Genomic DNA, 144,179 nt, shown 5'->3' on the forward strand with positions numbered 1-144,179 from the left:
ATTATGTCTTAGGGTAAGTAAAGCCTTGCAGCTCTGGAATCTAGAACTGCTCCTATATATTGTACAGTCCTTTCCAGTTGTAAGTGTGACTTTTTTAGATTTACATGAAGACCAAGATACATTAGTATGAAGTGTGAAAGTGACATCCTTTTACGCCTTGGCCTTTGAAATTGTGACAATCAATGGATCAGAATACAGTCACAGCATGGATTCCAAAGTACACAGTGAATGGTGCCATACATCTCATGAAGACTCAGAGTGATCTTGATAGATCAAAAGGGAGGACTTTGAACTCATAGATTTTCTTTCTCAAGGGAAATTGTAGGAAATGGTGGTGGTCCCAATGTATGGAAATACAGAAATAAACATCCTTGAGGCCTATCACAGCAAACCATTCTCAATCTCTCTCTCTCTCTCAGTCTTTCTCTTTCTCTTTCTCTTTTTTTTAAAATAGCAACATTGTCTCCGGTTGCTATTTAAAATAGCAACATTGTTTCCATCCCAAAGAAAAGGAAATGCAAGAAAGCAAAGTGGCTGTCCAACGAGGCCTTAGAAATAGCAGAGAGGAGAAGGGAAGCAAAATGCAAGGGAGATAGGGAAAGTTACAGAAACTTGAATTCAGACTTCCAAAGAATAGCAAGGAGAGACAAGAGGGCCTTCTTAAATGAACAATGCAAAGAAATAGAGGAAGATAACAGAAAAGGAAAGACCAGAGATCTGTTCAGGAAAATTGGACATATTAGAGGAACATTTTGCGCAAAGATGAACATGATAAAAGACAAAAATGGGAGGGACCTAACAGAAGCAGAAGACGTCAAGAAGAGGTGGCAAGAATACACGGAGGAATTATATCAGAAAGATGTGGATATCCCGGACAACCCAGACAATGTAGTTGCTGACCTTGAGCCAGACATCCTGGAGAGCGAAGTCAAGTGGGCCTTAGAAAGCCTGGCTAACAACAAGGCCAGTGGAGGTGATGGCATTCCAGTTGAACTATTTAAAATCTTGAAAGATGATGCTGTTAAGGTGCTACATTCAATATGCCAGCAAGTTTGGAAAACTCAACAGTGGCCAGAGGATTGGAAAAGATCAGTCTACATCCCAATCCCAAAGAAAGGCAGTGCCAAAGAATGCTCCAACTACCGTACAATTGCACTCATTTCGCACGCTAGCAAGGTTATGCTCAAAATCCTACAAGGTAGGCTTCAGCAGTATGTGGACCGAGAACTCCCAGAAGTACAAACTGGATTCCGAAGAGGCAGAGGAACTCGAGACCAAATTGCTAACTTGCGCTGGATTATGGAGAAAGCCAGAGAGTGCCAGAAAAATATCTACTTCTGCTTCATTGACTATGCGAAAGCCTTTGACTGTGTGGACCACAGCAAACTATGGCAAGTTCTTAAAGAAATGGGAGTGCCTGACCACTTTATCTGTCTCCTGAGAAACCTATATGTGGGACAGGAAGCAACAGTTAGAACTGGTCATGGAACAACTAAGTGGTTCAAAATTGGGAAAGGAGTACGGCAAGGCTGTATATTGTCCCCCAGCCTATTTAACTTATATGCAGAATACATCATGCGGAAGGCTGGACTGGAAGAAACCCAAGCCGGAATTAAGATTGCCGGAAGAAATATCAACAACCTCCGATATGCAGATGATACCACTCTGATGGCAGAAAGTGAGGAGGAATTAAAGAACCTTGTAATGAGAGTGAAAGAGGAGAGTGCAAAAAACGGTCTGAAACTCAACATCAAAAAAACTAAGATCATGGCCACTGGTCCCATCACCTCCTGGGAAATAGAAGGGGAAGATATGGAGGCAGTGTCAAATTTTATCTTCCTGGGCTCCATGATCACTGCAGATGGAGACAGCAGCCCTGAAATTAAAAGGCGCCTTCTTCTTGGGAGGAAAGCGATGACAAATCTGGACAGCATCTTGAAAAGCAGAGACATCACCTTGCCAACAAAAGTCCGAATAGTCAAAGCTATGGTTTTTCCTGTCGTGATGTATGGAAGTGAGAGCTGGACCATACAGAAAGCAGACCGCCGAAGAATTGATGCCTTTGAATTGTGGTGCTGGAGGAGGCTCTTGAGAATCCCCTGGACTGCAAGGAGAACAAACCTATCAGTTCTAAAGGAAATCAACCCTGAGTGCTCACTGGAAGGACAGATCCTGAAGCTGAGGCTCCAGTACTTTGGCCATCTAATGAGAAGAAAAGACTCCCTGGAAAAGACCCTGATGTTGGGAAAGTGTGATGGCAAGAGGAGAAGGGGACGACCGAGGATGAGATGGCTGGACAGTGTCTGCGAAGCAACCAACATGAACCTGACACAACTCCGGGAGGCAGTAGAAGACAGGAGGGCCTGGCGTGCTCTGGTCCATGGGGTCACGAAGAGTCGGACACGACTAAACGACTAAACACACACACACACGTCTCCGGTGTCACCATTATGAATATCTTAGTGTCTATGTATGAGTTTACATCTCTCAGGTCTAAAATCAGTCTCAAATCTCTATCCTTTTTGGGAACTGTGGAGTAATGGGAGCATACAATGAGGAGACTCTTTGTATGGTGTCCTTCTGGAAGGTTGCAGCTATTTCCTCCTATGAAACCTGAAATGATGTTGTAGGTCAGAACAGACCTGTGGTGGGAGATAAGTAAACTCTATTGCATAGCCATGCTTAATTATGGCCAAAACTCATTTGTTGGGGGTGACAATGTGCCAGATGTTTAAACATAGCTCTAAAGGTGGTGTTTGTTTGTTTTGTTTGTTTCTTGTTTGTTTATGGAATATCAAAGTGCTGCAGATCTCAAGTGAAATGAAATCAGAGATTAGAAATCTTCTTTTGTTTCTTAGTTGTACTGCTTGATCTGAAATGCTGTTTTTGACCAGTGTGTTTATAGTCCTAGGAGGATATTGTAGGGAAACATTTTTGTCTTTCAGTGGGAAATTGAACTGATTGGTATGAGTAGAATAAGCATTTCTAGTAGGTTTTATTTATTTATTTATTTATTTATTTATTTATTTATTTATTTATTTATTTATTTATTTATTTATTTATTGGACTTATATACCGCCCCACAGCGCTACAAGCACTCTCCGGGCGGTTTACAATTTTTTAATTATACAGGCTACACATTGCCCCCCCAGCAAGCTGGGTACTCATTTTACCGACCTCGGAAGGATGGAAGGCTGAGTCAACCTTGAGCCGGCTACCTGGGATTTGAACCCCAGGTCGTGAGCACAGTTTTTTTTTTTAGCTGCAGTACAGCGTTTTAACCACTGCGCCACGAGGCTTTTAACTGCCACTGTTGGAATTGTGAGTAAAAACTGTCGCTTCTGCTGTTTTTATCTTTTTGCATAGATTGTCCATGATATCATCAGTCTTTTCATTGAAGCCACCCTCACTGTAAATGTTAAGTAGTTTATTCTGGACTTGGGAGTCCAGAATTGATCAGAGCCACACATACCACCTTAGTACTACCGCTACCAACAAATTTATGATAGCACAATCAGTAGCACATCTAGCAGAATGCATCTGCTGTATGACAAGGGACATGGTCTTCTGTTGGAAAGTGAGGGTTAATGTTTTCTTGTCATCAGGCCAGCTGTTCAACAAGAGCTGAATCTTATTCCACAAGAATCTGTGGTATGTTCACAATGTGGCCTGGTAATTAGTAACCTGTATCTCCAATGCCACAATGACATACATTTGCTGACCAATCATGCCCATCTTGTAGCCATCTCTATTGCTGGGAGTAGTATTGTGACACCAGCTGTCCTGATTTGTGAAGCTTCCAAGATGATGGAATTAGGATGTGGGTGTTTTAATAAAAATATTGATTATCCTGGAGGAGGAGGGCAATCAAGGAGGAAGGCTTAAGCCAGGATTCTAAACAGATCCAGCAGAGATGGAAGCATGCCAATACATATTGGTTTAGCAGCATTTTTATTGATTTGGTCAGATCACAGTGGAGGTGGTCTTTGGACTGCCAATGGTAGGGATTTAGCCATCCCAAATACAATAGAAGATGCTCAGACAGAGAGGGTGGGTCCATGACCCCAACATCACATTCTGGGGTAGCGACCATAACTGAGGGTGAATTATCTGCTAATTCATTCTCTGAGTCCAAATCTTTTGATTGTCACTGACTCCTCCTCCTCTCTCCACAGAAATGTGAGGGGTTTTGTGGTACTTCTTGGCAGTTCAGGAAGGAAAATTGTCTCTGATAAGTGTGCTTTCATTGGACCTTACTTTGTCTCTAGCCTAAACATTTTCCCCCACACCAGAGTGATGTTTTCCTCAATCCTTCCTGAAATATCAGAGGCTGCAGAATGTTGGGCACATGATGTGCCTCTTTTTCCATGTGCTTCTTTGGAACTGAGGTATAGTCCCTAAATGTTCAGTGCTGATCCCAGTTTGGAGTGGACCAAGCTTGACATTGATGCTGACACTAAAACCAATAGGTGACGCTGAGCTATCTCTCTGTCACCTTGCTTTTCCCTTGATGTTGAAGGTCTTGAGCATCAGGATGCTATTTGTTTTGATGGTCTAGTGCCCAGGATCAAGAATTTTAAAGTCAGTCAGGATAGTGAATGATGAGGATCAACTATCCATTTGTGAGGTCTCTTTGACAATGGTGCATTGGAGACCAACATGTGAGCCTCAGTTCCTGTGACCTTGATATTGAATCCCTGCACATCTTGAACTGATGAACGTAATGTTCTAGAATCAGTGAATGCATTGGGAAATCACAGACAGAACCAAAGGGCTTCTCTCTCTGCAGCCCCTGATATTCCAGGAATGGTTGCTGAAAATGCCACTCAGGTCTTGAGGGGAAATGTGGCATAGCACTAAAGTAATAAGGTGTGGCCTGGGAATGTTGCAATTTATGTAGTCTCTTTCAGGCTGAAAAGCTCTTCTCTTATACAGTTGATGACAAATCCAAAGGAGAACTGATGGGATTAATCCCAGCTCTGAGTTGCTTTGTCCAGCTGTGTATCCCTACGGCTCTCACATAACAGGGAGAGCTTAGGACCTGTTGTTTGAGCTGGCTCCATACTCAGAAGTGGCTGAAAATTGGTGAAGACATGCAGGAGTAGGATTGTCTAGGATTGACCTAGCAGAAGTGGTATTTGAAGCCACCTAGAGTGTTCGCGACGAACAGATAGGCAGGGTATAAATAAATAAATAAATAAATAAATAAATAAATAAATAAATAAATAAATAAATAAATAAATAAATTTGACTGGATTGCCTCCATTATTGACTGTTTGAATGGTATTTTGCAAATAGCCATTGTAGAGAGTTGTTGTTTGCTTTGAAATAGTGTCTACTGCTTGCAGTGATTCCCCCCCACACACACAGAGATAAAATTTTAATTGGGATTGATGGAGAAGCCAGATTTCAATTGAATATCAGGAAAAACCTCATAACTGTTAAAACAGTAAGACAGTGGAACCAATTACCTCGAGAGGTGGTAAGTGCTTCAACACTGGAGACATTCAAGAGAAACTTAGATAACCACCTGGCAGATATCCTTTGATTTGTATTCCTGCATTGACCAGTAGATTTGACTTGATGGCCTTATATGTCTTCACTATTCTATGATTCTATGATCTTTATCGACAGAGGACGAGATGGTTGGACAGTGTAATCGAAACTACCAACACGAATTTCACCCAACTCCAGGAGGCAGTGGAAGACAGGAGGGCCTAGTGTGCTCTGGTCCATGGGGTCATGAAGAGTCAGACATGACTAAATGACTAAACAACAACAACAACAAGTGATCTTTAGCAAACTTTCTTAAATTTCTGACAAATGTGTCAGTTTGGGTCTGATGGCCCTTATCCAAACAGTAAAGGCACTTTTGTCTGTCCCTCAGTGAGGGGTATCTTGTTAGTGTAAGAGACATAATTCTTGAATGGGCCTTCAGGGATCATAAAAGGGAGGAAGATCTCAAATGCAATGAAACTACTGAACTTTTTGGTAGAACAACTATCTTGCAAACAATGATGAGAAGACTACAAAGGACAGGGAGAAGATGGACCACATGTAAGGAATATTTACACAATTTTTAGATGAAAGGCTAAAGAATGCTTCAATAGAGGCACTTCCTCAGTGGCGGCTGAAAGGAAGCTGAAAGGAAGACCCCACATACAGTGGGGGACCCTTAGCAGTGCACGGAATTGTCTTAATGGACCTTTAGCCTCTAGAATGTTCCAAGGAGTTTTGCAGGAGAAGGAACTCACAAGTGCGATTTGCAGAGATCATTGCGAAAAATATGAAAATCTGCTAGATGAGATGCTGGAAAGAACTGGGTAAAGAAGAAAAAGACGTCACGTTTGGCACTGATTGTCCAAGAAATTCCAGAAATGGGCTCTACAACTGCAAAGTTAACTTACTATATTGCTTTGACTATTTTTATTGTAAGCCGCCCAGAATAGACGTCGTCTAAATGGGCGGGGTATAAATTTAATAAATAAATAAAATAAATAAAGACTCTCAGCCTGGTCACCACCTGCCTAAGAGCAGAAGCAAAAAAAGGGCTCGTGTTAAGTATTTGTACCATTCAAATAAATTTATTCAGGTTGTGTTTTTAATAACTAGGTTCCAAACTGTTTTAATGGCATATGCAGTATGCTGAATTATGCTCAACAGTTTTGAGGTCCCTAGTATCAACAGATTACACTACAGAAATCCCACTCTCTCACTTGACTCCAATGAAAAAGAGATGCAGACTGTAGTCTCCTACAGCTCTCTAGATGGCCTTACTCAGTGAATTCTTGTCAATATTAGATGACTTGGCAAGAAAAATAGAATCCTCTAGGAGGGCCAGATAGCTCAACTGAAATAAAGACAAGCAGTAGCACTCTGTAAGAGCAGAACCCTGGAAAAAGCATTTCCTAGCCCTTGTATCTGACCAGCAGAACTTGGAAAATTAACATTTTCAACTAATAGAATCCCCCACTAGCAATGATTCCCTGTGTTTTTTAAAGCAAAAACCCCACAAAAAACAACAACAAAAACTTTCCCAAGTACTGAAGTAGTCATTGAGACATCCAGAAAAATTACCAGTGTCAAGCTCCATCTTTCCTTCTCGGGACATAAGTCATCAAGTCATAAGCTTGATTTCAGCAAAAGCCCCAAAGTGAATTGGTGGTCAGGACAACAAAACTAGCATTAAGGAAAAAGAATTAGAATGCCTCGTGTCAGGCATAATTCTATCTGGATTTTTCCATCTTACCTAGAAACCTGACCTTGTGTCAACACTTTTAGTCCATCATTTTCCTCAGAAATACTAAAGATATTATTACCATGAAAAGACAATTTTAAATAATGTAACCTGTCTACAAATGGTGTTAGCTATGAAATTTGGGAAAAATTTATTTATTTACTTAGTTACTTACTTATTCATTGAATTTATTAAGTGCCTCTAATATATAGGTTAATATTTCTACAGTAATGTACAAAATACAGATTGCTGTGCAATGTAATCTATATTTTAAACCACGCCATGTTTCAGACTGGTGTTCAAAAGATGAAAACATTCAAATCCAAAAAGTTATAATAAGATGTAATAACAATATAATTTTGTGCCATCAAGTTAATTCCAACCTATGGTGACCCTTTTCCAGGGTTTTCTTGGTACAGTGTACTCAGAAATTGTTCACAATTTCCCCCTTCTGGGGTCCTTGGGACTCTGCAGCTTTCCTGAGGTTAAACAGACTAGTTTTTCTCAAGATAGTCACAGCAGGAAATTGAACTCCTAGATTCTGAGTCCCCAGCCAGTTACCCAGCAAATATATTAATAAAAACAGAGATTGTTATTTATCACTCAGGAAATGTTTGTCTGAAAAGAATGTTTTTCAACAAAGACTGAAAACAGAGAAGTGTGGGTGCTTGCCTAATTTCAGGCATTACAAGGATGGGAATGGATATATGAACAAATTCCATGTATAATGTGGATATATCAAGACTACCTCCTTTTAAAACTTCATTGATTAGTAAGGATAATATCAGAGGTGATTTATCCTCAGGTATACTGATCCAAAGCAGGACTGCATTTGAACATTAAGAAGACAAAAATCATGAGCACAGAAGAACCATCAATGTTGACAATGAAGAAGGTGAAATGGGGGGGGGGACTGTATGTCTTGGTTCAAACATCAATTAAAAATGGAGATTGCAGCCAGGTAATCAGAAGGCCACTGAGACTTGGAAGGGTAGCAATGATGTAATTAGGGGGAAAACCATCAAGTGTTAAAGATGTATAACTGGAGACCAAGGCAAAGGTATCCAGTTATTCCCAATCAACATGTGCGGCTGTGAAAGCTGAAAAGTAGAAAAAAATGACAGGGAAAAATGATTCATTTGAAATATGGTGTTGGAGGAGTGCTTTGCTGATACACTCAGCTGCTAGAAAGGTAAACAAGTGGATCCTAGAACAAATCAAGCCAGGACTATCTCTGGAGGCAAAAATGATTAAACTGAATTTGTCCTACTTTGGGCACATCATGAGAAGGCAGTATTCTCCAGAAAAGACAATACAGTGGTGCCTCGCTTAACGATGCTAATTCATTCCAGCGAAATTGCTGTAGAGCAAAAATGTCATAAAGCGAAATTTAAAAACCAATTGAAACACATTAAAACCCGGTTAATGCGTTCCAATGGGCTGAATAACTCACCATTCAGCAAAGATCCTCCAAAGAGGCAGCCATTTTCGGTGCTTGTAGAGCGAGGAATCCGTCCCAAAACACAGCAGGGAGCCATTTTGAGCAGCCAACAGCCATTTTGAAAACCTGACAATCAGCTGTTTTGATCATCGTAATGCAAAGAATCGGTTCCCGAAGCAGGGAACCGATCTTTGCAAAGCGAAAAAAACCCATTTAAGGAATCATTTTGCAACATTGTCATTAAGCAGATCCGTCGTTATGCAGGGTAATCGTTAAGTGGGGCACGACTGTAATTCTGGAAAAGGTTAAAGGCAGCAGGAAAAGAGGAAGACCAAATACAAGGTGGATTGTTCTCTAAAGCAGGGGTCCCCAACCTTTTTCACCCTGCAGACTGGCTGGGGAAGGCGGGGGCACTCCCGCGCCCATGCGCATGCGGGAACAAGTGCATGGTCCCTCTCACACAAACAAGTGCATGCTCGTGTGCATGTGCAAACAGCAGTATGGCACTTGTGCGGGAGCTTGCTCACTCATGCGCAAGCACAAATGGCACTTGTCTGGGTGTGCTTGTGCTTGTGCACATGCACAAACAGCAGCATGGCACTCATACAGGCATGCTGGAGCATGCACATGTGCAAATCAGCTGTGCGGGAGTGAGTGTGTGCAGGGGGTGGGGCGGGAGGTCTGTCTCCACGGACTGGTTTAGCTCAGCCACAGACTGGCACCAGGCCACGGTCCAGGAGTTGGGGACCTCTGCTCTAAAGGATGTCACAGGCTTGAGTTTGTAAGAACTGAGCAGGGTTGTTGAGGACAGGACATTTTGGAGACTGCTCATTCGTAGGGTCACCATACATATGAATCCAACATTATTTAGGGATTTATTACTATGAAAGTCTCCACTATCACCTGTTAACAAATAGGCAGCCACCTTCAGTGAATGTGTTACATTGTCACATTCCCAGGGGTTTCAACAGTAGAGTCCGATAAGCCAGTCCAATGTCAGAAGTTCAGAGAATGCAGAGCCAATATCAAAATGCCAAAACCAAATCACAAACCATAATCCAAGGTTAGGGTCCAAGTCGAAAGCCAAGGGTTCAGAGACCAAGTTCAAGGTAGCCAGGAGCGTGGATGTGAGCCAGAGTGTTGACTTGTTGCTTCCACAAGCTTGCCAGTGTCTGGGTGCAGATTTTATAGCAACAGCAGTAATCTAAACCGCATCCTGCTAATACTCAGGGTTGGTTGACCTGATGTTCCTATGGGAAGCATTCATGCGGGCTTTGGATCTCCATGTTATGAATCCTTGCTGAAGCTTGTCCCTTACTCTGGCTACTGGGGGAGGAGAATCTGAGAATCTGGTGGTGATTCAGCTGCCTGTGATTCTGATTGCCTAGCATTCTCCTCAGCTGTAATTAACCCCTCAGATTCCAGATCTTCTTTGGCAGAACTCATGACATACATGCTGATATGGAGCAACTACAGCTGGATGGCCGCATTCTGTACTAGCTGCTTAAGAACACCTCTACTGAGAGCCAATTGTAAGAATCCAGCTGTGAGGTTATTATTGCCAAGCAGCACTGGGGGCACACTGATGAAAGATACAAGATGCTGAGATCCTTTGCCTGAGTGATAAAGATTGATCCAGGAGGATCTGGATGAGAAGTTGGTAAAAGAGAGAAGAAAAATTGTCTGCAGTGCTGGGGAGAACACCCCTACAGCTGACATCACAGCTGATGTCAGGAGAGTTTCAGTTGTACATGCCCCCCATAGGAAATTGGGCTTGTTCAAGACAAGGGAACAGATGGGAATAATAGATGTGAAAGAACCCAGGCTGCCCCATACAAAAAAAGGTTCCCAAGCCAAGGAAGATACTTCTGAAATTGAAGGAAAGTAGGAAGGATTGATTGGATTCTCCAGTAATGTCATGTAGATCTGTTGAACTAATCCAGATCAATGGGTAATTGTACTACCTTTTAAACAGGAGTAAATGAGATATGGGGATAAGCCCTAAATGTGAAGACAGTGGTTCCACTGGGTATTGTGAAACAGGGATCACAACCAAATACTTCTGTTTTCTTCTGTGTATCCAGCCATCCAAAAATCTAGTAAAGTGTACAGCATCTGTTTCTAGGATATTGCTTAAAATTTTATCTATCTCATAATAGTATATAATGGAACTACTAATGACAAACCATTGTGGCGTTTTTTAATCCTTTTTTTTTTTTTGCTTCTTTGTACCTGCAGATTTTGTATCATTTTATTATCAAGTTCATCTAAAATGATCCTTTGAAATGTATGAGTTCCAAGGAACAGTACATGTATCCATTTGTTTCTATGACATTGGAATTGTAGAGTTTCTCAAAGGATTTTGGTTTTGACATCCAAGAAATATATGTAATCTATATATTCCAGGCTGGATCCAGACTACTGCTTTCAAAGATGCAAATGTGTTAGATCTTGTTGTAGACCGACTGGAATGAAGCTCTCTTCAGTTCACATCTGACCTTAGAGGACATGGAAGAAGTAAACAAAAATTACCGAAAGTGACATGTTAGAGCATCATGTGATTGATTTTTTCTATGATGAACAGGTTCTCACCCATCTCATCCTAACCTCAGAATCAAAATTCTGCATAAGTATGAACCTTTCCCAAAGACACAGGGTTTGTGACTTATTTTCAGTTTTACACATTAACTTTCCATCTGAAAGCTAGCATTATTTTGCCATGGTGTTGATAATGTAAATAAATAAAATCCCCATGTTCTTTCCAAGCAAATCATTCACATTACAGGGCTTTATTCTGTTGATGATAAAGTTGAAGTAAAGTGTTCCTGTGAAGAATTCCTATGCTGTAAATCATCAGTTTTTTTAAAAAAATTATACTTGGATTTATCCTTTGTAAAGACAATAGGTTCATGCATGTTTTGTAAAATGGTCTGGAAAAAATATCTAAACAGATCCCTGCAAATATTTTACAGATTTGCTTATGTAAAACTGAAGTCTTCTCAGTGGTTGAGAAATTTGATTTAACAATGCATATTTGCAATTTTTATGTTATTATTATTTTTTCTTCACAAAGAAAGGTCTTTTGTTCTGATTTCTACAACAGAATCACATTTTGTGACTTTCTACTGTCCCCTAGTGGCACGTTAATCTTTCTACCTGCTGTGTTATTGTCATTCTAAATTGTTTTTGCGGTTTGGTGTGCGTGTTTTCTTCAAGCTAACAAACATGTAACATTCTATTATACATCCCACCAACTGCACACAGAAGTATGACCAGCGCTCTTTAGTCCAAGCGATCCGTTCATTTATTCTCAAACAATATAAACAAAGCATGAAGCCATATGCTATCCATATATTGCATGACTTCATTACAGTAAACACTGCATACTTTTGGATGTTAATAATAAGCTGATGAAAGTAGAATATTATTAGCTGTGACAGAGTTTGTATATATCATACAGTAGCTAAGATGTAATTTGTGGCAGGATGTAGGGTTGTTGTTTTTATCAGTGCACTCGTAAGCATCTATTCTATGCATCCATTCTTTTCATTTTCTTCCACTCTATGATTCCCCCAGAATGTTGGCGAATTTGTTGTTTAATATTACTTCTCTCCTAGAGAAGCCTAACAATATTACAAGTTAGAATTATCTTTATTTTACACAGGCTATTTGTTCAGAATGTTTGCTTGGTTAAATCTCTCACAGCATAAAACATTCAATTCTAAAATTCGCCATGCAGCAAATTTCTTGTATGTTCTTGTGGCATGAATCCTTTGTGATAGAGATAAATTTTATTAATGTTAAATGAAGAGGTGGTCTTCTCCACAAGCAAATTTTAAACCGCCTCGCTTTCTGTATAGTGCACGAAGAAGCTACAGAGTGAACTACTTCATGTAATCAAATAAACTGTGAAGAAAAAAGCAAGCTATTTCCTCTGCTTATAGGTTATAAAGAAAGTTGCTTTTAACTTTGGCTTACATATAGTTAACTGGGAGTTAGAATAACGGTTTTCCACAATTGTTTGCCCATATCTGTGACAGGCAGAGGAGGATAGAAATTAAATAGAAAGATGGATGAATTTCTATATTGGACAGCTAAGTATTGCAATTACTCATTAGTCCCCAGCAGGTTATTATTGTTTTTTGAAATGGTAAGTGTAAATTGGCTGAAAAATGTTTCGCTCCTGAACTTGTCATTGAGGTGGGTGGAAATCTTTTGGTTTCCTTTGACCATCTATTGCATTTGTGATGCCTGAGTTTGGAAATAAATAGTAACACGTAAGAGACAGCATCCCTTTGCTCAAAAATGAGAACAAAGCAGTGGGTTCTTGAGGATTTTCGTTCTTGAAAGATCAAAAGGCAGACCACTGAGGTCTGTTTATAGGAACCTGTGTTTGGTTAAGATCTCCCGAAACAAACCATTAGTTTGCAATCACTTTTGCCACGTGTACACCAATTTGCAACCAATCCCTTACTGAATATCGTAGGAAAATGCAAACAGAAAAGCTTGCAATACTTTTTTCAGAAGGAATGAAAACAAGCTGTACAGCTTTCTGGCTCCTAAAATAAAAGCAGTAAAAAGTAGCAAAATGTAAAAATTATATATCCTTAAAACTTCAACTTTCAAGTAATTCTAATTTCCCCCTCTCATCCATTAGGCATCTCTTTGACATTTGAAAAATAATAGGCAGATGCCATTTAAGATACCATGAGGTGTTCTTGTAAGCAGTCGGAAATGCTGTGATTGGCAGGCGGGACTTGAAATTAAAATTCTCAGGTAACCTCCCCCACCCTGTTTATCCAGACTTGAACATTTCAGTTTTGTGTCATATTAAATATTAGTGTAGCTGAACATTAAGCTGTCCCACAAAAGTACTTGATCTTACTTTTCAGTTATTGCTCACATATTACAAAATGCTAAAATGGTGTCCAACTAGTATCAGGTGTCAGCTTACTTGTAAGTATTCCCCATTAAACCTAGTGGGATTTTTTGTGGTGTAAATCAGTACAGAATTGCAATTTCTTTTAAATTACAATGCAGAATATTTATATAAATATAAAATAAAATACTAGCAGTTTCCTTCCCTGCACAAGTCTAGCTGTACGTCTCTTCCCATAACTCTGTCGGGGGTTTTATAATTCTTAAATTATTTATTTAAAACAATTGCTTACCACTTTTCTGTCTACTAGGCACCCCGTGTTTCAAATTGTATCTACCGCAGATAAAAACACCTGAAACAGACATTCTTTAATCACAGCCTTTTAAAAATAAAATTAAGGTCATTTTAAAGTCAATTGTAAACACCAAGGTCAATATGAAATTTTAGATGTTAGCTACTTGGTGGAAATTCAACAGGCCTGGAGTCTGCTTGACTCCTCTTGGGCGCCAGCTCCACACTCAAGGTGCTGCTACAGAGGAAGCCCTGTTTTTGTAAGACATTTTCATTTCAGTCTTGCTTGGCATTCTCATTTTTAAAAAACGATACCACTGTTATTGACAATCTTAAGAAACAATTTGTCAAAAATGTTTTAAAATGAACCAAGTAACTTACTTCAGATATATTTTTTAATCTAAAGAATCCATCAAAATTATGTTGACTAATGAAACATTAAAAATAAAGAGCTTTGTAATTCTAATGTTATGTTCTGCAAGCATTTTTTGTTGCTTTATAATAGAAACAGAGCAACCATTAAATATTTTATGTTTCAAAGAATGAACACTTTTGAATGTTCATCCCAATTTCCCTTCTTGCTTCACAAATATTTAACAGTTCACTGTTACTTCAAAAATAAAAGGTTAATTATTATATATTATATTATATTATATTATATTATATTATATTATATTATATTATATTATATTATAAAGAATTAACATGGTTGTATTCAGTGAGATATATAACATATGTTGTGTTTCATGGAAAAAAAGACTCGCACTATAATAGTATTTTCAGTCAGGCTTTACACTCTCAGATATGCAATTAAAGGGATAGCCTAAAGGGATTCTCCAGTTTGTGACCCATCTCTAAGACTTGCTGTAGCAGTCAGTCAGTACTTAGAGCAGGCTGTATCAGAGACTGGAATAATTACTTAAGGGCTACAGCTACCATAATCCAGCTAACCAACATGGCTATCTAGATTCAGGGAGTTCAACTTTCTAAGTTCTGGCCTGGATAGATTAATATCTTGGGACACAGGAACAGGACAGCAGAATAAACCAGGTTAAACCATGTTTATCCAATACATAAACCCATTCCTGAATTGAGAGAATTCATTTAGGTCAAAGGAGCTGTGAAGATGCAGCACCACTGCACTGGGGCTTTTAGCCCTATTATTTCAGGTAGACAAATGTGAAAGTCTGTAGTGGAGATGTCTTATCACGAAATATTGCTCAGTGTTGCCATATCTTCAGAGACAACATTTTAACATAATAGTGATGACCTTGAATTAAGTGCTCTGTGTGGATTGCACCCATTCCTTGGGAAACTGTTAAAATGCCAAAATATGAAACAGGCTATTTGGACTATTTATTTGTTCCTTGTACGTATAAGATCTTTTGAACACTCACACAATGAAAATTGCTTAGCTTTGACACAGCTGTTTCAGTCAACATAAACCACTTAAAATATTGAAAGAAATTGTGTCTATAAAAATATCATTCCACAAATTGCATTCCTGGAAGCTGGTACAGAGTGAGAGAACTTCAGTGACATGGGGAAGCTAAAAGGGTAGTATTAATCATCCTTAGAATGTAAGTGGAAATTAAACCAGTTCTGAAAAGTTAAAAATGAAATGTCTAATCTGAGATGTACCTCGAGGAAGTTTGCGTTGTAGCTGTGGGCTTATTAACTGAGGAAAGTGAAAGCTGCTGATGGTGACAGTAGCTTACCAACCCACACTGTTTGACACTAGACTCCTATTAGCTGATAAAGGGTATGCTAAACAGAGCCATTTGAAATGTACAATCTCAGCCAAACTCTCCTTTACAAGTTCAGAAGAAATATAAATGACATTTTGAATGACCCAGTGCCACGGTGGCTATAAAAAGATATTTCTCTCAGTTTTGGATGATCTGTTTGTATACCTATATACAAAGTGCCTTTCAGTTTCACTGCTTGTATATCTATGCCTGTTTAGAGGTATGAATTAGATTGAAATGCCTTTCAAATGTGACACTTTATTCCACTCAAATAATAAAAATCATTTATTGCAGTAATGTAGATTTAAAACTGGATTAGTCTGAGTGAAAATATGGCCTCTCTGGGACTCCCCTAGCCCTTTAAATTCCACCATGCCTTGAAATAGCTTTGTAAAGTAGAGAAAGCGCAGCACCCACAATGATTAAAATAGCTGTTTTTAATTACTTGGATTAGGGCATTTATTTCAAATGATTAACTTATAGACCAAAATCTATGGTAGTTCATATTCTTCAGTTTCTAAAAAGTCGGTGATAAACAACATGTGATTTATTTTACTATTTAAAATACAGACATGTACCCATTAAAGCTGGCATGTTAATTATTTATGTGAGAGTTCAACCCACACACATTATTTCATCCTTGACACTATTCCTTTAATTTACTCTATGCCATTAAAAAAATCAACTCTGCCCTCTCTTGTTTTGGAAAATTTTATCTAAAAACTCTTTGCACTTTTTATATGTTGTCCTTAAAAGCATCCCATTGATCAAGGTATTGCAAAATGAAGAGATTGTTAAGCATATGCACTATTTATAGAAAGGTGGAACTTCATAATGTTGCTTTTTAAGAGTGAGACTGATCTGTTGAATGCCTTTACTGAAATCTACCAGCTATATTTTTAAAAGATGACATTGATTCGGGCACATAGATGTCAATTCAAGCGGATACTAGCTTTCCCACCAGGGCTATAATGCTGTGTTTTAGTTGGATGCTATTTGTCTATACAAGCCCCATATCTACAATAATATCTCATCCCATCTGAATAATACAGTGGTTTATGTTTAAACTTAAAATAGATTTATTTAGAAAAGTGTGAAAAGAAGATATATATATAAAATCATAGAAGGTAGCAAAGAATATTTTAAAATATTATTTAACCTTAACGTTCTTGATGCATTTGTAGGTTTCTTTTGAAGAAAATGAACTTAACCATTCATTAGTTAGGCCATTTTAACCTAAGGATATTACAAGGCAGAAACAATACATTTCAAATACTCTCAGTGATTTCTCCTAATACTATGTACTGAGAGCTGCTAGTTTGTTCAAATATTGTTATATGCATTTTATTTTATTATTTGTCAATAAGGAAAAATAATAATACTGGTCCATAAAAGAAATCTAAACCCGAGGAAAACATTGTTTTAAATGGCATTCAGACATTCAGTGGGCTTATGTATCTTTTGAAATGAAATGATAGTCCATAAACAAGCAAATAATAGAAGTTAAGCAGAGAAGCAGCTGATCCAAGTCCTGACAGCAGCCCATTTATCTTTGTCTTAACAAGAAAACAGCAAATGACACTAAGCTGTTGTGTTCTGTGCATTAAGGTTCCCTTCTTAAACAAATGCAGTTGAGGTTGGTTGTTTTCCAGCGCCTGTCCAGTACATGGTGCCAGTGGCCAGAGTTTTGTCCGGCCTTCATCCAAAGGAGGATTAATCTTTGTGATAGTGCAAACAAAATGTATGTCCGGGGTCAGAGTGCGGGTTGCCTTTTGGGATCTGCATTACATTAATGTCATTTTGGGGTTCCTGATGTTAATCAAAACCAACACCATAAAGCGTCACTTAGCTAATTTGTGTATTATTGTCAATGTTACCATTAATTATGCATTTGTGAGGAAAAAGAGGATTAATGAGTTGTCACAGGTAATTTACAATGATCAGACTCCCCAGGACATTAAGAAAACACTAGCTGGGTAAGATTACCAAGCTCACATGGATAATGTGCAAGCAGGAAAGTCTCTGTTAACCCTCTGAGCCTAGTTTGCTCATCAGTACCAACATCCTTTTTTTTACTCCTTTAACAGTTTTGCAACTGCAATACAGTATATCTAAAGCACTAGTGATGGATTTCTCCCCCCCCTTTTTTTAAATGTACACTGTTTCTGAAACTGTTAATCATGGCTGAATGGTATTAGATATTAATTAGGAATTGCCAAATTCTGTGCTTCATTTTGCCGAGTTACTTAGGCCGTTATTTTAATTCTGAACTTTTTTGTTGGCAAAGTTAATTAGTGCACAAAACATTATTAAAGATGCCATATCATCAGGTGTTAGGGTTATCATTAGCCCATGACATAGCTGCAATAGGATGATACCTAAAATATCAAGACAGGAGGCGCAGTGGGTAGCGTGATGTGAGCTTCAAATTCATTCATTAGAAAACTGGTGGTTTTATTCATAAGCACATGGTTCAAGTCAAACATTGAAGTAGTCCCAACCCCATTATACGTCAGCCTTTACACATTTCTTGCTTTTTAAGTGGTGGGCATGAGAGCATGACATTTTACTAATGTCTTAGTTCTGTGTTCCAGGCGGGCAGATAAAGGGCTGCTGAATTTTGTAGACCATCTTCCAGTCACACAGGTCGTGGTGAGTGACACAAACCGTACTGGGTCAGAGGCCCAGTTCTACATGGGCCCATTGCGTTGCTATGGAGATCATGAGTAGTGGGCAGGGTGGGGAGGAGATATGGCTGCTGTTCCCCTATGGGCTTGCTAGAATGGAATGGGGTTTCTTGAAGTATGATGGGATATGGATTCACTGGGTGCAAGCACTCTTCTGAGGGCCTTCTTTTTACTTTCAGGCAACTCCTGGAATACAGTCTCCTTCATCAGAGGTGAAATATAAGCTCTTGCCTGCATGGCATCTTCACCTGGCCAGTACCTAAGACGGGACAAGCTTTCTGTGGAAACTGCTTCAGTATCTGTGTGTATCCCAGGAGTCCTGGGAGATGTGCAAGTGGGAGGGCATTCAGGAAGGGAAGGGCAGTACGAAAGAGGAACAGGTGCCTGCTGGAAAGAGAAAGAATGAAGAAGAGAAAGGGAAGGACATTTGGACTGATGCTTCAGAGTCAAATAGAAGGGTCAAATAGAAATTTTTATTTTTATTTTATTTCTGAATAGTTGGACAGTGTTACTTAGCCTGCGGTGTAGATGCTTGTATTCTGAGGATTTCTTATGTGTGTGCATGTGGGTCTAGTCTCTGGGTGTCTGTGTGAATTTTGTTGTATGGGTATACTATGTATATATTTACAATGACAATATTTATTTGATTTGATTTGATTTGAAGGTAGTATCAAGTATTTCTTTTGGGGTGTGCTGAGCAAAGCAGGATTACAACCAGCCTCTAAGGTCCTCGCAGAGAAGAAAACACGAGACAACACCTTCATCCTTAAAGTTTATATTGCATATGTACAGTCTTCAAAAAATACTCCAACAGCATGTTCTTTTGAAAATCTCAAAATTCTCCCCACCACATGTGTGTACGTCTGTACATTATATAGTACATATAACCAATCAGGTAACATTGCCTCATCTTAGATGATCTCATATATGATCTCATCAGCCTTCTTCCTAGCCAGCATGACACAGCTTTATAGCCAGCTGTACATTATGACTAACAACTTCCTTTAGCATAGGCATCCTTCAGTCTCGAGAGACTATGGTAACATGCTCTGAATCGAGGAGTGTCCTCTCCAGAGCATGAAGCCCGGGTAAGGTAATATGGAGGATAGGCTGTTACCCAAGCAGCAGATCCCCCCTCTCCACATTGCTGAAATGGTCCAATGGAAAGGCAAGAGCCAATACAACTGGTTCCAGCAATGTCGCAGGAGTTGGCAGAACGACACATGCTGCCTTCGGGACTCCAGCTCCGGATTTTGCCTCGAGGTTAACTCCTGAAGCCTTTTCCATGAGTGGATATAGCCACAAGGCAGTGGAGGTTTGAAATTGGAGTTTTCCTTCTCCTAGATGGGCTGCCTTCCATGGAAGGCAACAACTTCCTTTATACTTTCAGTTTAAGATGTCAATTTCTTCTATTACAAACCTCGTAATTTCCTGACATCCCCTCCAAATTTGCATCTCTTCTGAATGTAGACCCAATTGTTCCATGAATGCTCAGTGCTTTTGTTTGCCAAGAAGTTTTGTGAATATATCTGCTAAATTGTTTTCGCTCTCACAATATTTTAACACAATTTTTACTTTACATCTTCTCTTACATTACAAAATTTAATGTCTATGTGCTTTGTTCTGAACCTCATACTCTCTATAGTAGCCATCTGAATACATGTGGTGCTATCCTCATTCATTGTAATGGGCTCATTTACTTCAGTGCAGAAATCTGTAAGCAATTGCTTATACCACGTGATTTCATTTACTGTTTCTAAGAGCGCTATAAATTTATATTCAGCAGTGGAAGTTGCTACAGAAGTTTGCTTTCTGGATTTCCATCCTATTAACACACCTGCAAACTTTATTACATATCAGACAAGGATTTTTGATTCTTCACGTCTGCTGCCCCATCACTGTCTTGAGTATGCTTCCAGTTTTTAAAACATATTATTGGGCTTCAACACTAGGCTAACTGCTACTGATCCTTTCAGGTATCTCAACACCCTTTTTGCACATACATCCAATTTAACTTCTTTCCCTCTGGGAGTTTTAAATTTGTAAACATATTGTGTTTATTCATATAATCCATTTCCTTCTGCCTTGGTTTTCCCACTTTTTGCGTTCTTCCTTGGGAATATCTAACACTTCTTGATAACTCTGAGGTTCTGTGTAGCTTACATTTAAGGCGTTAATTTGCTCACACATGAATTGTTTTGGAGGTATACCATTATTCTCTCTTTGTGACCATCTTGGAGCTCCTATCTCCCCCTGTTTCAACTGATAACATCATTTCTCAGTTAAAGATAAAGGTAAAGGTTCCCCTTGACAATTTTTGTCCAGTCGTGTTCGACTCTAGGGGGCGGTGCTCAACCCCATTTCCAAGCCATAGAGCCAGCGTTTTTGTCTGAAGACAATCTTCCGTGGTCACATGGCCAGTGCGACTTAGACACGGAACACTGTTACCTTCTCACCGAGGTGGTCCCTATTAATCTACTCGCATTTACATGCAAATGCGAGTAGGTTGGCGGAAGCTGGGACAAGTGACTGGATCTCTGAAAGCTCCCAGCATTTCTGGACTGCTCCCCCAGGACCCATAAGTAACTCACCAGTGACTCACATGCTCTCTTGCGCAGGGGAAGCACGCTGGGCCCATAACCTTTGTCAAGTATTTCTTTTAGGATGCGCTGAGGAAAGCAGGGTTACAACCAGCCTCCAAGGTCCTTGCAGAGAAGAAAACACAAGTAAACAGCTTCTTCCTTAAAGCATATATTATATATGTCCAGTCTTCACAAAATACTCCAACAGCATGTGCTCTAGGAAATCTCAAAACTCTTCCCAGCACATGTGTATACTTCTGTACAATATATTGTACATATAACTAATCAGGTAACATTGCCTCATCTTAGATGATCTCATATTCATTACATCAGCCTTCTGCCCAAGTCAGCATAATTCAGCTTTAAACACAGCTGTACAATATGGCTGATTAACAACTTCCTTTATACATTCAGTTTAAGATGTCAATTTCTTCTGTTACAGTCCTTGTAATTTCCTGACAGGTAGGTCTGCTCCTATATGAATATATTAGCTTCCCAGGGGACCCTTTCCATGACCTCCTGCTGGATGTTGAGCCTACAGTTGGGCAGCTTAGACCCCTTCATCACATAACTGACACCAAGCACTGGCATCAACCTCAACTTTGACCCAGCTGCGATGTTGGAAAATAGTTTAAGTTGCTGCAGCAGCTTGAGAGGGCTCTCAAGCTGGTTACGAAAGAGTGGGAGAGTGAACAAGGACTGGAGAAACTAGGGGGAATAGAACCACACAGAGGACTTGAACTGGACTGGCAAAGGATGATGTTCAGCCATCCTGCTCAAATACAGTAGCACCCTGGGGAGCAGTGCAGAAACTCAGATAGTGGAGATAAGTGGTATCCTGCATATAGTCCTTGAATAAAGGTCTATGTTTACAGTACTGATTGTTCTCCCATATGGTGATGACCAAGGACCCCTTTGACATGGAGGGGTTGAGGACAGGCACAATTTTATTAAATAAATAGCAGAACAGAAAGTAGAAATCAACCTCACACCCCTTTTGCTTGCTGAGATCCTTAGAAATACTGCAAGTGGATTATCCTGGAGACAATATTTGCTCAGGTCTACAGGAAGACTCAAGTATGGCCAAGATATCCAGTCCCTATATACCTTTACTGAGTATTCACATATTCATTAACACATCTGTCTACAGCCAAATTTTTGGATGTTCATATTTCACTAATTGGCAGAGCATCTCACTAATTAGCAAACTGATAACAAAGCCAGACGTCAAAGGACAGCAGCACTATACAACACCTACTAGGATGTCTGATGTGGATGCTACTTATCATATGCAAATGTCTCATCTCAGAACATCTGAAGTGAACAATGAAGTGACCTCTAGTAATTTGGCCAGGTAATATTGGTTTTTGCCAGTTTCCAGCAGTTGCAACCTTCACCAGGCTAACTCTAGTACCACTGATGTCTTGTCAGTACCCAACACTGGGCACAGTGAGAAATATTGACACATACAATACTGAAATCCTTGCCCATATAACTGACTTCTGCAATGGGGACAGTGCAGGGGAGTGGCATTCTGACAGCCTAATGCAGCTCCCCCAAAGGTCCTGCAAACACAAAGTTGGCTCTTGGGCCACCAAAGCGATGCATCCTTGGTATATACGGATGATAGAAAACAGGTAGAATGGCCCCAATCCTGTTTTTTTGTTTATTTGATGCAGAAGATGCTGAGGGATGTGGAGGGTTATTAGCATATAAAATCCACATTACCAGCTGGATAAATTGGGACAACTTCAAAGCATCTACTGGGATATAATCTTACATTTTCCTGGAAATAATTGGTTATGAGCTTGCAAATTTGCTTTTTTTGCAGGCTCTGGAGGAAATCTGCAGTTAGAGGAGCAGGTTCATCAACAAGACCTCCTTGTTGCTATTTGGAAAACAGCACCATTGTCTCTTCGTTGTTGATTCTCCAAGAGGTGTATGGGGAAAAATGTTTATGCCTGAGAGATGTCACAGGGAAAGTAGTTACACCCTTCCTTAAGTTAAAAAGTTACACCTGTCCTCAAGTTAAAAAGAAAAGAGAAAAAAAGCTATACTGTCCACCAAGCCAGTGCAAATGCCTCAGCCCTACACAGTCTCCACGTGACATTCATGGGATCGCTTTATCCATGCTGATTTGTTGTTTTAAATATGTGAATAGACAGACAGCACAAACAATTTTAGGGGTTCTAAATCACATTGGTAGTCTTGACTAGTATACACTCAATCAAGTGCTGGATGTTAAGTCAACACTTAAGTGGTTGCATAAGTTTACTATAGTTTGTATTAGCAATTTGATTTTGGCTGTTGTACATTTCAAAAATGGAAGGAAAGAAAAAGTGTTGAGGGGCTTATCACAACATCAGTTATTTTCTCACAGTATCTTACTGTAATAAAGTTGCTGTTTTATATCCTCAAGTTGTATCTAACCTATGTGTGTTTTGTGGCATCAAGTTGGAACTGACTTACAGCAGGCCTATTATGGCTTTCAAGATAAATGAGATATTTAAGGAGTGGTTTCCATTCCCCCCAGTCAGTTTCTATCTCAGAGCAGGTATCCAAACCTCTGTTCTTCAGAGTCCTTTTTCCCCTATATCTCACACGGAATTCCAACTTATGGTTGCCCTATAAATCAGTGACCTCCAAAAGAGTCTGTCATTAGGAGCCCTGCTCAGGTGTTGTATACTTAAGCTGAGGATCTATCTATCTATCTATCTATCTATCTATCTATCTATCTATCTATCTATCTATCTATCTATCTATCTATCTATCTATCTATCTATCTATCTATCTATCTATCTATCTATCTATCTATCTATCTATCTATCTATCTATCTATCTATCTATCTATCTATCTATCTATCTATCTATCTATCATCTATCTGTCTGTCTGTCTGTCTGTCTGTCTGTCTGTCTGTCTGTCTATTTATCTATCTATCTATCTACCTACCTCCCCACCTCCCCCAGTGGCCTCATATGCATATTAAACAACATTGGGGAGATGATCCACCCCTGTAGGACTCCACAATTGAGTGTCCAAGTAGTCCCCAAGCCAGGCCAAAGCCAGGCCACCAATCCTCAACCCAAAGTGCCTCCCCAGGAGGATACTGTGGTCAAGCGTATTGAAGGCCGCTGAGAGATCAAGAAGTACCAGCAAGGACATTTTGCTCCTGTCCGTCTCCCTTAAAAGCTCATCTTGCAGGGCGACCAATGCTGTCTCTGTGCCATGGCGTTGCCTGAACCCGGACTGGAGTGGATCAAAGGCATCGGTCTCCTCCAGGAGTGCCTATAGCTGGTTGGCTACTACGCTCTCCACTAGCTTGCTTAGAAAAGGCACATTGGCGACAGGTCTGTAGCTGTTAATATCTCTGCTGCCAAACTAGTTTCTTAATGAATAGACCTAATAAGCATCTCCCAGAGGGCTCAGGGGGAGGGGCTTCCTCAAAGAGAGACCCGTAGTGGCTCATTTTGTTGTTACTGGCTTGGCTTGGCAGCTTTTCATATTTGATCTGCTTCAGCTTCCTTCAGCTTTTCCCAGCATTATTGTCATTTCCAGAGAGCTTCATCTGATGATGTGCCCAAAGCATGATAGCCTAAGTTTAGCTATTTTTGCATCTAGAGGGTTCAGGTTTGATTTTATCTGGAATGTACTTTTTGGGGTCTTTTTGGAGGTTCATGGTGCCCATAAACCTCAGTTCTAACATCACATTTCAAACAAAAAGATTTCCCCCCGTCAGCTTTCTTCACTGTCCTGCTTTTATGTCCCTACATACTAGATGAAAAAAATGAGAAAATGGATGGGGAAACCACAGAATGACAGATCTTGACCTTCGTCTCTAACAAGACATCCTTTCACATGAGGCTCTTTAGTCCCTTCATAGATGCTTTTTCAAATCGGAGTCTTCTGATTTCTTGGTTGCAGTCTCCAGCTACATTGGTGGTTGAACTGAGATACAGAAAATCTTCAACTTCTTCTTTGTCACCAGACATGTCTATTAGTTCTGCTTTATTTGCAGTGTGTGCATCTATGGTTGTGTCATCACATCCTCTTTTGATGTTTTGGTGTTTCTTTTCCCATAACATATTTTATCCTCTAACAAAACAGCAGATTAAAAAAAAAAACAAGATACTATTCAGATGCATTGGAATCAATAGGAATTTTGCCTATAATGCCCATGAAACATGGGATACATCTGAGTGTAACTTGCCTCTCAATATAGATGTGAATTATAAAGCCTCTTTCTCATCTGTACAGCAACAACTACTTCACTGTATCCGTTGAATTCTCCAGGACCCTCATCCATTCATAATGAAAATGAATTCTTCTATCAAAGTAGAGCTATAAAATTGACAGGAGTGCAACTAATTTTGTTTTCATAATGTGGCAGTAATTTTAATTGATGTCATGGCAGACTTTAAGCTAGTCGTTCCCCAGTGTGTGAAGAAAGTCAGAACAGTCAGGGTGCCCTGGGAATCTTTTCACAACTCTGCAGTCTCACATCTTAATCTGATATTCATTTCACACCATTCATCACGAACAGTGCCAGAAGCTAACTCAGATTCTTATGGATGAAAAGTCTTTGTGTGTACAGTACCTTTTAATGAATGGCGTTTGCTTTTAATGCGTTTATACTCAGTGAACATTATTTTAACAAATTTGTAATGCTATCACCTGCAACCAGCTATTCAATATTTAGTTGAGCATGCAGTGTAGTGTATGGAAACACAATATCAATTAGTTAATTGCACACACCACAGAGAGAGAGAGAGAGAGAGAGAGAGAGAGAGAGAGAAGCATTTATGCTAGATTTTAGATTTACAAATACAGTGGGCTGTATGGACACAGTGAAGAGAGTCAAGTCCATGTCTGGTACAAAGTCCCAAGCCCAAGTCTGGGTCCCTATTAAAAACAAGCTTTTTTCCTCTGAGGAAAAGGAGAGGGGTGAGTGAGTTCCCAGTTGTGCGTCGAGCCCGAGTCACTGAAAAACAACAAGAAGTTGAGCCCGAGTCAAGTTATCAGCGTGAGCCCCACGATTCAAGTCTCCATCCCTGATGTTTAGAATCATATCTTGTGGCACTTATAGATGCACATCCTGTTCATGTTTAATCAAAAGCAAGCTCTACTAAGAGCTATGCAATTCACTCTTGGGTATGTTGGGAAAATTTGAAAAAGAGAGAAAGAAAGGCAATATATTGTGCCACTTTAAAGACTAATACTGTAGATTTATCTCAGTATGAGTTTATGTGGCTCATGCATATTCCTCCTCTATCCTGAAATCTCATGGCAGAGAACAACAATAGCAATAATGACTGAAATTGTGTTCCTTACTATAATAAGTTGCAATTAGAGTAGGTCCATTGAATCAGTGGGACTTTCTTGAGTCAACTCCTCCATCAGTTCCACTGATTTCGTGGGCCTACTCCAGTTGCAACTTACAAAGCTACAGGATTCCAGACAATATAAAATCATTCTGTATATTAAAGCTATTTAAATATTGAAAACAACATCAATGAAAAACAAAAACAGTAGAGGGACCTCCACAGTCTCCTATTAAAGACATAATATTTAATCCCCCAAGGCTTTGATGGTGTTGGGTAGTTAGCAATCTTAATGTAAATTCCAAGATATGGGAGGAAGAGCTTCCATCACAGACTGACTTGTTTGCTTGTTTGTTTGCATGCTAACTAATCAGAGGGGCTTGTTTTTGCCGGCTAGATAAATTCCGCCCTTGTTCTTCTCTTCTCCTCCTCATGCGTTTTGAGAGACTCCATTTTGTCTGGGACCCTTTCTTCACCTTGGAAGATGCTAGATCTCCAGGCTGGATCTCTGCATCCTAGAGATACTCCCAGCCACATGGGCTGAGAAAACAAACCTTATTTTTACTATTTTCCTCTCTATGAACTTTAAGCCTAATGAGTGCCTGTTTTAGAAATAGACTTTGAGTAAAGTACATAAAACCTTTTATACTTAAAGATTGCCTCCTGAGTCTTATTTCCTAAAGTGCTAAGCTTTGGTGAGGGTGGCTACCAAGAACAATTGGGTAGAAGGAGACTCCTACAGCTAATTCAAACCTTAAAGAGCTGACCTTCCACTGTGCAATTGACTGGAACTTAAGTAAGTTCCCAGAACTCTTTAACAGATGGCAAACCATGTTGTAACTTGGCAGTAAGTATCAGTGCCTCTAAGGGGAGACCATACCATAACTGAGGTGCTACAGCCAAGAAGGGTTCCCCCTGTGTCTCCACAAAATGGATTGTTCTTCCTCGTATGACAAACAAGCCCCCTTCCAGCACATCTGAGTGATCACTACTCCAGACTGAGATTCACAAGATGCATATTCCCATCTCTGGACTTGGAAGGGCTATGCATGTTCCTCTAACCCCCTGCTCCCAGTTTCTTTACAGAAATGCTGAAGTTTTACACTTAAAGTGACCCCTTGTTCAATTATTTTAAAATATATGCATTGGAGGGGACATATTTTACAAGTCCCTTAAAACATGGTGAAATTGTCCCCATGCTCAGTAAAAGGCTCAAGATGATTTTTCTGTGCATTGCCCCATTTTTTCAAAGGTTTACAGTGAAGGACATCATACTTGTAGTTGAAGCAGTTATTTATTTATGTAGTTATTTATGCAGAGAGATGAGGATAGTCCATGAAAGAATACACAGAATTCACTTTCCTCCAATCCTTAGCTTCGGTTCCTTTCTCCCAATTCTTCCATTCACTCAGTATGAGGTTTTGTTATTATGGGGTGCACCTTCTGCATCTTCTCTTCTCTCTCTTTTTCATTTGGGAGAATCTCATGGCCACTGGAGTACATTTACTTGATTATTAAATGGAAAATGACATCTCTTCTTGGTTGTTTTTAAGTTATTCAAAAATACCTACCCTTGAGAAATGATGGAACAGAGTTATAAAGGGCTTACATACTTATGAGAAGGGGGCCTGGGTACAGATCACAGAAGCTAAAGTTGGGGTGTTGAGTCCAAAGTTACCAAGCTGTGATTTATATCAGAACTGGAGTGGAACGTTAGTTATAGGGTAGCCTGAACAAAGTCTGAACCGAACGTTATATTGGTTCAGCCTTCACATTATCAGTAGAGGAGTTTTTCTTCCTGTATAGAAAACCAAAATTGACCAATTACACCTGCCAAAAGTTTAACTCAGTTCTCATTTAAAGAGTTGTGAACTATGCCACTGATTTTAATTGAAAGAAGATCTTGGTCCTTAATGAAGTAGAAATATAAAACCTCTGCCTAGCTAATGTGAACAGTCTGTGGTAACAGCTATGATATTCTTAACAGGCAATTGCATGGCAAAGCCTGTGCTTGCCAATAGGAAAGGACTCATAGTTACTATACAGAGGCTTGTAGCAGCTGATGTGAAAAGCCTGTGCCAGATGTGCTGAAAAGTTTTATGCAGCTGATAGAAAGGGTTCAAACTGGCCAATGTGAGACACATATGGTCATGGCCTCAGGGCTGTAAGGGATATTTACAGGACCAAGAAAAAAAATGGGAAAGTGGAGAAAACTTTGGTCTGATCTAAATAAAACCAGTTTTACAGTAATCTGTTGAGGCCACTTTTGTTCTCAGGTTGCAATTACAAAAGGTGACCTTCCCCAGTACTCTAGACTCCTATTAGAAAAAACAGTGGTGAATCCAAATTGTTCAGCCTTTCCAATTTTGCATATGGCCTTTGGCACACCACTCTGTTGGTCCCACCCCAGCTCATATCCCAGTAACAAGAGCCTGATTGGACATCTGTCATCAATCATTATGAATAAGAATACATTGCTCACTGCGCTTGAGTAGCTTTCATTTTGTAATGGCAGGCCAGCTTCATGTAATTTTTTTAAGGCTGAATGTCACACACACAAAAAGGAAACAAGCAGACATTTTAAGCAACATTGCAAGAAAAGGATTACTTGTTAGCTAGTAAAGTAGTAAAACCATAATCAAATATAAGAATTATTTACTGTTCATCTCAAATTAGTTTGCCAAAACTACAATGAATTTTAAAGAAGGTGGCCAGAATATATCTGTCTCCATATAGTTTCCTATGAATTTTAGGACAGTTATTTATTTATTTATTTATTTATTTATTTATTTATTTATTTATTTATTTATTTATTTATTTATTTATTTATTTATTATTTATTTATTTATTTATCTATCTATCTATCTATCTATCTATCTATCTATCTATCTATCTATCTATCTATCTATCTATCTATCTAATTTATACCCCGCCCCTCTAGACCATGTCTACTACAGTTGTTATCATCATCATCATCATCATCATCATCATCATCATCATCATCATCATCATCATCATCATCATCATCATCATTATTAATTCCATTTATACCCCGCCTATCTGGTCATATTGACCACTCTAGGCGGCTTACAGCACAAAACACAAAATACAAAACCAATATATAATTAAAAGCAATTTGTACACGATTAGAGATGTAAGTAGGTACTGCAGAACTCTCAGAAGTACAAGCTGGATTCCAAAGGGGCAGAGGAACTAGAAACCAAATTGCTAACATGCGCTGGATTATGGAGAAAGCCAGAGAGTTCCAGAAAAATATCTACTTCTGCTTCATTAACTATGCAAAAGCATTTGACTGTGTGGACCACAGAAAACTATGGCAAGTCCTTAAAGAAATGGGAGTGCCTGACCACCTTATCTATCTACTGAGAAACCTATATGTGGGACAGGAAGCAACAGTTAGAACTGGATATGGAACAACTGATTGGTTCAAAATTAGGAAAGGAGAACAACAAGGCTGTATATTGTCTTCCTTCTTATTTAACTTATATGCAGAATACATCATGCGGAAGGCTGGACTGGAGGAATCCCAAACTGGAATTAAGATTGCCGGAAGAAATATCAACAAACTCCGATATGCAGATGATGCCACTCTGATGGCAGAAAGTGAGGAGGAATTAAAGAACCTTGTAATAACGGTGAAAGAGGAGAGTGCAAAAAACGGTCTGAAACTCAACATCAAAAAAACTAAGATCATGGCCACTGGTCCCATCACCTCCTGGCAAATAGAAGGGGAAGATATAGAGGCAGTGACAGATTTTATTTTCTTGGGCTCCATGATCACTGCAGATGGAGACAGCAGCCACGAAATTAAAAGACCCCTGCTTCTCGGGAGGAAAGCAATGACAAACCTTGACAGCATCTTAAAAAGCAGAGACATCACCTTGCCAACGAAAGTCCGAATAGTCAAAGCTAGGGGACGACAGACATGAGATGGCTGGACAGTGTCATCGAAGCAACCAAGATGAATTTGACACAACTACAGGAGGCAGTGGAAGACAGGAGGGCCTGGTGTGCTCTGGTCAGAGGACACGACTAAACAACTAGACGACGACAACTGCAGAATCAGAGACTGCCTATTCAGCTAACATCCTATTTCCACAGCAAGCAACCAGTGACTCTGGGAAGCCCACAAATGAGAGATAGGCAGTAGCCCTCTGGCTACTTGAAGTCATATTGTTTGTTAAATTCACTATTGTATATTGATACCATTACTAACAGCCATTGACAGATGGGTCTTCATGGATCTAAGTTGTCTTTAAAACAATATACATAAGTGGTCATCTTGTGCCAGTGAATTCTGGAGATTAACTTCTGGAGAAGTACTTTTTTTATAAAGAATCATACAACTGTAGAGTTGGAATAAAATACATTAGGGCATCGTGTCCAATCCCCCGCAATAGAACAAATCTGCATCACTCACTGATGCCCATCCAATCTCAGGTCAAAGCCCTTCAAAGAAGGCACTAGCGTCTGAAGGACACTCTTCTACTGTCGATACCTCATACTGACGAGAAGTTCTTCCTAAGATTTAGTCAGAATTGCCTTCCTAGTAATGGGAATCCATCTCTCCTGTGCTCTGGAACAGCAAAACACAAGGCAGCTTGCTTTGTCTGTCTTACTTTTTGTGCCAATCCTACTTTCATTGAATGAACCAGAATTTCAGTATTAGTAGAACAGGAGAAAAACTTTTCTCTCTACTTTCTCTATATTATACTTAATTTTACAAACTGTGCCCTCCCCCAGGTACTAAAACAATTATCTACCATGGCCTATGTTCTCCCATTTAACTATCACCCCTCAAATATTGTAGGCTTTCTTATATGGCTTTAGTGTTTACACTGACAATTCTTGTGTACCTTCTTGCTGTAAAATAGTGGTGTCTTATGATCTAACAGGAGACATCCTCCCCACCGTAAAATGGGTTACCTATGCTGATACCTCCTTTTTAAAACAGCAAATAATGCATAATGTTTAATTGTACCATAGAGATAAAACCCAGCATAATGTTTATAGTTGCTTGGGATTTTCAAGCTCTTCATCCATTCTTTTTCCCTTGTAGCCCACTCTGGCACTGAAAATTTGCTGAAGAAGATTCCCTTGATTCCCCTGTAGGCATCCTTCAATCTCGAGAGACTATGGTAATGAGTTCTCTGAACAGAGGTCTTGGAACAACGTCTAGTATGGCTGAGGAGGCCAATTCGAGAGTGACAATCCCTTCCACAATGAAGACAAATCCAATCTGCCCCCTTTCCAGCTCCCTGATTTTGCTGGTTTCGGGACAGCCTCTTTGCCTCGGTCTGCTGGTTAAACATACTTATTAGTGTGGGAAATATTCTTTGTCCCACAAGCACCACCACAATTAATAAATCTATCACATTTTTTTCATCACATAAAGGAGAACACCAAGAATATTTGAGGCAGCTAACACCAGACGTTCCATGATACATTTTGTGGGATATAACGTACATTTACATAATTCTGAATTTGCCTTTTCCTGTAAAGGATTGTGTTGGTGTGAAACCTCCCATTTTCTTATGTTCACCTAAGAAATGTTAAGGTGCTATAGCATTTGAATTTCTGTTTTCTTCAGATGGGCTCATATGAATTACAGTATGGTGTAGCCAAGACAGCCATTATACAAAGAAGAATAGACTACTCAAATATGTGGTATTACAGTGGATGAATAATGATGGGCATTATCTTCCATGTGGCGCCATGTGGTGTTAAGGTATTATGAGTATGTATGTGGATGTTCTGCCTTGTTTCCACTGTTCTTCAGTCAGATGGCATTTTTATTACAACTGGCAAATTAGTTGAATTGCTTTGCAACGGGCTGTAAGATTTTTTAAATCAAGAATGCAGATTTGTGGGACCCCAAACTTGTTTGCAAGAATTTATATACATCTCTCTCACACACAATCCCCGAAGCTCAAGGTGGTGTACATGCTATATATGTGAATTTATCTTCTGAGCTTCCATCTCTCTCCTGCTTCCAATTCAGTTTAAAGCACTTCTGATGAGGTTCTTCATATTGTGGCCAAATACATTCTTCCCAGTTGTTGTGAGGTGCAACCCATCACTTATCAGCAGTCTATCTTCCAGGAAGTGTAGCCGATGGTTCCAAAATCCAAATCCCTCATGTCGGCAGAACCTTCATAGCCAGTTGTTTACCCAGAGTAGTTTTCTGAAAGTGTATTGTTTCCCTTTCTACTCCTCTTATGGTTTTTAATGGATTAGAGTATCTGGGCCTCAAAGTCCTTCAGTTTCCTTCCCTGAACATCAAAGCCTGAAGTGTTGAGATTCTTGTCCTGTCTATCCATCACAGTCCTGCAACAGAGGGAAAAGAAGGGTTTATTTCTTTGCAGATTCACATCTCGTAGAAGTGAAACACCAACAATTGCATATGTAAAACAAAGCAAAATGCTACATAGGCTAGCTTTAACCTGTTGTTGTTTAGTCATTAAGCCATGATCCTAGTTTTTTTTTTTTTTGAAAAATGGTCTGTTGAGCTCCAGACCATTTCCTGTGCTCTCCTCTTTCACCCTTATTTAGAGGTTCTTTAATTCCTATTCACTTTCTGCCATCAGAGTGGTATCATCTGCATATCTAAGGTTGTTCATATTTCTTAATCTTAATTCCAGTTTAGGATTCCTCCAGTCCAGCCTTTCACTTGATGTACTCTACAGATAAGTTAAATAACCAGGGGGGCAATATACAGCCTTGTCGTACTCCTTTTCCAATTTTGAATCAATCAGTTGTTCCATATCTGGTTCTAACTGTTGTTTCCTGTCCCACATATAGCAGATTAAAAGCAGAATCAAATATAATTGTTTAAACTGTTGCACTAGTTTATGCTTCTTGTGTAGTACCAAAGGTGATGGTTTATAATTTTTGGAAAATAACCCAACCTTTTAAAAGAAATCAATATTAAGAAGGAAAAGATGCATAGATGTAACTCAGAAAAAACAAGGAAAGTGCTATGGTGCCAAAGATTTCACAAATGCAAGAGTAAGTGATCCCTTTTGTTAGACCACTAAAAATAAAGAAATAATAAGTTTGCATGGGTGCACAAAACCCATTATTTGTTTACTTTTTTAGTGGTTCACTAAAAGGCAACACCTACTCTTGCATAGATAAAACTATGTCTACTACTGCAGTTGTGCCATTATTCTACTAAATTATGCAAATCTTGAACAGAACAACTAGCAAACTCAGCTGAAAAACTAAAACAAAATGCCACCAACTTCGATGATTTGTTATTATGCAGCATCCTGTTGTAAAGTTATTACTGTGCATTTTTCCTAGTTCTCTATTATATTGCAATACATCATTAACCTCTTTTACAACATGTTATTTATTATGTTATGCAAATGTGATGATGCTTAGAAAAAAACCTTGAAGAATGTATGTTAACATTTTAATTTGGTCTTGGGTTGAACGAGCAGTTGTTGCTCACATTGTGTGTTTGCTTAGGCATTCATGTACATGTATGCAATGCACATACATATATATACCAATATATATGGGAGAACACTCCTTGTTGTAAAACCAGATTCCCTCTGGAATTCTAGACCTTTCGACCTCTTTGTCTCTTCCTGCCCCTGTTTCATTTCATCAGATCCTAGTCGACTCAGCTCACAATGGGAAAAAAAGTTTTGTAGTTTAAAACAACATTTTAAAAAAATGAATACATAATCTCTGCTGAAGTGCAGTATACATTTGCAAGAAATGAATAAATTATGAGCAAATGAAAAAAATAGAACTTGAAGCAATATGAGAATAGTATAAGATACAAAGAAAAACTCTTAGAAAGGTTACAATCTGTGAAACACACACACACACACACAAACCCAAAACCCATCATTTGTCCCGTTAAAAGCCACACAGCAAGGTGCTCTTAATGGACTATCTGTAATGATTATTTAGGGATTGGTTGCTTATTATGTCTCTGAGGCAGCAATTTACTTTCTGCTGTTTCGGAGCCCATAACGTCCTGTAATTCTGTGTCAATTATATTAAAAAGGAGTAAGCAAGAGTGTACGATAGGGCATCAAACAAACCTCTCCTCATTCTTCTGATTTCAATAATCCCCTCCATCCCCCCACTTGCCATGAATTGCCGTTGGTACTGATTGTGAGAATAAAGACTAGTTACTTCGGTGAAATGATCATAAAGTCAATCATGTGTATAAAATTACTTAGTAATTCTGCCAGCTGGTCTCTATTTGGATTCACTTTAGTTCATTGGTTTATATGGAGAATTCCCTTCACATTTACAGGGTGGGGGGAGTATGTAGAAACCAGCTGATAATTAATTGCAGGTTTTTAAAGAAAAGAGAGAGCACACATAGTGGATTCTGCTTTCCATACACCTTTTGCATCCATTCAAAATAAAAAACTTGTATTGAGTTTAGATTCTGGTTCAGTATGGACCATGTACATTGTTTTACACAGACTTTCTAACAGAACTCAAAATAAATTCATTCTTGCAGAATCTTAAAACATACCAGCAGAGAGTCGGCTTCTAAGGAAGTCAAGAACCACTTGAACAAGCTGCAAAAGACTCCTAACACCCTAGGACTGTTTTCTTGCAGATAAATAGAGGAAAGTTTCTAGATTTAAGTAGGCATATAGTGGCTTGCATTTATGGAAAAATCTGAACAGCCTTTGATAATTAAAGTATTATTTAGGGGAGCTATGATAACAAATTCATATTCTTCTTTTCAATCCTTTAATCAAAAAGCACATAAAAGCAGTGGAGCAACAAGAGAGTTTATAGGTTTCTAATCCCTTGAAATCATATCCATATTAAGTATAAATAACTGCTAGGCCTTTTTCACTCAACTGGAGAAACTAGTGGTGTTGGTGATCTATGATTTGTGCTATATTAGGATGGGCAATACAAAGAACTAAGCATGGAAGTAATCTGCATTGCAATTCATATTCAGCAATCTTCAATGTACAAATTATTGGGGGCCTGAGTCAGTTAAGTAGAGGAAGATTTTTCCTTTACCTTCTGTGCTGCTCCTCATAGTACTTATTTTGACACAGCTGAAATTCAAGGTATTGGGGAATGAAGTTTGTAGATTTGATTAACCTATTTATACCTTTATAATTTGATTACTACTAAAAATATTATATTGGTTTCCTCTACATGATCATGATTATTTATTTATTTATTTATTTATTTATTTATTTATTTATTTATTTATTTATTTATTTATTTATTTATTATTTTCCTAGGGAAAAATAAAATAATGGGTTGTTCAATATTTATTAAATTACATTTTTCTTTATTGTGTGCAAAAAAGAATCATTAACATAAGCGACAAAAATACTGTACATCTAACTCATTTGAAAAGAGTTGGAAGGGGAAGTTATCCATAGTTTGCGGGTGGGAAAAAACCCTATGGGCTATCGCTTTTTAAAAAATAATTCAAAAGTTGATCTTTATCCTACTTACAGCTCAGTCACAGAATCAATTAAAGTTCTTCTCATTCACAGGAAAGCTGATCTTCTAGGTATAGGTCAGGTCAGGGCTAAGATCAATAATGGGTTAACGTGGTAAAGAGATTGCTATGGATAAGGAGCTGTTCCAGACATGTAGAGGCATTTCTTAAGCAGGGGAAGTTTCTCTCAAGTGTGTTTAACCTTTGCAAAAGATGTAACCCCCACCCTCACCCCCCAACGTGCGAAGACTAAAGGTCTGAAACATAATTTTTATGATAAATGCACATATTTTAGCAAACCTTCAGCATCTGTTTTAACAAGTGTCTTAATATGTTGTAAATTCAAACAAATCCTGTGACTATCCCACAGCTATAAAAATGGTTACAGTGTTCTATTTTGTTCTAACTCATTTATTGATGACATACAATAAACAGATACATAATGCCATGGGATTCGGAATCTTCCTGAGCTGCTAGTTATTTACTGATATAACAAAGGGAGATTTAATTAATCTGAATATCTATCTGTGCAGGCTTGTATGAGTTCTATTCACCATCACAGCTGGTCAAAACAAACATCATCACTGGAGAAATGTACACTTCATTGCTTGTATGTGTGTGTTTTAAATTAAACAAGATGATCTGAAAATCTTATATTTCTCACCCATTACTTCAGTACATCATCAGAAGCAGAAATAATCAGTTATAAGGGCCCCTGCTGTGTAATTCAAATACACATCATTCCCAGGCCTAGGCTGTTATTCAAGGCCAATTGGAAACATGCATCCTCCCTCACAGGGACAACTAACCTCTCATCTGACCCATGCAAATATTACATTGAGTAACTTGTCCTTGACTTAAAGGAGTTATGATCCTCATTAGTGACTTAAGTATAAACATAGAATTATCACTGAAATGTCCTATAATCAGAAACATACCCATTATAATTAAAAAGAATGTTAAGGAGCCCCTCTAAAAGGGGAGATGTGCTTCACGTGAGTAGGCTGCTTCAAGGACTATACAAATGTTATTGAAACTGAGGAGGATTTTGTAAGACTGTATCAGAGACGGGCAAGAGGTGATGAAATTTGAAAGAATGTGAAGTATGTCAGTACCATGGAAGAGAGTCTGGTGGAACACCTCAAATACATTGGCGGAAGAGTCTGTCAGCACAACTGTTCTGCTGATGGATATGCTGGCAGAACAGATACAAGTGGGGCTGAGTTGCAGGTCAAATGGGAGGAGCATGCTTGCTGCATCATTGGCACAGACTAGCCTTCACCCTGATATGCACAAGACTGATTCACATATAGAAAAGTGCATGTGTGCGCATGTATGTATATAAGAGATAGACAAATTGCAAAATTTATAGTAAAATGGTCATCTCTTCCCCTTTTTCTATTTGCTCAGCAAACACATATTATTAATTTTATTAGCTGTGTATAAAGAAACTACTATAAGGAAGGATACCCTAAATCCCATTTATTCTTGTTTCCTTGGCACATCGTGAAGTGCCAAGAAATCACTTGTGCTATCCTCCTATACTGGTATCCAATGTAATATATATACCCACTGAAAGGATCAAACAGGCAAACCAACAATGCTGTCAATGGAAATTGAGCAGGGGAGAATTTGGGCCAAGAACTGCGGAAAGGCATGATTTAAATTTGCTTCAGTGAAGACCGGATGGTGTAGCTGAGCCAGTTTTCCGTAACTGTGCTTTACAATATTTACTTGGCTCTTTGTTCTGTACACTGAGCCTTCTCAAGTGGTTGCGATTGGTGAAAGACTCACATTGATTTCAACAAGCACTCCAAATGAGCTTAATAGCTTGCATGGGACTGATACAATTGTCTTTGGATTAACACTTAACTCTCCAGTGGTTTTTGAGAGGCCTTAGCCAAACGATAAAAAAAACAAAAACAAAACAGTGGCACTTGTTTAGAAACTAACAACAAAAGAACTACAGTACTTTGTTTTTGTTTCACTTTGTTTTAGATGCTATTATCCATGGCCAAATGTACTCTGTGACTGCAGACATCATATGGTAGCCTGCTTAAGATTTTCAGTTTGTGTTCACGCCTTCAGATAGAGGATTCAGACTTTCATCTTTCAATGAGAAGAAATTTTGTCTCATGCAATTAATATAAATGTGACCTGTTCTAGCATTGAATGAACCTACCTGAACAATCCACCCAGCAGTTACCATTACCTGCTGTACAGAGTTTTCTGTCCCTTTTTGGTACTGAATGTGACCATTTTATAGCAATTGCAGTTCAAGACCATCAGCATTTACAGAGCTGTTTCCAGACGTGATCCAGTATATGAGCCTCCAAGGCCATATATTGGGTCATGACCTAAATGCTAAATCCAAATATCAGTTTGACAGTATTCTTATTTTCATTTCTTGCACAAATGATGTTTCATTTCAAAATAGTAATAATCTTTCAGGGGTTTCAGCCTTTCACAGATGTATACATTTTCTGTTTGAAAAACATATTTTTTATTATAAATTAACCTATCTAGCTATCTTTCAATTATTTAACAGATTCCAAAGCAGTGCAAACGGATGCTAAAGAAACACAGGGCAAAATGTGTGATTATGTGTTGAAATGTAAATATTTCAAAACAACTTAGGAGAATAGGTTAGCAATACAAAGAGCAATTTCTTTTCAAATACAAGCAGGAACAATAACTCAGGAAACAAAACAGTGAGATAAGAATGACTCTAAGAAAAACTGGATATTTTAATTTTTTTAAAAAAAGATATAAGGACATGTGTGGTTAAATAGATTAATAACTTTACCAATAATTTATTTTATTTATTTATTTATTCAATTTTTACCCCGCCCCTCTAGACAAGGTCTACTCGGGGCGGCTTACAAAAATTAAAACACATTAAAACAATATAGAAGAATAACTAACATAATGCAATTATTATAATTAATATTATCCAAGATGGCAACATTAAGAACCAGAAAAAAGGGGGAAGGAACTTAGGTGACTGGGGGGAAGGCCTGTCTGAATAACCATGTTTTTAGTTGGTTTTTGAACACACCCAGCGAGGGTGCCAGCCGAATTTCAGTGGGAAGTGTGTTCCAATAATGACATGCTACAGGTTTTTAATCAGAGGTTTGATCTGTCAGAAGTATTTTAGTGGTGGATTCCTACATTCTCAGGAAGTTGGATTAGATGACCTCGTAAGACCCATTACAATATTGTAATTAATGAGTCTCTGACTCTTTTGAATCTCACTAATAAAAAAAAAACTGATATATTTTGCACTTTTCTGAGAGACTTACAAATGTAGGAGAAAAGTTTTGTTTCCTCGTTAACATATCATACAATTTTCATATTATAACAGAAGAATATATTTTAATCCAAAGCAATGGAAGACAGCAGGGAACTACAGAGATGATTTTTCCCATCCTTTGATATAGACGCTATATTGTGAATTTCAGATTTTTTTAAAAAAGTAATTCCATGAGTAGTTCACTGTTGCCTGAAGTCTGCCTAACTGAATCTTTTTCACTCATAGAATTAACAGGGTATCTGGTTGGAAAGCATTTAAAATTCTCTATGAATACTAAACATGCAAAAATGGAATAAAACCTGCATACTTACAAGAGTTTTTTGTTGGTTTCAGCAGAGCCCAAATTAAACAGCTCTTGTTCATTTAGCACATTTGAAAGGAGCTGAACCCTTAAGATTCTCCTGTGTCAACCCCCATCATTTCAGTTGACAGCTGACAGTTGTAAAGTGAGATACATGTAAACCATGCTAACGAAGTGAAATGCTGCTAATAAACACCATTGGGCTTCCCAGCTACCAATAAAACCTTGATAAACTTTTTCTATAGTTTATCTCTTAAGAACAATATTTTTGCTGTATCATATTTTGTTTATTTGTTGAGGAGAAAATATGTTGGCCCAAAAAAACCAGAGGGAACATAGGAACAACTGTGTAAAAGTGTTCATTGATTTGGAATATTCTCAAATATTAATGCTGCTCTTGCAGCTATAACTTTTTGATATTGCATCAGCTGAGTGAGTGTCACTTCAGAGAACAAACGAGAAGAGATCTCTAGTCTGGAGAGTTTGCAATCAGAAGTCCTAGAATGTAATCTAAAGTTAGAGAATAAAATCGTAGAAGACAACAGAGAGCCAGTGAATGCTGCCTGATTTATTCATTGTTTCTGAATGAAATAGCCATTTATAAGCTCGTAAATTTCTGCTCTTCTGAATTTGATCATACGTCCTCCCACTTAAGTGTATATAGATTACAACAGAACTACAATCCTGTATATATGTCTGTTTGGAATCAAGTCTGAGCAAACTCAGTGCCTCCTGTAGTTGTGTCAAATTCATCTTGGTTGCTTCGATGACACTGTCCAGCCATCTCATGTCTGTCGTCCCCTAGCTTTGACTATTCGGACTTTCGTTGGCAAGGTGATGTCTCTGCTTTTTAAGATGCTGTCAAGGTTTGTCATTGCTTTCCTCCCAAGAAGCAGGGGTCTTTTAATTTTGTGGCTGCTGTCTCCATCTGCAGTGATCATGGAGCCCAAGAAAATAAAATCTGTCACTGCCTCTATATCTTCCCTTTCTATTTCCCAGGAGGTGATGGGACCAGTGGCCATGATCTTAGTTTTTTTGATGTTGAGTTTCAGGCCATTTTTTTGCACTCTCCTATTTCACCCTCCTTACAAGGTTCTTTATTTCCTCCACACTTCTGCCATCAGAGTGGTATCATCTGCATATCAGGGGTTGTTGATATTTCTTCCGGCAATCTTAATTCCGGTTTGGGATTCCTCTAGTCCAGCCTTCCGCATGATGTACAGTGGTGCCCCGCATAGCGACGATAATCCGTTCCGAAAAAATCGTCGCTATTCGGATTCGTTGCGATGCGTGACAAAGAAGCCCATAGGAATGCATTAAAACACGTTTAATGCGTTCCTATGGGGAAAAAACTCACCGCTATGCGGAAATCCTCCATGCGGCCGCCATTTTCGCTGCCCAGTAAGCGAGGAAAGGGCGCAAAAACACAGTGGGCGCCCATTTTATTTACCAGGTGGCCATTTTGGAACCACCGATCAGCTGTTTTAAAAATATCGCAATGTGAAAATCGGTAAGCGAAACGCTTACCGATCATCGTAAAGCGATGTTTTTCCATTTAAAACATCGCAATGCGATCGCTTTTGCAATTGCAAAAAACACATTGCTATGCGGATTCGTCGTTAAATGGGGCGCTCGTTATGCAGGGAACCACTGTATTCTGCATATAAGTTAAATAAGCTGGGGGACAATATACAGCCTTGTCATACTCCTTTCCCAATTTTGAACCAATCAGTTGTTTCCTATCCAGTTCTAACTGTTGCTTCCTGTCCCACATATAGGTTTCTCAGTAGATAGATAAGGTGGTCAGGCACTCCCATTTCTTTAAGGACTTGCCATAGTTTGCTGTGGTCCACACAGTCAAAGGCTTTTGCATAGTCAATGAAGCAGAAGTAGATAGTTTTCTGGAACTCTCTGGCTTTCTCCATAATCCAGCGCAAGTTAGCAATTTGGTCTCGAGTGCCTCTGCCTCTTTGGAATCCAGCTTGTACTTCTGGGAGTTCTCGGTCCACATACTGCTGAAGCCTACCTTGTAGGATTTTGAGCATAACCTTGCTAGCGTGTGAAATGACTGCAATTGTACGGTAGCTGGAGCATTTTTTGGCACTGCCCTTCTTTGGGATGGGGATGTAGACTGATCATTTCCAATCCTCTGGCCACTGTTGAGTTTTCCAAACTTGCTGGCATATTGAATGTAGCACCTTGACAGCATCATCTTTTAAGATTTTAAATAGTTCAACTGGAATGTCATCACCTCCACTGGCCTTGTTGTTAGCCAGGCTTTCTAAGGCCCACTTGACTTCACTCTCCAGGATGTCTGGCTCAAGGTCAGCAAGTATATTGTCTAGGTTGTCCGGGATATCCAAATCTTTCTGATATAATTCCTCTGTGTATTCTTGCCACCTCTTCTTGATGTCTCCTGCTTCTGTTAGGTTCCTCCCATTTTTGTCCTTTATCATGTCCATCTTTGCACAAAATGTTCCTCTAATATCTCCAATTTTCCTGAACAGATCTCTGGTTTTTCCTTTTCTGTTATTTTCCTCTATTTCTTTGCATTGTTCATTTAAGAAGGCCCTCTTGTCTCTCCTTGCTATTCTTTGGAAATCTGCATTCAATTTTCTGTAACTTTCCCTATCTCCCTTGCATTTTGTTTCCCTTCTCTTCTCTGCTATTTGTAGAGCCTCGTTGGACAGCCACTTTCCTTTCTTGCATTTCCTTTTCTTTGGGATGGTTTTTGTTGCTGCCTCCTGGACAATGTTACGAGCCTCCATGCAAAGTTCTTCAGGCACTCTGTCCACCAAATCTAGTTCCTTAAATCTGTTCTTTACTTCCACTGTTTACTCATAGGGGATTTGGTTTAGATTATACCTGAGTGGCCCGGTGGTTTTTCCTACTCTCTTCAGTCTAAGCTTGAATTTTGCTATGAGAAGCTGATGATCAGAGCCGCAGTCAGCTCCAGGTCTTGTTTTTGCTGACTGTATAGAGCTTCTCCATCTTTGGCTGCAGAGAATATAATCAATCTGATTTCGATATTGCCCATCTGGTGATTTCCATGTATAGAGTCGCCTCTTGTGTTGTTGAAAAAGAGTGTTTGTGATGACCAGCTTGTTCTCTTGACAAAACTCTATTAGCCTTTGTCCTGCTTCGTTCTGAACTCCAAGGCCAAACTTCCCTGTTATACCCTTTATCTCTTGGCTCCCTACTTTAGCATTCCAGGCCCCTAGAATGAGAAGAACATCTTTCTTTGGTGTCAGTTTTAGAAGGTGTTGTAAATCTTCATAAAACTGTTCAATTTCAGTCTCCTCAGCAGTGGTGGTTGGTGCATAAACTTGGATTATTGTGATGTTGAAAGGTCTGCCTTGGATTCGTATTGACATCATTCTGTCATTTTTGAGATTGTATCCCATTACAGCTTTTCCCACTCTTTTGTTGACTATGAAGGCTACTCCATTCCTTCTACAGGATTCTTGCCCACAATAGTAGATGTGATAATCATCTGAGCTGAATTCGCCCATTCCTGTCCATTTTAGTTCACTGATGCCCAGGATGTCGATGTTTATTCTTGCCATCTCCTGTTTGACCACCTCCAGCTTCCCAACGTTCATAGATCTTACATTCCAGGTTCCTATGCAGTATTTTTCTTTGCAGCATTGGATTTTCCTTTCACTTCCAGGCACGTCCACAGCGGAGCGTCCTTTCGGCTTTGGCCCAACCACTTCATTAGCTCTGGAGCTACTTGTCCTTGTCCTCTGCTCTTCCTCAGTAGCATGTTGGACGCCTTCCGACCTCAGGGGCCCATCTTCCAGTGTCATATCTTTTAGCCTTTTGTTTCTGATCATGGGGCGTTCTTGGCAAAGATACTGGAGTGGCATTGCCATTTCGTATTCCAGGTGGATTGTGCTTAATCGGAACTCTCCACTATGTCCTGTCCGTCTTGGTTGTCCCTGCATGGCATAGCCCATACCTTCTCTGAGTTACTCAAGCCCCTTCGCCACGACAAGGCAGCAATCCATGAAGGGGCTCTATACTTTTACTGTGTAGCAAAAAATAAAAATAAATCTGCAACACTTTATAGGAAGGGTTCTTAGTTCAGCAGTTTGATTTGTAAAAGAGGAATAATTTCTGTCTTTCAAGGAAGTCCATTGAAGTAGGCATGAGAAGGAGAAATGGATTTTTCTGTTCCCATGTATTATAACAGACCTTCAAGAAAATCTAATCTGATTGCCATCAATATCTGAAAGCTTCTAACAGGGATGCTCTTGCGATGGGAGCAGGGATTTGATTCCCCTTGGTCTCTCTTATCTGAGAAAGTGATAGGAAAACAGGAAAGATACCAGGTTACATATGCATTTATATTTTGAAATAGTTATTACTAGAAATAGCTGATTTTTGTTAACTGCATTTTGGAACCTTTGGATTTTTTGTGTACCTTATGAATGCAGAATGCAAGTCCAATTTAGTAGCTCTCAGTAAACTGTACAGTAAATTACATGTGCAGTTGGCAAATAAGTCAAACATTTCTGATAAATATTATGTTTAGCAGGGGGAAAACAATTTTGCATTAAAGACCTGTAGAAGGCACAAGAAGTTCTGCCTTGCCTGCCTTAGCCGGAGGAAAAGCTCCACTCAAGTGCAATGCCCATTGAACCAAGCAATATACTGGGCTGATGGTCATGGGTTGTCTACAGTAAAAACATGTTATTTAGTGCATGTACGTACTTGTAAACATGCTGCCGATGGCCTAATTTGTGGAGCCCCAGAGTGACTGATATAAATCCTGCCTATTAAAAACATTCTCGTCAATTACCTTGTCAGTTTCAATCTAAGGAGGCATTGAAAGGAGTTACTTTTATGTGTTCCCCCTTAGGGCTATCATTGCTTGTTTATAATGTAACAACCACACCCCTAAAGGAACCGCAAAGTAATAAAAATTATTCTTATAATATACACATTATAAGAATTCCCCGTAGTGCTGATTGCTTTAATGATGTAACTAAACACTACTGAAGCCTGCCAGAACTAAATGCCTTTTAAAGTAACAATGCCAAGAAAAGTATAGGCCAGGGTGGAAAGGTGATAATTACCTAACTGGGCACAGAAATAGTACTGGATCATCTCAGCTGAATGTGTTTTAAATGAATGACTGTACAGTGAAAGGTATGGTGAATAGGTTTATGTTCCTGACTGACAAATCCTAAATACGTGTGTGTGTGTGTGTGTGTGTGTGTGTGTGTGTGTGTGTGTGTGTGTGTGTGTGTGTGTGTGTGTGTGTGTGTGTGTGTGTGTGTGTGTGTGTGTGTGTGTGTGTGTGTGTGTGTGTGTGTGTGTGTGTGTGTGTGTGTGTGTGTGTGTGTGTGTGTGATGGTTAATAATCTGGTCAGGGAAGATACCAGCTCACATTTCATATCAACTATGAACTCATTAATTGCAACAGATAATCTTACACAAACTAGGATTCTTTCAGATTTGACAGGAGGTACACAGAGGACATACTCCTGGCCTACATTACAGGGCAATTGCCAGGGATGGCAAACGACACGTTGGTGAAGATGGCACTGCCTCTCTTTTCAGTGTATAGAAGTCAACTCAGCTTGACTCCAGCCTCGGCTTGGCAATAGGATTATGTCCTATGGCATATATAAGATGAGCAGGATACTAGTCTGGGATACAGCACAAGTTTTGTGGCACACCCAGACATGTCCTTCCCAAGAGGGGAATGGCTAGAACAGGATGTTTCCTTTTTGGCTCCCCAACCACATCTGTCGCCTATAGTGGTGTCTCCCTTTGCCTCAGTAGGGACACTCCTGCTTCTGTAATAACAGAATTGAAATTTTTAAAAAATGTGAGGTGGTTTGAACACTTTAAATCTGTCACTCAAATACAAAATCTTATGCAGAAGGGAACTATGGGCAGATGGACAGAACTACCCATACAACAGAATTCTTCCTCTTCCCAATTTTTGAGCAGATCTGAGGCATATCTGGAGGCTTCTGGGTGGGAAAAGAAATCCATTTTATTTGGAATGCCAATTTTTCTGGAGAACAGACAGATTTGGATAACATTCCATACAAGGAATACACAAAAAGTTATTTTCCTAGTTTGGATAGTCTGTATCTGGCAAAACTGTATTTTGAGAAGTAAGATTCAGAGGCTCAGTTGGCATGTGGCTTAGTTGTAAGCAGCTGTCCTGGTCCATATTTTATCAGCACTTTTGCCATGCCAGTCCTTTCCCATTGCCAAGATGTGCCTTTTCGATGGCATATAAAATTAATTGGTTCGACTGTAAAATGATATTGGAGGAAAAACAAAGGTCAGCTTGGACTTTGAAGGTGTTCAGTGGTTTTGGTGCATATCGTCTTCTCAGTCTTTTGGAAAACATCAGTGGACAGTTTTTCCAACATGGTCTTTATCACTAAGCCAAATGTTTAATGAGTTTATTTATACTATGATTTTTAAAAAAAAGAGTTCTAAAGCTTTTTAGAAACTTTCCCCTCTTCTAATGTAACCACATTTGTTCTAAATGCATGTGCAGATACTTGGGCATGAACAGGATGAGTTTCATTTCTTTCTGTTTTTGAGAAACAGATTAGCTGGGGGGGGGGGGAAGACGGATCAACAAACTTAAGGATCAAAACCATATGCTGTTCCAGGTGTGGTTGAGAGCAAGAACCACTGATGGAGTTTTATGTAAAGAGATAAAAATCTGTGCATGGGCTGTCAGAAATGGTTTGGCTGAACAAAGTCACTGTTCCTAAAACACTGCTGATATTCTTAAATGGGAATTGAATGAGAAACATCTGGGGGAAAAACAGAATAGGACTGTAGTGCTGCTGTCTGCAAGGCACCCCAGTATCCATATTGAAAATCTGTACCTTGGGTCAATCAAGGTAGAGCATACATTGTCACCATACTCTGAAGGTAACAAATCTAACAGGCAGAGAAGCTGATGAAATCCCTATAAAGGAAGAGATATGACTCAATGGTAGGTCCTGTGCTTTCCATATAAAAGACACAGCTTCAGTCCCAAGCATGTCCAGGATAGGGTTGAGAGCTACTCTGAGTCAGTGGTTCCTGTACTCAGTACTGTATATCCACACACAGAGATGCAGATGAAAAGCATAAATACACTGGAAAAAGTGGGTCGGAGTAAACAATACTATTTTTATGTTGGGCAATTTACTTGCTGTTTGACAAGGAAATTGAAACTTGTCTGCATTACAAATCAAAGGTAAGGTAAGTAACAGAATTCCTATTATTGGATCATAAGTTGCAGATCCACTTGTTCTGCAGGGTGACATTTATCTAATTCTTTCTGCTGATGGGGCAGCTTTACATAGGTTGCTATAAAATATGAAACAGAAGCATTTGAATTGTGGATTGATGGCAAGGTGCTAGGAATTTTGGGAGTCAAGAGGTTACCAAAAACAAGTGCTAAGAGAAAAGAATAAAGACTAAGAAATCATCACAGACATAAAATTCAGAAAGTTGAAATACTTCAATCACATAATGAGGAAGGAAATGCACACATTTATTAATGTGATCATTTGTAGGAAAATAAACTGGAAAAGAAATACCAGAAAGAGAAGAGCTTATTGGCTGAAGAATGTGGATAGTTGGTTTTGCATGCAGCGCAGCATTGGATTAGAGCAGTTGCAAGCAAAGTCAATATAGTCATGATGATGACCAACCTCTGGGAGGAGGAACAGGAGGAGAAGGAAAAGGAAGAGATTCTATTACTATAATGAGGATGGAGCAATTTTGTCCGCACCCTGCAGCCCCTTGCATGCCTCCAAATTCTTTTCTGGAGTGTTACTGGAATGGCTGTCTGTAGAGTTTCTTATGGAAACACTTCTTCTCACAGGTGAACCTTTGCATTAGTGTAGTACTAGATTTGCTAATGTATGATGCTAAACCATGACATATTTATAGAAGTGTAAATGCCACAGCTAAGTAGATCTTCCTTAATTGCTAGGAAAGTGACACTTTCAATCATCATTGCGGAGAGCCCACTCAGCTATGTATGTGGAATACTGTAAATTTTCACTATTGCTTGAGCCTCTGCGTTACAGCTAAATTGCCAAAACAGAAGCTTCTGAGGAGCTTTACTGTGCAAGCTGAGTTCCCTGTGTATTAGTCGGAGCCCAGCCAATGTGTTGCATTGAGGGGGTAGAATTGAGATGGGGTGGGTAGATTTTTGCTGTGTTTAAGGATGAGCTAAATATACAGTGCTTTTGAACTGTGGTGCTGGAAGAGGCTCTTGAGAGTCCCCTGGACTGCAAGGACAACAAACCTACCAATTCTAAAGGAAATCAACCCTCAGTGCTCACTGGAAGGACATTCCTGAAGCTGAGTCTCCAATACTTTGGCCATCTCATGAGAAGAGAAGACTCCCTGGAAAAGACGCTGATGTTAGGAAAGTGTGAAGGCAGGAGGAGAGGGGGACGACAGAGGATGAGATGGTTGGACAGTGTCATCGAAGCTACCAGAATGAACTTGACCCAACTCCGGGAGGCAGTGGAAGACAGGCGGGCCTGGCGTGCTCTGGTCCATGGGGTCACGAAGAGTCAGACACGACTAAATGACTAAACAACAACACCACAAATAGTATACCCAGAGATTTCTGCTTACTTAAAATAAATATTTTCCCATCAGCAGTTTGTGTCTTTGTCTAATACAACTTTCCCCAAATTGGCATCTTCCATGTTGGCTTTGATTGATGGGAAATGTAGTTCACCCCTTCTGGAGGATGAAAGTTGGGAGGGGAGAGCTGGTCTACTGGTATACAAAATGAAGCACTTACAAGATCAAAATAACTTGTTAATTGGTCAGGTCCCTTTCAAATGTAAAGCTGAGGCACATAGCACACTGAAGTTCAGTGGCAGCCAGGCGGACAATTGGTTTCTGTTCTGTTAGCTGTGAGAGCAGCAGCAGGGAAACGGAAATGAAATAACAGCTAGCAGCTTCTCAGGGGAGTACGTTATAATGGTATGCCAAATTCTTACCCCTATATGTTAACCTTCTCTGTTCCCTTATTGCAAGGAAGGGCATCTCATGTATTTACAACATAAGCATGCCTCAAGCTGAACTGTTATTATAACAAGAAACCTGTATTTGGGAATACCACACAGATGCACAAACTATCAGGCATGGGTTTTGCATTCTCTCTCTCTCTCTCTCTGTGTGTGTGTGTGTGTGTGAGAGAGAGAGAGAGAGAGACAGACAGACAGACAGACAGACAGACAGACAGGAAGAATAATAGAGATAAAGAGGTTGTACTTAAGAAGAATATAGCTTTCAATTGTCTTGTGGATTATTCAGTTGATAGTCCTCTTGTTTGACACCAAGAACCTTTCATGCTGTAAAACAGCATTATTTCACTCAGCTAACCGCTTTCAAAGAAGGGATCAACAATACGCATTATACCTCAGACACTGTGTCACTTGCATTTTAAGGAAGTGGTGATCTTTTGGGCTGCGGGTTTTTCTCATGTTGAAGTAATATATAATAGGTTTAATTTGGCTAATACATATAATTTTGGGAACCAAGGCTGTCCTGCTTTGGGCACATCATGAGAAGGCAAGATTATCAGGGAAAAAAGCAATAATACTGGGAAAGGTGGAAGGCAGCAAGGAAAGAAGAAGATCAAATACAAAATGGACTGATTTCCTAAACAAAGACTTAGGCTTGACTTTATGAAAGGTGAGCAAGGCAGTTGAGGACAGGACATTCTGCAAATCACTCATTCATAGGGTCATGAGATTTAATGTGTTATGTAATTTAATGGCACATAACATCAATACATATAATTTTCTAACGTGCCTCTAAAGTGATTAATGAGAAGTTGAGTGAAAAAGATTTTCTGTGTGTTAACTGAGAACTAGGAAACTTTCCCATTGTCAAAATATGATCAAAACAACCTTCTGGATAATGTATTCACTCAGCCCTGAAACAATGGGAGCAGCAATATGTGTTTTGCAAGTGTTGTAAATTAAAATAAAATATTGATCTCATAGACCTGAATCTTTTCTGCAAATCTCAAAATAATATATTTCCTCTGTGATACCTGCTAAATTGGATTATTTGAAAGAAATATTCCAATACTTTCATCCTTTTCCTGAGTATGTACAGTTTATTGGGCATATCTGACCATGGGTATTTTCTAACAGCAAAACTGGAGCTCCACATTTGCATTCATGGTGAATGAGTAGGGCAGAGGAGTGACATAAACTCACCTACTCTCCTTGTAGGATATTATCCCAAAGTTGTTTGAAGTTTATCTCTGCTCTGAAAGTATTCAAAGTCACTGTGCTTAATGAGAATCCATTAATGTCTATCCCCACATATATAATAAATATATTCCCACATATATGATATAATAAATCCTTTTCTCTGTATCTAATTCTAGATACAGTGTTTATGTTTTGAAAGCTCTTTCCTTATTATGCTATAATTGTAAATGATTCTGACAGTTTAATTTCCTAGGTTATCTTTGTCTTGCTGTAAATTAATTTTATATTAGATTGCAGAATGGTAATTTGGGGAAAATCATTAACTGGTTAAAGACATTGGATGCAATCTACCAACCTCAGCTACTGTTAAATGACTAGTGGGTTTTGGTGGGTTTTTCAAGGAAAGCTTACACAAATCTAGTTGACATGAAAGGTGGCTGTGAAGGGGTCGATGCAAGCAGAATATACTCTTTAACTTGCCACCAGCCTTATCTGTTCAGAAGGGTAGAAAAGTACACAAAATATCTATTTTAGATATGTATTTGCACTGCAATGATTTTACCCTGATCATCTGCAATTTGACTAGTGAAAATAGTCTCTCTACTGAGGCAGACCATACTTATTCCAAACTGACTTATTCATATAGCTTGACTACCATCCTATAGCCAGTCTTTTGTCCTTGGGAATCAGTCATCCACCTCTGAAGCCTCATCATCTTGGCAGAACTTGGTCTAGGTTGAGCTCCCGTGTCATGGTCTTTGAGAGCTCCAGATGTGCTTGTAGCTCCAGATGTGCTTGTAGCATGATGAACAGTGCTCATTTGAATACTATATTGTGATAAGGTGCAGATTGAAATCCATGTTGTTATGACAGCTATTTCTATTGCTGACTTAAATTACCTTTTGATCACAACATAATAGTTGAATTGTGTATAATAATTTTGGACAAGAGTCATATGTAATTCTGTTTTTATAGGGTTGTTCAGAACAGTACTTACATATTCAGATTTGACAGCTGGTACAGTACCTACACAGGAGGACTATGATCTTTTGAATATTAAGATAGGATTTCATAATGATCAAACATGAGAAATGGCAATATAAATGGTAGAATCTTAGGAATCTTCTGCACAAACAAGTTTTCATTCCAATACATTTGGGAAAGATCAATATTTGTGTGACAGTCAAGACTATCAAGCTTATTACTCCTGCTAGGATCTGGTAATTAACAGCTTAATGGTGCATTTCCTGTGTTAATGTGTGATATTGTTCCTGTGTTATCACTATGTTTATTATTTGTATCCTCACTGGGACATGGATCTCAACACCATGGGGATAAATACAGAGGATATGCATTTTAGTCCCTATCTGTAATGAAGTAGATTTTGATCCACCAAAGCTCACATTGAAAGAAATCTGCTAGCAGTAAAGTATTTTACCTTTTACAAAGTTTTAGTTTTCCTTCTAACTTTTTTCAAAAAGTTAGAAAGAGAAACCCAATGCCAAAAAGATTGTTGGGTGATGAAGAACAAACCTACCAACCTAGAGGGCACTATAACCTTATTAGAAGACTATTTAGGAGCAGAAGAGCCGTGGCCAAACAGGATGATGATGCAGATGGAAAAATCCAGAAGCAAAGAGAAGATGGTGGAGATGATGACGAACATGAACACACGAGGACTGAGTGCTTAAAACATCAAAAGAACCAGACCAGACTGGGTTCTGCGCCATGGCACAGAAACGGCATTGGTCGCCCTGTGTGATGACCTACTGAGGGAGGCCGACAGGGGCAAAGTGTCCCTGCTGGTCCTCCTCGACATCTCAGCGGCCTTCGATACCATTGACCACGGTATCCTCCTGGGGAGGCTCTCCGAGTTGGGAATTGGGGGCCTTGCTCTGGCCTGGCTCCGTTCCTTCTTGGAGGACCGTCCCCAGAGAGTGCAGCTTGGGGAGAGCGTCTCGGCCCCGTGGAATCTCATTTGTGGGGTTCCACAGGGGTTGATCATCTCCCCAATGCTGTTTAACATCTATATGAGGCCGCTGGGTGGGGTCATCAGGGGGTGTGGAGCCCGGTGTCATCAGTATGCTGATGATACTCAGCTCTACATCTTCTTTCCACCTACCGCAGGAGAAGCCGTCCTGTCCCTTCAGCGCTGCCTGGGGACCGTACTGCAATGGATGCAGGAGAACGGGCTGAGGCTGAACCCGGACAAGTCGGAGGTACTAAGGATGGGCACCCCCACAGTCAGGAGTTTGGGAAACTCCCTCTCTTTTGGGGGGGTGACCCTTCCTGCCAAGGATGGGGTACGCAGCTTGGGGATCCATCTTGACCCGACACTCACTATGGAATCCCAGGTGGCGTCGGTGGTCCGAACCACCTTCTACCATCTCAGGCAGGTAGCCCAGCTGCGGCCCTATCTCGATGTTGGGCCGCTCACCACTTTGGTGCATGCGCTCATAATCTCAAGATTAGACTACTGTAATGCGCTCTACGTGGGGCTGCCTTTGAGGGTGCTGCGGAAACTACAGGTGGTGCAGAATGCAGTGGCCAGACTTCTCAGTGGAGTGAAAAAATTCCAACACATTTCACCCACTCTGGCTGCACTGCATTGGCTGCCCATCCGATTTCGCATCAACTTCAAAGTGTTGATGCTCACGTATAAAGCCCTAAACGGTTTAGGGCCTCGATATTTAGCGGAATGCCTTCTACTACCAAGATCTATCCGTGTCACTCGCGGGAGCCAGGAGGTGAGGCTGAGGAGCCTAACGCCGAGGGAGGCCCGGAAAGAAAAGACAAGAAATTGGGCCTTCTCGGCGGTGGCTCCTCGCCTCTGGAATAACCTTCCCCCTGATATTCGCGCGGCCTCCTCGCTGGGTATTTTCAAAAAGCAACTAAAAACATTGATGTTTCGGCAGGCCTTCCCCCCCCCAGTTATTCCTGACTCCTCTTTCCTTCTCTTTCCTAGTGTTTTATCCAATTGTTGAAAGTTTTCCTTTTTGTAAATTGGTTTTTATTATTGTTGTTTCCTTTGTTGTGAGCCACCTAGAGTGGTCAATCGACTAGATAGGCGGGATATAAATAAAATAAATAAAAATAAATAATAATAAAATAGTGTTTGTGAACCTGACAGGCAGTCAGGTACCGAGGCCAACCATAACGGTAGACCCAGCCAAAAGAGCACATGGCAACGTGCTATGGGTGTGGACAATTCGTTCACATCAAGAAGTATTGCCCAGCGGAAGAATGCACATGGAGAAACATTTATGCCCTCACTGCCAAGGTTGGTAAAGAAGATTACCTGGTGTGGGTGGTTAAAACAAAGGTGAACGGAGTATGGAAAAGGGCCCTTGTTGATATGGGATGTAGAAAGACACTTATAAGAGATGTACAGGGAGACAAAGTGCCCGAACAAATGTTTATCAAATGCATACATGGAGACGTCAAACTCTATGAAATAGTGTGGGCTCAAATAGAAACAGGAGACCAGAAGAGATAATTAGAAGTAGGATTGGTTGCCAGGTTAGGGAGAGAAATGCTACTGGGTAGAGACTGGCCTGGTGTGGAGGAACTAACACAGATGATAGCAGAAGCGCATAATGGGGAAGCAGAGGACTGTATGTTAGAAGAAATGTTAAACATGTCTTGAGATCAACTGAGAAACTGACAACAGGATGACATGAGGCTTGAAGAAATTCGGCTCAAAGCGGTTTCTGAGGGAACTACAAAGGAGGGAGGCGTAAACTTTGAGCTGAGAGATGGAATATTGTACTGAGCGAGTCAAACAGAACAGGGGGAGAAAACGCAACTAGTGATACCGGAGAGACTTAAAGGAGTCATCTTAGAACTGGCCCATGATATGCTACTAGCTGGACATTTGGAAAATTAGTGAAGTAGATTATGAGATAAATATGGGAGAAAAGAAAAAAACTACATGTACTGCATGTAAATTTACTGAAACACTAGGTAGACAGAGAATCCCTCTTCAGAGCCTGCGAAGAGGAGGAATTGGGACCTGAGGGGAAAAATGATGAAGGAGAGAAAGAGATACAAGTGATTACTGATGACAAACAAACCAAATATGTCAATTAGAAAAAGAATTTCCAGATGTGTTCTCCAAAAGACCTGAGTGCACACACTGGGTTGAGCATAGTATTGCGACTAAACCTGGGATGGTGATAAGAACAAGAGGAAGATTGTGGCCCCGACAACTAACCCCTGTGATCGAACAAGAAGTGGCTGAGATGTTAAGTATGGGAGTTATTGAACCAGCTAAGGGACCTTGGCGTAGTTATCCTGTAGTTGTACCCAAGCCTGATGGGTCCGTGCAATTTTGCATAGATTACCATAAGGTCAACGCAGTTTCCAAATTCAACGCATACCTGATGCCCAAGGTCAGAGACCTGCTAGATAAACTAGGGGGTGCTAAATACTCATCACTATTAGATCTAATGAAGGGGTACTGGCAAATCCCTTTAAGAGATCAAGACAAGGAGAAGATGGCCTTTTCTACCCCCAGAGGCCTCTTCCAATTTATGAGAATGCCCTTCAAGCTACATGGGGCAGTGGCAGTGGTTGAGGAGATCCAGGGGAAAGAAGTGGGAAAGGAACGGAAGAAGAGGGTGGAGATAGAGGCGGGAACAGCAGATGTAAAGAGGAGGAACAGTTCCCACCAGGTTGGGAGTGGGTACGGATGGAAGATCCATGGACCGGGGTATGGGAAAGACTGAGAGTGCCCAAGGAGGAGGCAGATTATAGGAGGAGAAAGGAGATCCCTCAGAGACCCTCGTACTGGGGCGAGGCAGAAGTGAGGGAGTGGAGGAGAAAACAAAGAGAAGAGAAAGAGGAGAGGGGGGAGAGGCTAGAATGGAGGGTGAACAAGATGAGGAGGAAAGAGTTCAGGGAGGATCCTGGAACACCTCTTCACCAGATGGAGTTCTCATGTGGGGTGATGGCCAGGACGCCGAGACCATGGCCCTACTGGAAGGAGAAACGAGACAGACTACAAATCAGAACACTGTGGCCAGTTGGCCGGGTCTGTGGAACTCTCTTGAGAAGAATCTGTTTCTGGACGATGAGTGGAAGCCCCTTCCTGATCCATTATCAGAAGGCAGAAGACATTGGAATTATTTTTTTGACACTGGTTAATTGCTGAACACCCCAATAAATATATCAACTGTTTTTAAACCACAAAAATCTCCAGATTTCTTTGAGTTGGGGAAAGAGTCTAAAGTCAAACCTTCACAGTCCCATCACCTCCTGGCAAGTAGAAGGGGAAGATATGGAGGCAGTGACAGATTTTACTTTCTTGGGCTCCATGATCACTGCAGATGGTGATAACAGCCACAAAATTAAAAAGACTCCTTCTTGGGAGGAAAGCGGTGACCAACCTAGACACCATCTTAAAAAGCAGAGACATCACATTGCTGACAAAAGTCCACATCGTCAAAGCTATGGTTTTTCCAGTAGCGATGTATGGAAGTGAGAGCTGGAAGAAGGCTGACCGCCAAAAATTAATGCGTTTGAATTGTGGTGCTGGAGGGGACTCTTGCGAGTCCCCTGGACTGCAAAGAGATCAAACCTCTCAATTCTGAAGGAAATCAACCCTGAGTGCTCACTGGAAGGACAGATCCTGAAGGTAGGCTTCAATACTTTGGCAATCATATGAGAAAACAAATCTCCCTGGAAAAGACCTTGATGTCGGGAAAGAGTGAAGGTAAGAGGAGAGGGGGCGACAGAGGATGGGGATAATTTGACCCAACTCCGGGAGGCAGTGGAAGACAGGAGGGCCTGGTGTGCTCTGGTCCATGGGGTCACAAAGAGTTGGACACAACTTAACGACTAAACAACAAAAACAAGAAGAGCTCTCCCTTTTCCTTGATGGCTGGCATCAACTCTTCCAAATGGGCTTCAAACCAGTCTTTTTGGTCTTCTTGCCGGATGTGGACAAGGTGGTGTTATAAACAGCATTCTTGAAATGTTCCCATTGATCAGGTGCATTTGCATCAGCCGGGCCTGGAAGAGTTTCCTCAAAAGCTTGAGCAGATTCCTCCACTTCTCTCTGATCGTGAATTGTGCTGATGTCAATACATGGTCTTCCTTCCTTTTTCGAATGATACAATCTATTTATTCGCAGTTTTACTCTACTACACACCAGGGAGTGATCATTATCTCAACCAGCATCCTGATAATTGCATGTGATTGTAATACAAGGAAGGCTGGAGCGTCCAGTGAGGATCAGATTGAGTTGATTCCAATGCTTTGATCTTGGATGTCTCCAAGAGACTTTGTGTTAAAGCTTCATGTTAAAGAATGTGTTGGTGACTCAAAGACCATAATAACAGCAAAACTCCAGCAAGCGTTGGCCTATTTCATTCATCTTCCCAATGCTAAAATTGCCTAGACAAGTGGGCCAAGAATTATGATCAGCATTTCCCGCAGTAGGTGGAACAACTGATCTCAGCAGAGTATTTCTAACTGCAAAGCCAACACCATATTCCCTGGTCTCATTCAATAGTTTTCCCTGCCACATGAATGAGAATTTTTTTCACAGATCCTGAGTCTGGCAATCTTGTCTCTTGCAGGGCAACAATGTCCATCTGCAGCCTACTGATTCCATTTCAATGACAGCTGTCTTGTGCGCATCGTCTATTCCTGCAGGTCGCCAGAAAAGCCAGGGGTCATTGTTCCAAGTGCCCAGCTTTAGGGCAGATGATTTCTTATGATTATTGCATGGTGCAGGGTTATCAATCTGCTTGTTGGCTTTCACCCAAAACCCCATGCACCCCGTGGTGAGGCAGCACCTTACTGGCTGGGGCTGTCCAGCTTAAGGCAGGTGGTAGCTACCTAGTGAGGTGCAATGATCTCTCCCACCATCAGAAGTAGCCCCTGGCATCATGCTCTACCCAATCGAGCAAAGAGTTATAACTGGTAACTGCTCCTTCCCATGTTATTTCAATGCTGTATGGCATGCGAAGCTGGAATGTCTGCAGAGACTGGGTAAAATAATATGGAGGACAGACTGTTACCCAAGTAGCAAATCCCCCCTGGAAAGGCAAGAGCCAGTACAACTGGTTCCATTGATGTCGCAGGAGGGGAAACTAAACTCTAACAAAACCAAGCTACATTCAAGGAAAAATTAAACCAGGTATAGAAGACTGGTGTTCGTGATTTAGGATGTATGGAGGAACAAAACCACAGTTCCCACATACAGAACTATCTGGATGGAACTTTGAAAGAGCATTTAGAGGAGCATTAACATGAGGGTGTGGACCCCCTTTTAGCAGATAATTGTAATCTTTCCATGTTTGTTTGTTTGTTTGTTTATTTGATTTGATTTGTACCCCGCCCATCTGGTCTATAAGACATGTTTCCATGTTTTAATATTTTAATTTGATTTAAAATTATATATTGTTTAATTTGTCTTTTAATATTTAACTTATTGTAATTTTAATTGTGTGGATTTTAATGTTGCAAGCCACTTTGGGTCCTTTGTTGGGAGAAATGCGGCATACAAATAGACGTAGCGATGTAGACATAGCGACATCTACGTTGGCTTGGGCATGTTGTGAGAATGGCTGATGGTCGGATTCCAAAGGATCTCCTGTATGGAAAATTAGTGCATGGAAATCGCTCCAGAGGGAGACCACAGCTGCGATACAAGGACATCTGCAAGCGGGATCTGAAGGCCTTAGGAATGGACCTCAACCAATGGGAAAGCCTGACATCTGAGCGTTCAGCCCGGAGGCAGGTGTTGCATCATGGCTTCTCCCAATTTGAAGAGACCCTTGTCCAGGAAGCCGAGGCAAAGAGGCAGTCACGAAAGCAACAAAATCAGGGAGTTGGACAGATTGGATTTGTCTTCAGTGTGGAAGGGATTGTCACTCTCGAATTGGCCTCCTCAGCCACACTAGATGCTGTTCCAAGTCCTCCATACAGAGCACGTTACCATAGTCTTTCGAGACTGAAGGATGCCTAATCTAACTTCAGAGGCTATGAAAATTACTCTGGGGAGGTCATGTAGCCTATAGGCTGCTTGATTCTTACTGGTGCTGTAGTGGGATCAGAAAACAGACCACTCTCCTATGTTGGGCACCCTGCAGCCTGTTTGATTTTCACTGAAACAAGTTCAAACTTGCAGCCTTGCACTGTTCTACCATGCACCCATTTGCTCTTCACTCTGTAGGTGAATACTGCCAGTGGCAACATTCCTGTGAAGGAAGGAAGTATACACTATTGCAGAAAATATTAATATGTATTTTCCTTTGCTCCCCCCCCCACTAGCTGGTCTAGCCATTCATTGGCAAGGACCCAGCATGGTGGGTAGGTATAATAATAAGTGCTTGCAATGTGCTAGTCAGGTCTTCCTAGATATCCTACAAACACCATGATTTGGGAATTCTGAAGGTAACAAACAGAGCTCAGTGTATGATGTTTTATTTGCAGCTGCTGCATGGAGAGGCAGCCAGAGAGAATGTGCGCCAATCGTCCAGGAGGGCATTAATTATATTACTAGGCATTTGTTATGTGTGTTGGCTGAACATGGGTTGCTGGAAGCTGGAACAAAGATACTAACAATAATATTAACAATAGTAATAAAAAAGTCTAGGTGATTATTCTGGTTTCCTGGCAGGATAGCTTGTGTTATCATGTTCCTTTGGATCATGTGCAAGCAGAGCCAGCTGACTAATCACCCCTTCTGTTTGGCAATAATAGGTTGCCTCTCAAACATTATCCTCTTAAAAGATTGCCTTATTGTTAATTTCATGTTTTATGAGAGGGTTTCATCAAAAAGAGTCAAGAGAAATGCCCACACTTGAGTATTGTAACGGCGGGGGTGAAAAGAACACAGTCACAGGCAGAGATGCCCATCCACAGTTTTATCAAGGCAATGCAGATTTGGCCTGTGTTATTTGTTCTTATTCTTGAAGCAAAGGGGCAAGGCAACCGGGGCTTTGCCCCAGGTCACCTGTATTTCTTTTCAGTTTCCTTTCTCTTTTTTGAAAACATGAACTTCCTCTTCCTTTTAGGGGACCTACTCTCCCCTCCTCCACTTGATGGAGGCTTCTGCCCACCATTCAGGGCAGAGATGGTGCCACTAGTCAACATTCTTGGATACAACTCTATTTGAAGCTTCCAAATAGCACACAATTCTGGATGGAACCATAAGATTCAGTAGCTATGATCTTAACAATGTAGATATTGAAAATGATGCAAAGAAGTGAATACAATGATATATTCCTTCATTCAAGCAGCAAGTTGTTTTCATTGCATTCTGAGTTTGCACATCAGGAGATCCATGGGTGTGAGCTAAAGTCAACACTGGGTGGAGAAGATGTTGGGACACTGTCACCATTTCTTGGAGCACAAATCCGTACTCTTTGATTTTAAATGTGATTGCTCTCTTTCTCTCTGCTGGTTGCCCTACAAAAATGATATAGCTCAATAAAACGAAAGATCCACAGTACTGTATTGTTGGCCTGAAGCAATTCTTCATCAGGTTAATGGATCTGATAGTTTTCTCTCCACCAATTTTCAGGATGATTGTATTGTATTTATAGCAAGAAAATAAAGTTAATCTCTGATATATTGAAAGTGTGTCATAAGGCTGCATGCATTGGTAATAATAACAATACAGTTATGCTACCCTTGCTTTCCTTTTGAGTTCCTAAGCAGATATGTTTTGCAAATCCAATTATTTGCTGTTAAATATTTCTTTGTCCCTATATCAACAGCAGAAGTACACCCTCTGTCTACCTGCCTACTTAGTGGCCTGTCTGTCTATCTGTCTGGCCATTTATTTATTTTGTGTGGGTAGCATGAAGGATTTCATTACACTGAGTGCTTTTGCACTCATTGTGCTTCCTTTGGTGAAAAACAAAACTATGGCATGCGAAATATCCAACAGATGAAATCTCATGGTTAGCAAACAGGTTGTCCTCTGGAGGCTACAGAATATGATTTCAAAGGCAGCCAAGTTAATTGCCAGGGAAAAAGGCAACTGGCCAACCAAAATTGTGTCCAGAGGTTCGAGTCTTAAGCCATTGTAATGCAGGTTGCAAATTTATAGCAAAATGTGGGAAAATGCATGCACAGAAGCTGATTGTACAGTAACGCCCCAGTCCCTTGAGACTTGCATAATTTATTGCAGATTTGTTTTCCCTTTTCTTTTCAATTTTAAAATGTATCTGTTGGAGATTTTTAAATATCTGAATGGATTTAGGAATGATTTGGTGTTTGGGTAAAAGATGATGGATGTTAACAAGACAAGCGGTGTAATTTTAAACTGTAAAGCTTTTTCAGGCAAGAAAGATAAGTGTTAGTTTCTCAGTAGCACTGTGTTATAGCATTCCACTCATCTTACTGTAGTTTACTGAGTTGGTGGCAGAAAGTAGGGAGGTGGTGAATCAAAGTTCGTCCTCAGGCAACCAGAAATGCTTGTTACATGGGTCCCTAATGTGTGGTGAAAGATCGACTGTGGTATTGCATTTTGCCAAAAAATAAAAGAGCAGCTTCTCAGCAGTTCCATTAGTCATAATGATTGAGATCCATTGCATTACTGTGGGGTAGAACAGAAGACAGACCATTTTTGGAAAGTGTAGCAAGTTCTATATAGAATGAAGGAAAAAAAGGGGGGGAAAGAAAGGAGAGAGATGAGAAGATAGCAATTACTGCTGAATTTTTCATGCTTACAATGCGTTATTATCTCAACCCAGCACTCCCACTAATGGCTATGTATGGCCTTTGACTGGACACCTACATTAATTTTAGAGTCCTTCTATTGTTTTGCTTGCAGCAAAATTTGACATAAATGCAATGTTTCACCCCAGGTTGAACTTGGTGGGGAAACAACATGAAAGTCAATTAAAATCCTAAGACTCTTCCCACTAGTTCTGCAGTAACATTTTATTATTATTATTATCATTTCACACCAAGAGGTGCTTGAAAGGCCTTTGGATTCAAGCTGCCCAAAGGAAAACATTCTCCTTAGCATCATCTTTTGCTGAGACAAACCAGAAGCAAGATGTTAAACGTTTCAGAGAAATGATAGCAATAGTATCAACAATAATAATTTACTTGTTTAAACTTTGTATTGTGGGTAACAACAACAATAATAGATCAGCTGCTTGTTCATAAAATGATAATAATGAATGCAAAAAGATGGAAAAAATGTTAACATGGCCTGAATAGATTATAAAAAGGTGATTGACTCATTGCCACACAGCTGGATTAACACCCATCTAAATTTTTTTGGGATTAGTAAAAATATTCAGAAGGTCCTCAAGAAAAACATAGCAAAATAGAAAATTGTCTTAATGGTCTATGGTGAAGAAATTGGGGAAGTTAGCATCAGAAGAGGAAAATTTCAAAGGGATTTTTTGTCACCACTGCTGTTTACCATCTCACTAATCTCCTTGTCAATAATTTTAAATAAAACTGAATATTTCAGAAGAAGCAGGAAAAATCAACCATCTGTTATACATGGATGGCCTAAAGCTATATGCAAAAAGTTCTACTGAAATAGAACGACTGCTAAATAAAGTGTGAATATTTAGTGAAGATATTCAAATGAAATTTGGAATTTCAAATTAAATTAGTGTGTTTAAAAGGGGGAAAGAAAACAATTGTGGTAATATATCACTATGCAATCTCTCTCTCTCTCTCTCTCTCTCACCCTGTCTCCTATGGACATAACTGCTTAGCAGATTGTGTTCAATATTGCTGAGATATGAACAAGACCTGTCCCCCAACAGGACTACAAGTTCTTGCTCTTGGTGCTTTGAGTGCTAAGAGAAAGAGTTATATTTTAATGGCTTGACCATGTTTCACATTGTACTTTGGGCACATCACGAAAAGATAAGATTCACTAGAAAATACCATAATTTGGGGACAAGTTGAAGGCAGCAAAAGGGAGGAAGGCCAAATATGAGGTGAACTGAGTTTAATACAGGAAGCCATGGCTTTGACTTTGCATGTCACTATTAGAATTGTTAATGACAGGATCTTTTGGATGTCACAGGTGTGCATGGCTAAATAGGGTTCTTGGGACTGAATCCCTCTGAATTCAGGCAAAATCCAAAGAAATAAAACAAAACAATACAAAAGAGACAAAAACAAGTGGCATCTTAAGGACTAACCATTATATTTTAATGAAAACTTTTGTGGACATGTCCTTTTATGATGTGGGAAGTCCTTTTATGATGGTATAAGAGATCAAGAGTTATGTTGTTGTTACTGTTATTATTTTGTATACCGCCCCATAGAGCTAAAGTACTCTTTGGGTGGTTTATACCATAATAATAATCACTGCAATGACACCTGGACCCTTTGTGCATGGCAGGAGAGGAGGCTGAATACATTCCATATGTGTTGTCTCTGACACATTTTTGGTATCACCTGGCAGGACAAAGTTCTAAATAGAGTGTTACTATAACAAGCTGGAATTTTTAGCATGTATACATTACTGAAACAGCAATGTCTACATTGGCTCGGGCATGTCGTGAGAATGGCTGACAGTTGGATTCCGAAAGATCTCCTGTAGGGAGAATTAGTGCAGGGAAAGTGCCCTGGAGGGAGACCACAGCGGTTATACAAGGATATCTGCAAGTGGGATCTGAAGGCCTTAGGAATAGACCTCAACAGATGGGAAACCTTGACATCTGAACATTCAGCCTGGAGCAGGCGGTGCATCATGGCCTCTTGCATTTTGAAGAGACACTTGTCCAGCAGGCCGAGGCAAAGAGACGGTGGTGGTGGCGGCAGTGGGGCCTGTGCGGCTGCGGGAAAGGCTGGGTAAGTTCCCAGATGGTGGTTTCAGTGGCGTGATTTTGGCAGCGACGTAGCCCACACGGCTGCAGGGAAGGCCGGGTGTGCTACCGGATGGCTCCCCACTGATGGTGGTTTTGGTGGCATGGGGGCCCGGGTGGCTGACCATGGCCGGGCAGCTTGAGAGGAGGCTTTGTGGGGAGCTGAATGTGCTGCTTTTTACTGTTTTGGGTGGCTTTTGCAAGGTGGGATTGGGCTGGTGGAATTATTTTGGGGGTTATTTTTGTTTTGTTTGTTGTTTGTTTGTTTTTTGCAGCCCCAGGGGCTTGCAGATGTTTATTTTTATTTGGGGGGGTATTTTTTTTCTTTGGCTGGAATGCATTAATGGGTTTTCAATGCATTCCTATGGGGAACGGTGCTTTGACTTATGAACATTTTGACTTATGAATGCCATTCCAATACGGATTAAGTTCGTAAGTCAAGGCACCATCTTAGTCATCAAATGAGAGAGGTCAGGGAGACAATACATGTGCATATAGAACAGGAGTCAGGGAACTTTTTTACCTTTTACCCCCCCCCCCAAATTTATATACGTTGACATTACCCCCCCCCTTGGCTCTCGCCGTCCGTGGCCGACCCCTCCACCACTGTGCTCAGCCGGGACCTGTGGCCACCGCCTGGGCAGCCAGTCTGGAGCTGCCACACCGCTGGGAAAGCGCATCCTTGGCAAGGGGAAGCAGGCACCGCAGGGTGCATGAGCTCAGGTGAGGCGGGGTGGGAAGGGGGTCTCCTCATCAGTGCACTGGGTGGGTGGGTGCAAGCAGAAAGGAGAGACCCGGCCAGGGCTCAGCTGCGCAAAGAGTCCAGCTGGCCTGGTACGCCATCCTCCCCCCCACTTTGAAGGTGAGGAGGTCAGGCGGATGCCCTGTGCAGTTCCTCACCAGGGCTCTCTCTCCCCGCGACAGAATACCCGCCTACACACAGCATTGTTGGAAATAAAATGCCTGGGGGTAAAATGCCTGCCGCGACTGCCCTCATTACCCCCAGGATTTCATTTTTACCTAATAGAGTTTTGTCAAGAGAACAAGCTGCTCATCACAAACACTCTTTTCCAACAACACAAGAAGTGACTCTACACATGGGCATCACCAGATGGGCAAAACGGAAATCAGACTGATTATGTTCTCTGCAGCCAAAGATGGAGAAGCTCTATACAGTCAGCAAAAACAAGACCTGGAACTGATTGTGGCTCTGATCATCAGCTTCTTATAGCAAAACTCAAGCTTAAACTGGAGAGTGAAGTCAGGTGGGCCTGAGAAAGCCTGGCTAACAACAAGGCCAGTGGAGGTGATGGCAGTTGAACTATTTAAAATCTTAAAGGATGAGGCTGTTAAGGTGTTAAGGTGCTACACTCAATATGCCAGCAAGTTTGGAAAACTCAGTAAAGGCCAGAGAGTTGGAAAAGATCAGTCTATATCCCAATCCCAAAGAAGGGCAGTGCCAAAGAATGCTCCAACTACCTTACAATTGCACTCATTTCACACGCTAGCAAGGTTATTTTTAAAATCCTCCAAGGTAGGCTTCAGCAGTACGTGGACTGAGAACTCCCAGAAGTACAAGCTGGATTCTGAAGGGGCAGAGGAACTAGAGACCAAATTGCTAACATGCGCTGCATTATGGAGAAAGCCAGAGAGTTCCAGAAGAACATCAACTTCTGCTTTATTGACTATGCAAAATCCTGAGAAATCTATATGTGAGACAGGAAGCAACAGTTAGAACAACTGGTTGGTTCAAAATTGGGAAAGGAGTATGACAAGGCTGTATATTGTCTCCCTACTTATTTAACTTATATGCAGAATGCAGCCTGCAAAAGGCTAGACTGGAGGAATCCCAAGCCGTAATTAAGACTGCCAGAAGAAATATCAACAACCTCAGATATGCAGATGACACCACCGTGATGGCAGAAAATGAGGAGAAATTAAAGAACCTCATAATGAGGGTGAAAGAGGAGAGCGCCAAAAATGGTTTGAAGCTCAGCATCAAAAACTAATATCATGCAACTAAAGATCATGGTCCCATCACCTCCTGGCTAATCAAACGGGAAGAAGTGGAGGCAGTGACAGATTTTTCTCTCTTGGCCTCCATGATCACTGCAATTGGTGACAGCAGACATGAAATTAAAAGATGCCTGCTTCTTGGGAGGAAAGTAATGAGAAACCTAGACAGCATCTTAAAAAGCAGAGACATCACCTTGCTGACGAAGGTCTGCATAGTCAAAGCTATGGTTTTTCCAGTAGCAATGTACTGAAATGAGAGTTGAACCATAAAGAAGACTGACTGCCGAAGAATTGATGCCTTTGAATTGTGGTGCTGGAAGAGGCTCTTGAGAGTCCCCTGGACAGCAGAGAGAAAATACCTAACCACTTTGAAGGAAATCAACCCTGAGTGCTCACTGGAACGACAGATCTTGAAGCTGAGGCTCCAATACTTTGGCCATATCATGAGAAGAGAAGACTCCTTGGAAAAGACATTGATGTTAGGAAAGTGTGAAGGCAAGAGGAGAAGGGGACGACAGAGGATGAGATGGTTGCACGGTGTCATCGAAGCTACCAACATGAATTTGACACAACTCCGGGAGGCAGTGGAAGACAGGACGGCCTGGCGTGCTCTGGTCCATGGGGTCACGAAGAGTCGGACACGACTTGGCAACTAAACAATAACAAAAACATGGATGACATGTGTTACATACAGCACTGATGTTACCTGTCTGTCATGGGTTTGGAGGGAAAGTTCCATCCTATGGGGAGTGGAAGGCGGGACATCAGGAGGAGGGGCTGTACTGTATAAATATGTGATGCGTGTGTGGTGAAAAAGCAGACGAAGCAGCAGCTGGGAAGAAGGAGTTGGTGTGGGAGTCTGTGTGTCAGACAGGGTACTACTGTGTGTCAGAGTACCAACCTGATAGGTTCAGGTGTCTGTTGGTTAGCCAGAACTGATAGGTTCAGGGTCTGTGCTTTCAGTTAAGGTTCTGTGTGAACCAAACTGTATGTATGTCTGAGTGAATCTAAGCCACGTTACTTTATCCTATTCACCTGATTGTTTTATTTTCCCTGTTTGTATTTAAAATAAACCTTATTCTTTTATTGTTTAAAAATCCATCCCTGGTCTGTGTGACTTCTTATAGGGAATGGTTGGTGGCAGCTTAGTGTAACTGTGTGGCAGATCCCGGTAGGTCTGGGTTTGTCACATTGATTGGTGTCCAGCGTGTGGGATACGACTGGTCCAGTTGTCCAGTGGTCCAGCAAAGCCTTGGCAGGTGTGCCCAGAGCAAGGGGGGTCTAGTCAGGGACAGTCTGAGGCGCGTAGGTAATCTTCTAGGTGTACCTCACGGGGAGGTGCGCTAGTAGAAGAACGTGCCAACTGGGGAGACTTAGATTAAGGTGCTCTGAGGCAGCCTAGTTTTGGCGGGAAAAAGCTGAGGCAAAACTGCATAGTAACAGTGATCTAGCCTGCCAGCTGAGAGGCCCAGCAGAGGGGGGTAGGCTCTGACTCGATACTGTTGCAAGTTAGTGCTGAAGAACAGCAGCAATCTCTATAGGAAAGCTGGTTCTGAGGCAAGAGGAAAAAAGTGGTCGTTTTATTTTGAGGCTTGACTTTTTAAAGCAGCCTGTTCTGAGGGGGGATTATGCCCTTGACTCGAAGCAAAGTAGCAGACATGAGTGAAGTGAAAGACCCCCAGATTGACCAAGGTTCTGAGGAGGAATTTGGCTCAGTGCAAGGTGACAGCACAGGAGAGCAAGACCCAGAACTCAGAAAATTGCTCATAGCCCAACAGCATGAACTGAGGATGAGGCAATTTGAAGTGGAGGAAAGGTTAGAGAGAGAAAAAATGGAGGAAAGGGAAAGAGAGAAACAGCGGCAATTTGAAATGGAGGAAAGGGAAAGAGAGAGACAGAGACAATTTGAATTGGCATTGGAGAGAGAGAAAATGGCGTTTGAATTAAAAAAACTGGAACTGATGAACCAGAACAATAATAATAATAGGGATTCTGAGGGAGGCCAACTGTCTAAAGCTGACCTGAAGAAATTCCCTGTGTACCACAAGGGAGATTGTCCTGAGGTGTTCTTTTCCTTAGTGGAAAGAGCGTTTGTGGACTTCTCAGTGAGGGAAACTGAGAAGATGACCATCATGCGGTCTTTAATCAGTGGTAGCCTGGCTGAGGTTTATGCCGAGATGCCTGAGGAACTGATGAAAGATTTTGCAGAGTTTAAAAAACTGGTGTTTGCCAGACATGGGATAAATGCAGAGCAGCTGAGACAAAGATTCAGGTCCCTAACCAAGAAGCCAGAGCAGACTTTTACCCAAGTGGGGGCCCAATTGGTGAGGCTGCTTGAGAAATGGCTATCGCAGGAGGGAACAGAGACCTATGAGCAGCTTAAAGATTTGATAGCACTGGAACAGTTCTATTCAGTCCTGCATGGGGAATTGAAATTCCAGGTGAGGGAAAGGAAACCAAAATCTGTGGGGGAAGCCGCGGAGATCGCGGATTTTATTTCCCAAATAAGAAAGCCCTTGGGTGAGGGGAAATCTGTAGGTAAACCCAAAGAAACCTACAGCAAGTACTCTCAGGGACCAGGGAAAAGCCAGCAAGGGGGAGGGGCCCATGGTGAAGGGAAGCCCTCAGACATGAAACAAAGACCTCAGATTTTGGAGGGAAAACCCAAACAAGAGGAGAGAGAATCAAAATACACCCGAAAATGTTATTTCTGTCAGGGAAAGGGTCATCTAATCTCAGATTGTGAGAAATTAAAGCAGCTAAAAGGAATGGTGCCTCAGAATTCTAGTGGGACCAAGCCAAAAGCTGTGTTCTGTGTCCAGAAAGAGCAAGGCTCAGGGTCACAGAGGGAGCCTGTTGCCATGGCTACTCAGTCTGGAACAGCTACCTATGCTGAGCAAGCTGAGGAAAATGGTCCTCTTGTGGAGGTAAAGCGCTGCTTGCTGATAAAAACAGATTCTCAGTTGTTTGAGACAGCCGGGGTGGACGTAGGAATACTTGACCGTCAGTATAGGGGGCTGCGGGACACTTGTTCCCAGGTAACCCTGTGCCATCCAGATATCATCCCTAGGGAGTTTATAATCCCAAATGAGAGCATAAAGGTGGCAGGGATTGAGGGGCAGGTAATCTCTCTGCCAGTAGCAGAGGTACCTGTCAACTTTCAAGGCTGGAGGGGAGATTGGCGGCTAGCGATTTCATCGACTCTGCCAGCAGCCGTGCTCGTGGGAAATGACCTGGCTGAACATGTGAAACGGGTGCTAGTGATTACACGCTCACAAGCCACCACGGGGACAGTTCAGGGGGGTAATGATGAGCCAGAGACGGAAGCAGAGGGGAGTTCAGAAGCTGTGGTGGAAACCTTAACCACAGACAGCAGATTTGGACAGGAGCAAAAGGCAGACGCCACTCTCCAAAAGTGTTTTGAACAGGTGACTGACGCCCAACTAACACCTGAAACCCCAGTGAGATTTCTGGAGAAAAAGGGGATTTTATATAGAGAGACCCTGAGGAATATCTCAAAAGGGGGAGATGGGATCAGAAGTCAGCTGGTGGTACCTGAAAAGTATCGCCCCATTATCTTACAAAGGGGTCACTCTGACATGTTTGCTGCGCACTTAGGAGTGAACAAAACACAACAGAGAATCACACAGAATTTCTACTGGCCTGACATAGGGAAGCAGATCAGGGAGTTCTGTAAACAATGTGATGTGTGTCAAAGGCAGGGGAATAACCGCGACAGGACCAAAGCAAAGTTGTGCCCTTTGCCTGTGATTGACACTCCTTTCAAATGCATAGGGGTGGATATTGTGGGACCTTTGCCCAAGGCCACAAAGAGGGGGAACAGGTTCATCCTAACAATTGTGGACCATGCCACAAGGTATCCTGAAGCCATACCCTTGACTAACATTGAAACTAACACAGTGGCCGATGCTTTGGTGGGGTACATGTCCAGGATGGGATTTGCCTCAGAGATAATCACAGATTTGGGAGCATCGTTCACATCAAAGCTCATGAAACGCTTATGGCAAATCTGTGGAATTAAGCACAAGGAAACCACTGCTTATCATCCGGAAAGTAATGGGTTAACTGAGAAGTTCAATGGGACTCTAATGCGCATGATTAGGGCTTACTTGGCAGAGAATCCAAACAATTGGGACCAGAAGCTGCAATCCCTTTTGTTTGCTTATCGATCAGTGCCACAAGCCAGTACCGGGTTCAGTCCATTTGAACTTTTATTTGGGAGAAGGGTGAAAGGGCCCCTTGATTTGATCAAACAAAATTGGGAGCAGATCACCCAGGATGACCCACAAGACGTTGTGACTTACATAGACACCTTGATGAATGACCTAAGGAAAAATCTAGAGCTGGCAGCAGAAAACCTGCAAGCTCAGAAGGTCAAACAGAAAACATGGTATGACCACAAAGCTAGAGAGAGGCACTTTGATCCAGGGGAGGAAGTGCTTTGGCTTAGGCCCTGCAGAGAGAATAAACTGCAGCTCAAATGGGCAGGACCATATAGGGTCATTTCCAAGATGTCAGACCTGAACTACCTAATAGAGCAGGAGGAGAACCAAGCAAGGAGGGTGGTTCATGTGAATGCCCTAAAACCCTACTACAGAGGGGAACAGAGGGTTTTATTTGCTATAAAAGCAGCTGAGAGTGAGGAAGCGGAATTACCCTTCTGGGAGGGTAGAGGGGAAGTAAAATACAACCCAGAGGAGGTAAAGATCAGTCCTGCACTCACCCAAGACCAGCAGCAAGAACTAAAAATGCTGCTTGGTAAATATCAGCAGGTGTTTTCCAACAAGCCGGGGATAGTGAAGGGAGTGATGCATCGGATCCACACAGGGGATGCACCCCCGCAGGCAGTATCCCCATACCGAGTAACGGGACCCTATAGGGACAAGGTGCGGAAGGAGCTGGACGAAATGCTGAGGGAGAACATAATCGTCCCCTCTTCTAGTCCTTGGTCCTCTCCGATAGTCCTTGTGGACAAGCCTGATGGGAGCATTAGGTTTTGTGTTGATTACAGGAAATTAAACCGTGTAACCACTCCTGATGCCTACCCAATGCCCAGGCTAGACAACCTGATTGAAACCATAGGGGGTTGTCGGTTCATCTCATCATTGGACCTGGTAAAGGGATATTGGCAATTAAGAATTGATCCCAGGGATCAAGAAAAGACTGCCTTTTGCAGCCCTTTTGGTCTCTATGAGTTTCGAGTCCTGAGCTTTGGTCTCAGAAATGCACCAGCCACATTCCAAAGGCTGATGGACCAGACCTTGGCAGGGCTCAGTGACTTTACAGTGGCCTACATTGACGACATAGGGATCTTCAGTAATACCTGGGAAGATCACCTGATACACCTGGAGTTAGTGCTGCAGAGGTTAAGTGCAGCAGGGCTAACAGTAAAGGCCAGCAAGTGTCAGCTGGGTAGCCCAGAAATAAAATACTTGGGTCACATGGTAGGGGGAGGAGTGATAAAACCCCTGGAGGCCAAAATAGAAGCAGTTCGTGATTGGCCTAGACCCAACACCAAGAAAAAAGTCAAATCATTTCTTGGGTTGGTGGGCTACTACAGAAAATTCATCCCGAGGTTTAGCGAGATTGCGGCTCCGCTGACCGATCTGACGAGGAAGAAGGCTGATGACCGCATCCCGTGGACCAGCGACTGTGAGGCGGCGTTCCAGAGGTTGAAGGAGGCGTTAATCAACTATCCTGTCCTGCGTGCTCCAGACTTCGACCGGGAGTTCATCATCTACACCGATGCGTCTAACAGCGGGGTAGGAGCAGTTCTGTGCCAGGAGGATGAGAATGGTGACCAGCATCCAGTGTCCTACCTGAGTAGGAAACTTCAAAAAGGTGAGAGACATTTGGCAACCGTGGAGAAGGAGTGTTTGGCCATAGTCTACGCGATCCAGAAGGCCAAGCCTTACATCTGGGGAAGACATTTTGTTCTGTGTACTGACCATTCGCCATTGCAATGGTTAAAGACAATGAAAAGCCACAATAGCAAACTTATGAGGTGGGCTTTAAACCTACAGGACTATGACTTTGAAGTGAAGGTGGTCAGAGGGTCAGTGAACTGTGTTGCTGACGCCTTATCAAGAAGACCTGAAGAATGAAGACGGCGAAAGAACATGGACTATGTGTATATAATGCTGATAAAAAGTAAAGTGTACCTGGTTTTGAATTTGGTTTGTATTAAGAAAGGTAAATTGATGTACTGTATATGGTAAAATGTTTAAATGCATATTTGCTATGGTTAACTTGGAGTGTAAGTATGAGTAAGTATAATATGGTATGTATAACTGTTTTTGTGTATTTTATACAGGTTGTTTTTTGGTGAAAAGCACCTTAGCTTTCCCCCTACAAAACAACTTTTAAAGAGGGGAGGTGTTACATACAGCACTGATGTTACCTGTCTGTCATGGGTTTGGAGGGAAAGTTCCATCCTATGGGGAGTGGAAGGCGGGACATCAGGAGGAGGGGCTGTACTGTATAAATATGTGATGCGTGTGTGGTGAAAAAGCAGACGAAGCAGCAGCTGGGAAGAAGGAGTTGGTGTGGGAGTCTGTGTGTCAGACAGGGTACTACTGTGTGTCAGAGTACCAACCTGATAGGTTCAGGTGTCTGTTGGTTAGCCAGAACTGATAGGTTCAGGGTCTGTGCTTTCAGTTAAGGTTCTGTGTGAACCAAACTGTATGTATGTCTGAGTGAATCTAAGCCACGTTACTTTATCCTATTCACCTGATTGTTTTATTTTCCCTGTTTGTATTTAAAATAAACCTTATTCTTTTATTGTTTAAAAATCCATCCCTGGTCTGTGTGACTTCTTATAGGGAATGGTTGGTGGCAGCTTAGTGTAACTGTGTGGCAGATCCCGGTAGGTCTGGGTTTGTCACAACATGGTGGCTAATTAAAGATAATTAATGAGATGTCTGGTCACTTGCAAAAAGGGACGTGGTGGCACTGCGGGTTAAACCTCTGAAGCCTCTGTGCTGCAAGGTCAGCAGACCTGCATTCATAAGATCGAATCCACACAACGGAATGAGCCCCCGTCACTTGTCCCAGCTCCTGCCAACCTAGCAGTTCGAAAGCATGCAAAATGCAAGTATATAAATAGGTACCACTTCGGTGGGAAGGTGTTCCGTGTCTAGATATGCTGGCCACATGACCACGGAGCATTGTCTGAATACAAATGCTAGCTCTATGGATTGGTAACGGAGATGAGCACAGCCGCCTAGAGTCAGACACAACTGGACAAATTGTCAAGGGGAACCTTTACCTTTTTTTACCTGGTCCCTTGCTGGTTGTATAACTAGCCACCTGACTGGCACCTTATTGCTTATCTCCAATATGCCATGAGCTGAAACCCATGCATGACTACTGCATTTCCCTTCCTGTGCCACAGCTGGTAGAAGCGTGTAGTCTCAAATGAGTCGTCAGTCTTGCCCATTTGTGCTACATTTGCCCACTTACTGAATAATATCATACCTAGTACAGTCAGCACCTTTTTGGAGCCCTTAGAATATCTCCATGTTTATCACCGAACAATTGCACCAAAGAAGATCCAGTTTTTAAAAGCCCCAGGAGTTTAGAAGAAGGGTTAAAATACTGTTCTGAAAAACAGCATAATGACCTCTGGGCAGGCAGGCAGGCAGACAAGCAGGCAACAGCGGTTGGCAGAGTGGGGCAGGAAGAGACATGCAGCTAAATCAAAGATTATGTTCCCAGGCAGACAGAGTCTCCTTGCTGGGGGCTATGATGCTAGAGCTGGAAAGACAATCTCTATGGTTTAGACCTCACTCATTAACATACTCCTGCACTGAATAGTGTGACAAAGACCAGATGTAATGACCAGAAGGAGTGAGAGGTAGGTAGCTAAGCTTTATTTTTTAAAAAAAATGACCTAGAAGGAGGAAGAAAATCAAACAACAGCTAGGGCCAATGGGGTGGGTGAGTGAAATAGAAAATGTTTCACCATCTAAAACACATACAGGCATACAAAATAAGCAAATCTTCCTTAGGATTTGGAAACTATTTAAAAAAAGGTCTCCTTCTTGGCAACTTCCTAAGTCTCACTATGCTGACTGTATTGAAACTTAGCCCTGTGCAACTGAGATTCCCATGAAAACAAGATCCCCAGTGGGGATTTGGTGAGTCAACAACTATGCACATTTCATTAATTCAATAGGTCTCCTCTAATTGTAACCCTACTACTGAGTTTAAGGTAATGTCTGGCTTTCTCCCATAATTTTAGAAGTCTGACTCTCCAGATTAATCTGACAGGTCCCAGATCCCTTTGCTTCACCTGAGTGCCAGATCCTGACATTCCACTTAGATTCAGACCTGATAAAAAATAGTTCCAAATCAGGTCAATTTAGTGAGCCCTAATTTTAGGATGCAACCCCATTTGCAGCTTTCAAAGAGACTGAAAGCTGATGGTATGTGTGATAGTTGCAGCATCCTGTTCTCACCATGACACACTGGTATACTATGTGTCAAATGTTAATCTTAGAACTGCATTGCTGGAAGAGACTCTATGGATCATCAAGTCCAGCCCCTATCAAGAAGGCACAGCAGGGAATTGAACTCCCAACCTCAGGCTCCACAGAAACATACCCGAACCACTGATGCTCCCAAGCAGTGTCCCACACATTGAGTGAACTATCTAGTGTATATTACTTTGGTGTCTTCCCATATGTGTATGCACCTTCAATAATTGTAGATTAGATGACATTTCAGCACATGCTTACTAAGAAGCTTAAGTGCAGGGCACCCACCATTAGGTTGGAAAATAAACAGTAAAAAGGAAATTATACCTTCTATACCGTCAGAGGATGGTAGCTAAATAGGAAGGTCTGCCTGGCTATGTCCTTCTTCAAGGCTCTGAAGTCCTATAGGAGAGCTTAAAGCATTCTTTTCTATGTCTTAAGAAGACTGTTCTCAAGAGGCAGTGAGCAAAGCACCAGTCTCTCTTTACTATGCAGCAAATCCGCCAACACAATTGCAGAGACACTTGGAAAGGAGAGACTGACTTAAGTGGACAATATTTAAATGGCAGCTTTGGATGTATTAATACTTACTAAGTAGTACTTCTGATGATGTTTGAATTGGAGGTAGCATACCTGATTAAGCAGACAAGCTATTTATGTAAGAGACTGGCAGAAGCCTCTTGGCTGTTAGCCCTTCTAGAGAAACTCGGTTAAAATACATGGTTTAGAAAGCATGGAAAGCAGATGAAAAGTGAAAAAAGCTGCAGTAGCATATTCGTGTATACAAGTTTTAAATCTAGTTTGGTAGAGTGGTGGCAGGATATGACGTCCGCAAAGCTGGCCTTCCTGTTTAAGCAGTGGGGTTTCTTGGGGAATAAAGTGTCTCAGGCTTCCTGTGTGTCAGCTGGAAATACTGTAGAGCAGCTGTTGTATAGATGCTGCCCCTAATTTCTTGGGGAAAGCTGCAGTGGAAAGCTTTCACACACTCTTACTTAATAACCTATACTACAATTCACCCCACATTTGTTATAGCTTGGCTGATTACTGATGTGGAGTAAAACACACTAGGATTAAAAACTGCACAAAAAAGAAGCTAATTTGATTAAAGCCATATATTATACTATATCTATTTCCTCATTACCACTCACGGTTTGACACTTGTGAAGTAAACGGATGTTAATATAATGCATTAGGAAGAATTCGCCTCATGAGAGCAAAGCTAGCTTAGCGAAGTGATATTTAATGCTTTCTATGATATTTATTTAACTAAAATGGCTGATTAGATGTTAAACAGAACAGAGGTTAATGATCTTTGTTATTGGTATTATAAAAAAATTAAAAAAGGATAAAATAGGGTTAATGATGTATGCCATTATTGTTATTATGGGGATTAAAACATGCCGTTGTTGGCTATATAGAAAAAAAAAAATAGGCCCCAAGCTGTGAGTAATTAGCAAAATTGTATTGTGGCTTAACCTTAGCTAGTAATTAATTACTTGGTATGGATGCTGTGTGTTTATAAGCATTGGTCTGGACCAGTTAGTTACAAGACATAAAAATCTGCTTATACTTTTAAATGAAAAACAGAATGAGGACAACATGGCTTATCTCAAGCTGGGTTTGAGTTATCCGTGGCATAGATACCAAAAAAGAGCAAAGGAAGTCAAGAAGAGCCGAATGCCCACTGGGCACCTACTACATATTAGGAGATGAATGATATTCAAGCTGATGTAGCTTTGGGCCTTCTTTAGTTTGTAGAATAATCTAAATTTGTTCAACTTATTGCATGGATGTCCTTGTGACTGATCTGTCACCTTGTATCTTGCCCATTTTTCTTCTCTTTCTAACATTTTTATAATGAAAAGGATGGGAAATTGCTTACATGCAAAGAATTCCTCATTAGAATTGCACCTTAAGTAATATCTCAGAGCTTGAAAAAACAGATTTTAAGCAATGAGCAAAGGTACTTGCATAGCTGTCTGTTGAGATACATATAACTTAGTATAGTCGTGAAGTTTCCACTCATTTGGGAATGCAGACAAACAAACAGCAGCTAACACCATAGAAGCCATATTGATTGGACTTCCTTTCCAATTATTGCAGTCAATATACCAATCAAATAAAGCACTTCATGCCTAGCAAAAATGCTTTCAAAACTCAGTTCCTCGTGGTGTGTCTGTATCCAGGGGGCATTCATAAAACCATTGCGACAATGATGTTGTGACAGAAAAATCACAATTTGGATGTAATGTAACCTCAGTGGTTTTTCCTGAGCCACAGTGGACAAGGTTTTCACTTGAATTATAAACAGGGTATTTTTGCCAAATATTTTAAAATATTCTTTTTACGTCTACAGTAGAGGCTGAAATCTTGTTGCCAACAGTTACACTATGTAGCGCTGATGATAGCATCAGCTGCGCCTGCTTTTCAGAAATTAAACATTGCTTATCCCCACTCCCCGAAAGTCTCAAGGATCTCATGGGATCCCTTTCATTGTGAGGAAACCATTTAGGGTTGTGGGAAAGGGAGGTGGAATGTTTGATTTCTGAAACTTGCTACCAGTGGGGTGATTTTTAAACATAACAACATCAACAACCATCATCATCATCCCCTCCATGGGCACAGGCCTTGTTGAGGCAGAGGGGCTTGCAACAGAAGGGTCTCCCAAGCCAGGCAGGTCTCAGCTCAGAAGCCAGACCAACTGTGCCCATCAACCATCAATTATGATGAGAGGAAATAGACAGAAACCCACCATGTCAGATGCTATAGCCCTTGGGCCTCTGGAGACAAATGGGCTATAGGGCTCAGCAGATCCTGTTGAGGGACCAGGACAGGCTGCTGCAAAGCTACCGGAACAATGTAAATGCAAAACGTGAAAATGGAGAAATTATGAAATTTTATTATGAGGCAAACCCAACAGCCCGTGGTTTTATAAAAAGAATGATGGAAATTTTGGAAATGAAGCACTCAAGTAGTGACATAACTGAACGACGATTAATGGTGCAGAGAAGGTTTATAATCCAGAATAAAATGTTTTCAGAACTGGAATTGCAAGAACTAGAAAAGGTGACAAAATCAACACAGGACAATGACCATAATAGGGAAGACAAATGGAGGGTAGCAGCAGACACAATAGTGGAAGAAAACATATCAATAGAGGAACAACTTATGGAACAACCCAGAAATTATGAGTTGACAGAATAGGAAACATCACTGAGGGTGAAAAAAGTAACCCATATTACACAGAAAGACAACGGCTCCTCAATTTGTACCAATTACAAAGTAAACCAGTAAGAGATCTACTGAATGATGCAAATGTCATCAGAACCATCTGGACAAATACTCTAAAGCAGTGGTCCCCAACCTTGAGCCTCCAGATGTTCTTGAACTACCACTCCCAGAAGCCTTCACCACCACCTCTGCTGGCCAGGATTTCTGGGAGTTGAAGTCCAAGAACATCTGGAGGCCCAAGGTTGGAGACCACTGCTCTAAAGGAAACAAACCAGCTACCATAGTAACAGTGGAACTTAGTTACAAGCTGCAAAAACCCCAGAAAACTCATGGCACCCCAAAATAGAAAACTCAGCTGGAAAGATAAATAAACAAATTAAGTGCAGACATTATCAACTTAAAACACTTGAAAGATTCAGAACTGAAAAATGAAAAAGTAAAAGCCAGACTATACAAAATATATGATCTAGATAGGAAAATGGTTGTTAAAACTATGGAAGAATTAAAACAGTATGTAACTGCCACAGCAAAGAAAACTGAAATATAAGATGTACATTTAAAACAATATAGAGAAAACACACAATTCCGAAATAACCAATGATTATTCTATACGTCATTAGGAGAAAATGCATAGCAAAAGAAATTAGGCCCATGTAAAGATGATGCTCTAAAATTTTGGAAAGAAATGTGGGAATGCCCAACTGGACATAACAAAAACGCCTTGTGGATTAAAGACATTTGTAAAGAAACTCAAAGAAAACAAATGGATGATATTGTAATAACAACTGAAATTATTAAGAGGCAAGTAAAGGATGTAAAAAATTGGAATGCACCTGGTCCAGATGAGCTACATGGATTCTGGTTACAGCATGTAACTGTAAGTCTTCATCAACATATAGCAGTGCAATTTAATCACTTACTTCAAAATTCTACAACTGAAGACTGGATGACAACAGGCTGCACATTTCTGATAATAAAAGAAAATCAAAAGGGCAACAAACGCAGTAATTATCAACCAATTACATGCCTTCCAACAATGTTGAAGTTCCTCACAGGAATACTTGCAAGATCTATATAGAAATACTTAACTGAACCCTGCTTATATCCAACTGAACAGAAAAAGAACTTTAAAAAGTGAAGAACCACAAAAGATCAGTTGTTTATTGATAAAATGGTCCTGAAGAATGGCAAAAGATGAAAAGCAAACCTTAAAATGACCTGGATAGACTATAAAAAGGCATTTGACTCATTGTCACATACTGGATTAACACCTCCCTAAAATGTTAGTAAAAACATTCAGAAGTTCCTCAAGAAAAACATGGGGAAATGGAAATGGTCTTAATAGCCCATGGTGAAGAAATTTGATAAGTTAACATCAAAAGAAGAATATTTCAAGGGCATTCTTTGTCACCACTGCTGTTTAACATCTCACTAATCTCCATGTCATTCATTTTAAATAAAACTGGATTGGGCTACCATATTTTACAACAAGCTGGAAAAAAGTCTCTTATACATGGATGACCTAAAACTACATGCAAAAAGTTCCACAGAGCTAGAATCACTGCTAAATACAGTGCAAATATTTAATGAAGATATCCAAATGAAATTTGAAATTGACAAATGTGCAGCTTTGTCTATACACCGTGGCAACATCCAAAAACTAGATGGAATAGAGTTAAACATTGGCAATATTATAAAATCTTTCTCAAGTGATGAAAATTATAAATACCTTGAAATACTAGAAGCAGACAACATTGTTAACAACAGTTAGAGAACTGGCAGAAAGAGAATATATCAAAAGACTGCAGAAAATCTTAAAATCAAAATTAAATGTGGGAAATACACTCAAAGCCATAAACACATGGGCCGTCCCACTAATTAGACACCCAGCTGGAATAATAGATTGGACTCAAAACAAACCAGAAGAATTGGATCGAAAAACACGGAAACTATCGAACATGAATCACACACTACATCCAAAAAGTGATGTAGACAGATTATATTTACCAAGAAAAATTGGAGGGCGTGGAGTACTGCAACAACAGGAGGTAGTAGAGGAAGAAAAAAGAAGCCTATATTATTATGTCAGTACACGCAGAGAAAAATTACTGAAAGCAGTGGAAATGGAGAATATTTTGAAAGCAACAGAAACAAAGTATCAGTATAAGTAACAACAATTTGAAAAGAAATTAGACGGCTGGAAAAATAAACATGGAAAACACTTGAGAAATATTGATGGAAAGCATGATCATAATTCAACATGGGCATGGCTAAAACCTTCTGCATGGGGCTTCCTTTGAGACTGATGCAGAAGCTTCAGATGGTCCACAACACAGCGACCAGGTTATTAACAGGGTGAAAAAATTTCATCATATTTCCCCCACCTTGGCCATCTTACACTGGTTACCTATCCATTTCCGCATTGATTTCAAGGTGTTAACTATTACATATAAAGCCCTAAATGGTTTAGGCCCTCAATACCCGGCAGAGTGCCTTCTTCTGCCTAGTTCTACCCATATCACACATTCCAGTCAGGCCGGGCGGCTGAAGGGCCTAACGCCAAGAGAGGTCCGAAGGGAAAATAGTAAAAATTGGGCCTTCTCAGCACTGGCCCCTCATCTCTGGAATAATTTACCTGCAGAGATCCACCTGCTCCCCTCGCTGAGGGCCTTCAAGACCAACCTGAAGACATGGCCAGAAAGGCAGGCTTCCCCTACAGCCATCACCTAGCCTATTTCTTTCCTTTCCCCCCTCTTATTCTTTTTCCATCTTGGACTTTGAAATTAATTCAGATTTTACTTGTAGTGTATTTTTTATGTTTTATGTAAACCGCCCAGAGTAGACACGTTCAAGATGGACAGTCTATAAGTTTAATAAATAAATAAACTGGAGACCCTTAAGAAAGAAACCAAAGGCTTGATTTTTGCTGCACAAGAACAAGCACTCCAAACCAATGTGATGAAAGCTAAGATCTAAGTAGTTAGTGCTAACAGCAAATGTTGACTCTGCCAAGAAAGGGATGAAACTGTGTCACACCTCATCTGCGAATGTCCAAAGATTGCACAAACAGATCACAAAATTAGACATAATAGAGTGGCAAAGTTAGTGCAAAAAATATAACTTGCCGGCCTCAAAAACCCATGGGAACATCAGGTAGAGAAGGTGTCAGAAAATGAGGAAGTCAAGAACTTGTGGGATTTCCAGATCCAAAGAGACAGACACCTTGTACATAACACACCAGACAGAGTAGTAATAGAATGAAGAAATGTCTGGATCATTGACATGGCAATTCCAGGGGATGCCAGAGTTTAAAATAAAGAATTGGAAAAACTAACAAACAAAGAGACCTGGCAATTGAAACATCTCACCTCTGGAAGAAACACACTTCAGTGGTCCCCATAGTCATCGGGGCTTTGGGAACAATATCAAGAAATTTCACATAGTACTATAAGCAGTTGCAGATCTCAGAAATCATACCACCATCAGAGCTACGAAAAAAAGGCAATATTAGGAACAGCATACATACTGCGTCAATATTTAACAGATACTTAGGTGTTTGATTAAAACTTGTATCTGTTATATAATACCACTTAATGTTTTTATAATTTTGACTGTGCCTGGAGTTTTTTAACAACAACAACAAATGTGCCATCAAATTAGTTCTGACCTATGGAGACCCTTTTTATGCTTTTCTAGGTAGAAAATGCACAGAAGCTATTTCCCATTTCCTGTGCAACTTTCCTAAGCCCAACAGGCTGGTTCTACTCACAGGAGACAAAGTGGGGAACTGAACTCCCAACATGTGTTTCTGCAGCCGGATATCTAAGCCAGTTGGGGTGCTTTTACAAATAGCATCCCCCCCAGAAATTAAGGACTTCTTCCTGAGCCCTCAATATTTTCCTCAAGATAAAACGGATAACAAGGCATCATCAGGACGTTTGGGGAGAACTAGAATTTGTTTGTTTTGAAAAACCCACCATAGTTGATGAGATTGTCAGTTTTATGTGGTGTATTTTCTATTATTGGATTTAAGTCAAACTCTCTTAAACAGCACAGTCTGGGTATGTTACTTTATCTGCAGAGGGAATGCATACTTGTCCATTTCTTCTTACAGGTTTTAATGCTAGTATGCCCTCATTCATACAATCTATATATCACAACGAGGGAGATACAGACATTTATGATTTGTTTCATATTAACACTGATGTGTGTGATGGAGATAATAGGCAAATCTGAAGGTTATTCCTTCACTGTATCACACAGACAAGCTATTTACCTATCTTTGTTTAAATCATGACATTTTTACAACATTTTAAAAATTCCTCAGTGGACCATTATGCTTCAAAAACAAATTATTTGCTAGCTTTCATATTATTATAAGAAATAACTCATTAATATTACATCTAAAGAGAAACATACTATATAAAAACTCACTTAGGCCCCAAGTCCTCAAAATGTGTAAAAAAGTGTGTTGTCACCTTATTGCTCCTGATGTAATGCATCACAGGAAATATCGTTATTTGGAGCCTTGTGAAGCAGTGGTTAAACTGCAGTACTGCAGCCAAAACACAACCTGGGTTCAATCCCAGGTAGATGGTTGGAGGTTCACTCAGCCTTCCATCCTTCCAAGGTCAGTAAATTGAGTACCCAGCTTGCAGTGGGAGGGGGGATGACAGCAGTGTGTAGCCTGTATAATGCACTTTAATTGCTATGCGTGGCATATAAGCAGCACACTTTGCTTTGCTTTTACTTGTAATATAACATCCCAAGCTCTAGCTAAGTGTTTGAATGATGATGATAATTCCATACTGTCAAGTTATTTTGATCTAAGGTGTTTTCTAGGTTTAGAGTACTCCAAAGGGGGATTATCATTCCCTTCTTCTGGAGTTTCTCTGCGACTGTGCAGTTTGCCCAACACTAGCAAACTGGATCTTCTTCTGGGAGGCACAGTGGGAAATTGAACTCCTGACTCTGCAGCCAGATATGCAGCTCACTGAGTTATCCAGCTAATGAAATAGTCTAGTTGATTAACATGAGACACTGCATACTTCATCCCCTCCCTTCCTCAGTTTTGTAGTTGTTGATGGATTGGCCCTTTTCCTTGTAAATTGTTAATATTTCCCTCACTGTAGGAATAGATTACAGAGATCTTATTCAGATGTAAGATGCAAAACAGTTGATGTATGTATGTGGGATTAGTTATACGCAATGACATTTTCTCTTCTAACATCCTCTTTCTGATTCACTTTGTTGTAACTGATATCAGCCCGTTGAGGTGAATGGGCTTTAGATCATAACATGACAGAAAAAGACAATGTTGCTCTCAGTCTAATTCGCAGACTCATCAGCAGTGGCAGTGTTTTAATAGCCATTTTTGTCACCCAGAACATGAGCAAGCAATAATTTGATGGCTCGTCTACCATTACAATTTTCATCTGCAATAAAGAGCTGTTTTAGATGTGTTTTCAGGTCACAGCGAACAATATGCCAGAGTATCTGTCCTGGCTACACATAACATTCTAAAATCCACGTTGTCTTAATGCCTTTATTGGACCAACCAAAAAGACCCAATAAAGAAATGTGAGCTTTCAAGACTTCCAAGCCATTTTGTGGGGAGGCCACTGTGGGGTTGGAGAGCTGGAGGGTGGTAAAAGGGCCATGGGAGGCCTCACGAGGTCCACCCGTGCACTAAAAACCATTGTACTATGGTGAAAAAAAATCTGTTCACATATCTGTGTTGCTCACCTGCCACTTAAATGTTTGATGGAAAGAACCTTACATAGCTAGGCTATGAAGTCTCTATTTACATTTGTTCCATAATGCTTTTGTTTTTCTATGTGGAAGTCTTAAAAAGTTTTCCAAGGAAAATTACAAGGCTTAGAAGGAGTGTAATGGAATAGCTCAAAATGTTGGTGTTGGTGTTGTGTGTGTGTTTGCTTTCATTTTTGGTTTTAAGTTGTTTGAGTAATTAAGAGCACCATTTATGGTGAATTTTCACAACAGCAGCAAAAATGCACTACATTTAATATCACAGTATATCATCTCACTCTACATTAGGGGCCTCAAACATGTGGCCCGGGGGCCATTTGCGGCCCGCCGGCCCTGAAGCGCCCACGCGTCCTCTGCTGTTAAGAGTCAAAAAAAGCCTCATCTCACTCACCGGCTCTCCCAAGACAGTGCCTCTTGCACCCTCCATCTAGAACTGCAGCCTGCCAACCAGCTAGCCTGTCTGCCGGCTGGCAGGCTGCAGTTCCAGATGGAGGGTGCAAGAGGCGCTGTCTTGGGGAAGAGCTGGTGAGCGAGGTGCACTGCCGGCCCTTTTCCCCGTGTGCTAAAAGCTGCCGCTGAGCAATGCCTGAGAGCAGAGCTCGCTCCCGGCTCACAAAGTTTGCTCCTTTGTCATGTTGGGGGTAGCTGCTGAGTATGCCTTTTTTTGAGGGGGGGCCCTCAGAGGAAGGTTGTTGGACATCCATGTGTGTATGTTTGTTTATGTGCATGCGTGTGCACCTGTGGGCCCCCCGCCCCGTTCTGTTTAATTTCGCGGGTACCAATGGGGGCTTTTCTCCTTTGGCAAGGTGAATTCTGTGAGGGTGGGTTTTTTTAATTTTATGTCGTGCCCTCCTCCCCCCCCCCCCGGCTAGGCGGTCGCCGGCGCTCCCTTCCTTCTCCGCTTCTTTGTTCTGCTGCTGGTGGTGTTGGTAGTGAAGGAGGAGCCAGAGGGTGTTGTGGCCGGCGACGAGGGCTTGCGCACCCCTCCTCCTCCTCCTCGGAGCCCCAGCCGGGCTAAAGAAACTCCTGGGCAGCTTCCTCGGGCTCTTGCTCCACTTGGCGGAAAATCTGATGCGGCCCAGCCTCACCCAGACTCTGCCTCCAGCGGCCACCAGGTAAATTGAGTTTGAGACCCCTGCTCTACATCCAGATTTATGGTTCTGGATAACTAATGCATAATCAAATATAGGAACTTTAAAAAGTAAACTACCTTGCTCACTTTCATCCTATGGCCGCTGTGTATCAACACAGCTGGAAGTAGCATCAAGAGTCTGAGTATGTGTAGCACAGACAAACATAACCGTTAGCCAGGTAATCCCTCCCCACCCCACAAAGGTCAATCTGATGCAGTGGTGTTGTCATTCTGCATCCTGCAGCGGTGAATTCACTAAGGCTGATGTTAAATGGCATTCTAATATCTGTTGACACTGGACAAAGGCTGCAGTCCTTGGAACTATTTTTGCTTGTACAGACTGTGAGTCCTCCTGTAGAGAAGTCAATCTTCCATTTAAAGACTTATCAGACAATAATCTTCTGTCCAGCCGAAGATTTTAGAGCAGCCATTCTCAACCTCTTTTGGCCACGGCCATAAGCACAATATGAAAGGAAATATAGGCCAAATCAGGATTGTATCAGTGACATAATGAACCTTATAAGGTGGTGTGTGAAGAATTGTTTCAGTCTGTGGACTCCTTCAAATGTGCCAGGACCCCAAAAGAGGGCCATATAACCTATTGAGATTGGCTGCTTTAGTGTACACAAAGAACAAAGAGAATACAGAGTGGAGTTTTACAAGTTGGAAGACAGGAACTCCCTTATATTGAGTCATAACTTTGGTTCATCTTTAGAAGTGTTATCAGCACTGCATAGTTGCATTTTGCCTATCAGAACTTCTTCCTTAGCTTGGATGTTTCTGCATGCGAAGAACATGCTGTATCATTAGCCATTCTCCTCCCCCACACAAGCACATATAGAAACACAGAAAGGTGCTTTATATGAAATCACAATCCTAATTCATCTTGCCCACTAGTGCTGGCATTGGCTGGCACTACTTGCCCAGTAGTGCTCCAGGCATTTAGGCAGGATTTTCTTCTAGACCTCTATGGAGGTACCAGAAACAGAATGTGGAAGATTTTGCATACAGATCTAATGCTCTGTCAATGAGCTACAGCCCTTTATGTTGCTTATGAGCAAGAGATACTGAACATTCACAGGGATCTCCTGATCATGATTATTTATTTATTTATTTATTTATTTATTTGATTTGATTTGATTTGATTTGATTTGATTTGTATCCCGCCCATCTGGTCTCTTTGACCACTCACCACCACGGTGAAACATATTGCATTTTGATTTTTATTACAATCTTTAATTGTAATCTAATTAAAGTTATTATGTCTAAATTCTTATCAATGTACAACACTAGCATATTAAAATGTATGCAAACAATAACATCTTAAAATTTTGTATGCTCTTTTTGGTAAGCATTTTCTCTTGGGGGACAAAGTGATAGTTACAGAAGCTTGAGATATCTGTATCAAAAAACTAAGATAAGAGGGAGTGGCTCTGCAGAGATGCATTTTCTTTTTATCTCTACCATGTGCAAATCCACCAGGAAACAGGACTCAGAAACTGCCTGCCCAATTTTCAAAAAGGGATGCAATTCTGTCCAATTCAATCCCTATCACTCTCACTGATCAAGAGGACTTCAGCCTCATCAGGATCAAACTTACAGTTGTTAGCCAGTTGTTTTCAGATGCTGGCTGAAATTCTGTTTACACCATATAAGGTTGATGATGTCATTAGCCATGGCAATTTTTAAGGAAAAAAATAATTCAGATTCCTCACCAGAAAGGTCCCAAAACTTCCATGCTGTCCCAGGCAGGACAGACATCTTTAATTGCTGAAAATTGCCACCACAGGAGTGTATTTACTGGCAATGGTAACTTTCAGAAAGTGAAAACTCCCCCCCATCCCACAGCTTCCAAATGCTTCCCAAAGATAAAGGGCATTTCATAGGAGTCCTGGGACTTTTGGATGAAGGTGATCAGAAATGTTTTATTTCCAAAAAGTCCTTGCGGCAGATGAGATTTTAGCCACTGATTAGGAATCACCCTGGGCTGCCCGGAATAAAACAAATATGAGAAACACAGCTGCATGTTGCCAGCACATTCGTCACACTGAACTTTACATTTCCAGGGAAACCATCTTCCCAGGGGTATGATGCAGACATTTTAAAAAGCATGGGGACAAGATGAAATCATTGTGGACACTTTGGCTAAGGCTGTGGTCTTGACTACAGATCATCGGCACAATTTTCCAAAGGCTGCTTTCCAAGGACTGGCATTACGTCCTGTGCTTGTCAGGTGGTCCAGTATGATGTCATGGTTGATGGCATCAAATAAACCTGGGAAGACCAGTTGGGCCAACAAGATTTTTTCCCCCTTTTCCCAGTCTTCAGGATAGAATATCCAGCAGTGTCAAGACCAACATGGTTCAAAATTGGAGCAAATGTGAGCGGAAACAGTGGAGTAATTATTTCCCACAGCTGCACTACTAACCCCTGGGGTGGAACTGGGGCTGTCATGGAAAACAAAACATCACAACTCATGCTAAAGTGTTTTCTTTGACCGTGACAAGGAGCAGTGCGGGAGTAACCACAAGGCAGCATACTGTGGAATGGTGACTCATGAATCAACTCGAAATTAGGAATCGTTCCATAATTCTCCACTTTTGAATCTCTTCCCAGATTTTGCCGATCCAGATTACTGACCTTATTTGTGAAGTAAATTGGCCATGTGAAAAATCCTCTGTTGTCTTGTGTGCGTAATTTTTTCAAATTACCTGAGATCATGCACAGAGCACCACCATATCTTTTGTGTTCATTTGTATTTTCCCCCCAGGCATTACCTGTAGAATGCACACTAAAAAAACCTGCAAAAAAGCCAGCAGCATGTATTGGTTATGTGTAGAATTGCATAGATTCTTGATGCAGGATTTTACTGACAATGCATGCACTCATGTATTGATAATACAGTAGGAAAAAAATGAATTTCTATGGGAGCATGAATAAATGTGTATGAAGTTTGCTTTTTACTAAGATACTGTATGTGCACATCCAGAAAATATAACATTTAAAAATATTGATACTGTATACTCAATGTAAGGAATATGAAACCTGTTCAGTTTTATTCTTACTGAACTTCTCAGTATGTCACCACTGTTCCGTTCCCATTTCTATACTAGTCCAGGGGTCTCAAGAGTCTACTCCAGCACCAAAAGCATCAATTCTTTGGCGATCAGCCTTATTTATGATCCAGCTCTCACTTCCGTACACCACTACTGGAAAAACCATAGCTTTGACTATTCAGACTTTTGTTGGCAATGTGATGTCTCTGCTTTTTAAGAAGCTGTCAAGGTTTGTCATCGCTTTACTTCCAAGAAGCAAGCGTCTTTTAATTTTGTGGCTGCTGTCATCATCCACAGTGATCATGGAGCCCAAGAGGGTAAAATCTGTCACTGCCTCCATATCCTCCCCTTCTATTTGCCAGGAGGTGATGGGACCAGTGGCCATGATCTTAGTTTTTTTGATATTGAGCTTCAGGCCATTTTTTACACTCTCCTCTTTCACCTTCATTACGAGGTTCTTTAATTCCTCCTCACTTTCTGCCATCAGAGTGGTATCATCTGCATATCGGAGGTTGTTGATATTTCTTCCGGCAATCTTAATTCTAGCTTGGGATTCCTCCAGTCCAGCCTTCCGCATGATGTATTCTGTATATAAGTTAAATAAGCAGGGAGACAATATACAGCCTAGTCGTACTCCTTTCCCAATTATGAACCAATCAGTTGTTCCATATCCAGTTCTAACTGTTGCTTCTCTTCCCATGTATCGGTTTTTCAGGAGATAGATAAGGTGGTCAGGCACTCCCATTTCTTTAAGAACTTGCCATAGTTTGTTGTGGTCCACACAGTCAAAGGCTTTTGCGTAGTCAATGAAGAAGAAGTAGATGTTTTTCTGGAACTCTCTGGCTTTCTCCATAATCCAGCGCATGTTAGCAATTTGGTCTCTAGTTCCTCTGCCCCTTCAAAATTCAGCTTGGACTTCTGGGAGTTCTTGGTCCACATACGCAGAAGTCTACCTTGGAGGATTTTGAACATAACCTTGCTAGCGTGTGAAATGAATGCAATTGTATGGTAGCTGGAGCATTCTTTGGCACTGCCTTTCTTTGGGATTGGGATGTAGACTGATCTTTTCCAATCCTCTGGCCATTGCTGAGTTTTCCAAACTTGCTGGCATATTGAATGTAGCACCTTAACAGCCTTTGCCCTGCTACGTTTTGAACTCTGAGGCCAAACCTACCTGTTGTTCCTTTTATTTCTTGACTTCCTACTTTAGCATTCCAATCCTTTAATGAGCAGAACATCTTTCTTTGGTGTCAGCTCTAGAAGGTGTCGTAAGTCTTCATAGCATTGGTCAATTTCAGCCTCTTCAGCATTGGTGGTTGGTGCATAAACATGGATTTTTGTGATATTGAAAGGTCTGCCTTGGATTCATATTGAAATCATTCCATCATTTTTGAGATTGTATCCCAGTACAGCTTTTCTCACTTTTTTGTTGACTATGAGGGCTACTCAATTACTTCTACGGGATTCTTGCCCACAATAACAGACAGGATAACTGTGTGAATTGAATTCACCCATTCCCATCCATTTTAGTTCACTGATGCCCAGGATGTCAATGTTTATTCTTGCCATCCCCTGTTTGACCACATCCAGCTTCTCAAGGTTCATAGATCTTACATTCCAGGTTCCTATGCTGTATTTTTCTTTGCAACATCGGACTTTCCTTTCACTTCCAGGTGCGTCCACAGCTGAGCATCCTTTCGGCTTTGGCCCAACGACTTCATTACTTGTACTTGTCCTCCACTCTTCCTCAGTAGCATTTGGATGCCTTCCGACCTGAGGGGCTCATCTTCCAGCATCATATCTTTTAGCCTTCTGTTTCTGTTCATGGGGTTTTCTTGACACAGATACTGGAGTGGCTTGCCATTTCCTGCTCCAGGAGGATCACATTTAGTCCAAACTGTCCACTATGACCTGTCCATCTTGGGTGTCCCTTCATGGCATGGCCCATAGCTTCTCTGAATTACTCAAGGCTCTTCACCATGACAAGGCAGCAATCCATGAAGGGGCTAAAACCAATAGTATATTTTAAAAACGGGAACAGCTGCCACCCATTTTGTGAACAATTTGCGAATTTAATCTTAAATAGAAAGTTTACCCTTTATCTAAATATATTTCTTTAATGAGATTTTTTTAAGAAGCTTGAACCCCAATCAATGATACCAACCATTGAGGAAACTGCCTTATAATATACAATGGATCTTAGGAAGAAATGGGTACTTATGTATGAACTGAACCCCTCATAAGCCTTGCGCTTCTCCTGTACTGAAAATCTCAGTGGAGAATAGTAAAATTCAGAACTTTTTGATAAGATGGAAAAGGGTTTCAGGATTGAATTTTCAAAGAAGAGGTTTACTCTTCTATTATCTGATAATTTTAAAAAAATTATTTCAAAAGCTAGTCTTTTTGTTTTCTAGTTGTCCATTATCAGCAATAATCTTAACAGTCTCTAACCTCTCATATGATAGGTTTCACATTAAATGTCAACCAACTTGTTTCATACGCTAATTTTTCTTTTTCATTTTCACACTTATGTCAACTCATGACATTATAGCTCTTTAATTTCTTCAGTGAAATACGGTGTCAGCAGGAAACAGTAGTAATTTAGAATTGTGTTTTCAAGACTCTTTCCAGTATAGTTGAACTCCCCAGGTCATTCATCTATCTATCTATCTATCTATCTATCTATCTATCTATCTATCTATCTATCTATCTATCTATCTATCTATCTATCTATCTATCTATCTATCTATCTATCTATCTATCTATCTATCTCTCTGCCTGCCTGCCTGCCTGCCTGCCTGCCTGCCTGCCTGCCTGCCTGCCTGCCTGCCTGCCTGCCTGCCTTCCTAAGGAAAACACCGTACTGCCAAAGTCTGATTAAAACATTCCATTCTCTGCCTCTACAGAACACGTCCCATCATGAACTTGTCAGGATACTGGAAGTATGGAAAGGAGTGCATCAGTATGGGCAAAGTGGTCTATCTAAAGCAAATCAAAGCATGCTGCTTATACTCCCCATAGAGCTTAAAGCATTCTCTGTGTGGTTTACAATTTAATTATGCAGGCTACACATATTACACAGAGCTAACATGTGGCAGATTTAGATTTAAGTAGGCTAAACCACCTGTATCTGCAAAGACAGTTCAAAAGGGCTTGCTTTTAAATTGTTATTATTTGTGCCAGGTCAGTTGAGACCTATGATGATCCTAATACAATTTTCAAAATAAGTGAAGTTTTCAAGAAGTGATTTACCATTGTGATCTTCCCAGTTAATATTAGTGACCAGGGATTCAAACCCAGATCTCCTGGTTCTAATCTAAAACTTTATCTGCTACACCATACTGTCTATAAAGTAGATTATTCATATTTTGGATGTATTGTTTGATCTATGACTTTGATGCAGAAAAATGACTTTTCTGGACCACAATTCCAAAAAAGAAAAGAAAAGTGACTTTTCCTATCTCCAGGTTTTGAGGATATTTTTAGTTCTGCAGATCTGTTCTGTTTTTAAGAATATGGTACATATATTTTAATGAGATTTTTAAAGCATTTATTCTCAGGATTTATTAAATGATGGAAAGAAAGCATGTTGATTACTGAATATTCTCTGTGTGTGCTCCTTTAACAGGATGCTTAATATAGGACCAGAGAAGTCACAGTCTGGGTTGCATATTTCCCAGGTCATTGGCAAATGACTTTTGAGTCTGCATACATCATTCATTCACCTCCACCGTTATGTTCAGGGAAGAAGCCCTCCTGTACTTGTCTAAAGTGTACTTTTAAAGCTGGGGTCAGTGCAAGGTGAAGAGAAGCGGTAATATACTGGTTGACCTTTCACAGGAATTCCAGATAAAGACGCAGAAGTTGAGTCAGAGATAATCACAAGATCTGGAATTTACAATAACAAACTCACCATATATCTACCTGTCAGACCTCTTCCTCTAAGGGAGGAACACAAGGTCACTGAAAAGGCCTCTTTCCGTCAACTTTTTTAATACTATTATTGCAGTATAGTCAGGAAAAAAATCAAATGTACACATGGAAGAATGTAGTTCTTCAGTGTTCTGCATCTTTATCAATATTTGGTTTTTTTTCTTTCTTTTTACATCACTGTCTCTAAATACTTTACATGGGGCGAAGTTGGCACAAAAAGCTATATAGGCTTTATTGACAGGCGTGCAGACACGAACATGTTTTGCCCCTCTAGTACTATACCTGGGGCTTTGGTGTGGATTACGCAGTCACATCTGGATTAAGCTATAGACAGCAATTTCAGCGGACTGACTACTTTGAAAACAAACAGACAGACCTACTACGCTAAGCCCCACAGGATTCATTCCGTACAAGGTGCGATGCTATATGCCATTCCAAAGTATTCCAGAGCATTCAGGAAAAAGTGGATGAAAAGTAATGTTAGAGCCAACAGAAGAGAGAGAGAGAAAATAGATTTAATCAAATACAGAGAATTGCACAGGGACATCCAAACATAATTATGGAAGCCAAAGAAAAATGGTGGTCAGAGCAATACACAGAAATAGAAAACCTGAAGAAGATACACAGCCCCTTAAATATGCATAAAAAGATCGAGGAGACAACAGGCACAATCGAAACATGATGCCTACTAGTAATGGCAGGAATAGTTCTCTAATACGTGATGTCAAATGAACACTGAACCCAAAATACTGAAAACTGAATTCAAAATGCAATATACGTAAGGAACAAAAAGGTAAAAGTCCTGGATCCAGTTATGATTCTGCATAAGAAAATGACTTAGATGTTCTAATTAATATTTTCAATCAAATCTATAGAACAGGAATTATGCCAGAAATTTGTCTGAGATCAACTTTATTGAAGCTACACTTTGTATTGACCATAGAGGGAGAAGCTGATTGTCCATTTGCTTAGATTTCCTTAATGTGGCAGTTACAGCTATCTAGCTCAATTTTTTCTGGGAAAGGCTCAATACTTATCAGCACCCCCTCCTATTCTGAGTGGCAGAATTTGCACGAAGTATGAAGGATGGACAGAAGATACACAGCCCAGAAGAGGATTTGTAAACAGGGCGGCACTGTTCTGCCTGAACAGACCTAGACAGAGATGCCTAGATATGTTTGCTTACTTTACTGATTATGAGAACACCTTTGACAAAATTCTAAGTAGCAGCTAGATAGAGCTGTTGGTAAACAAAGGCCTTGATTCAAGAGCTATTTATATAATAATGGGTATATAATTGGCAACTTTTACTAGCAATAATTGGAGTCAACAGTGAAGCTCAGATGACAGGACATAGAGACTGAAAGAGGAGCACAATAAAGATGTATATCCTTGCCATTACTTTTCAATCAGTATTTGAGAAATGCTGACATTTAAAGAAGCACTTGCTGATGCAAGTACCAATTTCATTTTCAGTGGAGATCTTCTCAGTATTTAAGGAACACTGGTGATGCAGTATGAATTGGTGGACAACTTGAGAAATGTGAGTATCTACAAATTGGATCGACTGAATGGTTGTTCATAGCCATGCAATAAACATCATAGATGGCCCACAGCAGTTCTTTAAGATCAAGACGTAATATGTGACAAAAATATAAAATTGGTTTTGAAATAGGTTTTCTCAGTTCTACATTATGGAATCACGATGCTAACGTAGGCTACCACCAAAAAAAGAGGAAAAATCAACAACTTCAATGTGGATGTGTTAAGGATTTCTTGAATGAAAATTGGGACCAATGAGGCACTACCAAGAAGAATCCATAAAGACCATGAAATCTCAAAACACATAAATCACAAAGAATTAGGTTACTTTTTACAAGCAATGACAAGTGCAGATTGTTTCAGCTGACCATTCAAAGAAGTGGAAGAAGAAGAAATGTTTGGAGGACAAGAATAGCCCTTGGCTTCAATGCAGCATTAGATTGCCATTCAGTACTGCTGCATCCTAGAACAGCCACGATGATCACCTGGCCTTAGGTAAGAGAGTAAAGAGAAGAGAAAGAACAGAGTACATCAATAAGTGAGAAATGACTGGAATAAGAAAGGAAAAGAGTGATGCATGTTTGGTTTACTCATGTTTTTCCACATGAGCACAATGTGATATGTAATAAATATTAATAAATAATAAGAATAAATGTTATCTACACCAAGAGACTTAAAAATTAATGGCACCTAATGTACGTTCTAATACTGTCTATTACTACTGTGTGAAATGTGTGGCTTTTTCAGTTCACTGAATACTGGGAATGCAGCCCCAGAAATCACCAAGTCCAATTAGTTATAATGACCACTGGTCAGTACAGTTATGACAATCTGTGAGCAAAAAAATTAAGTGGGTGTCCTTAAGTAAAACCTTTCATATTAGATATTCAGTTATGCCATTGAGCATTTAACCAATGTAAGTGTTACATCACTTCCACCACTTCTTGGAAAAGACAGGATCCAGCCATAATTATCAGTGGTCTTGAGGCTGAATTGCTACGAAATGCCTTCTGTATGGATGTTCAGAAACTTCAGGTAGCTCAGAACACAGAACATCCTCACTATTAGACATTATAGAGGTAGAAGTAATTTCTAGTCATTAATTCATCCATTGATTGTTCAATACACATACTCTGCCTTTCCACCTTAGATGCAGTGATACCAGCTGAGCACCTTTTAACTCTAGTTGTTCGTTGGCACTGTGATTTTTTTAGCTGTTGCAGTTTGCAAATTGGATTCTTTCTCTGTTCTAGTTTTAATAGTTACACCATTTGTTTTAATTACCTTGTAAACTAACTTCAAAGCTGAGATTCTAAAGGATAAAAATATTTTAAACAATAAATAAGGAATTAATTCATTTGCATTCATCCATTCATTTTGAGGATCCTCCCCATCTGTTTCTTTTTGAAACAAATTACTAAGGAACTGAAATCATAACAATTCTGATATTTTCCCTGATATTTTACTAGTATCTAAACAGACACTTTATCTTTTTCTCTTTTGGGTTTTTTCCCATGGTGTTTGCTTGGGCATTCTTAATTTACAGAAGCTTTTTCAGCTATATAGCACCACCCCTGGTACACCTACTGAAGAGAAAAAAAAGGTGCAAAACAAAAATATATAATCAGAGTGAGGTTGTGGTATGCACACATTTTTGAACTCATTTTTCATCAAGACACAATATTTAAAAAGACAAAAGTTATCCAGAACGGGACAGGAAACTACCGATAACGAGATAAAATAAAACTGGATCTCACAGTTGTTGGCAACAGCATTATTTTACGTAGACATAAATTTAAGCTAAACAGGAAAGGTTCCCCCATCCCCACAAATCAGGAAAACAAATGCAGATTTATTAATAGCACGATCTCAGGAGTCATTTAAACAATGAGCCTTCCTTGGAACTAGGAAACCGTGTTTAGAAATCTTTATAATTGATAGTTGTAATCACCATTTTCGTAAAGCAGAACCAAAATATCCTGATTTGATATTTTTCTAACTAACAATATCCATGAATAAATAACTTACCTGAGAATCACCGTGGGTGAATTATGTGATGGGACAACTCACCAAAGATGGTGCAGAAGACACACAGTCTCTTTCCATTTCATTATTGACAATCTGTTTTCAGTCAAAATTCATGGTGTGTGATCTGTGATGCTTCTTGACACTCACTTCCATTTTGTATGCACATCAGCAAAGCTTACCGCCAACAAAGCATCCCAAACTGAGCCTGCACTGGTTTCTTACCATAGGATCCACAGTCTGGATCCATGTTAAACAGAGGTACTTTGCCATGCTGTTTTGCAAGTGTGTCCTGTGCTGTGGTCACAAGCTGCCTACAGGCAGTGCTCATTTTCCACATGTATAATGTAGGCAAGGAATTCCTCCCATAGGACGTAGCTTCTACGTTTTGTCAGGAATAAAATTCATCCAAAATTTCACTCTCAAGGCAACACTCTGTTTATGTGCTCAGAATAAAAGAACAAGAAGTGGACATAAGATTTCCTAGGAAAACTCAGAGATCAAACAATGCAAACTGAAATAGTAGCACAGCTTGTATTTAAGAAAAGTATTCAAAATCTATGTTGTTATATCAATGTATTAATGGTTGCTATGGCCACTTCATTTCTTCATGACTACCTCTGTTCATAGTCTCATGAAATGCAACTTTTGCATATGTTAGGATATCTTTTGCTTCACTTGAAAGACAAAACCCAGATTATGTGCATTTTGTGTCTCCAAATAAATGCCATATCCACTAATCACCACTTACAGGAAAATGGAAAGGAAGAACACTCATCTGTATTGTGATTATTTCCACCCAAAGAACAGCTGCTACAAGCATAGTGAATGAAGCACAATTATAGAGGGAAGGTATTGGAACCTGCAGCATGTGACAAAACGATGCTTTCTGTAAAGAGCCAGTAAAATTACACGGGACGTTTAACCACTGATGCCTCTTAGTTATACTTTCCACTAGTAGCAAGAATGCCAGGTTTTGTGGAACTAGAATACCAGACCTAATTAGAAAACTATGCTATGCTGTGGAAGAAAGGAAAAGTCTACTTATTCAAACTAGCAACCAGAGAATTCAACCTACTTCGAATTCCCCTCAACAAGCAAAGTGAGCATGTACGTAACCCTGTTTCATCACAGGGAGAAGAGACAGGTCATGGAGGAAATCTTTTCCTCTCTGAGAGCTTCTTCTTGACAGAAGGTCAAAACTACAGATGTATGGAACCCTCAAGCTATTTCATATTCAAATAGCTCACTACAGTCTGTGAAAGTTTATGGTGAATAACACTTTTTAGTCTTGAGTGTCAGAAGATTTTTTTTAAAATTCTGTCTGCTGCAGTAGATCGATAAAGCTACCTCTGAAAAATTCTGCAATGCCATTTGGGGAAAAAGGTCAAAAGGCAACTATGGAGGCAGGCAATATTATGCCTATCTCATACACGTATCCATGAGATCAGTAGAATCATAGAAAAGTGAAGTTGGAAGGGGCCTATAAGGCCATTAAGTCCAACCCCCTGCTCAGTGCAGGAATACAATCAAAGCATATCTGCCAGGTGATTATGTTTTTCTTGAATGCCTCCACTGTTGGAGCACTTACCAACTTCTGAGAATAGAGAGGAAAACATGCCACCTTTAATCTTTTGATTTGTTTTACACACATAACAGAATATTATTATTGTGATGTTGATATGAATGTTAATACCTAAGAAGAGATATCCTCAAGTGGACTAAAACCCTATCTTATTCAAAATTCTGTTCACACTGCTGGCAACCAGTTTCCCAATGTGTAAACTGCCTTGAAAATATTTCTTTAAGTGTAAGGATGGGGAAAAATTCAAATAAACTAATACGCATGTTTTTCCTCCCTATTTCTTCCTCTTAGCCTTCCTGTTTTTGGTGGTATGAATTTCAAGAGGATTGCCCTTGAACATATCTTTACAAAAACTGGTTTAAGAAATGTTTTCAGTTGTAGTTACAACATCCTTTTCTTTTCAAAGAGCAGAAAATTTTTTATCAGACAAAGTTTAAGGTGGGGAGTTTATTTGATATCAGATTTCATGTGGCTGACCATTTTGGTTTTACTTTTCCGTCCTGCCTTCTCCATCACTTTGCATTAGAAGTATTACTTACAGAGTAGTAATTACCTCTGACACGAAATTACTACAGTTTTGATGACAAGAAGGCCTTTTCTTTTCCTGCTTTCATGGCATATATTCATGTAACCCCCAAGCTTATTGAACGTATTTGAAAAATTTTAAAAGCAGTTGGCTTGAGATTGCACTCTGGGAAGAGAAGTGAAGTGAAAAGATGGGGGAGAAAAGAGACAGAGCGAGAGAAGGAGACCATTTTAGCATTTTAGAAATGATCTCACACAGCTGTACCAGCTGAAGAACGTTTCCAAGTGTTGCTGAATGGCGTTGAGAGAGAGCGAGAGAGCGCTGCCTCCCAGCAACCCAGCCAGATCCTCAGCAGGAAAGGAGTGCTTTTAAAGTTAATAAAACGAAGGTGGCTTGGGGTGGGGGGGGGGGGAGAGAAGAAGAAGACGACGACGAAGAAGAAGGGAGGCTCCTGGCAAGGCCACATAAACTACACAAATGAGTTTCTAATCTTGCCACATGAGCCTTTTTCTAACTCTGCACTCTGAGTCAACTGCAGCTGCAGGCCTGGATGAGCAGTTTAACAATCCTTAGCTTTCTCTCTCTCTCTCTCTCTCTCTCTCTCTCTCTTTTTAATGATCACAATCAGGAATATCATCTTCCTTGAGCCTGGGGGCTATGTGGGATTTAAACTAGGGAGTAGCTGGCATTCCTCCAACCCTACCTGCAGCTGTGTTTCTGGGAAGGCTGGAAAACTGAAGGCTGCTGTTGCATTTGGTTGCTCATCTTCCAATCCCCCAGCCATGCATGCTTAAAAGGAGTGGGGGGGGGGAGAGCAAAGGCTGAGCAGAAAGAGAAAAATAGAAATGAATGAATCTGATTTGTGATGTTTCATGAAGTTTATTAAAGGTCTGATTGACAGGAAACCTGAAAAAGGAAACTCAGGCAATATAGTCGCCAATGTCTGTTAAAAAAAAAAAACAAATGGAGAAGGGTTTCTGACAAACCTGGAGAAATACACACACAGATTAAATGAACCAAATTAAGTGAAACAAGGCTTATGAAAAATATGCAACATGCTTTCCGAAGATGTAAACAGAAAGTTGAGTTAGGTACAATAGTCTGCTCATAAAGAGTTTGATTTTTTCCTTCAAAACATCTGTGCAGTCACTACATTCTTGCTGTGTTGATAAGGTTGGAACATCCTTACCACAAAAACACAAAATAGAACTACAAGATCTTCTCCAAAGAAAGATTTATTCAGTAGTTTGTCTCATGCTATTGTATATCTTGAATAGGGAATATACAATTAATCTAATTTTTGTTTCTAGAAGGAAAAAAAAAAGCAAAAAGTAAAGGATATTTGTAAAAACAATTTCCAATATTTGGAAAAACAATAGTATAGCTATTCAGATAGTTTGAAAATATCTTCCAGGGGGAAAATTGGTGGACTCAGAAACTGTCTGCCACCCACCACTCTTTTTAGCACACTGTGGGGAACCTTTGAGACATTACCAGAAGATGTAAAAAAAAAGTGTGAGAGACTTTTGTCTACCTCTTTTCCAGTATCATTTTGTGAATAGGTAACTCACAATGCCTTCTCCCCTGGGATATGCAGAAGTAGCACCAGTGGAACTGGCTTGGCACAAATGACATCGTAAAAAACCTAGGAAAAAAGTGAGGGCAGCAGAAAGAAAAAAGAACATCTAACATGAGATGAATATAGTCAATAAAGGAAGCCATGGCCTTTAATTTGCTAGACCAAAGAAAATATGTTAATAAGATCTTGCAAATGTTATCCGGAATAGTAAATGGCCCAGAATAGTGCTTTGACACAAATAGGGTGGTAAATAAATAAATAAATAAATTTGTTGGGCCACTTGAAGTTGGAAGCAGTTTAGTGGACTTATGACAACCACTAATGGACATAACTGAATGACTTTTTCTCACATTAGAGGAGATGCAAGTAAAAGAGCAAGGCACAGGACTCATACAACCTTCTTTGCAACGTTGTGCACTGCGTGAAAGAGCTCTGAGCAAGCACCTCATCAACAAAGGAGAGACATAATATAAGTGAGTTGCTTCCTTTAGATCTGGTGGTTGAAATATCTTATTGGGGGATCAGTTAAAAAATGACTATGTAACAGACTCAGCACCTCTATCCCCTAGTGGTAACATCTCTTGAACAAAGAAAGTAATTCTCAGAATGCCCTTTTTAATGGAGTAGGAAGGAAGAAGAGGACTTCGCCCTTTTTCTCAGAGTGCATCTGTGGGGTTGCAAGCAACCCCCAAGGTCCCCAGATGCCCTCCATAAAAACTGATAATAAAAGGCAGGCCTTGCCTCTCAAAAAACCTAAGCCTACAAAAATAAAACTGGAAGTGGACTGCCAACAATATTTGAACTTTTATTGTTTGTACTTGTTACATATTTGGTGGTGTGTGTGATGATGATGATCTGTCCATGGATCCTGGATGGAAAACTGGAAGTTGCCTATTTCTGGTGTAAGGGGTTTTAAAAACAAAAAACAAAATTCCCAAATAAGAGGGTGAAGCATGGAAGTGGCATTTGCCAGCAGGGAGAAGCGTCATTAAGAAAATTCAGTCATGAGACAGCCTGTCATTTTAAAAGCTTTATGACTAACAGCAATTGTTGGTCCTAACTAAAGTAGGCACATTGAATGGATGGGACTTCTTAAGTCAACGGTAACATAAATCCTAGTGATTCGGTGAGTCAATGCTATTTTGGACAAGCAATTGGATTTAGCCTGAAGAATGCCAGTTTATAGGACTTTAATCCACTAACCACTTACTAATTTACCACCATCTTCTGAGCAGAGGATTGTACTGTAAGAATATCAAAAAACAATATAGGCTGTTCTAGTAGTGCAGGAAAAGTTGTGCCTGATGCATTACTCATGCAGAAACCACAACAACTTGGTAGAGAAAGAGAAATGACAGGTACTGTGCCTGCTAAATGGGATTATGGAAAGTATGAAACGGGCAGAGAGAAAGGCCTATAATGAACCCATCTAAACTAAAAACATTAATACAGGCATGGAATACTTTGTGTTTGTTGCTCATAGTTTCTTCCTTTCCATAACAATTTTTCACTCAGAGGGACAATTATTGTTGAATGGCTTAAGTAACGTTTCTAATTTTAGTGCTTTTTAACATTGGGAAAGTACAAGGAGGTGGTGCCTGTTGTGATGGACTAATGTGGTATTTTAGGCTCTTGAAGCAAATTTAGCAGCAAGCAAATACGTAATATAAGCCAATGGCCTCATTCTTTTTCTGCCTTGACTTCTGTTTCCTTTCCTCTGTTCCTCCTGCTGAAGATGGATTTAACTAAAGGCTCCTTCAGTTAAACACTGATAGAAGTGTATGCATTATTGGTGCCATAAGCCATGGCTCCTTTTTTTTCCCACAGTGAGCCCATATAGAGACATATTTTAATTTGCAGCTCTCTGGGGTTGTCAGAATTATAGGCCAGCCTGGAGCAGAAAAGTATGATAAAGTTTTTCAAGTCCTGTTTAGTTAAGGCAGAAATGCTGGGATTCAGCCAATATTTCCACCACTCAAGGCTCTTTTCACAGTCCAAAATTATTTGGCTTAAACATTTCCAACTGTGAGGCGGTCCCATTTCACTGATTATGCAGTCATTCACTTTTCCACATCAACATCAAAGTCATTAACAACTGAGTATTATTGCATTGGCTGGAATTCAGTTAAGGACTAGAGGGATGTTGCTCTTTATTAAGATAAAGCATGGCTTGGTTATGTCACCCATGAAATAATCAATTTACTATGTTGGTTAATTTCCCCCTTCTTTGATCTGTGAATTAAATTCAACCAGTCATTGTTTCACATCACCACCATCACTACAGCAATGTTTTTTTTTAAAAAATCACTCTATCCAGTTTTATAAAATGGAGTGCATAGATGTTGCCAACATTAGTACAACATTAGTACAACTATTTGTATTTTAATTGTTCTAAATTTTATTGTATTTTAAATGTTGTAAGCCGCCCAGAGACCTTTGGGTAGTGTGGGCAGCATATAAATTAAATAAATAATAAATAAATTAAATAAATAATATTTGAAATCTAACAAAGATTTCACATGATATTATCTCCTCATAAATTTGGTTGTGCTCATTTAAAAATAAACTGAAAAAATATGTTATTATCTTCCAAAAAGTATGAGAAAAAAACATTATGATTGACACACTTTGCCTCATCTTTACTTTAATTATCAGAGAAATAAGAGCTAAAGAGAAAATCCACTTGGAATTCACAACACCATGTTTAAATAACATTTTCTCGGAGAATGGAGACAGTGGTAATAAACTTCCATGATCTGGACATGGCGCAGAAAATATCCCTGTATGTTGGCTAAGAAGAAGTGCCTTGGTCATTTTCAGGGTATGACAGTTCCTAATCTGTTTTGAAAAATCGAACTACACTGGAACCAACAGAATCAAAGCTCTTTTGGAGTAGGAGCGGCTCTGGGCTGTCTCTTTGTTTTATATTCTCCATTTCCAATCATTTCAGTGATTTGAATTATATCAATATCACCCTTTCTTTCAATATAAATTCAGAATTTGTTAGAAATTTTGCAAGTTTCTAATTGATCTGAGCCCTATATTTTCTGTAAGTAAATTCTTAAATCTATTTTCTTAATTGAGATATTCTTTTTTTAAAAAAGAGCATGTACAGATGTTACTATGGCTGATACCTAATTACTTTCTAAAAGATCACATGCAAGTTTGTTCAAGTTCTTTGTTATTTGGGACTTCCATGAAGTCATCATTGTTCAAGTTTTGTAAATGAGAAATTCCTGAGCCAAGGTTAAGCTTGTCATTTAGCTTTTGCTGAATTCTGCTACAGGCAGCAGCAGGCAAGTTAAACAACCACTGATAGACTTCAGTTGACTGATTTGCAAGACATGCCAATGACAGACAGAACTTCTCTTCCTTTGTCATCCAGCCAAGATAATCATATGAAAAAGCCAAAGACAAGACAAAGTGTTGTTCTTGTAAACATATTGGCCAAAATCCAATACATACTTTAAGCACCCTTAAACCATTGAGCTTGTAAAGCTAAGATGGTGCCTGGAGGTTTTTGTTTTGTAATCCTTATCTGTTTTCTCTCCAGGTACTGACCAGGCTTCATCCTGCTCAGCTTCTACAATGAGACAAGATTGGTGTCTTCAGGATGGTTTGATGGGAGATGCCGATCATCCATACTTTTGTATTTCCAATCATCAGGTTTGGGTGTGACAGCTAGACAGTAAAGAAAGCTGACAGGGGGAAAAATGATTGATTTCAAATGTGGTCCTGGAGGAGAGCTATGTTGCTACTGAGGACTTCCAAAAAGACAAACAAGTGAGTCCTAGAGCAAAGCAAGCATGAACTATCTCTGGAGGCAAAAAATGTTGAAATTGAGGGTGACCTACTCTTGGCACATCATGAGAAGGCAGGATTCTCTGGAAAAGACAATAATGCTTGGAAAGCTAGAAGGCAGCAGGAAAAGAGGAAGACCAAATATGAAATGGACTGACTCCTAAAGGAACCCACAGTCTTTTCAAGAGTTGAGCAGGGCAGCTGAGGACAGGACATTTTGGAGACTGGTCATTTATAGGGTCATCATAGGGTAATTATGATGGCACATAACAACAACAATGGTTATATAATGTAATGTATCTTAGAGTTGAAAAGCTTTTCAGGGAGTGCTTAAATGGAAGCTTTCAAATTAAATCCATAGCAAATCTGGTTAAAGATTCTCATGTGGCACAGAGTTTTGTCTGAGCAACAATCAGCTGCTGAAAATGCTCCTGGGTTGGGCAAACTAACATTCATCATTTTACCAGGGATGCTGGCAAGTCTTTGGTGAATCCCAAGGCCAAGTCTGAGTCTTTGATACCAAGGCCCAGGTTTGAGTCTGAATTTTTGGAACCAAGTCCTGAGTCCTGAGCCCTAAATCCGAGTCCCTATTAAAAACAAGCTCCCCCCCCCCAGAAAAAAAGGGAGGGGGTTGGTGGGTTAAGAGTCATGAGTCATGTCCAAGTCACTGAAAAAAATACCCCAAGTCAAGTCAGGGTTGAGTCACTGGTGCGACTTAAGTGCGGCTTGACAGCGAGTCCCACAACTCAAGTCCCCATCCCTGCATTTTACTCACAGGTCCTCTTGAGCAGTGGCTTTTCCTTCTGTATTTCATCCAGTTCTTGGAGTCTCCAAATGTTCTGCACACAGTTCAGTTTCCCTTTTAAATACCACCAAAGAAGTTTAGTCAAATCCAATCGTCTACAAGTCATTCCATAGCAGTGTTCTTTGTGTATACATGCAGTACAACTTCTGGCAATGTTCTTCAACATTGTCAGTAAAAGCATCTCAATTATAGCATATCCTTTTAACAACTTTGAAGCAGAATATGCCAAAGATATTTAAAAATGTGCCAAGCATATTATACCCACTGCCAATTTTAGTCCCAGTAAATTATCCTGTTTGCAACTCAGAACCTGTTGCTGTTCATAGATCATATGACCCTGATTTCAATTTTCATTCACGGCTTTTTGTTTATATGATAGAACTAAGAATAAATCAGTATTGATATATTTGTATATATAGGAAATGATACGAATGTGAAAGGAGCTACAATATATATATATACTGTATAGTTTTTGTTTCCAAATAGCATCAGGACTCAACATTCTGTCTAAGGCAATTTACTCAGTTTCTGGTAAATTTTGAAGGAGTCTTCACTCATTAAAGAGGAAAGGGTCAGGACTGACTAGAGTGGTGGTTGGTGCCCCCTGTAGGTGGTAGGGCAGAAGGCGCAGCAGCCATTGGTGGCCATAGCCAGCTCTGAGGGACACAGCTAGAAACACACACACAAACACACAGAGGCTTGCAAGGTAGCAATCACATATATATCTATGTAGAGGAAGGATTCTGCCTTATTTCCCCATCCAGTAGATCTGAAACTCAGCTGAGGAATGGCAAAATAAATGTTATTGTTGTTTGTTGTTTGTTGTTTGTTGTTTGTTGTTTGTTGTTGTTGTTGTTGTTGTTGTTGTTGTTGTTGTTGTTGTTGTTATGTTCTGTGCCATCAAGTTGGAACTACTTTATGGGAACCATAATAGGGTTTTCAAAATAAGAGATATTTAAGGAGTAGGTTTACCACACTTCCAGTGAGTATTCTACGTCTGAGTAGAGATTTGAACCCAGGCCTCCTGAGTTCCAATGTGTCGCTATATTTACTACGCCACACTGGGTATCCCAGAAAAACAAATGTCCCACACTCCCTAAATGTGCAATGTTCTGTCCAGTTTTCAAAGCTGAGCTGTTTGCTGAAATTCTCTCTCTCACATCCCTTTCCACGTTGGTCACACCATCTTGGAAGTGTGCACCCTAATCTGCCTGTGAATCCTTGGATTCTCACTTTAAAATTTTTATGTGAATTCTTTTTTTAAACTTAATTCAGGCAGAAGGGGCATTTTTTTGTACTGTAGAGTCATAATCTGAAGTGGAATTCACCCACAACTGGAACTACAAAGGAGGCATTTTGTTGTAAACAGTGACCCCAAGTTTCAGCCACTTACAAAATACAGATTTTCCCCCAAAAGGCAAAAACAACTGGGATAAAAAGTATACTGAAAGATCTATTATACATTGCCACTAGGTATTAATTTTTCTCCAAACGTACTGAAACAAAAAAGTTCATGTTACTTTTTGGAGAGCAGTGACCCCAAGAAGCACAGATACCATATAGATGATGTCAGGAGGTTGGCCCTGTTTGGCGAGGGTCAAGGACTGGAATTTGCAGTGTGTTTAAGAAACAGGAGATCTCCTATCTCTAATGCAAGTTTTTTCCTTTTTTAAAAAAATAAAATCCATTCAGACATTAGTTTAAAATGCCCCCTTTGCAGTTTATAAATAGATCATCGTATGTGCATCTTCTTCTGTTGCATTACTCTAAAATGTGTCTACATTTTTTTAAAAAAGCACCCAGTTCCAGTATAATAATTATTTCAGATTGTTTTCAATACTTATACCTGAAGGGTATCTAGAGGATAAATGTTGCCCATTTGATTGACACATGCCACGCTGATACTGCTCCTCTATCCATGCTTTCAGCCGGGACTCAGAATCACCTCAACACTTATCAGGAAGACTTTTATACTTAATGGAAGTAATATATTTCAAGAAATGAAGCACTGAAACACATAATAAATGCTTCTTTCTCCCATAATTTTACCAACATAAGTGAAAAGACTATGTCTGCAGCTACTCATGTTCATAGGATCTCCTGTTAATTGAGTCACTGATTTATCACAAGGGGGAAGCATAATTTCCACAGTGGAAAAGATCCAATGCATTAACTTAGTGGCCTTTTATACAGAGCTTTCTCTTCTTTCTCTGAATGCAATATATATCACAAAATGGACCTTTTTAAAAAGGGGATTGAAAAATGAATGTGATCATACTTTAGACCATTATAATTAAAACTTAGGGTAATTATGGAAATGATGAATCATGTTAGGTTCTTAATTAATTTATCTTTCTTCCTTTTGTAGTCAGTTTACTGGAAACCCTGTGTTTCTTACTGATAGGTTTTTTTTAGCTGAGAGGCTGGAAAAGCAAATGGGAAGAAATGCAATCTTTTCAGCACATTCAGAGAAAGAAATGGAAGAAAAAGAAGTTTGCAGGCATTCAGTAGATCCTAATAAAAGCAGTTTCTATTTCAAGTACTTGTTAACCAAATTACAAAGTGAAATTACACATGTAGCCTGGTAAGCCAGCAATCTACTTACAGTGTGAAATATTTATACTGAAAAAGTATAGACTTTTGAAAATTACTAGCGTATAACTGATGTTCTACCATTGTAATCAGCCTAGTAACCACAACCTTTTCATCTGAGCATTGTATTGTTTTTCACTTACATTTATCATTTTGTCATCATCTGGGCGTTTGCCTTTAACTACAGAACAGCGGACATATGGTTAGGATCATAGTAGTCAGCAGCGGAAAAGACTCACTACATCAACAATTTTGGGTCAGGTTTCCCAAGAAGGGAATCAATTAGCTATGAAAGTAATATTGCTGATTGTTTCTGCAGAGAAACAGTGCAGGGGAAGTTGTACCATGAGGGTTAGATGAGCGAAATCTATTCTTCATTTTGTGTCTGAAACTGAAGGAAAGTTTCTACCATAAGTCTGTATAAATAATAAAGCCTAATGAACCCAGACAGCCCAATATTGAGATCACAAAAATCTTTGACAACCCATACTCTCTCTTTCTCTCTTTTTTTTAAATTGATGGAGAGGTAGTTTCCAGAGACTTTAAATTAAGGATGTCTGAGAATTTCACTACAGTTCATTTAAAAAAACAATCAGAACTTCCTAAAATCTTTTCATATTTGGGATTGAAAGAAAAACCCTGTTTTTTATATATATAAACCTGAAACTGGTAGATTCATCTTATATATATGAATCTACCAGTTTCAGGTTTATATATATATAAAATAGGGTTTTTCTTTCATCTCCTGCCTATAGATTCATCTCCTGCCTATCTGGTCTTTCGACCACTCTAGGCGGCTTCCTATGCAGGTGAACCTGAAGCTGGCAAATTCATCTAATCATGCCCAAGTCAGCCTTTGACTCCCTGGGTATTTAATCATATTGGTGGTAAAAAAAAAGGGGGGTTACTACCTCTGTTTTTAATGCCTGTATAGCAACCAGGTAGAATGTGGATAGCTAAACCTATTCAATTTGCCAGTACAGATGAAAAAGTATATCTTCTCAGTACATTGTTAAAAAAATTACCACCAATCCCCAAATTTCTTCACATTCTAAGACGTAGAGAACCAAGTTTAAAAGATTCAAACGCATGAAGTGGATGCAGGTAGGTTACTTGCTGATGGAGGAACTTGGTAATCAGACAGCCATAAGGGAAAAAGCTCTTTCTGTAATTCCCAATGAAGTCTTGTAGCTGAGAGGTAGAGTACAAATTTTGCAGGCTAACGTCTACAAGTTCTTTTTCTGGTATCTCTAGGCTGCTCTGGAAAAAGCAAAGAAAAGTGTGCTGCTTGTATACCAACCCAAAGAGCTTAAAGCACTCTCTAGGACAGGGGTCTCAAACAGGCGGCCTGGGGGCCATTTGCGGATGATAGTTTGTGGCCCCTGCCTTGCCTGCCCCCCGAAGCTCCCACACATCCTCTGCTGTCAAGAGTCAAAAAAAAGCCTCACCTCGCTCATCAGCTCTCTCCTAACACCAGCGCCTCTTGTACCCTCCATTTGGAACTGCAGCCTGCAGACTCCAGTTCCGGATGGAGGGTGCAAGGGGTGCTGTCTTGAGGGAGAGCCAGCGAGTGAGGCGCGCTGCCGGCCCTTTTTCCCAAGCACCCAAGCTGCCACTGAGCGATGCCTGAGAGCGGAGCTCGATCCCGATCCGTCCTCGAAGAGCACCTCCAAGCTGCCAGCAGCAGCTGCCGCCGCCGCCTCTTCTAGGGAAGCGGCTCTCTGGCTCTCCTTCTCTCTTGGCACCCCCAGCACCAGTCTGGCCAGCAGCTGCCTCAGCACCCTGCAGTGCTTCCTCCTCCTCCTCCTCCTCCTCTTCGTTCTGCTTCGGCTCTGCAGGCTGCCTGGGCTTGCCTCACAAAGTTTGCTCCTCTGTCTCTGCCTCCAATGGACCCCAGGTAAATTGAGTTTGAGACCCCTGCTCTAGGAGGTAGTTTACAATTTAATTATGCATGCTACACATGGCCCCTGCCAGCAGCAAGCCAAGTATTCAATTTACTGATCTCGGACGGATGGAAAGCTGAGTCAGCCTCAAGCTGGCTACCTGAAATTGAACTCAGGTTGTGAGCAGAGTCTTCACTGCAGCACTGCAGTTTAAGCACTGCACTACAAGGCTTCTGTAAGATTTCTTTCTGAAATTTTGGAGCCTTGCTACCCAGAGGTAGCTTAGGAACTGATCAGGAGGCGACAACAGGGAGATATATGGTAATGGGGTAGTGGTCATAAATCACCTGGGCTAGTGCCAATCAGTATAGACAAAGTCTGCTTCTATTCAAAGTCACTTCCTACTGCTCCTTCAAAGGAAGCTTTGTGTCAAAATGTGTGTGCTACTGCAAAAACCTAGTGGATACTCTTCAGGCCCTAGCAGTGAAACCGGTTCATAACTGGAGTGTGATGCCCCCTATCCTTATCCATGAGCTGCTTCAACCCATCAGTTGGACCCATAGGAAATGGGATGAAGATCAGCAGTTCCAGAATCTCTAGCAGAAAAATGATGTTCTGCATGTCATTTTTACTGGAGAGAAGTTCTCTCTACCCAGGCTTTGAGCAATAATGCAAATAGCAAAATGCAGCATACGCAAGGAATTTGTTAGCTTTGCCACCTCTGTTTTTGGTTCTGTCATCCTTCTCTGCATGAAGAGTGAGGAGTCTGACTGGGATAGCCTCTGTTAGAGTCAGAGAAGTCTCTTCCCAGAAACAGGAACCTCTCCCCTTTGGACTTGAAGCCCTCTACATGGAAGAGGTTGAAGGAAATGATGGTAAAAGGCAGCAGACTAGCTGCACAGACTGAAACAACTGAGTAGGGTTTTTGTTGGCTTTGCACAATTGTTAGTCTTACTAGCATCTTTTGCAATCTAACCATGTGCAGTATAATGCAGAAAGCCAGAGTTCCACAGCAGTGATGTGGAAATGAACCTTCTTGACCAAAGGAAATTGAACACCAGCGGCCTGTTATGAGGTTATGCTACCATAATATGAAAGCACATTCTAGTATTTTTTTAAAAAAACAGGTTTTTAAACCAAGCAGGCCTTTCTACTTGAGGGCATTTGTGACATGTGGGATCTCACTTGTAAAAATTTGTTCATCCAAAAAGAAAACTTGTTGGAGCACATCCTTAGCAGGAGCATTGAGTAACATACCAGTAGTGTGTGAAATCATATCCCCAGGCTTAGCATTGTGACCAATAGCTACGGAACAGGAACTTGGCAATCTAGCCACACTGCATTTCCCTAAAGATATTGGTAGTCTGCCAACCATACAGCTCAATGTACCTTGTAGATGAACTTTAGTCTGACTAGATCAAATAGTTTTACATCGAATGATAGAATACTGTTCTCACCATAGAGACAGTAGCAGGTTCCTGCAGCACATTCTTTGCTGTGCAGTGAGGTGCATCCTGACATTTTTAATTCTTCAGAAAATAAACACTGCAGTTCTCACTTGTTCTACCAAGCCATGTCTGCAGAGCTTTATTTTGCAAACAATAGGTTCCTTTCCCAGACATTGATAGTCTGTATGTGTGTGTGTGCGTGCGCGCGTGCATGACTGATGTTGGATAAGCCAGATTAGTAAAAGAATTCAGTTTGGAAGCCTGGCAGGATACCTGATTGTACAGCATTTGTGATGTCAGCTGCCCTCCATCCCCATATCTCTCCTTAATATTATGGAGTTTAATTTAATAGTGTCCATTATCATGTTGTGTACTTACACTGACAGAAAGCAAATTGCCTGTAATTAAGGAGTCTCTCCCCCCCCCCTTTGGTCCCCAGATGGGCACTAACCACCTGACTGCTGCAGAAGGAGGAAACCAAACAGAGACTGATTTGTGTACAGAAATTTGCTACCGTGAATTACACCATTTCCCTTCTGGCAGCTAACTATGCATCATGATTTTGGCCAACGATCTGTTCATCATGCCTTTTGATCTCATCTGATTTTGGATGCCAGGATGGGTTGGGCTTGATGGGAACATTCTATGGGAAATCACTAGGGACTATGAGGTACAGCATTGGGGACAGGACGTAGCACACGGGTATCATACATGCTTTGTTTGCAACTGGACCCTTCCCAAATCATGGAGAGACAATGCTAATCTGAGTTTAAAACACTGAGGTAGATGGCCCAATAGTTTGACTCACTAGGAGGCAACTTCTTACTTTGCTATGCACGTATCTTAGCCTCACATGAGGTTCTACTGCTGTTGGTGTGATGTGCCACCAAGTCCCTTTTGATTTCTAGTGACCCTAATAGTGTTCTCAAGGTATGTATGATGTTCAGAGCATGGCTTACCATCAGCACCCTCCCCAGAGTTTACATGGCTGACTGGAGATTTGAACCCAGGACTCCTGAGTCTTGATCTAATCATTTAACCCTGCATTGAACTGGCGTTCACCACAGATAGTACCTAAGTGCTGTCCAACATAGGCCAAAAGCCTGTAGAGTCCAACATTTAGTTCACAAAGTCAGAAGCCAACAAGAAGCACATAGTACATTAATACCCTCCTGGTTGTGCATCATAGCAAATGATATACAGTCATGCTGTTCCTCATGCTGGAGAGAAAACATATCCGTCAAGGTTAGTAGCCACAGACAGCCCCATCCTCCCTGAACTTGTCCAATTCCAGTGGCTGTCATTGCTACTTCTTGTGCTAGCAAGTTCCACAGAGACCTATTTTATACTTGCAATCTCTACTCACTCCTGTAAAACAATTTAAGTTTTATATGAAATAGTTAAGTGATGTCATCCAGGAATTTTGAATTGAGGTACTAACACCCAGTTGTATTTTCCTTTTAACATTAGTTGAAAGGGAAATTGACTCTATGAATATACCTATGAAGATTCTCAGTCATCCAGGTAAGGTTATCTGGAAGCTGAGTCATGGCAACTGGACTTCTTTCTTATTAGGCTAAAACATTTCGCCACTCATCTAAGTACCTTATTCAATATTTCAACCTAATAAGAAAAAAGTCCAGTTGCCATGACTCAACTTCCAGACTCTGCGAATGACACAGATATCGTGAACAGCAGATCACATAAGTGACTAATCATGACCATGCTGTTCTCCAAAACATTTGACTGATCTTTATTTTGGAGTTGCTAGCACCTGTAGGGTCCTGGAGTGGCCTCTCTGCTTTTTTTTCTGTGCAAGTTGAATTCATGACTTCTAAAGACCTCTATGGGAGAACCTGATTTATGTGGAAAAAGAGAGTGGAGATGATGGATTTCATAAATGGTATTTCTGCATTTTGGTTCTTAATAGTTCTATTTTGTTGTACTATTTTATGTTAATGTTAGTATTTCTGTTATTATTCTATGTACCATTCAGTAATTCTGTTGATATGCCTCAGGAGATTTTATTAATGGAAAGGTAATGTAGAAATCCTACAAACAAATGAAGGAGCAAGTATTGTAAAACTGCCTAGAATGTCTGTTTGAATTAATCTCTCTGAGTTATTTTGGAGGACTGTATTAACTTGATTACCTACTTCTGACTACACTTGCAAAGCTCACTTTGAAAGAACATCCCCATGGAGGTTATAGTTTTCATGTGGAGGCTTACACATTGACATGTGTGGTTCACAAAACCTGCTTTTATTGCTACAGGAGAAAGAAAGGCAAAATCTTAGCTTCTGCATGGGGAGCCTTGCCTCATCCAATATTTCATCATGTAATAGAGTGGGTCTTTGGAGAGGATAGCCTCCTATTTGAAACTGCCCTCTTTGGGGGGGACTGTCTAGGCCAGGCTTAATTTAAAGATAAAAGAACCATTAGAAGGGCGATCAGGAGTTGTGAAGTTGTCCATCAGTAGTTTAAACCAAACATAATACTACCATTTTTACATCATTCCTTTCCATTATCTCTTGCAGCCATTAATGCCACCCAAAATAAAACTCTGGAGGGTTTCCCAACTCTCTGGAGATGGCTTTTGGGAATCATGTAGGGGAGGCTACAATGAAGAGGGGAGATCCCTTCCTTCCTGAATCTTCACTTCAATCTGCTGATACACCTTGTTGGATTTTGATCCTGGACAGTAGATTGAGTAGACAAAAAACTCACCAAACCACAATACTTCCCATTATATAAGCAGCACGATTTGCTTTTGCTTTGCTTTATGGTAAGATGGACTACATTTTCATTTAGATTCTAGTAATTATATTTAAATATGCATTTATATTTATATATTAGCACAACCAATTTTATGCAAATCTAGGTCCCCTGTAGTTTTGGATGTTTGATGGTGCATTTCCTTTCTTACGTAGGACTGTTAGTCTGTGAAGTATATCTTCAAAGATTCTCAGTAATCCAGGAGTGGTTATCTGGAAGTTGAGTCATGGCAACTGGACTTCTTTCTTGTTAGGTTGAAAAATTTTGCTACTCATCCAAGTAGCTTCTTCAGTTCCTGATATATCTTCCCCATTGGTTTCACTCCCCCTGATCTGAATAGGCTCCTTAGAAGGACAAAGGACTGAGGGTGAGGATACAATTTGCCTTCTGTTTATCATGCTGCCCTTTCATCTTTTCCCAGAAGGATTAGGGACACACACAAGAAATATCACTGTTAACAACCGTCAACAGCCCATGACAATGGTAGAGAAGGATTGCAGAAGTGGGATTACCCCTCACCCCTAGTCCTTTGTCCATCTAAGGAGCCTATTCAGACCAGGGGGAAGTGAAACCAATGTGAAGGATATATCAGGGATATCCCACCAATTCTCCTCAGACTGAAGAAGCTGCTTGGATGAGTAGCAAAATATTTCAACCCAACAAGAAAGAAGTCTAGTTGCCATGACTCAGCTTCCAGATTAGTCTGTGAAAATTACCAGCTGTGTAGAAGCTACATTCAACAGAAAAGGAAATCCTGTTCCTATTTCAAGGAAATCTATATGAGAACAATGGTAAAGAGTTGAATTAAATGGTTTTAAATTCCAAAAGCATAGGACACCCAATGTTGCTTCTGCTCAAACCTCATTCATTTCAATGGGACCTAGCTGAAGAGAGTGCTCAGTGGCTTGTTTTTGTTTTGTTTTTAATCTGCATAGAATGGAGTAGAAATAATGAATACTTTAGTGAAGTCTGCTAGAACATATCTCGGGTGGGTATATAAAAAAGCAGCATGAGACAGTTCCTTCTGCTTACTGTGTAAATCCCTTAACATGAGAAATCATATTAGCCCTTAAGACACTACACTGTGGCAAACATGTTTTTATGTCACAAAAGCCCTGAATTAACAAGTGAACTTGACCTAGCTTTTCTTCCTCTTGCTTATTTCCCCCCCTCCCCTTATCCTCCCCCCCCCCCACACTACCTTTGTGCTAAGTGTGCTGAGGTAGACAAGGCTTGCACTTCTCAGCTTGGATTCAATTTGACATGTTACGGGGAGCTTTGGAAGGAAAAGTGTGCAGCTAAATAGGTCACTACAGAGTTGTGGTCATTAGCATATTAGTGGGCCGCAAAAGCTGACTGCCAGTCCTAAGAGGACAAGCAACGAGACACAGAAGCAAAATATAGTGATTTTGTTGGTGATTTTGTTTTCTTTTTGCGCTCGAAGCAGAAGAGATCATATTCTTCTGCTGGGTTTTCCGGAACATTTTTATTTTGTTTAAAAAACACCCTTTCCCCACTGCACTTGCCCTCTGCTGCAAATGTTCTTAGCCCCAAGCAGCGCCTCAGGCCATAGTCAAGGAAAGATGCCCAAAGCTCATGATGAATGCTCATGGACTTCCGTGGTCAATGTTCCTCAGGAGTGAATGGTAAAGAACAGATAGGCTGCATGTTGTACTTTTAACTTGAAGGGATAGACAAGGAAAGGCAATGAGAGAAGTAAAACACATCTCATAAAAGAGGAACCTAAATTATGATCATGCAGTGTTTTTTTTAAATTACTTTCACGGCTATAGAGGATGAAAATACATCATTTTGGAGCAACAGGTTACCTTATTTGTTTTGTGGGCAACAAAATTAGAGTTGATTTCAAAATGTAAGTATTTACCCTGAAGATAAGGGCTAAGAAAATGGCCTTCCACATTTTAGATTTGATAGTTTGATATATATGGCCCTTTTCCATTTTGAAGCTATTTTGTTGGAATAAAGCTAGAGATTTCACATATGCTTCACTAGTGGGATGCACATTGCCTTTTCCTGCTGTCTTTGTTCATTTCTTTTAGGAAGCATGCCACATGGGCTAATTATCATAAGGAAATCTATGTCTGTATAGCTCATATATACCCATTCACCAAGAATACTGAAGAAGGGCTTGAAATGGAGGCTTTATCCCTAACAGCTTAGAACAGATTATTTTCTCTAACACAAACATACCCATTTTAGAGACATCTGGGAAAGGTGTTTCGTTATGTCTTGCTAACATCTTATGTGTGAATTTTCAAAGTCTTCTCTGATGGCTTCCTATCAGCACATGAAAACTTCTTTAGCCTGCAGGATCTACTGCTGTTTATTCATTTGAGCTGTCTGCTGCTTATTTTTATTTTATTTATTTATTTATTAAATTTATACCCCGCCCATCTAGACTGAAGTCTACTTATATCTTATATCTATTCATCTTGTTTTGTGTTCTTTGTCCCATTGTTTTCATGTGGTTGTTTTATCATGTTCCTAACCTGAACACTTCATTGTGGTATTTTTAATTACAGATGAATACTTGTGTTGTCAACTAATGTTGATGCCTCTAACCTAGGGTTGACATATCTCAGGTTCAGTTCTGAGGTCAGTCTTCTGGGTGTCAGGATTTGCACTTGAAATCTCAGGGAACAGGATGCTGTTTACATGGCAACACATATTTTGGGGTCTGTTCTTGTAGCTTTAGAACACACTATTTAGGCATGTTCCGAAGAATCCTAATTTTCCCCCATTCTTTTTAATACTTTAAAGCAGCAGCAGCTGCTTATGATGATATTTCCCCCATTCTTTTAAATACTTTATTATTTAATACTTAATTCACACATTAGCCTTTAAATTTATCATACATTCCCTGTGTTGTACAGTATATCAGTCAAATACCCATCATCTTGTAATTACTGCTGAATGGTTTATCTAGAGGACAACAGAAAAGCCCATCTCAAAGAATGGGATGTTGTTGACTTGCCAACCTTATTACCAGCTACTGACATGGCCAAGATTCTGAGGATAGTTCTGCTGGTGCAGTGGGAGTGCCCCTTCTGGCAGAAGCAGATTGCCACTAATTAATGCATTCCTGCTTTGAATTTGAATTACACACAACCATCTAACACAGTGTTACCTCATTGGATGCAAGATGGGAGCAACCTGAAATGGAAGCAATAACACTTTAATTAGCAACATTCCGCTGGCAGAGCTACGCAACAGTATACTGGCCAATCAATTTGTCAGGAGTATGAGGAGGGAGATGAAGTGTTTCTATTTCCTCACCAAGTACAATCAGAACAACCCCCTGCATGCCTTGAAATCAACCAGAGTAGATATGACATCCTGGAATGGCTTGTATCTTTTGTGTTACAGTCTCAACAGGGCCGCAGTTGATGCTTTCTAAGGAGTCATTTGTTGCACTGTGTCCAGAAGCAGAAAAAAAAAGTATAGGGAGTAAAACAGCCGGCAGAAAGAGGATGGTTTTGTACAGGGTCTCTGTGTATCTCTGGTGTTTATAGGCAGGGAGGTGAATTGGTATCTCAAATAAAGCACTGTGTAAAAAAGCAGTGGTGTGCCTGAAGAAAAACCCCCAAAAGAAGAAAAAACAAAGTGGCCCTTGTACACAATTTGAAGACAAGAATTAATCTGTCAGTAATACATGTCTAATGAAGGTATCACCCACCCTTGTCTTGAGAAAATAAACTGTTTTACTTGAGAGATGTTTCCTGCAAGCTAAGGAAGACTAGATGAATACTATTCCTAATGAAGAAGTACAGGATGTTATCCTAAATAAATGAATATGGAGTTATGGTCAGAGTAGAAAAGCTTCCTGTGGAATGGGTCTTGTGAGAAAAAAATTATTTAAAGATTGATCTGAAACAGACAACTAGCAGATAGAGCAAGAGTTAAGCTGCCCTGCCCACCTCTGACTTTCTCACTTTCCATTCTCCTCTTCTCAAACTATTTTTCTTTTTCTTTTTAAAAATTCAGCTGGTTATCATTCCATGTTTGTATCTTGTGTGAAGACCGACATCTGCCAGTCATTCCTTAAATAAATGACATGCAGACATGAGACAGCTACACTTGAAATAAATGAAATTTGAAGTCTCATCTTTGCAGAATTTTATATTTTTATTTCAAAATTATTGACTAAAATGTATTTGGTTGTGAAAATCCCAACTTAATCTAGTAGAAACAATAACTAAAGATAGCCAAGGCTTAACTGCTTGGGAAAAATGATGCTGCCATCACAATCAGTGCTTCTGACAGATACCCAAAGCCCCATTTACACTTTTCATTCCCTTGAATCCTTATATCTTTCATTACAGGGTTTGAAAAGAGGCATTCAAATGAAAAGAACAAGAGGGAGTTAGTCTTCACCCTTCCCCCACAGTTCCTGATCTCGACTGCCCAGTTCCCCAAATGTCACATCAATATTTTAAAAGGCATAAAAAGAATGACATCATACCTTATCTCATTTGGTGTGTGGCTGTAGAGAGAAACTCACAATTCTAACCTGCTTGGCCAATGTGTTGACCTTTGTAGAGCCATACCTTAACTTCTGACAAAGCTAGACACCACATAGATTGATACCACAGCATGACTAAAGAACGGTGGTTCCCAATCTTGGGTAACCCAGATATTCTTGGACTGCAACTCCCAGAAACCGAAGCCAGCACAGCTGGTGGTGAAGGCTTCTGGGAATTGCAGTCCAAGAACACCAGGGAACCACAAGTTGGGAACCACTGCTATAGAGTTTAACCTTTACTTTAAGAAACATCTTGAATCCACTTTCTATTTCTGTCTCTCTCAACTATATATATATATTATATATCCAGTTTGCAAAAAAGGATTGTACTATCTCTGTGTTTTCTGCACCAGTACCTTTACATTTGGGGAAGCAGCTGTTGTTAAAATATGATTCACCATTAATTAATTCATTCTACGGGTGGGGGAATCTCCTCCAGCTGGACAATACAGAAAAGTGAGCTTCAGCTTGAAGCAAAGCAGGCAGCTGAAAGTGGCAGTGAATTTCATAAAGGGCATATAATAGGCTGCTACAAGGAAGGACCTGAATCATCCCCATTCTCTGCTTCTGAGTTATTAGCCCACATCTCACTCAAAAGATTACACATTTTATCTCACAGGTCATTCCATTTTATTGCAGCATTGCCTTCCGCAACACTATACTGAAAGTTCTTGTCAGTGATTCCATTATAGACCTCCTATTTTGCTGAATTTATATCTTAGGGCTAAAATTCCCTCTGGGTTAAAACTTGGCAAGTGCAATATTAGGCCTTTTATACAAGAAAAGAATTTACCCCCCAAATTATTCAGGCTGTTTGATGTAGATGTCAGATTCAAGCCATCCACCTGAGATGTGATTTGTTGTAGACCATATTTCATTTATTGAAATTTCACAGGCAATTAGTTCTTAATACAAAAGACTTTTACATTATCAGTATTTAGAAGCAGTCTAGCACTATATACTGTATTATAAATGAAATAGTATAGTCACTGCTCATGGAGACTTTGTAGCATTTTACTCCTCTAGTATTTGATCAAATGCACTCTGATGCAATGATGATTCAATATGTAGTAAGACTACATAAAATTAATAGGTTTGATTGCTTATAGCCTCCTACAGCACCCCTGCCCTGTTCATAGAGGAGTCTGTTGATTTCAGATAAGGGAATAAGCAAGCAAACAAGCAATCTGGAGACTGCAGCTGGAGAGGGATAAATAGTCAAGAAATACCTTACTAACTTGAACGAGTTCAAATCTTCAGGGACCAATGAAATGCATCCAAGAGTATTGAAGAAACTGGCAGAAAAACTCTCAGACTCATTGTCCATTATTTTCTTGAAACCATGGGAAATGGGTGAGGTGCCAGATGGTTGGGGGAAGGCTACTGCCACTATATTCAAAACGGGCAAAAAGGATGAACCTGGGAACTACTGATCAATCAGCCTGACATCAGTCCCAGGGGAAATTCTAAAACAGATTATAAAGTGATCACTATACAAGCACCTAGTAAACAAAGCAGTAATAAATATTAGCCAACACAGATTTGTCAAGAACAAATACTGCCAGATTAATCTCATCTCAGTTTTTGGCCAGGTAACCTCCCTGATAGATAGAGGGAATGCTGTAGACATTGTATATCTTGACTTCAGCAAAGCTTTTGAGGAAGTACCCTATGATATTCTGATTAGCAAGTTAACTAGGGGTGGGCTGGATAGAACAACTGTCAGGTGGATGTACAGTTGGCTACAGAATCGTACTCAGAGGGTGATGGTTAATGGCTCCTTCTCAAAGTGGGAGGAGGTAACAAGTGGGGTACCCCAAGGCTCAGTTCTGGATCAGGGTGTGCAAGGAATACTAATGAGATTTGTAGATGTCACAAAATTGGGTGGAATACCTAATGCCCTGGAAGACAGCAATAATATTCAAAATAATCTAGACAGGCTTTGAGCACTGGGCTGAAAAAATGAAATGAAATTCAACAGGAATAAATGCAAAACACCGCACCTAGGAAAAAGTAACTAAACACACAGTTACAAGATGGGAGATACCTGGCTCAGCAATACTATGAGCGAGAAGGATCTTGGAATTGTCTAGATCACAAGCTGAATATGAGCCAACAGTGTGATGTGGCTACAAAAAAGGCAAATGCTGTTTTAGGCTTCATTAACAATACTGTATACTGTAGTTTCCAAATCCCATGAGGAACCAGTTGCACTGGTTAAGCCTCATCTTGAGTACTGTGTTCAGTTCTGATTACTACAGTTCAAGAAGGACGCTGACAAATTGGAACAAGTTCAGAGGAGGGCAACAAGGATAATCGGGACTGGATGCCAAGATCAGTAAGAAAAGACTGAAAGAATTTGGCATGTACAGCCATGAGAGGAGAAGACTAAGAGGAGACCATAGCACTTTTCAAATACTTGAAAAGCTGTCAAACAGAGGAGGGGCAGGATCTGCTCTTGATCATCCCCGAGTGCAGGACACACAAGAATTTTTCTAGTTACAGGAAGCCAGATTTCGGTTTAATATCAGGAAAAACTTCCTAATTGTTAAGAGCTATATGGCAGTGGAACCAATTACCTTGAAAGGTGGAGTGTGCTTCAATTGTGATGTGTGCATCAATCAACCAGGCAGATATCCTTTGATTTGTATTCCTGCATTGACCAGAGGGTTGGATTTGATGACCTTCCAACGTCATGATTCTATGATTCTATGTTTCAGGCAAATGGCCCATAATGTCTGCGGAATTTTGAGAACTGTAATGAAACCAAAGATAATGTATATCACCTTTGACGTGGGGTACAAGTATTTTGCCTGGCTGTTATGAAATACACTTTCTAAAGGAACTGCTAGATTACTGCTTGTGGGCTTCCAGCAAGACCCTGAATAGGCTGCAACAGGAAGTGAGAACGCTTGTTTTTGAGGGAGAATTGGTTCTGTTGGATATAAGGAATTTTGGATCTGACTCTAGATTTTATTGTCTATTAATACAGTTTAGTTAAACATGTATTCATATTTTGTAGGATACAGATATTTAAATTAAATTAAGTTTAAAATTGAAGGTAAAGAAACACATTATATAAATATCTCACTGGAAAAGGACAAACATCTGCATTCTATTACAGAGTTCTCCAGAGCTGGAGAAGATTAGCTTTCACTGCTGTAGTCATGATTTTGTAACCTGGCCTTTTCCTTAATTTGCTTTATTTCTTCTCTACTCAGTTTCATTTCTGACACCAGATGCCATAATCATTTATCTGAAAGGAACCTGATTATCAAAAACCTGAAGTAGTGTTCTTGCTCATATTAACTGGTCTCATAACACTAGTGTATAACGTGGCCCTAAATATGACTACAGTAAATGTGTATCCTTAATACCACACATTTATTTGATAGGTCAAGGAGTTTTGGGTAAGTCTAGTAATTAATACCTTAGAGCAGGGGTCTCCAAACTACGGCCTGTGGGTCATATTCGGCCCGCCTAGCCTTTTTATCCAGCCTGTGCATGCATCAGTGCACACAGACAGGCAAAAGTGCATGCGGGCATGAGTGTGTGTGTGTGCATGTGGGTGTGTGTCTGGGCGGGCAGGTGAGCAGGAGGATATTATTTGGCCCTCTGTGTGAAAAGTTTGGAGACCCTTGCCATAGAGTGATGGACCTAACTCCCCAGAGTTAACTCTCTGTAGGGCAGAGGTGGAGGAATTGTACCTCCTCTTGACACTATTGGACTGTTACTTCCATCAAACATAGCCAGCATAGCTAATGATGAAGAATGTTGGACATTTGTTCAGTTATGCAATGTACTTTGCAGTAACATCAGGAGGGTTGCACTGCATCAGGGATGTTGGCAAGTCCTTGAAACCCTATTGAAAACAAGCTTTTTTTTCCTCCAGAAAAAAGGGAGTGGTGGGTGGATTGCAAATCATGAGTTGAGTCTGAGTCATGGGGGGGGGGGAAACCACAGAGTCAAGTCTGAGTCAAGTCATCTGTGTGACTTAAGTCTGACTTGACTGCAAGTCTTGTGATTTGAGTCCCTATCCCTGCACTGTGACCTTCTCCGTTGTTATGGCTGGGCCAGCTTGGCCTCCCATGGGAGGGAGTTCCAAAGAACGGGACCAACAACAGAGAAGGCCCTCTCCCATGTCCTCTCAAATGCACCTGTGAATCTGGGTAACACTTTAGCAGGCTCATAAAGTGAGATGTGGTTCTTGAGATAGCCTGGACCAAAATAGTTTAGGGCTTCATAGGTTAGAACCAACACTTTCAGTTCTGCCCAGAAAGAGATCTGCAGCCAATGGGGCTACTCTAACAGGGGGTGTTATGTGGTCCCTGTGCCCAGCCCCAGTGAGCAATCTGACTGCCTGTGTTTACATTACAGTAATCCAGACAGGATGTAACTAAGGCGTATGTCACTGTGACGAGCTGGTGCACTAGTTTTAATTGTTCAAAGGCATGTCTGGCCATAGCCAAAACCTGAGCATCAAGACTCAGAAATAAATTCAGGGGCAACCCCAAGCTGCACATCTGTACTTTCAGAAAGAGAGTAAGCCCATCAAGCACAGGCTTCACCCCTGTTCGTTGATCTCCCTTTTGACTGACCAGGGGCATCTTTGAGGTGTCCAGACACTGCTTCAGTTACACAGTATGGGGCCCTGGTTTATTAGAGGCCCCTAATTAACCATTGTAAAACATGTTATTGAATTGCTGCACATTGCTTTGGGTAATGTCATGTGGCCTCTTACATTTTTCACAGCTTCTGGCCTAAATTGCTTGGATGTAGACTTTGGGCCCCTAAGTTAGATCATTCTGGAGCAAGTATAGGAAAAGCTATCCACTACATCACAATTTTCTAAACATAGTCAAGCTAACATAGCTGAGCCTAAAGTATGATACTAAGCACAGACATTAAAGTGCCCTATGGCTAATGTGCAAACCATTACTTAAACTAATATATAGTTCAAAGTTGGGATGGGAGCTTTTTAAATAGTGTTTTTAAAATTACTGAATTACAAAATGGAAATACAAAGCTCTGTATAGAGTTTATGAATACATAATTCTGATAATTAATTAATGAAGGCCACTTTTCTCAAAATCATTAATCCAGTCATACTCTCTGTCACCTCTAAAAACAATTCAGGGTTCTCCTTCATCAGTGTAAACATTTTTAGCACACAGTTCTTCTTTTGCTTGTCTCCTCTGTCATCCTCATAGCTGTGAACAGTAAGTTCTATTTTATAATAATGATTCAACCATTACAAAACAAATACAGAATGGGGGGGGGGACAGTCAGAATGCATATATCAACGTAACCAAAACAGTATACATTGTTTTCCTTGGAATGCATTTGTTCAATGGCAATGGAGAATAAAAATCACCCACATACATAGACCCAGATCCAACACCAAGCTGGTACAACAGTGCCGATGGAATGGCACTTTTTTCATTTCCCTTCCACCCTGCAGTTCTTGTGTGCTGCTCAGAAAACAGCCTCAGGGAACAGGTTTGTGGGGGTGCAGCTATGAAGGATTGACCCTCTCTCAGTTTTGCTTATGGAACTAGTTCCATGAAATGTATGCATGTTTTAGGCTCCTAGTTATACAGAAAGCATGTGTGTACATACAAATATACCCAGCACATGAGATATAATTAAGCTGGGCTAATTAACAGTGTCAAGTCAGCCTTAATTCAGACTAAAATAATCTCCAGTGTTAGCCATCTAAGTACATTGATTTTTGTGCCCTCAGCATGCCACTGAGATCTATTAATCAATGAACAGTTGTCTAGTGATGAGCAACATTCTGCAATATGGTATAAAAATGCTCCTATTATTTTTGCTGGCATAAACAGAAGTGAGACCAGAAATTATGGCTGCAGTTGCTTAGAATAGATATTCATTCTTTCGTGCAGACTGTATATTTGAAAGTCTTGCTTGTCACTTACCAGCTGAGTATCTCAAATAAGATCATTTTAGCTGATGTTGTCAGTCCTAAATCTATGAAAGATCCTCGTAATGGCATAAGGAATTAGAATGGAGAACGTGCAATCCAGGACAACATAATTAAATAAACGAATAGTCTTTTGTATACTTGTGATTGTTCTTGCACAGTTAATACCAGACTCAGCTCAATGAATTCATTTGAGTCCTGTGTGTTCTTTTTTTCCCATTAAAACATCCCCACGTTTCTAGTTTCTCTTTCAGATATCATTCAGTTATGCAACATACTATGCAAGAAAAGGCAAGGGGAGAAAAAGAATAACGAAGCTGAAAATTGTGCATTAAAAATAGCCTTTCATAACAAGGTAAATATAGGGGAAAAATTACCCTATTTATGCTGTCATGTGTCAGAAAGAATCAACTGCTCTCTACATTCTTTTCCTATAGTGTTTGCCTGCTTAAAACATGTTGGCTATTGAACTTGGGAAGTTGTTTTGTCCTTCAAAACATTCATTAAAATACACACAATTCTCTCTTCTTTTATCCCACTCCCCACCCTAACAAAACTCTCATACCACTTCCACTCCCACAAACACAGGTTCATAAGTTTAAAATTCAACCTCTAATATTATCCACTAGGGTTATAAAATAGAAACATTGTAATTTAAAATATCATATTTACCAAGCAAATCTGTCTTTATCCCAAGTCATCCTCTTACTAATGACTCATGATTTTCCTCCTATTATTTAAATATATTGTAATTATAGACTGTTCTGGAATAATTGGACATATCTTATGTCCATATCTGAACATATTAATTAGAGTCAATGTATGTATTTATAATGTGCACTGTGCCTCCATTCTCCAGGATAATCCCTTTAATCCTGTTTGAATAGCAAGATGGAAAAAGTTAATCCTAGTAACATCTTTATAAACAAATATTTCAATAAACCCATTTCAGTCTTTGTTCTCTAGAAGGCCTGTTCTGAAAAGGATGAGAAAAGAAAATAGTCTAGGCCTTCATTAGCAATAAATAATCAGGTGCTTAAGGACAGCATATAAAGTAGATTGTGTATATTTCTGAGTCACATCAGCAAAGACTGGAACACCATATACGTATATTTTCCAGTATATTGTTTAATATATCCGTTCCTAGAGTTGGAAGCTGTGCAGAGATATTTCCATATTCTCAAAGGATCAACACTTAAGAAGTTTCCTCCAGATATCCCGGCAATACTACAAATTAGTTACTGGAGATTTCATCTATATTTTGAAATCCGTATGCTCCAGAAATGTAGTCTGGGGTCTTAGAACTCTCGTTTTGTTTTCATTGTGCCTGTCATTTGACCACTGTACATTTGCATAAGGAATCCACGCTGGACCACTGTTTTTGATTTGCATCACTGCACCGTGACGATGGTGTGCTCATAGAGCAAGGCACCAGGAACTGGAAAGGAAGCAATTGTTTTCCTCCTGCTGTGAGCTATGGAATTGAACATGCCTTGTATTGTTTTCATGCTGGGATTTCTCCACCTTCCTGGAAAATATAAGTGCAAACCAAGCTCCTTAAATTCCTTTGAGCAAAAAGAAAAACATAAACACACGTCACAAAGGCTCAGAGAGCATCCTCAGAATTTGACAGGTGAGTGTGGTCTACAGCCAGCAAAGAATCCTGGTTAGCAGGCTGCTCACTGAGGTGAGAATTATAATATTGCTGGTTCTGAGAAAGTGCAAATGAAAAATAAATGAGTAGGTTTAATAATGAGGGCAAAGATGTTTTTTCTTTGTTGCCATAGGAAAAAAGGACTAGACCTAAGGGTCTTTTGTTAAAGCATAGGTTTCAGACAGACACTTAAAGAGATTCTTTCCCCCCAATTTAAGAGTAATTCAGTAACTGATCCATTTACCCAAATGACAGATGGGTCTCCCTCACTGGAAAACTACAAGCAGATGTTGGACATTCATCATTTAGGATACTCTAGTTCCAGATTTCTTACATCAGGTAAGGGTGAGAGTCTTATTTTGAACAAAGAAACAGCATAAACAGGTGTTTTTAGCATACACTGAAATTGCAACAGGGCCCAATCTGGTTTCTAAGTTCTTATCTGTCTTGCCCTCAGTATGGCTCTGGGCGGGCCATCTTTGATCAGTCAGCATCCAGTTTTCACTCCACTAATGCTGGCTTGGGAGCTGATGCAGGATTGGGGCCCTTCCTTAAATTTTCTCAGCAGACCTGGAAGAAGGTGAGGAAGATGAACTCTACTCCACTTTTTTCTTCTTCTTCCTCCTTTTCCTCCAAACTCCCCAACACAGACTTTATGGGAAAGAAGTAAAAGTAGGAGGCACTGATAGCAGCAACAGCAGCAGGTACAAGAAGTGGAAGGGGGGATGAGAAGAAGGGAACATGCTTTCTTGAGGAGAGGCATGTGTCCAAAGTGCATTGTAGATACTGTACACATCTTCAACCAGAGGCAAAGCTGGAGAATAAGAAAAAGCAGAGACCCCCTCTTTCTTTATGGGAGCCAGTTTTGGGATTGGGAAGCACCAGGTTCAAAGAAGGAAGGCCTGGCAGACACCAACTAGGAGAGGAATTTCTCCTGAAACCTTTGTGTTGCAAGAGCCAAGGAATATTCTTTCTAGATGGCTGCCTCCAAGCAGAGAACAGACTGCGTTCCCTTACATTGAATCCAGTGAAGGGATCTATGGTCCTTCACAATATTCTTTCCATTGAAATTTTTCCATCTGTTTAGGAACACCCTCTTGTTAGCGTAGCAAGAGTATACAGAATTGTGGTTTTAAGTGTTGTACTATCAATATTAGTAGTTCTCTTTCTCGAACATTGCTAAAACTTCCTCTAAGAGGGTTGATAGTAAGCATGTGTAACCCCTGTGAAATATGGGTTCAGCTGAAAGGGAGGGGACCAAGAATGAGAAGGGCTGTAAATAAGAGGTTTGAATCTTAGAAAGAATGGGAGAGCTGTAGAAGCTAGAGCTGTTGTTGCCAGTTGGACTACTAAGCCCCTTTCCAATTTAGTTTAGGTATCATTTTTATATTTTTGTATTGGAAGGATGAATCTACATAGCGAATTCATGAATTGCATACAATTATATTGCTATTTTATTTTAGGGTTTTCAAGTATCCCCTGTGTTATGGAAACCCAACCCAGTTGAGGAAGATAGGTTGGATTTTTGTATGACTTTGAAATCAAAGAGACACTTGAATTTTCTAAATTCTACAAGCAAATTCTGTATTGGTGCTGCCGCCAAGGACTTGGGTGCACAAATTATAGCATTTTGTTGTTATAATAGTTCATGTTGTCTGTTATATGAATGCAAATAAGAAGAGTCTTAGTTTGTGAAATTGTTTTTGTAAGATTCATCAATAGTAAGCAAACAGCCTCCTAGAACCTAAGTGTTACACATGCACCACAAATGCAAGATTCAGTTTGCAACCTCTTTCAAGAGGTTGCCTGGTTCAGTGCGGTTAGTATCTAAATCTCAGTTCAGAAGTCCAGATTTCCTTGGTTACCATTAACTGCTATTGCACATTTACAAATAATTGTAGCTTTTTCTCTGTAGAAAGTCCAGCGAATCTGAGGGAATTTTGTGCAAGAGCAACATTTATAGAGGGCTTCCAAAAAAAGAAATTAGCCAGAGACCAGCAGCTTTCCCATGGCTGATGTGTGTGTGTGTGTGTGTGTGTGTGTGTGTGTGTGTGTGTGTGTGTGTGTGTGTGTATGTGTGTATGTATGTGTGTGTGTGTATGTATGTATGTATGTATGTATGTATGTATGTATGTATGTATGTATGTATGTATTGAACGAACATACAGAATACAGTCAAGCTTTTTCTTGCTCTTGAATCATTTGCTCTAAGCTTCATTTCTCCAAATGTAGCCCACGGAAGCACAGCAATTCCTTAAGACTATGCACTAAGACCTAGCAACCCTGTTCCCTGATGTATTGTACCCTTCTCTGTTTTTGTTCCCTGCCCATTATTTTCCTTCTTGTCCCAGATACCAAAACTTCTCAATTTTAGAAAGGGAAAGAAAAGGCATAAGAGATACAGTATATCACAGAAGTGAGTACACCCCCTCACATTTCATAAATATATTAGTATATCTTTTCATGTGACAACACTGAAGAAATGACACTTGGCTACAATGGCTACAAGCAGTGAGTATACAGCTTGTATAACAGTGTAAATGTGCTGTCCCCTCAAAATAACACAACACACAGCCATAAATGTCTAAACCACTGGCAACAAAAGTGAGTACACCCCTAAGTGACAATGTCCAAATTGGGCCCAAGTAGCTGTTTTCCCTCCCTGGTGTCATGAGACCCATTAATGTCACATACAGTATCTCAAGTGTGAAGGAGGAGCAGGTGTTATTGCTCTTTCTCTCACTGGAAGTTCCACATGGCACCTCATGGTAATGAACTACCTGAGGATCTGAAAAAGCGATTTGTTACTCTACATAAAGATGGCCTAGGCTATAAGAAGATTGGCTAAACCCTGAAACTGAGCTGCAGCATGGTGGCCAGGACCATACATGCAAAATACAGCAGTTTAACAGGACAGGTTCCACTCAGAACAGGCCTCGCCATGGTTGACCAAAGAAGTTGAGTGCCCGTGCTCAGCGTCATATCCATAGGTTGGCTTTGGGAAACAGATGTATGAGTGCTGCCAGCATTGCTGCAGAGGTTGAAGGGGTAGGTGGGGGGTCAGCCTGTTAGTGCTCAGACCATATGCTGCACACTGCATCAAATTGGTTTCCAGAGCTGTCATCCCAGAAGGAAGCCTCTTCTAAAGATGATGCACAAGAAAGCCCACATAAGGTTTACTGCAGACAAACAGACTAAGGACATGGATTTCTGGAACCATGTCCTGTGGTCCAATGAGACCAAGGTAAACTTCTTTGGTTCAGATGGTGTCAAGCGTATGTGGTGGCAACCAGGTGAAGAGTACAAAGACAAGTGTGTTGTACCTACAGTCAGGCATGGTGGTGGGAGTGTCATGGTCTGGGGCTGCATGAGTGCTGCCAGCACTGGGGAGCTACAGTTCATTGAGGGAACCATGAATGCCAACATGTTCTGTGACATACTGAAACAGAGCATGATCTCCTCCCTTTGGAGACTGGGTCACAGGGCAGTATTCCAACATGATAACGACTCCAAGCACACCTCCAAAATGACCACTGCCTTGCTAAAGAAGCTGAGGGTAAAGGGGATGGACTGGCCAAGCATGTCTCCAGACCTAAACCCTATTGAGCATCTGTGGAGTATCCTGAAATGGAAGGTGGAGGTGCGCAAGGTCTCTAACATCCACCAGCACTGTGATCTTGTAATGGAGGAGTGGAAAAGGGTTAAGGCAGTGCTGGAAAATAATGGTGGCCACATAAAATATTGACACTTTGTGCCCAATTTGGACACTATCACTTAGGGGTGTATTGAGAAGAGCAATTCCATACTTAGCAAGCCTCCTCACTTATACACAGGATGAATAAGAGAAGACACTTACCTGAGGAAAATCTCCTTTTGGAGAACTAGGAATTCTTCCAAGGTGGCCACCTACACATTACCAACAGAGAGGACACAGAATTCAGCATCAGTCAATACATAAATATATGTATATAGCAGAGAAAGACACACACACACACACACACACACACACACACACACAGAGAGAGAGAGAGAGAGAGATGCACATTTTAAAATAAGTACTTTAAATAAAATCACAAAACATCTCACTATTGTGGAGAAGACAATAACCAGGTCATTGTCTAGCTACTAACTGCTGATGAACAGCTTCAAGGATCCTGCTTCTCTCATCTCATAAAGTTCTTTAACTCTAACGTTTCCTAATATGACTGTCCTATGTGAAGGAGGACACAACAGCTTTAGCTGTCAGCTATGGCAAGATATGTAACCAGGAAGCTTTGCTTTCATACCCGGTTAAATTACTGCAATTAAAGTAGAAGAAGCTCACATGCACAATATTCTGGGTAGTAATCGATTTCAGATACTTGCAGAATGGGTATTTTTTTTAAAAAAGAAATAAAACAATACATGACTAAATTGGTGATGTCACCAAAAGGGATACCAATATGATACACAAATATCACTAGCATCCAACTGGAATTCTACAGTGTCCTGGAGTTCTCTCTCTAGAACATTTTGTTGTTTGAGGATGTAGCTTGTTGCATAGCATTTCAGAGAGGCATCTCTGAATATGTGTAGCCTTTTGAAGAAGTCATGTATATGTCCTGTGACTTGGAGTTTTGGGAAGAGGGGGAAAAGTGTGGGTGAGGGAGAATCTAATTTTTTTAGGGTGCAGCAAACTCTGTCATATTCAGGGAGAGGGCAATTGGGAGGCTTCAAACTTATGGAAAACCAGTGCAGGAGTGCCACCAGTAACATGCTACCAGTGCATAACAGTACAATATGTTCGTGTGGCAAACAGTAACTATAACACTAATGGCTTGTCTCTACTGTGACTGATGAATATTGGAATGAATTTTTTTTAGCTGAAACAACATCCCAAGGTCTGTTTCTGATTACATTCACTCACTCACTCACTCACTCACTCACTCACTCACGCACGCACGCACGCACGCGCGCGCGCGCACGCACACACACACACGCGCACACACGCGCACACACACACACACACACACACACACGTAAAGAGGTATTGCCAGGAGAAACTGAAGTCAGTAACATACCTACAATGGTTATAACCCACTTTTCACAAGGGTTTTGTGGCATGGTAGTTTTCTATTAGGGCATTTTTCTCAGTGGTTTATCACACAAAAGAAAGGGCCAACCCAAAACATGGACCAAGCTGCTGGGATTTTGTTTTATTTACAAGGTTTTAAAACTTAAAGATGACTGGGAGAAAATGTTCATTATGGTTGTATTCCAATATTCATGGAAGCCTTTAGGCCAAATCTTTTCACACATTCATTTTGATTATTTCCCAAATGTGTACAGAAACCATTTCCTTTCAATTTTTGTATGTGAGAGGCATGGAAACTAAATTTGTGTTCTCTATTATGAGCTTTTATAGCCTGTTCATCTCCTTCCACTTTCTTTCATTCAACAACAGCATTCTCTTATGAACAAGTTCCTTGTAATGCACTTCCTTTTATTTTTCTTAAACTATTTTTAATAGCTATTTCAGATTGTAGTTCCCTTCCGGATTGACAGCATGAACCAGGAAAAGAAATGGAAAATAATTTTGTTGGATTAGACAGTCTTCATAAAGTTAAGCTTTTTCCAGCTTCCAAAACTAGCTGTGAGAAGTAACATATCTCACGGTTGTTGTGGGTTTTTTGGGCTCTTTGGCCGTGTTCTGAAGGTTGTTCTTCCTAACGTTCACCAGTCTCTGTGGCCGGCATCTTCAGAGGACAGGAGTCACACTCTGTCCTCTGAAGATGCGGGCCACAGAGACTGGTGAAACGTTAGGAAGAACAACCTTCAGAACACGGCCAAAGAGTCCAAAAAACCCACAACAACCATTAGATCCCGGCTGTGAAAGCCTTCGTGAACAATCTCACTTGGAAAATGCACACATTTGTGCACTGTATGGACTGTTTCAGAGAAGTAATGTGTACATTGAAAAAAGATGCACAAGTGTGCTTTAGAAAATAAATATAGCACTAGTTGAATTAAAATTCTTAAACCTATCAACGCATTATGAGAAACGCCTTTAAAAAACATGCTGTGGTAACTTTGCTCTGTATATTTGTATAAGTTTCTGTTGGCTTGCATGGTAGAGATGGAGATTGATTGACAGTTGTATGTGAGGTGTGTTCCAGGAGTAGCAGTTAAGACGATTGATAATTGTGAAAGAATGTTCATGAATGGAACTGAGAGCTGATTGGTCTGTATGATTCCTGGATAAAGAGGTATACATTTTTTTATATAAGGTGATGTGTGAAGGACACTATTCTAGCAGTTAGTGCTGCTACAGTGCTGTCAGAGTTTGAAATTTAGCCAGGATTTAGGAATTAGAATGACAGTTGTCTGTGTGTGATGAGTTTGTGACTAGAAGTGTAGGCATGTCAATACCCCTGTCAAAACAAGTGTTTGCCTGCTTGCCTGCCTGCTTGCTGGCTTACCTATCTACCTACCTGCCTAACCTAAGGAATAAAACTTCAAAACTTCAGAAGTTTCAACAGCAACCTAAAATTACTGTAGCAGTTTATAATTCAGGGTGCAGCCCACATAGGCAGAGAAGATGTATGAGTGCCCCCAAGAGACTGGTGGCAACTACAGAATCTGAAAGAACAGAATCCTTTCCAAGGAGCACAGAAAAAAAAGTTTCTGCCCCCTCTCCTTCATCATGTGCCTCCAATTCTGTGGTAATCTCAATCAGCTTTTTTGAAGGATCAGCTGCCCCTATATGAGCCTTCAAAGTTTGTCCAAGGTAAGAAGTCAAAATGCATTTGTCTTCAGAAGCATTTGGGACTATGGCATTTTGAAATAGGTAGTTCTTTTACAGAAATTAGAGGTCTTTGGTTCCTCCTCCTATGGAAACATTATTTTAACCAGTCTTCTCGAACAAGCATAAGTGAAAAATCAGCATTGGGACAACAAGAGATTATTACTGACTGAATTTCTATTTCACACTGACTTCCATTCAGTTGGCCGGCAAAGTTTTTAGAATGGCATTACATGTCTGAAAAAGACTTCTCCTTATTGGTATCCAAACACCAAGATTCTTTGTCCCATAAGAACAAGCTGGTCCCCATCCTAATACTAAGATGCTGGACAAAGGCCATACTGTTTTGGCAGATTTATGGCACCCTGACTTTTGAGTCTTATTCACATTTCTAAAATGTGGTTCAATGTTTCTCTGTTTTCCTTAGTAATTTTCATGCTATGGTTGTTATTTGGTTATGTACTGTGAGGATCCTTTTCTTTTTCATGAGAAAACAATAGAAGACAAATATTTTAAATGAATACAGGTAGGCATATGTAACATATGTTGAAAGTGTACACACTTTTAAAAATAAAGGCTCTTTCATTGTCTTCTCCATTTTGGACTTTATGTGTCTTCCAGAAAAAAAACTGAGGCTTCTGCCAATGGTTTATCTGCAGTGTTCACATATTGTGCTTCCTATATTCCTTTCCTGTATGGTGATGAAGACGTTGACTGTACATGGAATGTCTAGAGTGTGTTCTTCCCTGGCAACTTCTCTTGGACTTCCCTCAGAATCTTCTTGCAACTGGAACTTTACACTAGTCAACAGCCAGTGCTTCTTCACTCACTAATACTACTCAATCCTTTGCTGAGTATCTAAAAGTACTGTATCAGCTTTTAAGAAAACACCAACTGACCAATAAATAAGACAAACCCTTCTTAAGGTGGTCTCTAATGTGATATGTCTCTAAATCTAATGTAATTTTTCCTACTAATTTATATTCCTAGAGGTAGTGTTCAGGAAAATGTAACAGTGAACTGGACTAGGATTTAGGAGCTCCAGATTCAAGATTCATTTTCTCTCTTGAAATTCAAAGAGTGTCATTGGGCCAATCACTCTTTGTCAGCCTTACCTATCTCACATATTTACTTTGAGGATAAAATGGGAAGAAAGCCTTGAACGCACTGGAGAGAAGGTGGGACATAAACATAACTAATAAATACAGAATGCCCATCCCCAAGCTTGAATCAAATCTAAACAAGCTCATACTGAAGCAAGAGCTGCAGTAGACATTTCCTCTTAAAGTGCAGACCTCTGTTGGAGTGCAAAGCAATTTTTTTGCTTCAACATTTTTCTTTTTTTCTTAGTCCACTTCAGTCTGTGTAGTTTCATTTTATCCCTGGCCTATGTTTATGCTAGCCCACTAACTGCCTCACCCTCGTTCCTGTGCCAATCCTTGCAAGCCCATAATTAGTATATAGATGGATGCCTCTCTGCTTTTATGAAGTTTCACACACTTTTTGTTTCCGTAATGATGGGGGTGGGGAAGTGGAACCAATGAAGTCGTCGTTTTAGGAGAAACTACAGGCCTTTGACTGAAGATATTCAAAAAAAGAAAAGAAAAATCCCTTCAGTTAATAAGAGCAAATGCCTCCAAGTGCCAAGAAAATGAAATGCTGTCGCAAGGCCAGCATCTGCTGAGGGAAGGTGAGAGCCCTTCCAAAAAAAGGTAAAAATTCAATTAAAAAATCCCCACACACAGTTGAGTGCCCATCCTCCATCTTTTGTCAAGCTGCTGTAATTGCTACTTATTCCCACAAATCAGCCCAATTAAGCATGTTATACAAAGAATGCACAGTTGAATGCTAAGACCTAGGGGATATAAAATGAACAAATAGAGGGCTTCCATGGAGTGCTTTTGACCAATCATCTCATCGTCTTCCGAGTCTGTCAAGATGCTGAGAGAGAGAAAGGCTGAATTCAAGCCTATATTTAAACTGCAGTGACAATAAATGCTTCTCTAATGACAGTTCCCTTGTGTTCTTGCTCTCTTTCTCCCGGGCCCAGTTGCAAATCAGAAGTTCCATTTTCATGGGGGTTTTATGGCGAAACATTACTGCTCAATGAATGCCATGGGACAGTTCTTAAACAAGTAGCTTTCAGAGGAGCAAAGCCAGTTAAAAGAATACATTTCCTCTTGATGATCAGCTCTTATGAAATGAACACCTGTAGTGAATGTCCCTGAGCGTTGCAAAGTGCAGTCTTTTCAGCATGTGTTGCTTGCTCAGGGAAATGACCTAATAACACTCTCAATGCGTCAGGCAAAATGGGGCAGCATTAAATTGTTAAGGATATTAAAGGCTCTTGCAAAACAGCCACTGATTGTATAATGGAAAAGTACCGTGAGGAATGAAAGTCCTTAAAGTTGAGATGTGTTTAAGTTAGGGTTGCTGGTAGGCTAATAAATGCAAGCAGTACATTGGTCCTATCTTTTTTTTTTTAAATAATAATAATTGGAGCAGTAAAAAGTTTTGTGCCATCTTGCAGACTAAAATGTTTTATCAGAAAAACATATTTTCAATGCAGGAACTGAAAATTGCGGGCCCATTTTAATTTTTTTTCCCCAGAGGGCCAAGTGGCACATTCTGTGTTATCCCACAATTCTTTATTTCTTTTAAAATGAAAAGCAGTCACAGATAACAAACAGCTTGAGTGAGGAAGAAGGACTCCTTAACTTTTTCCCTACTATTCATTTGCCTTCTCAAAAAGATTAAGTTCTTCTCCTGCCACTTTTCCACTCAAGCCTAAAACACTGCTTTAAACTTCAACAGCAAGAACAAACAACAAAAAGAAAAATAAACACATAGAAACATAGATAACAGATATGCAAATGGTAATATTAAGCAGGTATTTTATTTTTACCATGAATTAAACTTGTTCATCGAACTGTGACCACACATTACTATAAATATCTTTTAAAAATTGCATATATTATTGTGATAATATGCAGGTTTAATTAATTACATAGTCACATAAGGAGGTGATAATTCAGCTATGCTGTCTTTAAGGCAGAAGTCCTACCTTAAATGTTTGGAAATGTTTTGGTATTTTTATAGCCAAACAAAATGAATATTAACAACAGCAACAATCAGGGACACAAATCACCCTCTCATACATGTACCTCACCAAGGCAGTGTACATGGATTGTGGTTCGAGCATGAATGGCTTTCAGTAGGGGATGACAATATAATTTAAACACCAAAACTGGTTTGTTTTTTTAAACAAACAAGCAAATGAATGAATAAAAGTTTTTGTACCTATTCTAAACCATTACCTGCAACCACAAAGGGCAGACAGAAACCTGTTTTTAGAAAAGGGGAAAGAATAAAAGATTGTCATTCAGTTGGATGCCTTCATTATTAGTAGAAAAATACAGAGCCTTATATACCAGAATGGTCTTTTCTTTTCTTTTTCCATTGTTGGGGGAAAAGCATATCGCTTTTGGCACTTTAAACCACCCGGGGCACAAATCTTACACTGTTCATTTTACAGAACTTTTTTTCCCTCACAGGCAGAATCCAGTTACATGTGCTAAAACCCCATTGACTTCAATGAGATTTAAGAATGAATCGGTGGATGGTACTTGTATCTTTGAGGCTGGGACATATTAAGAGCAGCTAGGCAATTACCATCCTCACATAAAATCCCTACTGGTTGCTCAGCATGCAAGCTATAAAGGAGAAGAGCACATTTTGTTATTTATCACCCGAAGACAATAGAACAGAAAGAAGCCCAAAAGGAAAATGGTCACCAAGAAATTTAATGCTGAGGAATGTGTACTATATTTTGGAGAATTTGCCATTTTTTTTGTGAAAAATCAATGAATAGATCTCCCACGCTATGACTGCTGGATGACAAACTCTTATTATAGGCTAATATTCTATTTTGCCAGTTCATTTGTGTAAAACGTTTTGGCAAATATTGATAGCATTCTAACGTTGAGATTCAGTGCCTATGAAAATGGAAGGCATTATCTGACAATAAGGCCCATAAAGAAACAGGAAAAAATATGTGCTTGGGGTAACTAGTGACAGAAAAGAAATGAGCCTGTAAGGATATGCCAATGTGCAAATGAATTCACAATCACCATCACGTTTCCCATTCATATGTACATATAAAACAACATAGTCCATTCAGTGTTTCCAGTTCACATTACCAAATATAATAAGGATCCCTTGAATCAGTGGCGTTTCTTCTTACAACAATGTGTGCCAAGACATTATAATTAGACCTTGGCTGTAACTGCTACTGATAACTTGTATGGTGTAGTAAGTAGAATGACAAACTGTGATCCAGCTGTATATTTTCTCCCTGCTTATTTAAGTTATATGCAGAATACATCATGCGAAAGGCTGGACTGGATGACTCCCAAACCAGAATTAAGATTGCCGGAAGTAATATCAACAACCTCCGATATGCAAGTGACACCACTCTGATGGCAGAAAGTGAAGAGGAATTAAAGAACATCTTAAAGAGAGTGGAAGAGGAGAGCACAAAAAATGGTTCGCAGCAAAAAAAAAAAAACAACGATTATTGCCACTGGTCCCATTACCTCCTGGCAAATAGAAGGGGAAGATATGGAGGCAGTGACAGATTTCACTTTCTTGGACTCCATGATCACTGCAGATGGTGACAGCAGCCACGAAATTAAAAGATGCCTGCTTTTTGGGAGGAAAACGATGACATACCTAGACAGCATCTTAAAAAGCAGAGACATCACCTTGCCGATAAAGGTCCGCATAGTTAAAGCTATGGTTTTTCCTATCGTGATGTATGGAAGTGAGAGCTGGACCATAAAGAAAGCAGACCACTGGATTGCAAGGACATCAAACCTATCCTTTCTGAAGGAAATCAACCCTGAGTGCTCACTGGAAGGACAGATCCTGAAGCTGAGGCTCCAATACTTTGGCCATCTCATGAGAAGAGAAGACTCCCTGGAAAAGCCCCTGATGTTGAGAAAGTGTGAAGGCAAGAGGAGAAGGGGATGACAGAGGACGAGATGGCTGGACAGTGTCACTGAAGCTACCAACATGAATTTGACCCAACTCCAGGAGGCAGTGGAAGACAGGAGGGCCTGGCATGCTCTGGTCCATGGGATGACAAAGAGTCAGACATGACTTAACAACTAAACAACAACATGGAAGCTCACTGGGGTGTGTGGAACTGCTAAAACCACTCTTTAAATATCTCACTTATCTTGAAAGGCCTATTAAGATTGCTGTAAGTCCTTTTCAGAAGTATTGGCTGCATCAATAGAATATAACAAATAGTTCCAATGATGATGGGGGCCAAGAAACTGTTTGGAGAGCTGGTGCTGGGCAGGAGTGATAGATGAAGATGATGTTGGTGATCTTTTACAGAGGGTAACAATGAAACTCATCTTTTGCTAGTACTGTGCAGAAGGTTGCAATGGCAAGACACTGCTGAACCTTTTTTAGCTTAAAAATGTGATAATGAGACAGTGGAAACTAAAACAAGAAATGGTACTGGAAGACAAGACTCGGGTTGGAAAGCACTCAATCAGCTACTGGGGAAGAGCAAAGGAGAAGGACAGATAGCACTGTCACTAATGACAGAAGTAAATTAAAGCTGAAAGGATATCTAGTAGCTGTTGTGCACAGAGGTGAAAGGAAAGTCTGATGCTGCACAGCATATGCAATTGGAACATGGAATGTGAGTAAGAATCAAGGTAAACTAGAAATTGTAAAGCAATAAATTAAATGCTTTAATATGACAGTCCTTGGTGTCAGTGAACTAAAGTGGACTGGACTGGGATATTTTCAGTTAAATAAATACAAAGTGTTCTATTCTGAAAATGATGAACTCTGAAGAAATGGGGTGGCTCTAAATACTTAGACAAGATATAGCACAGCCAGTTAGGAACTATAATGCAAGATTTGAGCAAATAATATATATCAGACTTCTAGGGAAAATGTATCATCATAACTATCATTCAAGTAACTACAGATGCTGTAGAAGATGAAATTGAAAGCTGTTAAAGAAGCATCCAAGGATAAATTTTATTTTTATTCATTTCTGCAAGTTTTATACTACCTCACTTTGTGAAAATCCTCTGCGCTGGACGGTCTTAGAACACAGGCCTTTCCCAATCCATCCCCATCCTCAAACCATAACAATCAACACATAATGTAAAGAAATAAACAAACAAACAAACCAATGACATTCCAGACAAATAGACAAAAAAGAAAAAAAAAACTGAATGGTGGGGACAACCATCAACAGCAAAGATATGGATCACAGAGTGGGAGAATGTTCTTGAATGCTTCTTTACAAAGTTCGGTTTTGAGTAACTTCTTAAAGGTCTGGATGGATTAGGTCACCCAGATCTCCAAAGGGAGATAATTCCAGAGAACTGGTGCCACCACCTGGAAGGCCCAATTCTTAGAAATCCTCATCACCTGCCAGCATGCTACCTGCAACAATGAAGCTTGGGAAGATTGGGTAAAATGGGCAGCAGTTCTTTGGGAGGCAGTCTGACAGGTAAAGCGCTCCCAAAACATTAAGGGCTTTATAGGTTAAAATTAAAACCTTGAAACTGGCTTGGAAAGAGACAGGCAACCAATGCAGGCAAGCCAGGACTGGATAGATATGATAAAACTTCACTCTGTTCTGTATCTGCTATAGTCTCTGAATCAGCTTCAAGGGAAGCCCCACCAAGGGAGCATTGCAGTGGTTGATCCTTGAGATTACCAGTGTGAGGACCATCATCATCACAGACGTCTCATCTGGTTAGGGGTGTAACTGGGCAATCTGCTGGAGCTAGCAAAAGCCTGACCTAGTCATGGCTGATATTTGATGTACTGTTCAAAGGGTCAGGTCAATTAGTCACAAGTAGCTAATGTAACTTATACAGACCTTTTGCAAACACTGATAGGATGTTGACCATTATTCTAGACATTTTATTCCTTCCCAAGTCTGGACCAATGTGATGCTGGTTGATTTAAGGGCAATGTACGGAAGACATAGAAAAGCACTATAACACAGATAATAAGTGTGTATCTCTGACCACAGCTGTAATAAAATAACCTAATTTTCTCTCTAGTAGGATGCTGCAGAAGTCAAAAGTAAAAGATTGCATATATAAATATGTAAAATGAATTTCCTCTTAACAGCTGATAGTGTCAGTCAATTCAACTTGTTCAATGAACTACTTTAATATTAAACACAAGCATTCCCTCTTACCACCATCGGGTGTTCAAGCTGGTATCCTCTTGACACTTGGAAAGTGGCTTTGACCGTATTCAACTCCATTCACTGTGGGGGGTTAATCTCATAAAGATTTCAGCCACACAGGCACTGGTGTCAGGGGTATAATGATCACTTTGAAGTTTGTTTGCTTTCCAGTGCATTGAAACAGTTTAAATGTTCTAGAAATAGGATTAGATGCCCCAGTGAATTCATTTCATTTACCACCAGCAGTGGTTTTCCAATACTATATGGTGTTTACATGGTATCAATTTAGAAGCATGCTGATTTCTAAGATTCCTTCCCTCCCCTGTCAATTTTCTGCTACATCCTGCTTTGCCATTCCCATTATGTAGAGTAAATTGTGTATGTGTGAGAGTTAAGAGGGAATGGAGATGGTGACGACTTATTTTTCTTTTTTCAGTTGTGTATACCTAAGCAAACAAGTTGAGGGTATTTTCAGTCTGAGGATGCCTATGTTTTGGAATTAATTCTAGGCCTGCCATGAGCTATTTCTCTGAATACACACACTCCAGAAGTCCAAGAACAGAATCATAAAAACAAAATGTGTGAATATCAGAAATTGAAATTCATGAAGGACAGAAAAATATTGGGCCACTCACCAGATATTAGTGCTTTTTCAGCCCTTGTCAGAATTAAACCATTGTCTCCTGTGTTAGAAATATGAAGGAGGAACACTTAAATTCAATGACAGCAAGTCAATGGGGTAAGAATGCATGTACAGTGGATCCTTGACTTACGGAATTAATCCGTATTGGAACGGTGGCTGCAGGTCGAAAAGTCTGTAGGCTGAGGCTCCATTGACCTACAATGCATTGAAAACCGATTAATCCGTAACCGGCCGTTTTTTGTTCCATTTTGGGTTTTTTTTCCCGGTCTGTAGGTCGATTCTCCGGCTGCAAGTTGAACCTAAATTTTGCGGCAGAGAACTCTGCAACTCGAAAAGTCTGTAAGTGAAGTCATCTGTAAGTCGCAGATCCACTGTAGACAGGTCCAGATAAACATTTGCCCTGCGATTGTGGTAGATGAGAGAACTTGGATGTTAACCTCCAGGCAGATGCCAACTAGAGTTCAGGTGATGAGTCTACCCACCCAGAGAATGTTCTTGGATGAGAGAGGTTCTCTCTCATTTCCAGAGTTCTTGGATCAGATGGCACATCTGTACTGATAAGTGAGCAGAAGATGGTAAAATCATGTAGGCTGTGATGGTCTAAATTTGAAGAGTTTGAATTGAAATGTTTGGTTCTTTTATATCATTTTAACTTCCTAGCCATCAGTTTACAAACAAATGAATAATGTTTAACATGATTTTGTAAAAAAAAAAAGTAATGTGATTCCCTGATTAACTGAAAAGTCCTGGATTTAGTTCCAGTGGTGAAATTATACTGATAGAACTGCTTCTGCCTGCAGAACTGGGAGGGGATGATCCTTGCATATGTTCTATGGTTCAAGTGCAGAGGAGGACAGGATGCTTTGTTGTGGGGGGTGATACCACAAGCGATTGGTATCACTTTCCCTCTGAAGCTGCCTCCCCTCAATCTGCTCCAGAGAATTGAGAAAGTCAGGCAAACATGTTTTCAAGTATGGGTTTATTTCCTGTTTCCAAAATAAATAAGGCTGGACACTTGACATAATTGAGCAGAAGAAAGAAATTGAGCAGAAGATGGTAAGGCTCAAATATTAGGTTAATCTGAGTTGATATGTGTGAGCTTGGCCAGCACTCTCTGCTTCATCAGGGTATCCTTCTTCCACTCTGTGATCCATAAAAGCACCAGAGAGTTCTCCCAATTCAACTGGGTTTATTATAACTTGGAAGCAGGTTCAAAAGGGGTACAATTAAGTCCACAGTCCCAGCCCTAGTTAGAGACACTGGTGCATGGGCAAAGTCCCAGTCTCTCTCTTCTGTGTTCTTCTCACTGGATTCCTTGGCAAGAAAGTCTGTGAGGCCCTGCGCCCAGGGTTCTCTTGTCTCAAGACCACTCCTGGCAATGAGGGTCTCTACACCCTCAATGCAGGCAGGTGTGGGAAGAACTTCTTCACAAGGACTGCACCCTGAGTTCTTGTTCTCAGATGTTTTTTTTTTGGCACTGGTGCTCTCACTGCCTCTTCCTGAGCCAGTACTGCATCAGCTTTGTGTTGGAATGGGCTCTCCTGCATTTAATACTGCCTTAATCTCACATTCTCCCCAGTAAAATGGGTAGTAAGGGAGCTTGGGGTGTTTATGCTTTTTCCCTTTCCCCATGGGCACCCTCAGCTGTATCAGAACCCCTCTCCAGGTATCTTCCTTATAGAGGAAGTTTTTGGGCTCTTCATCTACAAACTCCTTGGTCCAATATGTCCTGGACCAGGATTCCTAGGTGTCTTCCCAAGCACCTTCCTCAGGGTCTTCCTCCTCCTGTTCCCTGGAGGCTCCTTGCCCTTTCTCCCCAGAGCTTGTTGCTGGGAACTCCTCTAAGGACTTCACCTCCTTAATGGGTCTCATTCCCTTCTCAGGGTGTATTTGACACCCTGCCTTCTCTCTCTTAGGTTTTATACATATGTGACTGGTCTAAGGACTGTAAATAAAGTCCTTATTCTCTCTCTTAAGTGTCTATTTTGGTCTTTTATATCTGCCATGCAGCAGGGATAGAGTCACTCCCTTCTCTCTCCAAGGCCAACATAATAATGAAGGCCTCTGCTTGGTTCCCACTGTCATAGGAGTAACTGGTGGTGCATCTCCTTCTTCAGGTTCTCATGTGGAAGACACTATTGGTGGCTCAACAGGAGACCAGGTGGATTGCGTGGGCCACGCAATGGTGAGTCATGTGCTGGGTCATAGCACATGACTCACCAACAGGGGCATCCATGGCTCTATCCTCCACCCAAAATAGGAAATGCTTTTGTTCTCTCTACAACTGAGTTGTAGTCCCTGAAATGATTCTTTGGAGGATATGGGAATCTTGGCAATCAGAGATTGGGAGCAGAGAGCCATGGGGAACATTTTTCCTTCAGCAACCCTCTTTGTCCTACTTCATACTGCTGAATATGTCATTTTGACCATCTAGAAAGTCTAATTTTGCCAGGTGAGGAAGTTAACATGGGTGAGGATGGGACAGGATATTTTTGGGGTGTGTGTGCGTGTGTGTGCGTGTGTAAAATCTACATACCTGATATATGATCCAAGCCAATGTTACCTGCCACAACCTTCATGATTAGCTAAACAGCAAATGAAATCAGCAGTGTCGCATCATTTTTCAACTGCTTTGCCTCTGGACCCTGTTATCCTTCCATGGGGATCAAAACTTTCAAAAGTAGAAAGTAGGAATGCCTTTGCATAAATAAACCAGTGCAGCAGCTGTGTTCATTCCTGAAGAGATGTGATCTGGCCACTGTGACACTGTAGATTGCTGGTTACAGAGATCCCATAAACCCCTTTGTTATGGCAGCTCCACTGGTTGCCATTTCTGGACTGAATTCAATGTTCTAACTTATAAAGCCATAAATGGCTTGGCCCCCATCTATCTTTCTTTTAATGATAAGCCACCTTGAGTCTTTTTAAGGAGAAAGGTGGGGTAAAAATATTTTACAGTAAGTAGGTAAATCTATTCCTGGAGCCCAGTCTATACAGAACTGGGCCACTGGACAGAATTACATAGCCCCCACACCGTTAGATCAAAAGTTATAGGACTGAAAAATCACAGTGTGCAAAGAGCTATGTCTTGGTAGTATTGTCTTCCACTAATAATATCTTATATTATAAAAACATACCATGATTTTACAATTGCAATGGAGGCTGATGTATTTGGTGTTTTTTTTAAAAAAATAATAATTTCCCCTCCTTCTTATCACTTCTGGGAAATATTAGGGAGATCTTCAGCTGCATGTGCTGAATGAGCAAACACCACTTAAGCTAGACTTGGCTTCCTAAACAAGTATTTAATCTCCTCATTAAAGATATATGAAACTAGAAATCAATGAACACTGGTGGTTAGAGCTTTTTAGCGGAACTAATGGCTACACCTTGTCTAACATTAGAAGCTTCACTTGTGGTTTACAGCTGCTACGCCTGGAGAAACATGAATCCACAACAAAGGATCTTAGGCCATTTTAATAATTGTACTGTGGATTTGGAATGGAGAGGTCACATAAATATGTAACCGGTACAATAAAGCATTTTCAATTCACATTTCAGCATCTTAACTGGATGCAGTGTGTGGCATTGGATGACAGGCAGAGAAACAAGCTGTACAATAGGAACAAACTTCACAGGGACTTGTTATAAATTATAGACTTGTACAGTGCAAATAATTAAAACATCTTGAGAACAGCAGCATTGTGAATTACCTAGAATTGGCAATCATTCAACAAGCTTCCAGAGTTAGCAATACAGGAAACAAAGTATTACTGTCTGGAGCTCATGGAAGACATCTAATACATCTCCAGCCAAATACCCTTCATTCTAAATGTGGTTTTATATCTAAGGTTGCCTTGACACGTGCCTTTAGTGATGTTGTGGCAGCTGCTATTTCGGTTGTTCTAGGGTGAGTTTAAAAGTGTCTGTTTAAAATAACTGAAGTGTCAAGGGCTAGGAGTTCAAATCTCCACTATGTCTCCTGGGAGGTGGGGCAGCTGAGATCATCTGGTGCATGTGTGGCTGATGGTATGACATGTCCTGCCACCTGTGTGGCCTTGGGCAAGCTCTACAGTCCCAACATACCACTACAAAGAGGAATTAGTAAAACACATATCAGTGCTTTATACTTTGACAGCCTGGAAAGGTTTGCTACTGGTCAGAATCAACTGATGCCACCAATTAATTAATTAAACAAGACTTCCACACACAGGGTTTGGCATGTACAGTAGTTGCAAATAATGCCTAGTTATTTGGTGAATCAGCTGTTTGGAGTTTTATTTTGCTTGTAGCTTTTTAAATATTGCTTTTCATTTTTTAAAAAAGCAAAGTGACTTATCTATCTATCTATCTATCTATCTATCTATCTATCTATCTATCTATCTATCTATCTATCTATCTATCTATCTATCTATCTATCTATCTATCTATCTATCTATCTATCTATCTATTGGTATGTAAATACATCAGGAGGCTAAATCACATGGGACAAAAAGTTATTTATGAATATGCACAGATGATTTAGATCATCTTCAGAGATCTTGATTAGAGGACTATCACTTCTTGAGAGTATATTCTAAGGAGCCTAATCCTCTATTTGAAGATCTGTAGAAGGATAAACTTTTATCTGAAGGCACACTTGACTTGACAAATTGTCTGCCCAAGTCCATCATTTAGAGAAGGGGATTTCTCATGAAAAAGAAAAACAGAGGACCCTATTAGCATATGTAAAGTTTATCCAAACCACTCTTTCATCCCTTCCCTTTTCTTCTGGTGAGGTGTAAAAGGCCACTCTAATCTGTAGTCTGTGCAGTGATTTTGCAGGCTGACAATGGTTTTACACATCATACTGGAGCAAAACCAACAGTAGATATGGGCTGCTCTGCTTACATTTAAACAAATTCATTAGGCTTGTTGGACTATTCTGGCAGATGCCTAATACAATTGCACTCAAACTGAGGCAAATTAAGCCAGTTTGGAAGCAGCAATCAGCAATTTGGTGCATATCTGTTGTGGAAAGAAGCAAAATAACCTGATTCAGTCTGAATTTTCTCTTCATTAGAAAACAAATTGCAACCAATTATGTTATTTGTAATGCATCCATGATTATAGATACATTATGTAGAGCGGCTGGAGAAAAATGGTAAGGGTCAGTATGGAAAAAGACATTACAAACGTCCTTATTTCTGGCAACAGCCTAACTGTTTCCCCTTAACAGGAAACTGCCAATTCCAGCATATGTGCCTTGATTTTACAAATTGACTTGCAGGAATGGAAACACTTTTTGCATTCCCCACCCAAGAGAGAAAAGAAATCTTCTGCACAGAAGCTGCTTGCAAAATGTAGAAACTGATCTGAAATTTGCTGTGATAAAATTTGGTCTAGCTTCTGGAAGGCTAGATGTTCCTGGCATTAGGCATATATTTCTTTGCATGTGCATTGCCCAACTATGTATGTCTCTTTCACAACATAAAAACAGTGTCCATGCCACAGCTAAGAACTGAAGTAGCAGGGAGGGAAGAAAAGCTGAGGTAATAAATTGGCTATACGTAACTTTATTGGTTATGGCTGGTAGCCATATGGGTACAGCATACAATGAGGAAAAAATTATCAGTGGAGTCAACAGTTGCCTGATTCAACCACCCCTATCTGCTTGTTTGGAAAACAGCAGTGAAGTGGCATGATAACAGGGTGAGGTCTACAAGGAAGAGGGTGGGTTGCTCTTGCTGTATGAAGAAAGGGTTACTCTTCCTGGCCCTCAGTCAGCATGGTGACTGGTCTCAATTTCCATTCCAATGGGGGAGAAAGTCTGCCTTGATTAACCTCAGAAAGGGATCCTTCCCAGTGCTCCTAATACATCCACAAAAAATTGTGGTGGTAAGAAATTGTGTGCATTGATAGTAGAGATGGGCATGAATATGAAAATGAACTAGGAAATTTGTCAAAAATTGCTGATTCATTGATTTGGGTTGGTTCAGTTCAGTTTATTGTTATGGTCCTCAGAGCAATCACAAAGAGAACAAAAACATAGACCTTTACAGTTTCCAAAATTCCAAACAGAAGAACCCAAACTTTCCTGAATCAATGAACTTTTCTTGATTTAATGAACTTCCTGGTTTGTTTTCCCCACACATAGCCTGTCCCACTCTCTTCCCACTGCTCCCCATCCTGTTGCCTCTCTACCTTGTCTTGCCACCTCCTCCTCATTTTCCAGCCCAGAATGCTGACAATCTAGATAAAAGTTCCCCTTGACATTTAGTCCAGTCGTGTCCGACTTTAAGGAGCAGTGCTCATCCCAGTTTCTAAGCCATAGAGCCAGCGTTTGTCTGTAGACAGTTTTCGTGGTCACGTGGCTAGTGCAACTAGACATGGAATGCCATTACCTTCCCGCCGTGGTGGTACTTATTTATCTACTTGCATTTTTACATGCTTTCGAACTGTTAAGTTGGCAGGAGCTGGGACAAGTGACGGGAGCTCACTCCGTCATGTGGATTCAATCTTATGACTGTTGGTCTTCCGACCTTGCAGCACAGAGGCTTCTGCGGTTTAACCCTCATCACCACCACGTCCCCTTGGCAATTTACCTAATCCCAAATGAAATGTCAGAAGAAAAAGACTCAAAAGAGGGAGGAGTGAGGATGAACAAACAGAAGAGGGTACAATTGATAAAGGGCCTCTGACTTCAATGCTGGTCTCAACCTCCAGGAAATACTCTGCTCCTGTCTATGCTGGTCAGCTCTGATTGGCTGGTGAGGGCCTGCCATCTTGTCCCACGGAACGGAGAGATTGTGCTGCTAAGAAGGCCAGCTCAGTGGGGGAAAGAGGGCGGCGACCAGGACCATGTAGAAAAAAAACCCTGAAGGGTGAAAACTGACATAACGTGAT

General features: G+C 40.3%; 2 long non-coding RNA genes across 2 annotated transcripts; one reads left to right on the forward strand and one right to left on the reverse strand.

The window, feature by feature from the left end:
• The first annotated feature begins 18,188 nt into the window (after positions 1 to 18,188).
• Positions 18,189 to 19,130, forward strand: LOC144588675 (uncharacterized). Its single transcript, XR_013544329.1, has 2 exons — positions 18,189 to 18,248; positions 18,463 to 19,130. It is a non-coding gene; the product is annotated as an uncharacterized LOC144588675 (long non-coding RNA).
• Positions 19,131 to 25,311: 6,181 nt separating this feature from the next.
• Positions 25,312 to 96,392, reverse strand: LOC144588676 (uncharacterized). The gene is made up of 2 exons (XR_013544330.1): positions 96,313 to 96,392; positions 25,312 to 32,532 (listed from the first exon to the last, which is right to left on the reverse strand). It is a non-coding gene; the product is annotated as an uncharacterized LOC144588676 (long non-coding RNA).
• Positions 96,393 to 144,179: the final 47,787 nt, after the last annotated feature.

Source organism: Pogona vitticeps, chromosome 1 (assembly GCF_051106095.1).
Source record: "Pogona vitticeps strain Pit_001003342236 chromosome 1, PviZW2.1, whole genome shotgun sequence".
Classification (NCBI taxonomy): Eukaryota; Metazoa; Chordata; class Lepidosauria; order Squamata; family Agamidae; genus Pogona; species Pogona vitticeps.